The sequence below is a fragment of the Lepeophtheirus salmonis genome, chromosome 7 (assembly GCF_016086655.4).
Source record: "Lepeophtheirus salmonis chromosome 7, UVic_Lsal_1.4, whole genome shotgun sequence".
Taxonomy (NCBI): domain Eukaryota; kingdom Metazoa; phylum Arthropoda; class Copepoda; order Siphonostomatoida; family Caligidae; genus Lepeophtheirus; species Lepeophtheirus salmonis.
Window position 1 is genome coordinate 19,272,763 of NC_052137.2, and position 122,015 is coordinate 19,394,777.

General features: G+C 30.8%; 1 protein-coding gene across 2 annotated transcripts; it reads left to right on the forward strand.

The window, feature by feature from the left end:
- Positions 1–14,429: 14,429 nt before the first annotated feature.
- On the forward strand, positions 14,430–98,755 carry LOC121121648 (neuropeptide F receptor-like). 2 transcript variants are annotated; one of them, XM_071890038.1, is made up of 5 exons: positions 14,430–14,566; positions 64,236–64,472; positions 73,295–73,542; positions 75,163–75,327; positions 96,873–98,755. In XM_071890038.1, exons 2-5 carry the CDS (start codon positions 64,244–64,246, stop codon positions 97,380–97,382), a joined length of 1,152 nt encoding a protein of 383 aa, XP_071746139.1. In that variant the 5' UTR covers positions 14,430–14,566; positions 64,236–64,243; the 3' UTR covers positions 97,383–98,755. The 2 variants fall into 2 exon arrangements, with proteins under 2 accessions (XP_071746139.1, XP_071746138.1); XM_071890037.1 differs by lacking the exon at positions 14,430–14,566 and adding an exon at positions 16,536–16,662.
- Positions 98,756–122,015: the final 23,260 nt, after the last annotated feature.

Genomic DNA, 122,015 nt, shown 5'->3' on the forward strand with positions numbered 1-122,015 from the left:
TAATTCTTTTTGGTAGAAACAGCACTTTTTTTTATCTATTCGAATGTCAATTTTATGATTAAGTTTTGAAACTATATATTAAAACGATATTTTGATTAAATTCTATTTTCTGATTTTCATGTAACTTATAAAAAATTTTATGTCCTTTTTTATGCATTGCCCAGTTTAATCATTCAAAGTTTTTTCTAAAAAATAGAAATATAAAAAAATTCTAAACTTATAACTCTATTGTTAGTGATTTAAATTTCATTCGAATACCCCTGACCTTTGGAGACAGTATATCAAATTTTTGAAATGGTGGATCAATCAATTTCAGTCAAAAACACAAACTGGAATGAATAGATATTGAATTGGACATTCATTAAATTTACAGTAAAACAGTTTACAAAAAAATTTATAATTATGAATTTATGTAAGGTCACGATCCTATAAACCGAAAATATTTCGAGATTTTATTATTAATATGTTAATGTACTCGTATATTTTATTTATTCTTAATTTTTAAATTTTAATGCTTTATTTTTTTGTAAAAACTTTTTTTTTTTTAAATATTGTAAAATTATTATTTCGGAAGGGGTCTCCAATAGAGACCAAATCGATTAAATGTTAGTGATCCCATAAAAATCTATGTTTTATTGTGTTGGTTGAGTCAAGTCCCTTTTCTTGAAAACTTTGGAGACATCTTGTTAAAAAAAATTATTATGAAGGATAAATTAAAAAGATAATCTGTCGATGAAAACAAAGAATGATAATGCTGAAAAATAGAAGGAAAGGTGAAAACTTGATTTTTCTTTTTTTGTTTATTTTTGTTACATATCAAAGATGTGACAATGAAATCATTGAACCATAAACTTTATCACTTTTCTTATTTTTATTTATTAAAAAAAACAGGACAAGTTATTATTGCTTAGAATCTTTAATTTATTTTAAGTGGATATTTAATGAAGGTTAATGTATCGATGAAGCAGATATAGCTTCTCAAATATGGCAAAGGATGAAATTATATTATAGGAAAATAATACAGATTGAAGTTGCTATGATTAAGTTCTTAACTAGCTTATATGGAATGAAGTTTTACATAATAAAATTACTCAATTCTTCGACGCCATCATTCTCTTGATTTGTTTTAATAATATTATGATGAGTTCCACGATTTGTTCTTAATCTGTTAGCGATATCTCTGAGATCCGATCTTCAGAAACATGGTACGTCATATTTTGCGATTTAGATGTGGAAAAAGGACAAGGAATTAAAAGGTTCCTCGAAAATGGTTGTTCTTGTTTTCTGGGACCTTTGAATACTTTTGGAAATGTAACTCCTTGTTTTAATTGGTTTAGCCACAAAGACGTTTCTTACCGTGTTTCTTGAGTGTTTGGAAATTTTGTATTTTTCTACAAGAAATAAAAAAATATCACACATTTACATTCATATCTGCTTTTTCTGGAGTTGTACATGTTAAAAAATGGTCCGATAGTACACTAGCTATTCCTATAAATTTAGTAAAACTTGGAATTCCGTACTTTGATTTGATATTATCTATTCCTTCAGTAATTAATTTTTTGACAAAAAATAAATTATTGAAGGAAAGAATGAAATATGTTATGAAGAATGTCGTTCCTATTGTTTATTGTAACGATAAAAAAGCTTTCCATAAAGTCTATAAAAATGAATCGAACTTATCCGACACAGAATTAGTTAATATTCCTTCTTCTCAACATAACAATTTCCTTCCTTCGTAAACTTCTTCGTGACCACTTTCAATTTAACCGAAGATATTATCTTTACCAACGAATTATTTCGTACAAGATGCTTCCTCATCATCTTATAGTAATTTGGTATGACTCATCATTTTCCGTTGCTTCATTTTAATCTAATTGTTGTTTATGGTAAGGCTCCCCCATGTAACTTTTATCGCAGAAATACGGATTTATCTACATCCTTTTATCCGGATTAACAGCTTCCACGTGAATAAGAAAATGATGTGTTTAAATCACGAGGAATGAAACTGAAGTGCTTTTCATGTGATACATATAATTTGCACAGTAATTATTTGAAAACAGAGATAAAAAAATGTGAATATTGCATTAAAAAAGCCACTACAACAAGAACATCCCCCATACCCCCCCACTGCAATAAATTTATTTTTGCAAAATACAAGTCTTTATGAAAAATTATAAGAATTTTTTTTGTTTGAGGATTTTTTGTTGTCTACTTCCTACAATAACAGTAATTGGCAATGAATAAGAAACCATTACAAAAATATATGTTCATATTTATATTTTAGTTGTTATTTAATAAAATATTGATATTGGTTTATTATTAAATTTATGAATCATTTTGCTGAATCGTATTTTTCATTTTTTCTAAAATCAAAAACCGGTAAGCTTTTCTTGCAGATTACAAAAATATAGTTTTCCAAAAGATAAAATGACCCTAAGCTACATTCATTTCACTTTGAAAATGAGAGATAATGCGTGTCATCTATTTTTCCAGTGACAATTTATGGATATTCATATTTAGGGAATTTATATGTATTATCCTTGATGTGAAAAGTTCAAATATGAAGACATTTTAATCATTCAATTATTCTAAACTAGTTATTTGTGCTCTTTAAAACAGATAATTAAGCAGTAATTTTAATACTGTTTTGTTTGGAGATTACTAAGAAATACATCTATACTATTTAATTTATTAACCTTATGATGCATATCTGTTCATTTTATGTTTAATAAGTTTGTTTTATTTGATTTTAAATATCTAATAAGCTAAGTGAAAATAAATATCACAATGCAGAATAGTTTATTCAAATTTATTTGTTTGTTTAAATGATGAAAATATTTAAATTACATTTGAATAATTAAAGAGTTTCAACTTTTTCTTTCAGTATATTTTTTTAATAATTTATTTAATTTGAGAGGATTATAGAGATCTTGTTTGGATTCATTCTGTGACATAATTCCCTTGCTGGCCTCTGGAGTCCTCATTCTTCCATTTATCGTTTTTTGTAAGAAACATTTTAAGAAAGCTGCTGTGATCCTTTTAACAAACCTCTCATAACTTTGTGTGTGACATGGCCATTTCAACAATTGAATTGGTGTTTGAATGGAGCTCTTCAACTCAATAGGTGTTAGGGAGCAGATCAGAGGTGGTTTTAACACTCCTTCTGCCCAGTTGATCATGTCAAGGCTGCTAGAAGCCCAACTGTTTAGAGGAGGCGTTTGCCTGATCCTGTGAGCTTACAAAGCAGATATTTTCACAGTTGGCATCACTAGTTCATACAACTATTTTTTTTAGGACTTGATAGACTGAAATTGAAATAGGACGGCTTTTGGCCCTTCTATCCAAAAGAATTTCTGAATAATACACACCAATTATAAACTTAACTAAATGTCTCACATTTTTCAGATGTTTGTCCTACAGTTCATGCTTTGAAACAGAGAGTCTTAAAAGTCCATTAGCATTGGTAATGAAGCACCTGGGATAAGCAGGTCCAATCTCCAAGAAAGTCATCCTTTCAGGAAACACTCCTTATCTGATAGCAAACTCTATCATATAACTATAGTGTTGATCTGTAGACAAATCTTGAATAACCTCATCATAGAGTTTGAGTAGTGGTGGGCCAATATATATTCAGGGAAAGTTTGGATTGATATCCAAGCTAGTAACCGAGTCTAACAGCTTTTCTATTGGTCTGGATAATCTATTAACTGAGAGAGTTGGCCAATCAAGCACAAGAATTAGACGCCATAAAGGAAGTTTATTAGTATGCAGACTACACAACAAACTGATCCGTTTCCTCCCAAACTATATTTATTTTTATTTGTGTTAGCTAATATAAAGTCTTTGTGAATTATGCTGAAATAGATTTTAGCTATATACTTCTAAAATATTTAAAAGTTAACTTAATCTACCACTTGGGCTAAATTATGACTTTTATTTCTACACCAAGTATAGCCTCATTCTTGTGATTAATATTTCTTCATATTTGAGCGCTTCACATCAAGGACAATAAAAATAAATGTTTTTAATAAATGTCTATAATTTCTATAAACTGTAAAATATAGAAAAAACGCATTTTTTCTAATATTTTAAGTTAAATTGATGTAGGTAGGATTATCCTATCGTTTTGAAAATTTTATTTTTGAAAGTTACGTAAAAAACACAGTAAAAAATACTACTGTTTTTTGATTTTCGAAAAAATAAAAAGTACGAGCCAGCCTACTACATAAATAAAATACCATGTCTTGAAAAACTACACATTTTAAATAATAATTTTTGTAAATTGAGTAGGAATAGTTACAAATCTTGGGCCAAAAAACTTTGATTAATGGGAATTTGGTTATTATTACAATATTTATCAGACATAAAATAAGACTATCAGTACCTAATAATTCTGAAAGAGAGGATAAATGCAGATTGAATGAGATATTTTACTCTAGTATTACAGGTTATTATTTTAAGTAAAAATCATAAGATCCTAGAAGATGCAGTAGCAATCAAGTTTCCTTAGTCTACATAATTTAGACGACTTAAAAACTAATGTTACTCAAGTAAATACTCTTTGAGTCCTTGTCGAAAGCTGAATAGTATTCAACGGAAGTGGGAAAAAGTGCTTCTAATGTCAGTCCAAGCCTTGAATATATTAATCAAATTTTTTTTAACACATTTCAAGTCAAAATTGTAACTTAGAGATTCTTTATCAATCCATATAAGTTATATATGTCATGAGGTCATAAGTGACGTCACTATTACATCATGTAAATATACATATAATATAAATACTACACATCTCTCTTCAGATAATGATTCATTAAACCTTAATACAAAACACAGTAACACTTATATAATTAAAAGTTTATATCATATCTTCTGAGCGATCTTAAATGTCGTCGATTACGAACTAGAACTCTTCCATTCAACATTCTAATAATATATTTTCTGTATGCTTTCTTCTCTATAATCAATTCAATTGAATCAGGTATTGTAACACTGATTCCTTTAATATGGCAACAGAATCTTAATTTTTCTTTTGTTAATATATTTTTTTCTGAGTTTAAAATGATTATATTTTATCTACATCGCTCAAAGATATCTTTAATCCTATTATAATGATTGATCTCGTCGTAACTAATGATATGTTCAACCACTTTTTGCATTTGGCCCATTCTAATAAGGGTATGATCTCCACGTCTAAAATACTCATCTCCAACTGTTACAAACCCCATTGGAGCTCTTAAATACAATCAATGGCCCACGGCGTCTTGAATGTTCTTAATTTTTGACTATCATCGTCAAATAATACTTCGTACTACCCATGATTGGCGTCCATTGTTGTAAAATATTTATTTCTTGGCTAGACATTCCTCCATGCTTCTCATAGCGTCTTTTTACTTCTTGGTTCTATTTTTCAAGTTCGTAGAAATTCGAACTTCCCAATTACTTTTACCACCATTGACAGTTGGCTAATCAAACCTTTCTATCATCTTCTTCCTAACCATTTGCTGTAGTTCTTTTTTATTTTATCTCTCATTGCAAATAGCCATTGAGTACATATAGGAAATTATAAATAACCTTCTTCCAAATAAATATTTATAGCATCACCCTTCATGCATTTAATCTACTATATATTGTGTGATCAAAATGTATTTAGTTTTCGAATAGCCGAACGTTGTTAATAAACAAAAAACAAACGAACCCTATATGTGAATTGTGTCGCACAGGATTCACATTGTATGAGATTTTTAAGCGTCTCAAGTACCCGAAAGTAAAGTTTACCGGATGTGTGATGAATTTGACGTCGAGGGGAGACCCTCAGAAAACATCACAAGGTGATAGCTGACAAAAAATGATTCCCCATGTTAGTGTTGGGTCTCAAAAAGTCTATTGATGTAAATCCAACCACCCCCCTGGCCAAACTCACAAAGACCAGGAACATGAGCAAGACGACCACCAAAAGAGTCTTCAATGTCGACCTGGGAAATGTTTCTTGGGTCAGGGCTGTTAAACATCTCCTCACCAAGGACAAAAAGGCCACTAGCAACCCATTATTAACTGGAGAATACTTGAATTTTTTTCCAGACGAGAAAATTTTTACGTTTCACTCCTTATTCAACTGCCTGAATGACAGATGGACCTGTTCATACCCTTCGGAGATCTATACCATCATGAAGACGAAGAAGCCAGCCGGAACCATGATTTTAGATGTCATCTCCAGTGAGGGGACGTCACGTGTACCTGAAGATGTTTGAGTAGATGGCGATTCCCTGGATGGATGGAGTATTCCAAAGAAGAAATTAAACCTTCCAAAAAGACAGTGCATCTGCCCTCAAGGCAAAAAAGTGCAGGATGTCATGGCAACAAAATTACCTCCATTTTGAAGTCCAAAATTTCGACCTGCAGATACCTTGGACCTGAACCCATTTCATTTCTATATCTAGGGGAGGATCTAGAATGAAGCCAGTGTCAAGTATCATTCGTCTGTGGATGCCCTGAGGAAGTCCATTACCTGTACCCTGTCAAAGCTGGATCTGCATGAGGTCGCTCAGGCCTGCCAATGCTTCAAGCACCGTGTGGCTGAGGATATCAAAGAGAGGCGGATCTCATTCTGATTAATTTAATTTCATTCAATATAGCATTAAAATAATTTAATTTCATTCAATATAGCATTGAAATAATTTAATTTCATGCAATATAGTATTGAAATAATTATAAAAATATGATCCTACCCCAACTAGCTTGTTCGTTATAAGCCTTGAAACATTTCCCAATTTATTTGGATCCCCCTGTTCATTTTTGTGCTTTTCCCCTAATTTTTAACCACTTTATTTTTAAATAAGACACTAAGTCTGCTTTCAATAAGCAGCACAGACATATCTTTATTCAAAAATATAGTTATACAATAAATAATTGTATAATGTCATATGTAAGTAAGTATATTATCACCACGGAAATACTTATAATCGAATAAATTTTTCTCCCGCTATATCAACAAAAATAAATTAATGAACATTTCCAAAACATGTACTGACTTAATCATGTTATTACGAGTCATTTTCATTTGGCAAAAATACTTTTTAACATTAATTGAAAGTATTTTGGAAATAATGAGTACAGCTATTAAAAAAATTGATTTTTCCTATACAGGGTGATCCATTGAAATCTAAATACTTACTAATTCAATAATTAATAATGTTGAGTGACTGAAATTACTTCGTATATCAATTTATTAAAGCATAAAAATTAGTTACAAAAAAAAAACAAGCCTGAGCTCACTAGCTTACGTAAAAGTCGAGAAAATAGCACTTGAACTTTTAATCGACAAATTTCCATTCACGCACTCAAAGCAGTTGGCCATTTCCAAGACCACCGTCTACACCGTCAGCAAGTCTGCAAAGTTGGAGAGAAAGAAAGTTTTTGTCAAAAAAGCCAAAATAGAGCTGGAGGAGTTAAAGAAAACAGCCCCGGCTAATTCTCTCAAGTTCATTAGGGTCTAAGCAAGAGATCTCGGGGTTTCATTCCATACTGTCCAAAGACATATCAAAAAAGTAAGGATGGAGATGCTCCTTTTGACACCAGCATTGACAGAAATTACTCTCTTCCTTTGCATGACTATTTTGAACTCTTTTTTTTTTGTTGACACTTTTGCTCGCCCACAGCCTTGATGTCAATTCCTTCTACTACATCTTTTGGGTGGATGCCAATGGGAAGGCCTGCAGTGTCTGTCATCCAAACACTGAGGCTCTCAAAGCCACTGTCAGCCAGCACTGCAACGCCATGACAGAGGACTACATCCTCAGCGGGTACCAGGCTTTCTGCTCCATAATGGAAGCCATCGTTGCCGCTAACGATGGCTTCATTAATGATCAAGGGAGCTCAGAGACATATCTATTTATGGTATTAGTTGTGAGTTGAAATTCTATTGTTAATTAATAATTTTATTGTTCAGATTTTAATTGACCGCGGATAGTAAGGATAATTTATTTTTGTCTTGATATATAACACCAAATCCATAATTTATAATAATAAATGTATGTTCAATCTTATCCTGACAGTGACATTTTGTTCCATTCTGTGGTAAATAAAATATAGAAAGAAGTTTTGAACTGAAAATTAGATTCTTCCTTCTTCCATGACCTCTACTATCATCGTCAGGTCTTGATATTTGATTTACACCCTTCAACACTAGATCGTTTAAGCTGTCTTGATTGCTCTTGGCAGTTTCAACTGTCCTACATAAGGTAATGTTGTCTTTCAAATTGAGCTGCAGAGTTTTTGGTCGACCAATCTTCTGATTTCATCTCTTAGATTTCATTTTAACTTACAATATGATTAATCGATTGTTTCAAATTCTCCTTGCTTACGTCGCACAATTTGTATTTAGGTGCTGCAATAGGTTTTTTAGCTTTTAGATATTAACTGACTTCCTCAATAACCTCCTGTAAGGTTTTAGAAGTGTCCGACGGAATTTCGAAGATGAGATGTATCTTGATGATGAATCTACGAGAGTAACATGTCCATAAATAGGGATTTGCTCTTCTCTCGTTTTTCTTTCGAATGAGTTAACTTAACATAATTATCCAATGTCTCAATACATTTCAACAAGTCTCAGTATTTAATACCGTCTTCAACTTGTTTTGACAATTTGGCTTGAATATTTGGGTGATTTTGGCTCCTAACTTTGATTGAAGCATGCATCAAATCATCCGAAGGTCTTTCCATATAAACATCTAATTGAGATTCAATTTTGACGCGCTCTTCCTCTACTTGAATCAACTCCTCCACCTCCTCATTATACTAATTTGACGTTTCATCCAAAAAGTTGAATAATTCCTCCGTTTTTTCATTATAGATTTTAACTGCTTTATTTCAGCTTCAGCTGACTGACTTAAAACGGACATGAGTTATCTTCTTGAAGTAATTTTCTTACTTTTTCAGATTGTGTGTTGAAGGATCTTCTCTAAGCACCTTGGGATATCCTTAAGGTGGCTAACTTGGCGCTCTTCTCTTTGTTCCGTATCCTCTCGGGATCCTTTATGGGATCGATTTCTTCACCTAGGAGTCTGTAGTACCTATATTGTTACGGTGCTAGGTATTTTCTTCTTAAGCAAACAATGCGCCATATTCAATAATATTACAAGTGCATAGGCATCGACATTTGACATCCTCTTAATAAGTAACTTGAAGTACATAATAAATCAAAATGTTTTTATACGTATGACATACGTCACTATACAATTGCTGATTTGAAAGAAAAACTTGGTCTAGATCGGTCCGATAGAAAAAATCGCTGTATGCATTTAGAACGATTAAATTTCCGTTTAAATTACAATCCCAGAGTTTCCCAGTATTTCACTGAAGAACGATTTCCTGGGAAATGAGAAAGGACAGGTTCCTATCTTTCTCAACAATCAAAAATGTTTGTACATATGCAGTATGCTCAGACCCATCACTTCAGGGATAAGGGTGGACTAAAATCATGTATTGAAATATGTCAAAAAGACAACGCTTTTTGTGAATCATTATTTTTACTTCAAAAGATTGTTATCTTTTTTCCTTTTTTTTTTTATCATTGATCTGTTTTATGTAGGAGGAGGGAGGGTTTTAGAAAAAGAAGAAAATGAGTAATTGGATAAAAAAGCGAAAAAAAAAAAAAAAAAAACGAATAAAATAACCATATTAATTACAAAAAATTTCTTAATTTTATACAAGTTTACAAGGTTCCTTGTGAAAAAGAATGAATTTGCAAAATCCAATGATAATTATTATGTTTGCCTGTTTTGGTTGAGAATAAATAATAGTAATAGTGAAGAAAAAAAAGTTACTTGTCAAATTTGTAGCTTTTATGTAAAGAAATCATTCTGTCAAAATATTCATGGATTTGTCAACCATCATCCCTTCCCTCTCCTCGAGAAAATTCTAAATAAGAGCCCTGGATCTGCTTGTTCGAAAATGGTAATATCAACATTCATTAAATGTATCCCCTTGTTCAAGTGGTCTTCTACAGATGTAGACATGGATTTTGTAAATCTTTTGTGTTTGAGTGAAGATGGATATATTATTATTTGTATTAAAAACTTACCTTTCATCATATAACCAGTTCAATATTTATCCATTAAATTGATTAAAGCCACATGATGATGTATGTATCGTTTGTCCTTGTTTAAAGCCATAAAGTATACTTTTAAATGGGAAAAGAGTAAACTAGGTAAAATAAATTTATCTTAATTCTTACTTTATTTAAAAATAGTCAATAAGATTTTTTTGGTAAAAAAAAAATCCTATGAAAATTGGTATTGATATTATATTTTTTTAAGTATTAGGGGGTACTTTAGGACTGGAGTGTACATTATATTTAACACTTCGTAATAAAACGTTGTGCTATCTTTTTTGAGTTGGACCATGAACATTGAACGTGTGTTATAAAAATGCTTATAATTACATCCAGCCATGAAGTTGAACAGAGTTATGCTTTTGGGTCTGTTTGTTTGTTTGTTGTTCACCAGGATTACAGCCAAAGTTACGGTTCGATTTTGACCTAACTTGAAACGAAGATTATATACATTCCTTGAAAAAAGTACCGGGCATTGTTAAATAAAACACAAATTTCATATTTAATCATTAAAATTTATTTTGGCACTTTCAAAGTAATCTCCATTGAATGCAATACACATATTCCAACTTTTTTTTCCAGTCCTCGAAACATTTGTTATAGGCATTCTTTGGCATGGCCTTTACCTCCTTCCATGAATTTTGTTTTATTGAAATAGTACTCCTTATTGACTGTTTATCCCTTTGGAACGAATTCATGATGCACCAAACCACAGATATCAAAGAAAACAATAAGTATACCTTTGGCATGTCTTGGACGATCTCAAAGACCTTCTTGAACCCTTTCTACCACGTATATGGACGGGTTTTTGAATAAAACGGATTCACCAAAAGCTTTTTCTAACATTTTCTACGCGCCAGGACATGAAATTTTGTACACAACATAAAATTTAAGGCAAAATCTTTGTTTAATAATTTTGTTCATTGCAAAAGTCAAGAGCACTGTTGAGGTAGATTGACTTATCCAACTGTTTTAAGCTGTGAGATTGCGGTCAAACTTGGTTTCATAATGTTAAACAGTGCTGGTGACCTCGAAAAAAAGGTTCTTCAATCCCTTCAGCGTGGGCAGTTAACCTTAAATTTATCATTTCTTATGTAAATTCTTGTAAAGGTGCGTTCACTGAAGTGTCTTAAGAGTCCTTATTCCTTCTCTATCCCATAGTTTGTTTCGACTGTCCTTGTAGTGTATTTAAATCTTGCGGGCAGTTACATATTTGTAGGGTATGACTGCTCAATCCTGGAGTTGTATTTTTAACGGAGGACCCTTCTTTGTTTTCAAACTATTCCAATAATTAAATAAAGAATACATGAGTTGATATGGAGTTATCCTGGAATATGTAAATTTGACACTCGTACTTTTTGAGTGAATTGGGACTTAAAGTTTCCCATAAAGAATATCCAATTTTACTGAAGCTTCCCAATCATGTATCTGCCTTAATGCGAGAATATGTTTCAGGAGATCTGTAACTGTTTACTCCAGGAGTTTTGTATTGAGGTTCTAGACTTAGATTTAGAGTAATAACAAGGTTAATTACATCTACTAAATTATTTGAGTATGGAGTCAAGTCATCTGTAAATTCTTCCATAAGAATTTTATCCGTAGGAGAGTGTTCAAATATGTTCTGACTAGTTTCTTCTAAATATACCAAATTTCTGTGGGCTTTGTGTGTCTAATTTTAATAATTCTAGTACCCTCATGGTCAGGTCGTTTATGCATAAAATCAATTGACCTTTTAATTCTTGTAATTCCTCTCATTACAGCACACTTCTTAGCATAAAAGCTCTGCTTTAAAAAAGCCTATACTGTCGGCCATTATAGTGAATAAATGATAATTAACAAATTTACACAGAGCGCATTTAGAATTATTTGTCATAAAGGAAGAAGGGAAGGAACGTGAAGAAGTACTCATGTAGACGTAAAGAAGGATATCAGCAGGAATTTCAAATATATATGTAATTAACTCCAATTAAGTATATATGCAATGAATCTAATAGATGAGTGTAAGTAGGGTTCACGAGTACAAGTTTTTGAAGAAAGAAGGATTTCAATGTAGATCTTTTTATTTGTAAGGAGTATTAAAGAAAGGGGATCCTGGGATCACATTGGTATTAATTATGTATTCGTAATTTAACATCATGGCATTAAAAATAATTTTAAAAGTGTTCGTAGAAAGTTTTTAGTTCTCCTGTATCAACAATATCCTCTTCCAACACCCAAATCCTTGGGAATAGATTATTTTCGTTCCCTGCGCCTTTGTTGAACGGTGTACGTTCGGAGGTATCACAGGAATCCAAAATTGAGCTATCACGCATTCTGACCCCTCAAAAGTTGCGAATGGTAAATAAAAATCTGCTTTACTAAAAAATAAAAAAAATCCTGGAAAAAAAATTTACCCACCTCTCCTTTTTGTCCGGAAAGGGATCTGTATCAAATAAAAAAAAAATGAAATAAACTTTTTTTTCTTCTTATTTTTAAAAAAAGTTTTATGTGCTTAAAAACTTATATTGCACGATATGTAATTTTTCCTCAAGTTAAATCCCTTACTTCTACAGCGTGATAAACGTTGCACCACCCGGATTTAGACGAAATAGATGAAAAAGATAAAAATTACTTACGAAAAAGGAGAAAATACTCCAAATATCTTTTTTTTTTTTATTATATATCAATTAGTCCATAATAACGTAGAAAGCATAAATGCTAAATGTTTGTAAAGTAAATTTACTTGGTAGATTTAAAAAAAAGAAATCAAAATGCTATGATAATAAAATTCCAAGAGATAAATGCAAATTTCAAAGAAAGATCCCCCTTCAAGAGTCGCAGGTATATATTGATCATATATTAGCTTGAATGTAAAATACTTAATTTTACTCGAATTTTAGGTGGTAATATACTTTTTTTAATAATTGTGATCAATATACAGGGTGTTCACGATAAATTGGAACTACTTTAAACTTCATCCAGATCCATAATGTGGATATTTGGGGTTAAATAATACTAATATAAAAGGTTGCGTGAACAATGCACTATAACTTCCACTACAATTGTTTTGACTACAAACAATAGTAATCATGGATCAAGCAAGGAGAGACGCCACCTCGAATTGGCTCGCGCAGAACACAATCCCTCTGCTATCTACAAGCTTCTTAACCACCCCAAGACCAAGGTGTACCGGGTCTTCAATGCCTGGGAGGTTGAGGGGAAGGTCTGCCGCAAGGCCAACAACATGAGAAGTGACCGAATCCGCACTCCCCGCTTGCTTGAAGGCCTCCGGAAGTCCATCAAGGCTTCCTCGGGTACCATACCGGGACTTTCTTGTCCAGGTTGGCCAAGAGCCATGGATGAAGAACCATCTTCTTCTCCGACGAGAAGAACTGGACTGCTGACAGAAGCTACAACGTCCAGAATGACAGGTGGCTTGCCAAGGAGAGAGAAGAGGTCCCTGCGGTCTTCACCACAAAGTTCACGGGCTCCATTACGAGGGAGTGGAATGCTGTCGATTCTGCGGAAGTCATCAGGGCATGCAAATCCTTTGGGGGCAGGAATGAGAAGATAACTTTTTCATATTAACAAATACACTCCAAATTCCATTTTTATCAAGCAGGTTGAATTTTAAGATAGTTCCAATTTATCGTGGACACCCTGTAAAGTATTGAATAATTCATTTTTGAAATGCTTGTATCAATTTATATTTACTTTTATTTTCGTCTATATAGTTCTTTCATGGTAGTTAATTTTGAATTGTAGTGAATTGTTGTTAAACCCTAAAACCTTGATTTTTTTAAAGGCTTTAAAGGCCAAACTGATATCCATTCAAAGTTTTAATGATTATATTCGTGTTCCACGTCTTAAGTAACAATATCAATTGTGGGTTTCAGCCTGCGGGACAAAATGCTGTTGTATGGTGGTTTAAGTGTGATTCAATTATTTACAGCTGAGCATTTCCATGATCCACAAAGCATTTATCATCGCTTGAAATATATTTAAAAACGTGAAAAAACAGCTTCTACAATTATAAACAGTACTTTTTTAAATTGAATTGCTGTAAATAATAATATTTTGTTATGTTCTATAAAACATTTGTAAAGCTTTAAAGCATTTAAGTTATTTTAAAATGTGTTTGATGTATTTTTACATAGGATTCTATAAATGCTATATGATTAATGCATTTATATAATTCATAAGGAAATTCTTAGTAAAAATGAAGATAAGAAATGAAAATTATTAACTTCTCTTTGTATGTATGTGTTATTTTTTTTTGCAAAAAAAAGAAAATCAACTCCATTGTTATTTAAGAATTGAAGTTTGATAAAGTTTGCAATTCATTTTTTCCTTGTCAACTTGTTTGTGTATGCAACTATATATCTGATGATATGCCAATCCAGAAAATAACAAATTATTATTCCTACCATAAAGTTGACCCAGCACAAAGCTTAGCTTTAATCATCTAGTTATTAGATTGTAAGTTTTTTTACTATTGATTCCTTTTATAAATATCTAATCTGTAAAATGCATGTAGTAGATAGTACAATTATGCTAGCAAAATATAAAAAGTAAGGACTGAACTGTGCTGTCTGGTGTGATTTGTATTATAAATTTTAAGAATATCTATGACTATTTTATTAAACTGAAAGATTATACAGTTTACTAAAAATATTCTTTTATACTAGCACACGTAGCTTTTCAAATAAAATATTAACTTTTGCCAAAAAAAAAAAAAAGAAGATAATAAATAGGCAATCCAAGTCTCCATCTATGGGTACCACAAAAAAGTTATTATACTAATCTTTTTATGTTTTGCCTGTTAGTATACTCTCATCTAAGATGAAGAATAATAATTTAAAACTTAAAACCAATTTGGGCGAATAAAATCAATTTCCTCTTAATTGTTATTCGAATCTGCTACCTTTTTTTTTTTTTTTTCGTTTGAAAAGTCGTGCAAAATCCAAGAAATTGAACTGATTGGACGTATCGAGGTTTTGTTTAGTTAGTAGCATCTCTTGAAAAAATACACAGCAACTTTCAGTCAGATCCATCCATTTATTTTTGTTTGGCGTGCGTTTAAATCAAAAAAGTGGAGTGTTGTTGAAAAAATGGACGAAAAAGAATTTCATGTGTTGATTAGATATTACTTTATGAATGGCAAAACGCCTCAAGAGAATAAAAAGAAGCTGGATAAACATTATGGAGACTCTGCACGTTCGATTAGTTGAGTTTATTAGGGGTTTCAAATTTTTTGGTGTGGCTATATGGGCACAAGTGACACTTAACGTTCTGGACTACTACTTTAGAAATCATTCATAAAATCAAGGATATGGTGATGGATGACAGAAGAGTAAAGGTGCATGAGATTAATTATACTGAGGGTATTTCGAGTTGGAGTCCTAATTCAATGAATTTTGGGACTACAACTGCTGAAGTGTGAGCAGCTGCATTGTCATGATGGAAAAGAACATTTTATGAGCCAACCATGGGCGTTTTTATTTAGCTGGGATTTCAAACGGTCCCATAACGATAAATAATATGCACCTGTAATAGTTTTATCGTTTTTCAGATAGTCGATGAGGATTACACCATGCGAATCTCTAAAATAGTCGACATAATCTTTTCGGCCGATTCCTCAATTCAAATGAATGCCAAACAGAAATAAATGAACCCATCTGGCTGAAAGTTGGTGTGTGTTCTTCCAAGAGATGTTACTAACTAAACAAAACCTTGATACGCACCAATATCTCTCGGACTTTTCAAACGGCCCTCGTATATCGTTCCTAGCTAAACCTAATCTAAATTCATTATTTTTTTTATAAACTCCTTTTTCCTTTTTAATGTCATGTTCTAAGTTATAGCTAGACACGCTCGTTGTTAAAAATGAGATCTCCGCAGACAAACATGCAAATTTTCCCTTATTAATATATATATTGCGGCCACTAATTTTCAGTATTTTTTACATCTTTAGGTATTAGAAAGATACAAGTTTGTTTTGGTGTGTAACCACGCCTGCAATTCAATAACTCAATTTAAAACACTGTAATGTAAGGCTGTTGACTTTCAGAATGTTTATCTTTTTTTTTATCTTGAGGAAGTCCAACTTTGTACGGATTTATCTGTAATACCCTGCACAGTAATATGTAAATGACATATTTTCATTTTAATAATGTAATATTATTAAATATTAAATTATTAAATATAAACTATCTTATTTTAAATCCCTGTTCAGGACCAGGAAGAGCAATTAATTGCTAAGCAATTACAACTACTTCATTTCAATGGTAGTGATTCTTCTAATGCACATGGATTAGCAGAGCCTTGACATTCAAAAGTTATCGTAACGGTAAATATGGTTCTTTTTTTCTCTCCTTCTTCCTCTCCGCTTTTTTATTTTCTCCTTCACAAAAAAATAATCAAGTCGTGTTTCCCATTTGTAGTTTTCATTCATTGAAAAAGTGTATGTCTAGATATATGATCATAATATATATTACACCTATATTTCATTTTCTGTAATATATCACTAATTACAAATACATACTTACTATTTATTCCTCATCCATCACAGAAAAGTAAGAAAATCATTCCTTATTTTTGTTTTCTTTTAATGATGATGTAACTTGTAGAATAGGGTGGTTCAGTTTCTGTATTTACAAAATCCATGTTTTTATTTTTATTCTCTTACCCGCCCATTTATTTGAGTGATATTCTAGGGGGCCCACGAGGGGTGGACTGGAGGGCTCTATCCCCCCCCATTTAAGGAATTTTTGTCAATTACTAGAAATTTTTTTCGTCATTGAGGAAAATTATGCGGCAGAGCAAAAAGTGTATTAATTGAAATTTTTTTCCTCAAAATTTAAATTTTAGTGAATAGCCATGAATTTAAAAAAAATTTATCCATAAAATTTAAATTTTAGGGAATAGCCATGAATTTAAAAAAAATTTATACATAAAATTTAAATTTTAGAGAATAGCCATGAATTTAAAAAAAAATTATCCAGAAATTTTAATTTTTCAATTTTTTTTTTACAAAAAATTAAATATTTTAACTTTTTCCCCCAAAAAATTTAATTTTCTGTTAATGGTTATGAATTTTTGAAAATTAAAAAAAAAAAAATATTTGAAGATCAAGTTTTGAAATGTTTCTCAAAAAAAATAGTTTTTGTGAATAAATATATTTTTTAGAACAAAAAATTAATTTTTGGATTCTTTTTAAAAAAAATGGAAACACCATTTTTTCATTCATGAAAACAAGATTCTGTGGACGACCTGCATTCAGAGGTCATCGTTGTTTCTTTCACTTTTGACTAAATTTCTCAACATTTGCTTTCGTTTTTATATTGAAACACAAATTAAAAGTAAAGAAAAACTAAATTTTAACAATAGGATGAAATGATCTCTTCTGTAAGTAAATAAATTACTTTGTAATCCATACAAATACATACCTATAATATAATTAATTATTTTAAAAAGAATAGAATATTAGAACTACATGAAATAATAATTTTTTTTCAATGTTCCTGTAATAGGTCAGATGGAGTTGCATTGATTAAATATAGGTAAACATTAAGGTTTTACATTTAATCCATTTGTCTTAAAAATCTTCTTTAAAGTCCATATAGATAAAGTATATTTCCTTTTCTTGGAATGAACCTACGCACACTTAGTTCAAGACAATAATTTCTCCCGAGCACGTTGTGCGGTGAGCTACGTCGTCCCACTAATCTATTTATGCTTAAAGATAAAGTTAATATTGTTACTGTATGCTATTAGACAAACATTGTCACCTTTATTGCATCATGCAATCCTTCATGCGAAAAGAAATAAAAAAAAGGTCAAAAATCTTTTGGTAGTTAGTCAGTTCTGGGCCAGTTCTTCTCAACAATGAAATTATTGTCCAATAATTGTAGAGAAGGGTTAATTGTTTGTTTACATAGGATTAACACAACCAATCAACGTTCAGAAGACTGATTAGGGGTAATAAATATACATTTGTCGTCCGGGAACTAGCTCAATTTTTGACATCCTCCTCTGTGTTTGTGCTAAACTTGACAACGCCTCCAATTTAGATCCTCCTATCCCCTTTATGTATTTAAAAAAAAAAAAAAAAATAGATTAGTAATCTTGGATACCAATGATCAAGGGCCGATGATGTTTTTGGATTTTTTTTTGATCTGCTGAATAATTTGATCCAATGTCTTTTTTAATCCCTATTTCTCATAAAAAATATTCTACTAAGCAATTTTTTTTTTAGTATTAAAAAAAAATCCTCCGTATAGTAGAGTAGGCTAGATAAGCATAGTATGAACTAATTCATCAAAAACTACAAAAATTATTTTTTACCTCAGATATAGTTTTTTATAATTTATTATCATCATATTGTTTAAAAAAAAAAAACAACGATTTAAGGGGATCACACCTTATTATACGGGGAGTCAGAATAATTGCAAACACTGCGTTATGCGAAATCCAAAGTTGACAAACCTCAAAAATCCTGTTGAAATTGGATCCCGTTTTTGATAGGGGTGGGGAGAGCAATTAAATTTTGGAAATATCGCTTTAGAAAATATAATTTAAGACCGAATCGAAAAAAAACAAAACAATCTCAGTCTGAGTGTCAACACTAATATAAACTTGGATTAACTAAATTCAGCAGGATCTAACATTGACGTTGCATTTGTTTTTGTGGTGAATTTGAAATACCTTAAATTGAATATAACTACTAATAGTTGTATAAAATATCACAATAAACGCGAGCGATTTTTTTATTTTTCAAAACTCATTTATCATTATATTTTAGTTCTCGAAAACCTCTAAATATAAAGTCATGACTAGTGCTTGTTTTCATGAAAGATTAAGAATAATACTCAGAAATGGTTGAGAGTTATAAGTGTAGGTTGTTGGACTCAGAATAGAATTGAGTATTGATGTTGGAGTAATTCCTGAATATTTCGTTGCTACTGTAATTTGTATTTATTTGCCTGCTCGCAGCTAATTCATCAAAAGTGATGACAGCTGAGCTGCTCTCCTTCCAAACATTGTTCAAATTGTCAAGGTGACAACCTTAATTTTCGTTTTCTTTTATTTAGTATAAGCGACAGCTTATACTAAATATAACACCATATTTTTATTTGTTTCAAATTTTTAGTTTTTTTTGTCAAATACTTTTTAGTTTTTTTTTATCAACAGCAAAGTCTTTATTTATAATTATTTGTATAAGAGTAAAATAAAATAAAAAATACATAAAAGGGAAATTACATTCCTATAAAAACATAATTCAACATTACATGTAGTTAAAAATTAATTTCATTCTAAATACCTACAAAAAAGAAAAACATATTCACAAACATACACTATTAAAATATAAAAACCAACTAAGAAATATATTAGAAAAGCTTTTCTGAAAGGTATAAGACATGAAAAGATAAGAAGAATAAAAAGTCATTTTACAGCAATTATCATAATCTTAGACATAAATTTTTTTTTGATGTTATATAAACTGTCTGAAATTGTTCTGCCCATATGTAGAATTCTGATGCAAAACATTGAATATCTTGCTGCTGATGAGATAATTATTCCTCGATTATCGTGTGGCTTGATAAGTTTTTCTTCTGTTAATTTTTGTTCCATATAAGCTTTGAGGCTACTGGTGACAGCATTGAATGACTTTTCTCCTTTTGTATTATTTACATAACTCGAAGTATTGCAGAATAACGTTGTAATTTTTAAAACATTCGACGTGGTTTTTTTCAAATTCGACTCTAAAAAATTATTGACTATTCATAGAGCAGTGTATTATTGTACATTTTCCCACAATCTTTAGAATTGATTGTGTTAGATCCTTAACGCTATGTTTAGTGAGGAGAAAAAAAACCGAACCCGAAAATCAAAATGATAACCCTTATTATTGGAAGAATGTTTTGCAGGAAAGTAGCTCATCTCATGGACGTTTGTTTGACCACCTACAATCAGCTGTGACAAGTAGCGATGGTTCGAAGGATATAAAATAGGACATTGACAAGAATTACTCCAATGTCGATTCTCAAGTCTACTCTGTCTCCAACGAGGACTTACAATTACCTATAAGTCGGCAACAAACCTTCAAGGTTTCTCTTTGTCTTTTATGCGCACACACGAATGTTTAATAAGGTTTTGAACGTATTGAATGTTGTACAAAATGAAGGTAATAACTCAGGAGGTAAATAATAATGACAAAATCAAAGGATAAGAAAATCTATTCTTCAGATTACTAGTCCCAAAAAAACGACTCATTTATAAAAACGAATTATCTAAATCACTAGTTACAGAAATGGGGAAAAGTATTTACACTACACTTTAAAGTTCCATAATTTTATATATTGAGTACAGTTTTCTTATAATGAAATTTTTCAACAGCTATTTCTGAACATTTTTTTAACTCAATCTGGCCACAATTTGCTTCAATACTTAGAAACAATAACAATCATTCAAAAACACACCATAAAAATGTACATGTAAACAAAACTAATGCAAATACTTTTGCCTACCTTTGTATGGTTCTCAGGTAATATGTACATTTATAAACTTATTCTATGTACTTTTAAGGATCGTATTATGGGACAATAAGATCTTTTTATTAACAATATTGATAATATAAATAAAATTACAATATTTGTAATTTAATATATAATCATTTTTACGAATTAGAAAAATATATTTAAATAACTCAACTACAACATTTAAGATGTAAGTCTAAGAAGAAGAAGATTATACAATATAAATTTAACCTGAACTAAGAAATATGTTTATACATTTATATAAAGTAAAGGATATATCCTTTTGAAGATATCTAACAAAGAAACAAAATATTTTTATCTGCATAATATGCATTTTCAAATTTACTCACAACAAAAAGAATGTTAAAATTAATTAATCGACATGTTAAAATATTATCAGAATTAAACATTTTTTTAAAAATGACTGAGAATTCTTCGTACCCAGTAGTTCAAAAGGATCACATAAATCAAGAAAAAAAAAAAAAACACTTCCAAATTGTGTATTTAATAGTTTTTTCGTATCAAATCTGGTTTTTGAGAATTTTTGAAGGAAATCATTTTTTGTATTTTGACACTTGGAATAGGTTTGAACTAACTTACGCGTATAAAAAACAATGATTAATAAAAAATAAACCACTTTATTGGAGCAAATTTGTGTGATAATTTCAAATATGTGCCTATGTTTGATATACAATCATCCAATTTTGAGAAAATGCAATTTAAAGATAAAACAACCACCATATATGAAAGGTTTTGTTTTAAAAGGAACAAAGATTTACTTTTTAATCTTCCGTTAGTGAATTGGGACTTTACACACCCCAATACTGAAATAAAATCTTATTTCATTTGGATCTACATTTTATCGCCAATAATTTGCCAATAATTCTTGAAACATTAAATTGGTTAAATACAAATCTGTATTTTCTCTTGTTTAGGTTTTATTTTTAGATTTAGCCATTGTTAGTGAATTTAATTAACTTTTTAGCTTAAAGACGTTCCTTTGTGTTTTTGTCCCCTTTTGATTCCTTGATTGATTTTTCCTCGAGTTCTTTATTCCTTCAAGTATTTTATAATTATAATTGATATTTACGCGAGCAAAATGGCTGGAATAGTTGAAAAACTAGATACAAAATTTAAATGGAGTAGTTATTAAAATCTATCAACAGTGTTTATCATCTAATTAAATACGTTTTATTTTCGGTGTTCCTTTTTATATAGTTCACCTATAATTACAGCTTATTTAAAGTGTAAAGGAGTAAAGCTTAATATACAAAAGATTATTTGGTTATACAAATTATAGTTCAGCCGCAATATTGGTTTGAATAATATTCTATCGAGGAAATGATTAATACGAGGTTAATAAAATAATATTTAAAATGTCCATTGCTTAACACTTTATATTTGAACTTTTTTCTTTCATTTTTTATGCAATATATATATAAGTAGGTTATGCGGAAGCATTATTTATCGACACCTTTACAAAACATTATGTTTATATAATAAAAAATAGGTATATGGGGAGATTTTTTTATGCGGATAAGTGATCATGTTATACAGGTAGCTTGTCCTCAATGTATCAGTTATCGTATAATTAGAGATGGGATCTGTGTAAAAATGAGAAGACAAGGTGGGAGTAATACATATGGTATTACTGAGTTAAGTTCATTGTTAATATTAGCTGCCTTTCATATGAAAAAATAAATGACTTTTATTTAGAGCAACATTTAAATTAGTATCAGTGCAGGAAAAATATAAAAATTACTTCTGCGAAGAAAATTGAAGTTTTTCTGTTTGTTAGTCATCAGGATTACTACAACAGCTAAGGTTGATTTTGATAAAACTTTGTACGAAGATTAGATATGACCACAGTAAGAAGGCACTAAATTTTCAAAAAGATTGTTTCTAATAACCTACGTTTGTATAATACTGCCATTTTTTCCACTTTACGTTTTTTTTTATTAGATTGACCCGAATTTTTTTTTTACGGCAAATCGTTTTAAATTGCAGTTAAAGTTTTATTCTTTATTTTTAGCCATAAAATAAAGGAATTGAAAAAAATATACAAATAAAATTAGGTTCAAAATATTATCCTTCAATTTACATAAGTTTGTGTAGAAATTATATTCCAGATAAGCTAATTGTGACAGTAGTGATCTGGCACCACTGTTACAATTAGCTATTACATGGATCATGCTGGATCAAGAGTATTAAAGGATATAAATATTAGAAGTCGAAGATCAAGGCTTGAAACTATATTTATTCAAGTCTTGATTTTGGACACCCAATATTTTCTATTGAGTTGAAATTGAAATTAGGAACCCGTATTTATAAAGAAATAGTTTACGCAGTAAAGAATATCCCTCAAGAAGAGTTACTCATCTTCCAAAACGCTCGTACTAAGCTGGAAATTTTACAACCTGATTTCTCTTTACGATTAAAAGAAGAATGGATTGATCAATCTTAGTAACTGAAGAAAGTATGAAAAATATGATGAATATCTTCAATAAATAGAACTATAGATTTAGATAAATTCAAAGATTGGTTTTTAAAATATAGAAATACACCGCGTCGTTGCTGATACTCACCTAATCATATAGTTCATTGGCAAAATCTTAGACCAAAAGTCCCTACTCATAAAAGAAGAATAAAGAAACCTATAAAATATACTAAAAAGATGGTGGACGAAATAAATATGAAATCAAAATCATATTACAACATCCATTCAAATAATTATTAGAATTATTAATAGGAAGTCTACTCCGACCAATTACATTGATTAAAAACCAATTAAAAACTTATGGGACAAATATGGGAAAGTAATTTCACGGAAACAGCGAGCATATAAAATTTAGATGGAAAACGGAAAGGCATATTGGAGGAATAGACATCTCTTCAAAGTTGCCAGCCAAAGTGAAAACAACACAGAGACGGCTCCGAATATACCAAATAGAAAAATTAAATCTTGATACCAACCCAATTAAAGAGTACTCTTAAGAAAATACATTAATTATCATTATAGATTTATTTACACCTAAATGGATAGAGGTTCCTCTATATTACTGATATCTAATTTTGGTATAAATAACTATATTTAAATGTATATTATATTCTGTTAAATTATTTAAGAAAAAATATATTGTCAGTTAATTAGAGAACGTTAAACCCATCATTTACACTTCCCATGTGACAAAACTATATAAAAAGAGATTTTTTCAACATTCATTGACACTAAATGATAGATTAATTGCCTTGACAATTGTAAAGCATATTAGTATGCCATACATACTAAAATTATTTTCTTGTTTATCACTTGTGAATAATGGTGTAATCCACCTATTTATCGATTTATATATATCCTTCATTGATTTAAGCTTCTATTTGTATTTTGTTTTAATTGCTTAGTCGTATAATATTGGTATTTGATAATTGATTAATTTACTAAAAACTACACGGATTTACAAATAAGGGAGAGTGAGGATACTTGTTATGGAGGAGACATGTTACACTACCAATACCTTTAAAATGTTAAGTTATCAAACCACACTTTTCTTATACAATAGAATATCTTCCTTTGTTTATCAAATCAACATAAAACCCGGGTTGCCTAATGCTTACATTTATAGATAATTTCGACATTGAAATTTTTTATACAAAAAGTAAACACTACAGCTTGTTGTTTATTGAGATATATTTCCATCATCAGACATGAGATTTTAATTTAATTTTATAAAATGTTTTAGTCTAGCATGATATTCAATTAATTAACATGCTTATAATATATTATTAGTTTCAATATTCAGTTCACATCATTTATTCTGATTCCAAGACTATGGAGGAGACTTGTAATACCCCATTTTAATTGTATATAAGTATATTATATGTTTTTTGTTGTTAGACGATATCTAGGATGGAGATAAATCCTTTCCAAAAATAGAGAATTTGACAAAAGTATTTCTTCTCTTTTTATCCTGGACTTTAGAATCTCTTCTGTACATATACCTTGTGCGTAAAGGAGCTTATTTTTCAAAGACTTCCATTCCTCTAAAAAAACTGGGATTAAAATTTTCTGCTTACATTTTTACTGTAGCTAAATACGGTAGTTGAAAGATATGATTTAATTCTGTAATTGAAGTCCATATAGATTCTGAAATCCTAGAAATCCTTGTACACCGTTGCTAAATCATAGATAATTTGTCGAAACTCAATGAGCCTAAACAGCATGAGCGATGTGCTCCCCCATCTTGTCAAACAATCCAAGATTGATATTTTATTCGTCTTCTTGAAAATGACAGGAAGATGTTGGAGTTTTTCATATTTTTGACAGTTGTCAAGCATGATTCAGAATAACTTGTATCCCCTCACACTTCTCCCCATTTTCTTTATGCTGTTATATATTTAGAGGCAGGAAATTCTATAGGTGACGTGTGGCACCATACACCTTCATGAAAATTAATTCCCTTTTATATTGTGCATCAGCACAGTTTCCTTTCTTAAAAACCTTTCCATCACATAAGTCCTAACTGTTTCTCGAGAATATCCCATTCCAAGCTGATTATACATAGGTTTCAAGAGCCCTCGCATCCAAGATGAATCAAAAGTGAGAAGAGAGACTCCTCCATTTACTACTAGATCAGCAGCATGGTATTTAATGGATTCCACACTCAAAATAATAGAAATTGATTTTGTTGCTACAAAATCCGTCAGAAGAGATGTGTCAGATTGTGATACCCTTATACCACTAGATGATCTCTTTTTGTCGTATAAAATATAAGTATAAGTATTTTTTTACACTGAGAGAAGATTTGAGGATCGACATCGTAGTAAATCCAGCCTAAATGTCCTTGATATATACGCTATGGGATTTGTGCTTCTTGGCCTTTCTCTCACGGATGCTTGCAGCTGATGTAATAAAACTTCATGACAGTTGAGCTGCTCTTTCCAACACATTCTTTGAATTGTGAGGCTTATCATGTTGATTTTTGGTTTCTTGTTTTAACATGCCCAAATTACATGCAATTTTAATTACCAATAATATATGCGGGTACGTAAATATAAAAGAACTAGAAAATGAAAGTGTGACAATTGGAAGAATGCATTAGAGGAGAGTAGCTTGACTGACATGCCGTTTAATTACATAAGCTACAATCAGCTGCGCAGATGGAGAAGGAAAGTAATAAAAAGACTTGCAAGAATTACTCTGATGTTGATAACTCTACAAAAAATAGGCAAAGTTTTAGGAGCACACACGAATGTTAAATCAAGTTTTGAACGTAATTGAAGGGAAATTCACTACTATGGAGTTAAATAATAATTACAACAGCTGAAAGAAAGAAAAACCATTCTTCAGATTACCAATTTAAAAAAACAACTGGTGAGCTAAAAAATACACTCGATTTTCATAACGCACGCCTTCTCTTCATTTTAGTATCCATTGCTCTAATATATATAAATTATGAAGCACTCTAATTAATTTTTGTTATGGATGACTAGGTAATGCTTAAGATGAATTTCTTAGGAAAACATGATGACTTAAAAATGCTTTAAGATTATATTTATCCAATCTTCTTATCTGAATCAATAATTATTTAATTATCTACATTAGTAAGAGAAAGTCATTTTTCATGATGATCAGGATGTAATATAAATGAATCAACGTTCATTTTCAGGGGTGTCTGCAAGATTATATATATACTTGAGGGGCATGTTTTTTTGGAATAAAAAAAAAATCCAGAATTAATTTTGTTTTAGAAGTTAAATTTCAAATATCCATTTTTTGGAAAATGGATATTTGGGCTGAAGAGGTTACATCCTCTCCAACCCATATCCTGAAGACGCCCCGGGTTTTATATTAACGTTAAGACGATTTATGAATGACCTTATATGAGGTTTTAAAGTTTTGAGTATTTTTAGTATCTAGATATGGCTGTAGGATGTGACAAAAGGTCGAATCACAAAATATGGAGATAAGTTCTGAATTTGACCAGTAAAACTAATGTAAGGACATAAAGAACCAATTAACGGGAGATATATGACATGAATAGAGTTGTAGAAAATATTATTTGCCGGTGTAGTATGGAATATGTATTCCCATAAAAAAGTGATACCCTTACAAATCCCATATCGGATAACTACTCCCCGTTCGAAATAAGTATTCCCCCTCTTAATGAAATAACTCCTTTATTTAGCGAGTACACATCTTTGAATAAATGTCTACTCCCCTGCAAATTATGGTTTTGAAATATAATCCTATGGATATGGATAATTAAAGAGGGGATTAAGTTATTTATATATTAGTTATCTTAACTTGTAAATCATCAACAAAGAATGTTTACTAGCATGAATAATTAAGTAATTCTAAACTATCGTTCTTCGTAAATCATTCATTGCTTTCTATAATTACTTATCGAATCCATTTTCTAATACTCAACAGAGCTATTAACTCATTCTCTGTTAAATGTACTGAGTGCTAAGATTAAATTATCGTCTGACTGCAACATAATTTAAATAGGCTATTTATTAACTTTTTAATTAAAATGGGAATTAACGTTTTTTATTTATATTTGTTTGTTTACAACACAATCGAGAGTGATGCTGCTTTGCGATCAAATAATACAACTAATGATAATATTATAATGTATATTCATCAATTCTAATTTCAAATTCAAAATTGTATATGCAACGCATGAAAAGTAAATTTAATTTACTTATATTGCGCCCCCAAACTCCATACCTTGCGTATATTTAACTTTTGTTTTCTCATTCCCCCGTTGTACATATATAAATGGGAAAATATATAGATGAAAAGATAGTACATTCGTTATACTTATTCATGAGAGACCATGCTATACTTTTGATTAAATATGTTAAATGATTACAAAAAATGAAGATTTGAAGGCAATTATTAACTTTATTTGATGATACCCTTTTTTCCTGATTTCAATGTTACCAATATTTTCTAAATTTATTCGACAGAGACAGAGTCATTTGAATTTTTCGACTTAGTATTCTCCGCTTCTTTAATTCATTAGGTTGATTTTTTGGGATACAATATTGCATAGATGGTGAATGTCACCAACATACAATTTTTATCAAATGATGGTTGATACATGTTGGCAAATTTTCAAAAATAAAATACTTTAAAAAAGGATATAAATATACAAGGCTATGAATAAGGACGTGAAGATATGTTTTAGTTACCGTATGGTCCATTGAAATCTAAACACTTCATAATTAATTAAGCTTGAGTGATTGAAATTAATTTATATTTTGATGTATTAAAGCATAAATAATTAGTTGAATAAAAAATAAAAAAAACCTGAGCTCTTCAGCTGACGTACAAGTTGAGAAAATGACACTTGAACGAGATCAACAAATATCCATTCTTGCACTCAAAGTAGTTGAGTATCTCCAGGCTACTATTTACGCCATCAGCAAGTCCAATCTCCTCAAGTCCATGAGGTCCCATACAAGAGATTCTAGGGTTTCACACAAGTCTGCTCAGAGAGCTATAAAAAAAAGCGAGTGGAAGGAGCCTTATGACGCCCATCATTACCGCTAAGGGATACCATATTAACGATTAAGAGAGCTCAGATACACATCTATTTATAGTATTAATTTTGTAGAAATTATATGGTTAATTAAGAGATTATATCTGGTTGAAGTTTAAACTCAAAGTGTTCAGATTTTAATAGACCACTCGCTAATACGTTGAATAAAATTTATTAATTAGCATGAAGTTTTGTGAAAAGATCAAATTGTAATTTATGTTAATACAAATTTTTTTTTGCTCGAAATAGAAAACCTTTGCTTAGATTACATGGCGGAAACGGAGAAGAACTTGGGCAAAGGTAGCACGGACAGTTTCTTCAGAGAACTTAGACTACAACTCTAGATGAGGGCGTGTTTTAGATTGTATTTATGTGGAAGTTGCTTGATACCAGCCCTTGCCTAGAGTATGGATAACATAGAAAAGTCCATGGGATTCAGGGGCAGGGCTACTAAGATGCCACATATTATTTTCTCAAAAGCCCTTGAAATTTGCTTTTCACCAGTCCTTCATAATTTTTGTACTGTGAAAGTGTGCCCGTCTTGGCTGAAGATGTAAGGGTCATCATCATATTTTACTGAAGCCAGAAAAAGATCTAGTCTACCAACATGGCCATTGATACATCTTCGTTGATCTGCAGTCCTTCTTTGATGAAAATGAGGGGTCTTCCTATCTGACATAATACCAGCCCAGCCCATCATACCGGGAGGCTTCTGGCAACAAGTGATGTTTCAGTGCTCCAAAGAGATGCTGGCAATAGTCTTGCTTAAATCACAGTCATGCAGGTTATTGCAGATGTCACCCACTGCGAACAACTTTTTCCGTGTTGCCTTTGCCTAAGTGCCTCTTCGTCCTTATCATGTAATCCGTGTAAAGGGTGGCTATTTCGAACAGTTTTTTTCTTAAAATTAATTTATATTAAAATTAGAGCATTTTCACAAAAGTGTTTACTATTTAGTAAACTTATTTTGAATTGAATTATAAGTTTAAGAATAGCTTGTCTAATGTCGATATGTGTTATAGGGAACGATTTTCTCTAACGAAGTTGGATTTTCCCCTTGGGAAAATACAGTTGGTGGACATACACCCTTCAGGATATATTGATAATTGAATTCAAATGACACAAGCGGCATTATCCAGACTTTTAGATCTTGACTGAATTTGGTACATATAATTTCATAGAGGGAGTACTTTTTTCACAGGGGGAAGTACTTCTCCCGTATGGGATTTGTAAGGGGGAGTACTTATTTTCGGGGAGTCATTATCCCATATGACACCGGAATGCCTATAAATAAAGCAGTTGGGGATCTCAGCATGAACGTGGTGTTCCAGCAGGATGGTGCCCAGAAGTGGTTGGAGGACAACTTGCCTTTCTGGACAAAGAAAATGTGTCCCCTACTAATCAGATGTAAACCCATTGGACTTCACTTTTTGGATTATGTTGATGCCTACATCATCCGTCACTCAAATATCAACAACTTCAAGGGCACCGTCAACCACCACTGGGATGCCATGTCTGAGGACAACATCTGCAATGGATGCAAGGTCTTTCGTGGCTGCCTGGAAGCCATCATTGCTGACAAGGAGGGCTTCATCGATGATTAGGGTAACCAATACATCATATTAGTTATTTTTATGTTATTGACATACCCTATTACAACTGATTGCTGAATTACATCTTGATAAAGTTCCAGATTTTAAGTATAACAACATTTCGCCGCAGCCGATATTTGGAGTAAAACAATTCTTCATCAAGTAATGTCACAGAGATAGGTAAAAAAATGAACATTATATACTGATACAATGTTTAATATACATGAATGAATGTGACGTCTCTTAAGAACCTCCATTACACATCCTAGTACATATATGCCTTTTACAATAGGGATGGCATATATATGTACATTGTAAGTAATTATGTATCGGTTTTTTTTGACATATCTATATTATGATTAAATAATGACCTAAAAAGTAAAGGAGTACAAGTAGTCCCTCCCAATCTTTTTATCGCTGCTTATCCCTTTATAATTCTTTAATATCTTGCGATATGTAAAATATGATTAATCAAATGTTAAACGGCATTGTCCAGAGTCATTAGGCGTCGACTATAAGACAAATTTTCCTTTAATAATATAGAAGGTAACTCTCCAAGAAATCTCAGTGTTCCTTTCCGTTAATCATTGCACACTCGCGCGAAACTACTCAATACTTACAAGTATATCAATTGATATTACGTGTTCCGTCCTCAAAAATGAAAGAATAATATCAAGAGTTTGAGAAAAAAAATATTTGGGGATGAGTGGTTTACAGTATTTATCATGGCCCTAAATATAAAGTGCACCCGTAGACTCGTTTTCAAATATTCGTACAGACAGAAAGTAAGGCATACAGACTTTGCTTTATTAATATAGAAGCCATCTTTGACGAATACCTTTCGTCAATAGGGGCCCTGGGGTTTACTTTCATGAGATTCCACTTTTAATTGAGTTTGGAAAAGGTAAATTATACGAAGAGATAAACAAATTGAATACTTCTGGAGGAAGAATTTAGTCAGTAACCACACGCTAAAACAAAAAAGATATATATTTTTCTGATCTCAGCCGTCCATGTTTCTCCCTCTTTTCTTTTAATCAATATGCTTAACGTTGATTGATGGAATTTGAATTCCATCATTTTCTGTTTCTTCTCAGGAAAGGTTTGGAGATAAAAAAAAAGAAGTAGATACCTTAAATATTTAAATAATAGTATTGATAACTAACTAATAAGTAGTTAATAATATACGACTACTTTCGTATTCTCGGATGCTTATTAGATAAAAAGTTTGATCAAATTGAGTGCTATCCATAACTATATAATTTTTAATATGTAAATAGGAAAATAAAATGGTTGTTTTTTGTCTTATTATTCTCCAGAGGCGAGGACTTTGAACCTGGGTACGAGATAAGTAAAACTTTTATTTCTAAAAAGATCTGAGACCCAAAACTAAATATTAAATCATTTTAATTAATATTTTCACAAAGTATATTGTTTAAAATATCTATAGATAATTTTATTCCTACCTGATAATATAAAAATAAGAAATCCGCCCGTAATAATTAAAAGTTGGTGACAAGAAAAATAAAAAAGGATACCTACTATATGTTTTTTTAAATATTTCCTTTCCCTTTTGTGAGTCTCGCTTACGATTGTATAAAAAGCTCAACTTGATGATGAAGATAATACCAGGAATTTTTGTTCAATGAAGACCCTAAACTTTTTTTTCTAAGCAATGAAATAAGCATTTAAAAAAAATCAAAAACAGAATTTTACTAACGTAACAAAGGCTTACTCATATAACCGATACTAGTTTTATGTTTTAAATGTATACTGATGTAGATTTAATAAACTTAGGAGCATAATACATGTGTAATGAATAACTGTTACTAATTCAATTATATTAGAAAGGCAGAGAGTCAATTTACATAATACCCTACCAGACTATTGTGGTATTATTATGGGTATTGTTTGTAGTAATATGTTGTAACTATTATTTTTTTGATATTGAATATGCTTATGAGATTATTTAATGTAGACTAACTTGGAAGTCAGTTGGATATTACTTCAAGTTGGAAAAAAGTCAAATAAATAGGTTAGAACCATTTATTTGATTATCTTTTAAAATTATGGGAGTTTTAAAAAAAGCGGAAAATTTACTTCGTTCAGACCGATTTGACGGGAATCGGATTCTTCAGATACGGAAAAGAATTTTAATTACTGGGAGTTTACTTTGATGAGTTTCCTGAGTCTCTAACAGAGTTGCAGGAAAAAAAAAAAAGACTTATGAAACACTATGTGAATCTCTCAAGCTATGAATTTATTGAAGTAGCCGGAAGCTTTACAAGGTACTTACAATTATGGATAGTATATATATATATAAAGAAAAAAAATGCAGCATGAGCCTGACATTTACTTGCTTCAGTCAGGAAAACAAAGGGAAGAAGAGTGTTTGGATCAATTTCTTCAAGCCTTGAAGAAATCGGCAAAGAGTTGTCAATTTGAGCATTCAGCGTTCAAAGGTCTCAAAGTTGATATACTTACTAACTAAAACAGACAAATATCCAAAAAATCTTATCTAAACTCCATCAAATTGTATTAAGATTAGAAAGAGACTTAACCCTTGCATTGAATACTACCTAACTGCAATGATAAACAGTGATCCTGTGAGAAGTGGACCGGGGTAGAAAATTTCGGGCTTTGGGATCAGTTGGGTTATAAGGTGCTAGGTATCGGGGAGGAATATGTGAACCGATACAATATATACTCATTGCCGGTGTTACTATTTCAAAGATCTTTCAGCGAAGGGTAACTGGATTTTTCTGTAAAATTCTGGAGTTCATTCGTATGTTCTTTTTTTTGCATGCTTCCATTGCATGGACGTACTTCCCATATTAATATGATATTCATTGGAACATATTTTACATTTCAAGGCTTCATTGATAATAGACGTTCCAATTTTCTGAAAAATACATTTTTGATAGACAGTACTGTTTAAGTCCTTTGATAAGCTGCTTCGCTTTTTAAAATCCAATAGTTCACTATTTGCCTTCATATTTTTTGTTTGTTATAAACATGGTTATTTAGGCCTCCCAAATGACTGACATCAACAATTCTAATGTCACACAAAAACGCTATATGTATAGTTATGTGCACGTAGGTATTTGATTTTTCCATTATTAGAAAGGCCATTTTTTTTTGAGAAATGATAGTTTTGGGTCAAAATTGGCCATTTGTACAAGGGTAACAATTATACTTTTTATATTCTTTAGTATTCGATTTCTCAGTTTAAAAAAATGTGCACCTTGTTTTTAATCATATAAGGGACCTAAAATGGTCTCAATATTGGGTATTTCCCCTTTTTTTATCAACCATAGCATGTCAAAATTTCACTTAGCTACTGCCCTTTAAAAAAATCTTCAAATTCCTTTATTAAGTTTCGGTTTATTTTTCTTTTTTTAACATCTCCAAAATACACAATTTGCATTACTTATTATAATATACTCTTAAATCTTAAAGAAAGTACAGAAACATTTTTTTAATTTGTGAAATGTGATAGTATTTACAAACAATACCTATTTTTTAAATTATTTCATTTAGTTTAAACAAAAAATAACATAAAAGGGTGCTTAATTATTAGGAACTATTGATATCGATATCAAAATATATCGGTATTATATTGATATTAAATTGAACAGTCCCAATATCCATAAAGGTTTCTATTTCGAGATTGCTCAGGGTTTTACATCTTCGGGGAAAAGAAATCATATATGGAAAATGTCAAATTTTTAGTGCATAAATATATTGAAATGAAAACTAATTAAGCTTAGAAATTAAGGGATATTCGTATTTTTTATAATTAAAATAACAAGTTTATTTCCAAAAGATAAATAGCTATAATATAATTTCTTATTAAGCATACGACAGTGGTCCCAGTATTACTTTAGCTAATTTTTTTTTGTTTTTCTAAAAATGATCTCCTTTCTTCTTTATATACTTTTCCCTTCATATAATAAAAACTGTCTTGCTTCTTAAAATAGCCATTAATTGGCAAAATGACTTCTTCATTGTTTGAAAATTTTGACCACGAGCCAATTTGTTTAAGTTTGGAAACAGAAAATAATTCAAAGGAGCTAAATCTTGTGAATAGGGTGTATGATGTGGTAAGTATAACATTAATTACTGTTTCCGCTTTCAATAAAAGGTTTGTGTGCAAGTATTGATGAAATAACACTTTCTTTTTGGCCAAATGCAGCCGTTTTTGATTAATTTCTACACTGAAACGTTGCAAAACAATCGCATGATACTTGTCGTAAGTAGCTTTTCCTGTTTCATGATAGTTATTGAAAGTTTTCTTTTGTGCATCTCAAAAAACCGACACCATGACCTTGTCTGCAGATGAAACGGTCTTTGCCTTACTTTGAGCCGGTTCTCACTTTTGAGTCCATTGTTTAGATTGTTCTTTCATCTCAGGTGTTACAAAATGGCGCGAAAAATCTACTTTGTTACCATGAAAGGTCGCGATACCCTCATTTGAAAATTTTTTGGGCACTGTTTTTGTGTTTGCAAACACATTACCCTTATTGAACGCAGCTTTTATATATCCGATTTTTCAGATAGTATGCAATGTAAAACACTTTTTGAAATCTCTAAAATGTTTGCTAGCTTCTGCAATTTCAAGCGACTATATTCCAGTACCGTTTTGTGTATTTTCTTTACAATTTATGGAGACGTCACCTCATATGGTTGAAAACTATGATGGTTGTCTTAGCAGCTCGTATGACATCGTTTAAGCTCAGCAGCAAAAATTTTACTTATTTTTACGAATGAGCAGACTCACTTAAAATAGAATCCAGTCTCGCTTTTATATTGGCTAGGCTTTTCAAATAAAAATATTTTGACCAATTTTCTCCATTTTCACAAATTCACACACAGCGTTCGCAATTGATGGATTCCAAACAAATATTAAATAACGTGACGCCTTCAAACTTGAATCATATACTTGATAGGTTGTATAAACCCTAATACAATGACCTAAGTCAGGGTGAGTACTTCTGGGCAATAACAATATATTATTTGATGGCAACATATGGGCCTGTGAATACAAAAGCAAGTTATACCTAGATAACATTTTGTATTCTTCTACGCATTATTGTAAATGCCTATGATCTCATTGTTCTGACCAACTTTTAGGAGGCACCGCAAATTACACTTAAAGTAGCTTAAATTGATCATCAGAGTGATTATTTGAAAGACGATATTTGTGGGGGGAAAATATGTATCTTCAATCAATTAAAGTTTCTTAACAATAGCACAAAGTCTTGGCTAAATTAAATCATCCTACAAATTTGAATGCAAAGCCTCACATTGATTCATATATATCAATGACATATTGGGCGGTATGCAGGGCTGCAGAGGCGGAGTTGCAAAATTTGAAAGCTTATTTATAATCGAAGACTTACCTTCAACAATCGTAAAGTTTTTTTCCATAAATGCTTACAAGTTATAGATATTGAGTACTTTTAATTTATCAAACTTGAAAGTTAACTCACTTATAAGTTGACTTCACAAATTTGAAACGTTCTCTATAGTCTATACAATCACAATTCCCGAACATACCTAAAGTCTAAATTGTCATGAAGGGCAGAGCATAGCCACTAAACATGCTAATTCATTTCTTAGTCTACTAATGGTCAGTATCTTCAGAGTAAAGTTGTTGTGAAAGTTGTTGTCGCTGTTGTTTCTGGGTTACGAGTGTATGATTTATGTTGAGAAACTTATGACTGTAGTTGCAATAAATAGATTTTAATCCATCTTACTAAATATCTTATATTCCAAATATTTTCTTTATACCTAGCATAATTATTTACTGCAAAAAACAATTAATTAAATCTACATTTATAGTCTCTAGACTACAATGACACAATAATACTTATATATGCTTTAAATTATTCATTAAAAAGTATCTGTTGGAGTCGTGGAGTCAGAGACAGACATTTTTTGCCCCGACTTTGTAGCCTTCATTCTATGTACATATATATGGAATAAACAAATAAATGCGGATTTTTTCTTTTACTTGATTTGTGTTTAAGATTTTTTTTGGGAACCCTATAAATATTACTGGTCCAAAGTTGGATACATATAACATTAAATAGTAGATAATATAGAGGCAGATATATTTTTTATTTAAGGAGATACTGCAAATCCATATTAAACAAAAAAGTTTGATACAGTTATAGTTATTTATAGCAGATAATAAAGTAATTTTTCAGAAAATGTGGGAAAAGTTTAAAGATATGAAACTGTAACAGAAAGTTTTAAGTCCTTTTTTAAAAGCACATAAAAGTTTACTGATTTATTTTAAGTATTCAGAAAAATTAAATTAAAGATAAATAAAAGTTGGAAATCAAAGTTTTGTTTTGATTTATGGAATAAATACAATACTATGTAGTAATAGTTTAGACTAAGATGAACTTTAAACATTCTGAACCAAGTAGGCACGGGTAATTAAACTTCGAATTGGGGTAGATCTGAAGATTTTAGTAGTCACGAGTAATTTGCAGCTATAAAGTCTTAATGAACAGGTTTACCCGGTATAACTCCGAGTTTTTTGTTCAGCTATAAGACATTTTTTACCCATTCTCAAGAGTGTGTGAGTAAACTAATCAAACAATTTACACCATAATATGGTGCAACCCCTTTCGGTCCAGTTCATCTATATATATATAATGCAAATTGTGTCACCGGGAGTCATGGGAAAACAAATGAATAGGTTTTCATGAAATTTTTCATGTTAGGTTCTGAAAAATCAAGAGATGGTACTGGTAAAAAGTTTTTTTACCCTTTAAGACCATGGCAGATGTAAAAAAACATTTTACAAAAAAAAAAAAAAAAAAAAAAAATTGACTAACAAACATTTACTTCATATAAAACAAAAAATAAAGATTCTAAAATTCTAAGAATTATTCTCTGTGCATGTTGGTATGTCACTTTGTATTAAAATGAGATTATAAGGTTATGGGAAGAAAAATTATAATCACCTTCAAAAAAGAGTATACAAGGATAAATGCCAACATGCAGCTAAAATATTTCATTTTTTAATTTAATTTATGTCCTGGACAACGTCCGGCAGCCTACTTTAATATATTTGAAATAAAGAAGAACTACAATGAATAGGGACTATTTGATATACAAGAATAACCAACAGGATCCCCTCTATTCCGTCAAAACCTGACAAAATCTAAAATTTAAGCACAAAGAGAAAGTCAGTCATCAAAATTTGAATAACTCGAAAGGATCACTTTATAGTATTATAAAATTTAGAAGTTTTGTCGCAATATTATCACCGTGCATGTGCAGACAAGTGGCACCGGACTTTAAACAATCCCTATACTATTTACATAGTTAGTAATTACTAACGCTGTTCAAGTGCCAAAATGTCATAAGATTGAAATCGTTGAATTTGATCCATTACTCCTAAACAGGGCCTGAGTTTTTCTCTATCCCCCTCAGGACTTCCGAAAAATACTATACAGTTTTTAGTATAAATTAAACAAAAGTCGTATGTCAAAATGTAAATGAAAACACAGATTTATTTCATAATTATGTTGAGTACATTAGTTTGGCCGCTCGTCATTCTTCCACTTTCTATTTCAAAATTGGAGACAGCGATAGCTGATAGTTGAAATTCAAATAACGCAACCTTTTAATAATGGAGAAATAACTTCTCAAAGACAAGAACATATTATTTTATTAAAGGCAGGTTACCACATCCATCTAGCAAGTAAATGTATACCGGGTGTTCCATTGAAATCTGAACACTTACTAATTCAAAGTATTCGTTAAGGTTGAGTGATTGAAATTAATTCATATTCCGATATATTAAAGCATAATTAATTAGTTACTAAACAAACAGAACTTGGGCTCTCTGGCTTACTTTCAAGTCTTGAAAAGGAGACTTGAACGTGATCGACGAATTTCCACTCGTGTACTCAAGCAGTTAGACGTTTCCAAGACCACCTTCAGTAAGTCTGAAGCTTTTGAAGAGGAAGAAGGGGTCTGTCAAAAAAAACCAGCCAGGCCAATCCCCTCAAGTCCACGACGACGACCATGCAAGAGATATGGGGGTTTCACACCAGACCTTTCAGAAAACTATCAAAAAAAGTGGAGAGAAAGCGATTTGTAGGGTGAAGAGGCAACTATTGACACACGCAATGGAAGACACCCATCTCTACATTTGTAAAACTCTTTTGAATGAGTCTTTTGATTTCTTTTTAACTCATTTATGACACTTTTCTACCCCCTGATGCCAACTTCTTCAGCTACACCTTTAGGTGCATGTTGAGGGGTGGCCTGAAGTGTTTTTCATCCAAATACTAAGGCCCAACCATATACCTATATATACACTTACAATTGTACACGCACGGTAGATGTGTTATCACACTTTAAGAGGAGGGGGATCTCGGTTTTTTCAAGATATTCTGACAATGATCACTTTGAAGGATCATGATAGGTATCATTATGTGAAAGGGATTGTGAGTTTGTCTCTTATGAAGTATTCCAGAAGGGGGAGAGGAGGACTTTGAGTCGATCTGTGGACTTAGGGATGAGGCCCTTTCAAGTCATTATAATATAATTAAAGGATGGACGTAATAGATATCATAGATCTAAACTTCTATATCATCAAATCTATTAACTCCAGAAAAAGAAAATTACTACATATAAACATACATAAATAAAAATATTCTTTACAAACTCGTGAGATTGTGTAATCCTGCATGAAAACTTATTTGAGCAATTATGATTGAATGAGTCGATATCCTTGGAGACCGCGACAGCTGATAGTCTTTAATCAATTATTGCTATTATTATTAAAAGGCTGCCATAATTGATTTACGACTATCAGCTATCGTGGTCTCCAATTTGGAGAAAGAACGAGAAAGTATGAACTGAAGGAAAGCTTGTACAATGTACCTTTTTTTAATGAAGAGAAATGATAGCTTTAATATTCAATTCAAATACAGATTCAACTTCATGGAGGTGGAATTTTTTTATGTCAAAAGTATTCTTCAAATCTCTCTTATGAGTCCATCCTCTTCAGGATCAATATAACTGTCAGAGTTAAATCCGATCACCTTCATTCATTTCCCACACAGTTTCGATATAAATGTAATTAGAATTTGAGCATTATTATCAAAAGAATATTAATCTTGACTCTAGATAGTCAAATAACAATGATGCAGTGAATTTTATCGTTAAGAGTTTATAAATTATATCAATATTAATACAATAGTCTATACCCTTTCTTGACGTATATTGTATATGTATTTGGTATTTCATATAGAATGACACATTTTTGATTGATGAGATGATTATAGCCTTGAGATGCCGTCATCTGTTGTCCGGGTATTTATGCTATAATAATCTTTAAAAATAATTTTTTTCTCTTTCTTTCTTTGGATTTTCAAAGAACATACAAATATAATTTTATCATACACAGGGACATACAACTGTTGACATGATCTTGAGCGACATCAACATCCTCAAGCAATCTATACTTATCTCTCGCGATGAAAATCGTGTGTATTTGGGGCATGTTAAAAAATGAAACCTAAAATTAATAGAATAACTCTACCAATTTGAAGAAGAGAGCGCAGTTTAGCTGTCGTGACGTTTCTGTGTAAAGGAAAGAGAGAGAGAGAAAGAAATAAACAAGGAAATTCGCGTAAAATTACTCCAATGTTAATCGAAGATTTTACTCGTACTCCGACAAGGACTTCATAATGTTTTTAGTTATAGTTATCGTTCAAAATCCTTGTCAGTTTTGCCGCAATACTAGAGCCGTACATTTATAAACAGTATGCTTCGGACTTTAAACTGTCCCCATAAGGTTCAAACGTACAGTGTCATTTCATGGATTATTTTGAATCATGTTGTTAACATTTCAAGACCATTGAATGATGCATTCAAAGTTTAAATTTAAACTTTTATTTTAAAGAAAATTAAAAGAATATATAATATAAAATTCTAAAAAAATATTAAAGTATAGTATATAATTAATAAAGTATAGATTTTTAAGCAATGTTTTTTTTTTTAGAAGAAGGGAATGACACAAAATATCCATGTCAATAAAGAACTATGTAGAAAAAATATCCGGGTAAAAATCGGTATTCGCCTATGAATAAAGATCCTAATACATATTTTTTTGCAATTGTTCAATTTGTCGTTTAATTAACTCTAAAGTACCCGTTTTTCAGTACTTCAGCGCGCATTTTTACTCTCATATTACAGTTACGAATCCAAGGTATAAGTATTCTCTGGACCTATCTTTAGTATATATATTCAGGCTTGTTGCAGTCGGACATGATCTTTATATCACAACAGAAGTAGCAAAAAAAATTGCGGTCCGATCAATTTGTACAAAAATATATATTATGTAATATTGCAGTGGTTCTTGAGACTGCTCTCAAGATGGTTTTTGTCTCGTCTTGGTCTTGACACATCTAAGTCTTGGTCTTGGGTCTAAAACACTCGGTCTTGTTCTCTAACTAAAAATACTGGTCTTTCTCTCGACCTTGATTTCTGTCTCGAACTTTATAGCTTTGTATTCTTGACTTGGTCTCGATCCTTATTCAGGGTGCATTCTTACAATTAACCATTTTTTTAAACCAGTTTTTCTTTGAAACTCTTAGTAGTATAGCATTAAAAGCTGGTTTATCAGATTCAGCAGACAATTTTGTATAAGTTCTGTTTACAAAGTATTGAAAATGTCCTCCGAGTACGTTCGTCGTGCAGCGATCGTTGTCGCCCTCCGTGCAGGCTGTGTGCACAAAAAGATCATCGACTTTCTCAAGTTTCCTCTGCCACCGTTTACAAAGTCGCAAAAGAGTTCAAAGAGTCTGGAGGGATGGGAAGAAGGAAGATCTATCTGCGTCCAAAAAATGTACTCTGGCCTTTCTGGAGGAGCTCCAGGAGAAGATCAATGACGACCCCAGCATCTTTATGAGGAACCTTGCTACGAAGATGAATATGGATGAGTACACAATCAGAAAAGCAACCCGATCAGGTGCAAGAACTACATGCTCAAAGTACAGCAGATGCTTTTCGAGGCCATGAAGGCCAAGAGAGTGGAAATATGTCTGCAGCTAATGGTCTCTCTCAAGCACTCAGCAGCCAGCCAGATGAGGTTCTTTTCTGATAAGAAGATCTTTTTATCGATATCAAAATCAACCAAAGAAATGACAGGTACATTGCAACCAACCCTGATAACGTCCCAATCATCGGCAGGACCAGATTTCCAGCATCCTTTCACGTCCTCCTCCTCGATTCAAATGAGGGCAACGTCGTGCCCCTTCACTTCTTTGCCAAGAGTCAAAATTTTACAAAAGAGGTCTACTTGTAGGCCATGAGGGACGTTTGCAAACCCTGGATAGAGCAGGTTGCAGCAGGACACCACATCTCTACCTGCAAGACACTGCAACCACTCATACCAGCCATCTGGTACAAAATTGGCTTTCGAACAATTTGGAGATGTTCTGGTCTATGGAAATGTGGCCCCTAATCTCCTAGGACTGCAATCCTTTCGACTATTTCGTTTGGGTGTCTTGGAAAGGGAGTCCAACAAGCGTGCTCACAATAATTTGTCTTCTTTGTGAGCCTCCATTATGGAGGCTGTGAACAATATGAATAAAGATCCCCTGATCAAGGCGTGCAGCAGGTTCTGCACAAGGTTGGAGGCTGTGGTTGAGGGTGGTTGGATTGAATGTTTAGGTTCATTGAGGGTCCCTACGTTGTATATAAATGGATTTGTAAATATCTCGACTAATTTAAGAAATAAAAAGGTTTATAGCGCGGTGTCAAAAATTCTTAATTGTAAAACCGCACCCTGTATATGCCGTGGGAAATTATTTCAGCCGATATTTATAAATATAATTTTTTAACTGAATAACTGAAGAGAGGGAGAAAGGTTTATGATAATAGATTCACTTAAAATTACCATTTTAAAAGAATAGAAGAATTATGTTCAATGTTAGGCTTTTTCTGAAAAACCCTAAATGCATCAATATTTAGTAGCTTGTCCAAGGTAGGAAAATAAATGGAGAATAAATGGGGGAAAAGTAAAAACAAATTAACTCTCCTTTTTATTTAAAGTTAACTTACCCTCATATAGGCCAAAATCAATTCCCACGACTCATATTTGTTCACAGACAAAAAATATACAAACAGACGCTAGCTGATCAGCCAGAGTTTTGGAGCTCACATGCTATGGAAAAAATGTATATGTATAGTATATCCTTTTAGTTATAGGCTTAAAGAAATTATATATTTAAATATGATCACAATTAAATTCATCGGATCGCTGATTGCAAATACCCTTGATCGTTAGTTAGTTCGCTATATAGCAGATAATTTCTGATCAGATCTCAATATTTTTTTTTGATTGCTCATAAGCTTGTACATATTAAACAATATTTTATAAATATAATATCACATAATCATTTTTATTTGCTCTTTTAAAATTGTTAAAATAGTCAAAAAGTTATTTTCTTGAAGATTTAAAAAAGTTAAGTAAAGTATTTGCTTTCACATATTTTTTTACTTTTAGGATAAAACGTTATAAAAATAACATTTTTTAAATATACAATTCATTCTTTGAACTTGTCATGATATTTTTCAATCTCTACCAAGAGATACGGATGTTCGAACCACTTATTAAATTTCATTGGCGTTACTTTACTAAGAAAACACCACACCATGGATTTTTTTCTCAAATGTCGATTCCCTCGTCTCACTTGACACGTCATTGCTTTTTCATTATGCATTCTGTATGATAAATAAACGAAGTAATAAGTTATAGGGGGGAAGCGCACTGAGCAGGGGATGCGCTAAAACTCTCCCAAATTAAGGAATTTGTACATTTTACTAGATTTTTTCCCCGTCTAGCAGTCAAATTATGCAGCTGAGCATAATTTTTGATTTTTTTTAACCAAAAATTTAATAATCTGTAAATATCTATGAATTTACAAAAATTTATTTGCAAAAAAAATTAGTTTTTGTAAATGTCCGTAAATTTTTTTTTTCTTTCAAATCATTTCAAAAAACAAGCTCTCGCCCGCCAAAAAAAAAAAAATATTGTGGGCTTAGTTTTTTCCATTTTTCCATAAAAATTCAAAAGCCCTATTTTAACAAACTGAATTTGTTTCTAAAATAATTTAGAAATTTGATTTCAAATATTGAATTTTTTGAAAAAAAAGTTTAGAAATTTAATTACAAATATTGAATTTTTTTGAAAAAAAATTCAAAAATTCATAGCTATTCACAGAAAATTAAACTTTTTAGAAAAAATTTCAATAATTAAATTTTAAGAAAAGAAATTTAAAAGTCCATAGCTATTTATATAAATTAAATTTTAAGAAAAAAAATTTAAAAGTCCATAGCTATTTATATAAATTAATTTTTCCGAACATTTGTAATTTTTTGATTTTTTTTTTCAAAAAAGATCCCAAAGATCGAGTTTTCTTTGACTTCTTATGAGAGATTATATTAAATTTCCTAGGAACGGCGTTGTATTTAATTTCCTTTAAAATTCTCAATTTAAAATTTTTTCAAGTCATACCAGTCTCATGAGCCATCTATCTCATGGAGTGCTTCATTTTTCGGTTGATCTTTGACCTCGTTGCCTCGATCAAGCTGGCCCTGTCATCGACACTCCTGGTTGTACCACATAATTGTGTAGTAGACAGATGAATTGGACATATTGAGGTCTTTCAGGGCCTTGGTAATGCCCCAACAGCTCTTTTCTTCCATATGAAATAAAATTATATCACACTTAGGGTTAGATGTTGTCGTTAGAGGCTCAAGAACACGTTTTTGAAAAATTATGAAATATTAAATTCAAGTTGCTCTCCTAAGACTTATGGGTCATCCTGTACATACGGTACAGTTTGGCTTGAGATTTGATAAATTCAATCCATATTTACACAAAATTAATATTTATCAATATGTTTATATAACTTTTCAATCTTAAGTACACTTACAAATATGTTTCCAAATCATATATTTCTACTTGAATCTAAATTTTGCTTAAATTGGTGCTAAGTTTATTAATTAAATGTCTCCTTCGGAATCCCATGGGTCTTTTTAGAATTTTAAGGGATTGTAAATCTCTTATTTGAGTCATAAATAGATAAATTATGTATGTAAATTTTACTGTGATGGAATTGGTAATCTTCCAAAACGTCGTGGCCATCGGTTCCATAGTGATAAAATACTTATACAAGTCGGAATAGATCAACCAAGTGACTAAATAAAAAGTAACTGCATTTGGATAGATAATCGTCAGATTAAGCATCCTGACACGATCGTTTATATGGACGGGGCTAAAGACAAAGACAGAAACACTGGGGCAGGAGGAAATATCACCATAGGTGATGCATCAATTTTTCATTGAATGGCTTCATTGAATAAAGAGACTTTTGTGTTCCAAGCAGAGATTTTCTCCATAACACAAGGAGTAGAAGCTCTTCTCAAGTACAAAAAAAACATTGGACAATGTAATAGTCAGATCAGACTCCCAATCACCCATTGCTGCAATCTTTAATCCACTTATTGCTAGAAATGAAGTTTTAAATGTAAAGAAACCATCATCAAAGGAATGAGTGAGACAAAAATACATATAGAATGGTGCAAATGACATTCTGACATTACAGGAAATTAATTCGCGGCCCATCTTGGCTACAGGGGTACTAAGAGTCAAAACTGGTTTGCTATTGATGTTCTTTCAAATGATAACAAATAAAACTATGTTTAAATATCCCATAAACTTACAACTATCTTAACCGTATTTTAAACTGTTAAAGATTGTACAAAAACCAAGAAATTTAACCATTCAAAGGAACATTAAAAAAAAAAAAGAAAAACCAACAAATTTTGTTCATACATAAAATATTTAAACACCGCACTAAAACTTTAATTTTATCAATGTTTAAGCCGTTCTCCACGTATAATTTCCCCTTAACTTAAAGGTGTATGTTTTTGATAACTATATAAAAATAATTCCTAGAAGCAAAAGTTATAAAATTAAGTTTATATTTAAAGAACTTATGATGTTTTATAAAATATATATATTTTGCGAATTTTATATTCTTTGTTTTTGACACGTCTTTCAAGAATCATATTTTTTTTGACTATATATTTTTTTCCTTTTACATGTCCAAATTGTGTAATTTGATTATCAAAAATGAAGATACAGAGTGCAACAGGAAAATTATCCACGTTATTAAAATTATTTTTTTGCATTAATAAAGGTTTCAGATGAATATCCAGCAATATTCCAACACATGTGTTGCTGTTTTCAAATCAAAACAGTGAGGAAAATGAGTGAGCAGGAATCAAAAAGGCAATGTCTTTCAGATCTTATCGCTGCCGATTTTGATCCAAAAATAATTTCACCATTGTTTGCGTGACCATGAGGACAGTCCAGAACATCAGAGTAGCCAAAGAGAATTGTAATTGAGTAAAACCCCAGCCATACGCCCTTAAAGACACATAATTTCTGTAAGGAGCACTTTGTTGACTTCTGAGACAAGACCTTTTGGCCCTCTTCTGGTCCTGATATCAACCCCCTCAACTTCAGTGTGTTGAGTGTCTTAGAGAACAAGGTTCTCTAAGACATCACACAGAAATGTACCAAGAGTTCCAAGACAGCATAAAAAAGTAATGGAGCAACAGGTCCGCCGATTATATTGTGGCAACCTACGCCAAGTTCCGACCCCGTGTGGAGGCTGTAATAGAGGTTGGAGGCGGTCATATCGAATAATTGTAGCCAAGATTGATTGCAAAAAGTTTTTTCAACAACATTTTTCATTAGAGTTTTCTAATTATAAATTGTTTAGGTTTTCCTTCTTTATAGCGTAAAATTTCCCTGTCGCACACTGTAGATCTTAGGAAATCACTTTGAACCATGGGAACGCTTGACCCATAATATGCTGTTGTAATTTCAGGGGGCTCGATCTATTATCTTTGATGTATGCTCTGGTATATTATACTAATTTCCAGATGATAAATTTATTTATATTATAATTTGTAATATTTTTTTGGATGGTATTTGATTTTTTTAAATGAAGGTTTTTTGGTTGAAAAAAAAGGAATTATTATTTCACTATAACTTTTCCAAAATTAGAGAAGTAATTTCTCTAAAAAAACATTTATTGGATGACACAATATCTTTGCTACACTAAAAGACTATACTTAAGACAAATTCCAATTTTCTTGTTTAATAAACCATTCATAATTTCTTTCTTTTTTCTTTTTATTGATCGAGAAAAGTTGTAGCATGTACAATTATAAATAAACATTTTAGTAGAAATGTATTTTCTAGAAAAAATATATTGCTCTGCATTAAAAACGACAACAAAACAAGTGAAAAACCTTTGTTAATTATTAAATTAGTAAGGGTTCAGTTTTTAATAGACCACCCGGTAAATCATAAGAATGCAACATATTATGAAAAATAAAAATATGTATTGACAGTTGAACTTGTCAGTTTTTCTTTTAAAATAACGATTAGTTATCCTATTTGGATTTAATCTTAAATCCATTTTGAGCTTTTATGTTCGCTTAATTAAATCTAAATGAAATTATTTTCCCCTAAATTGAGTTTTTATTTTATTTAAGATCTTCAATTAATTAATTATACTCTACTTATGTAAATAAAATATTATGATTGATGCTTTGACGCCATTGCAAATAAGGAAAAACCTTGTTAAAAATAATAATTATATCTTGGTTGTATAAGTCTAATATATCAAATAAATATTTCAGACTTCAATAAAAATTGTTGGGTATTTCATTTAGTCGCAGAAAATTGAATAGTAAATCCATAACTGAAAGAAATAGATCATAAAATATGAGGCTGTTTGTATTAATGAATAATAAAATAAATACAGTATTGTCTCGTTTCTTGATATTTATCAAGATTGTTGTTATGATGACGGATAACAAGTGAATGCAATAATATAAATACTTTAGCATCCTGCTTGGAAAAACTCCTATACTTTTACTATGTGAATATGCTATGGTAAATAATTTTCTGTGAACATAACAGAATGAAAAATTATAACAATAAAAGTTCATATTTTAAGCATTATGAACCAAAAAAAAAAAAAAAAAAACCTGTTTCCTCTAATAATTATATTCTGTTCCTGTGTTTTGAAACAGTCTAATATACATTTGCAAATTAATCCACTCAAAAACCCATCATTTTTGTCCCTATTGGGAGGAAGTCTTTATGAACAAAACAAAGTTTGTTTGTCTGAGGAGGAATGGGTCTTTATTTAGAATCTCTAAAACAATTGTACATCTATATAAATCAGTCAAATTTTTGAGTGTGAGCTTAACATCTTAGAATTCTGTATCTACTTGATCCAACAACAAGGCAACAAGCGTCATATTAAAAAAAATGTATCCAATAAAAAAAAATATGTTAATTTATACTTTTGATGCTAAAGAGGTGATAGTCAAAAAGATTTATATATCTTAATTAGTGTTATGTCATTCAATATTTATTGGTTCCAGTCCAGTGTTAGGACAATTCCTTGAGACTGTCGGTCCTTCGAATGGTCAGAACTAGAACGGATTACAAAAGTAGAATTAAAGTTGAGTGACGTCATCAAGGAGCCAACTTAATAGGTTTGAGGACTGATATGCAGGACTGAACTGGACCAGACCCAGACTGAACTGAACGGGGCTGGTGTCTTCAGTATGTAAAAAAAAAAAATTAAAAAATTAAAATGCTAACCCTGACAACTGGGAGAATGTTGGAGAGAAAAGCTGCTTAGCTGTCATCCAGTTTCATTAGATTAGCTAGGAGTAGCTGTGAAAAATAAGGAAATAAACAAAAATCCCACTCCCTATTACGTAAGAATGACTTTGTTTTCGATTTCTATTCTACTTTGACTCCAGCAGGGATTTACAATTTTATCTCTCCTACATATCCTCCGCGTTTCGCTCCATTATTCATAATCAAACTTCATTTATAGACTCCAAATCGACTAGATGAGTTGAGATTATTATTTTTTTTTGGACGTGATTCCCTTGAGAAACTCCACTAAATATAGGCTACATTTTTTCTGCTCACGGTGACAGTTCATTTTTGAAGTGTGTTTTTGAATACAACTCTCCCCCCTCATTTATATATATATTTAATATATCACTTTGAAGCACAATATTGAAAATTGCTTTATTGGTAAATACTTACTTGAAATATTCCATTTGATGTGAAGTTTTTGAGATTAAAGTATTTATATAACTATGAAAAAGTCATTTTTAGTTTACGTGATAATATATGTTAAATAATGAATTTTTTTAGTTTTTGAAATAACTTTAAAATTATAGCTTTTTTGACAAAGTTTTTCTTTAAATTGAATATATTTTTTCTCTTTCAAAATTTGATTTTTTTTCATTTTCCCTAACATCGAGAAAACTTAGCAAAAAAAATTGAAATATCTTTTAAAAAGTTGAAGGAAAAATGTTTTTAAAAAAGAAATTTTCATTCGCTTTTTATCTTTATGTGGTAAAATGAGGATTTAAAAATTGATTTCAAAAAACTCAAAAGTCATCAAATAAATTCCCAATTTTGTTGCATAGTAATTATATCCATGCAAAAGTTACATGGAGCTTCCAGGGAAGGAAAAAAAGATGACATAGCAGGCCAGCAGTTGTTATTTACTCATCTCGATTTTGCCAATTTGGAGAGGTTAAGTGTCACTTTTTTTACCATTTTCCGATGACACATGTTGTAGAACACATAATTAGAAAATTATAAGAAAGACATTGTCCTAATCGCCAAAATGAGCAGACAGTATGAGAATAAAATAGAAATCGCAGCGCACCTCCATGCAGTATTGTCCCGGACATCCAAATGGGAGCAGACTGGGGCTGCGATGAAGACGATTCACAATGTATCCATGGTAACGAAGGTCGGGGGGGACCTCAAACACTCTCGAGGAGCAGGCAGGAAACCCTCCGTCTTTGTCAACCCCCCTGAAGTCGGCCATTAAGAAAAACGCGAATTTATCCATTGCAGACATGGCCAGGAAGTCCCCATCAGCGGTGTCGAGGCATCTAAAAAAGGCAGAAAGAAAGGCTATGTGCCATATGGACAGGTCAGCAGAGAATAGTCCGTGTGAAGCGTGCAAAAAAGATCTTGAACCACATCAAGGGAACCTGTAGATTGATTGTGATCTTTTCTGATGTGAAGAGCTCCTTTCTTCAACAGGCGAAATGATAGAGTAGTGACATTTGGGGATGTTGCAAAGGATCACTAATATGTTCCCACGTAGTGAATATGAGCGAATATGAGAACGTAGCTCAGTGGAACTTGCACTCGGGAGAAATTACTCACTTTAACTCCATGTCCGTATGGTCAATACTTTGTCACTCCTAAAGACAGAAATATATATAATTGTATATAAACTTCAAAGACAATTCCTAAGTTAGATGAAGTAATTGTAATACTGCGAGGGTCGTTTGAAAATTTGTGTAAAGTCCGAGAGATGTGACTACTGGTGCGCATCGAGGGTATGCTTAGTTACGTAGGCTTAATAATGAAATGATAATATTTATCATCAAAAATGGTTTGATTGTTTTTCAAAGTATTCTACGGCATGATTTATACACTTTTGCATGCGCTCAAACCAATTGTCCAAGCTTTTTTTCCACTCCGATTAAGGTGCCTCCAAAACAAGGTATTTAAACGCTTCAACAGCATCTCTTGGAAAAACACCCACCAACTTTCATCCAAATCCGTCTACAATTTATTTCCGTTTGGCATTGTTTGAATTGAAAAATAATCACATGTTTTGATTAAATATTACTTTATGAAAGGTAAAACGCCCCAGAAGACTAAAAAGAAGCTTGATAAACATTATGGTGACACTGTACCTTCAATTAAAACAGTTTATAAGTTGTTTCAAAATTTTCGGAGTGCCAATATGGGCACAGGTGATGCTGAACGTTCTGGATGCCCTGTTGAGGTTACTACTCCAGAAATTATTGATCAAATCCATGATATGGTGATGGATGACAGAAGTGTGTGAGATTTCTACTGCTCCATTTGGAACCCTTTTCCCTTAATTTTACTACCCAAACTACCGGGGTGCGAGTTTGTGCATTTTCGTAATGGAAAAGGATTTTTTTGTGGACCAGTTGTTGGGTTTTTTCTTGCAGCTCGTTTTTCAAACGGTCCAATAACGATGAATAATATGCATCAGTAATAGTTTTACCCTTTTCCAGATAGTCGATAAGAATTATTTCTTGCTAATCTAAAAGAACCATAATCTTTCCAGTAGATTCCTCGATTCAAACAAATACCAAACAGAAAGAAATAGACCGATCTAGATGAAATTTGGTGTGTTCTTCCAAAATATATAACGCTCTAATATATTTCTTTGATTTTGTCCTGTGAAGTTTTTTTAAACCAAAAACTAATTTATGTTGATAATAGAAATGAAACTTCTTCAAAAAAGGAACATCTCCTTTTGATCATCAAAAGGGCATTCCGAACTTGTCACCCACAAGATATTTAGCTTTGGATCCCAACTCCTCTTCAATACCCAACAGTTGATTGTACTTAGACATACAGTTCAGTCTTGATTTGACCAGTGCTGAGACCAACCATGAGATCAGGGATGAAACAGTCCTCTGTCTCACCTTATGTATGAGGGTCTATAGTAACCAACCGTTACACCTGGTAAGATTGTGGGCTCGAATAGACACAGTAACTCAACCAATTTGCTTTACTTTCAAGATGAGGTAGAAGCAAGATTTCTTGTCAACTTCCATTTAAATACGCTTGAGGTTAGTAATTGTGTCATTATCTCTGATATATTCTTAATTGGTGCAACTGCATCTAATCAATTAAAGGAATATTTAAAAAAAGTTTCATATAAAGCTGTGAAAAAGGATTATGGCATTTGCAAATATATGTTCATGTATCTTTGCACATATTAATTTGTATGGTGAAATCCTACTAAGTGTGATTATGGATATTTTAAATAGTATATTTTATTAATTATGTTTACTATAGTCTTATTAACTATTCCACTTAAAGAAATTCACTTGGAATTGAAGCATACATATTTTTCAAATAAGATATAATATCCAATTTAATATAAGTGGGGACATAAATATTTAATATTTTCGTAGATACATATATGTACATATACAAGATATCCTACATTTCTAAAACATAAAATTGAACTTTTTTACCTAGGCTGAACAACTATAGTGATGTTCTGCGAGCTGAATTTGACTGTTCCAGTATTTTCGAGTTTCTAAAAAAATCATCCCAGGAATTACAAACTATATTCATCACTCTCTAGAATACTCGTTAGCCTAATCGCTAATTTTGGGTGATAAAAACAGCATTTTATTGACTCAAGGGCAGTACAACCTCTTTAGTACACCCATGGTGACTCCCCTGACTTTACTCAACACTTTTTGCATGCTAACAAATGCATCAGTGAAAAAATCATATTTTATATTGGATGATTGAAAATTTGTCATTTAGAAATTGTTTTATCCTTCTGTAATGAGTAATAATACGATTCATAGTAGTCTTAATCGGCTCGAATGAAGCAGCTTTTTTCATCTGGTGAATGTGAAACTTTTTTTTAACACCTTACGAGTAAATACATACATTTTAGACATCCGAGGCAATTTTTTGTCTCTTATTTTTTGTTTACTTCATAATATTCGAGTACCAGTTTTGCTTGTAACACATCACTACTGAAATATGTACGTCTTCGAACAGAGGAGAAAATCTTCTTCAAAAACCTCAATTGGAAATAAATTTATATTAGTATTGGATACGAGTATTACTCTAACTAAAAAAATACTCCGACAATTTTCTGAAAGTTAATCAACTCGAAAATTTGACTTCAATTGAACTCTAATAATATCAACTCGAACATTCAGATCATGATTTGTCCAATCTTACAGATTCACAACTCAAAGGACTGTTGGAAACTACAGACGCTCCTTTCTTACTAATGGAACAATTGATATAAATAAAAGGAGAACCCCATATTGACTATGAGGAAATGATCATTGTGCTCAACACAAAGCCGTAACGCAATGACTTTCTTAAGTCCTTGTTTAGCCAACCTAAAAGTGTTGGTTGATATACCAGGGGTAATGACATATGCAAAATTGGCTACTGATGACTAATCCCTTAAATTTCGAAATCCCCTCCACCCCCATCCAAAATGAAATAGTTGTTTATCAAAAAAAATATATTTAGTCAAAAAAGTATCAAAATATACGGAAATACGGATAACTATAATGGTACCGTAACCGATACGGAAATAAAGATACCGTGACAACACTACTAAGTAAATGGGCATTTCATTTTTTAATATGACCTGATGATTCTGGAGCCAAGGAGCACTTAATTATATATAGTACTCCTTGGCTGAGCTTTTCATACACACTCTTGCTGCTAAACCTCATCTTAAGTCAGTTTGCAAATGTATAATGTACATCCATTTCTTTTTCAAAAGGGGCTTTAGTTACACACGCTCGTTGTTAAAAAAAAAGTATTCAACTCATATTCTATACAACTCTATCTATTACTTTGAACTTTTTCTTTGAAAGGCTTTGTTGATATAATTGTGGTATTGTAAAAGTTTTTTAGTTGTTCTTTCAAATTATTTGAACAAAGGTTTTCCTGTTCCTATCTCAAAAGTGATATAATAAATTTTCTATGCTGAAGATGTCTTGGTTGAAGATGTTTGACTTTAGGAACTCAGATTGTTTATGTATAACAAATTGAAGGTTGAAAAATTTCCATATATTTTTTGGAGGGGACTTTTTCTACAACGTCAAGTTTGCTTTCATGCTGACTTGAAGAACACACCATTCTTATTGGGTTGATCATGGGTTGTGAAATTATTTCACTTTAATTTTACATTGAGAACCTTCGATTTCCTTTACGGAGTGATGTTCTTCTATTAAAAGTACCTTTGGGCAATCAAATTGGATGAGTTAAGTCCAACAACTACAACTACAACTTTTGGACCAAAAGTAGAACTGGTGATCCAGATGAAAGTAGTTCTAGCAAATGTCGATGTTTATTTCCTTCTCTCCTCCTCCCTTGGCGCAGGTGATTGTAGCTGACATTCTCTATAATATTTATGTCTGGGTTACCATATAGATATTCGATTTCTTTTTTTTTTTTACATGTCCATGATACACAAGATTTTCATCACTACTTATCATTTTCTTTCATTCTTGAGGAGAGAACACCTCATATGAATTGATATAAGTATTATTTCATTGAGTAGTTACGTGTGAGTGTGCTCATGAAAAGTGGAGAGTAACGCTGAGGAATTTTTGGGGTTTTTATCTTCTATATTATTTAAAAAAAAATTCTTCTAGCCGACGTTTAATTACTCCGAGTAGTACCGTGTACTACCGCCAGTTTTATGATAAAGGGAATTTGAAGCAAAAGCTGCGAAACTGTAAGAAAAAAAATGAAAAATTGTATAGTCTCTTCAGAGGTTTTTATCAGTTTCTTCTGAATGGAACGAATCTTTTTGTGTGTGCTTATGAATACATTTGTATTTTCGCTTGAAGGACTGTCAATTTATTTCCCATTAGTTTTTGATTACTTCTATGTATGTCTGGTTAGGATAGTTAATGATTTGCTTCTTATCAAGCTTTCTCAATTTTTACGAACAAAGAAAAGTTGATTAATAGGTTTTTTCATCAAATTTGACAGTGAGTGATGAGTAACAGAGGAACAATGGGATGAATATTTCCCCACTAGGGTATTTGTAATTAACTTTCTTTTTAAAGTTGTAAATCTGTAGCATTTTCGGTATATATAAATAAACCGAGATTAATATGGTAACCCTGAAAATTTGAATAATGTTTGAGAGCAGCTTATCGTACATATATACTTAACACTCTGAGTCCACGAGGGACTTATCTTTACAACTAATGACGAAAATGGGTTGCATAATTTGCGAGTTGGAAAACTGAATGCTAAATTTTCTTTTCCCAAATTATACACTCTTCTTTAGACCCTTATAACTTATTCATCATCCATATTTATAAAGAATATCAAAGCTTACATTATAGAAAAATATTCCATCTTTTATTTTTAAAAATACCTCTTTAAAAAATATGCATCTCCGAAGATTTTATTTAATTTTTCTTATCAAGTAATCCTATTTTTATGGCGTTGTGGACTAGCAAATAAACAACAAATAATTAACGTCGTACAATTTTAATTTTATGCCGTCATACTTCTTAAAAAATAATGATATATTAATACCGTGCTTCGTAAAAATTCAAATAGAATAATTGTTAATTATATCATATATATGAACATAAAAATTCCCTACTCTTCATGAATGGATCTCTTCATTGTTTTGATCCTGGTTCTCCTTCTGAAGGGCAACTATAGAATAGGTGGCAAGGATACTCACCTTCAACTTTACCCAAGTATATTTCTCTAGTGTGTTCAAGGTCTTATAATTTGAAAATGTGATTTATAGCAAAACCACATAAGCTTCAAGCTTGGGAAGGGATTTTGCAGAATATATCCCACATTACAGAACAGCCGTCTTTTTATTAAATATCTATGATTATTCTCAAGGACTCTTCAAGAAATGGCTCTCCTAACTCTACTGAAGCTCAAAGTAGACACAGTGGTTGCAGCAAATTCAACGAAACGTTATTACAGCTAAGCTTCTCTCCTCCGAAACGTTCTTAAAATTCTCAGGGTTATCATGTTGATTTTCAGTTTCAATAATGCTCAAAATGATCCCGATTAGTATAATTGGATTTTGATTTTTTTTTAAATTAGTGATATATCGTAAACCAAAATTTAATACATACATCAGGTAATTAAAAAAACCTTATGTTATAATATTTTTTTCATTTTTTTTATGAAAAAACTCTATATGTTAAATTTTTAAAGCTTAACACATTTTGGTTTTTTTTAACTTTAGTCTAAAATCTAAAAGTATATCAACTACACTTTTTATAAAGTGTAGCGTAGAAAGCCATGGAATTAGGAGTAAGGGTGAGATTTAATAAGTCATAATTTCATTTATAGGGTATTCTTTTAGATTGATTTCACCTTATTATCTTTTTTACTATACATTTACTTGAAAAATGTAATCTCAAAAACTATGCTTATACAAAAAAAATGTATGGATTAGTTTTTATTGCTAAATGATATTTTTTCGAGGATAGTAAATATGAAATGAATTAAAGGGAAGAATGATTAAATATTTAACATAAATGAACATTATAATTTAAAACTATACTTTCCTAAAAGACTTTTAAGTCTAAGGGACTTCCTTCTACTCAACCATTTTTATATGATAGTATTTCTCCAATTCACAAATTAAATTATTTACAACAACCAAGGAAATAAAACTCTTTTAACAAACGAACGAACAACACTGTAAAAAATTGATTACATTGACTTTGATAGGCAACAACGATATGTTTTTAGATAGGAAAAATATCTGAAAGAGTCTGACAGATGATTTTGAGGGGAAATTAAATTTGTGGACAGAATCCAACAGCCCAAGTAAATTACTAGGATGTTTAGACCCAATGTGCAGTATCTTCCTAAAATTGACAGTCATATAATTCTAAGATATGCTCCACATATAATTTACTGAGCTAATAATTATATTATAATTTAAGCTTTTGCACTTCAATATTCGAAGCTTACTACACAAGAAGATATCTGGTGAAGATATTTTTTCTTTTTTTGAAAGTCTAAAGTGCTTTCAGAAAATAAGAACAATAAGCCCCGATAGAATTGATTCCTAACAGATCCTCTAAAATGGAACCGCTTGAGACATTCTCTAAAAGCGTGAATCAAGCGGTTAAATAATTTTTTTTATAATTATGTACATATGTGATTAAAAATACCAATCAATGCATGTTATTTATCTACAAGAGGGATCTAAAAAGTTACCAACCTCAATGTGAAGATGGCAGTACTTGTTAATAAAAACTATTTACATCTATGTAACTTAAATTACCATTTACTCCCAAAAGTTTCAGCCCTTTTGGAAGCACAGTTATTATGGAAGAGTCGTTTGAATGACTTGATGTGAGTGTTTTTGTGAAAATGGACAAATCGAGTATAATTAAATATTCGCCTTTAAAAGAGTAACCTTAGTAGTAAGAATAGCAGACATATAAAGTCTTTTTGTGTCAAAATTTGATGTGTCTAGGCCAATCCAACCCCAAGTAATTGAGCCAAAAACAAAAAGTATACTGTGAATAAATATTTTGCATAGAAAAACGCCAAGTACTATTTGTAATGGTTATAGAAATGGAAGCATTCCTGGTAGAAGTTACAAGAGTCACAAGGAGACTATGTAGAAAAATAAAAATTTAGAAAAAACGTATTTTATCTTTGTTAGGTCGGAAACTTTTCAGGCAACCTTGAATTCAAATGCAATTCCTTCAAGTTTTGAAATCTACTTCGGTGTGAGATTTTGTATCCTTCTACGTAACTTGTTAAAAACTCATTCAGCCATATTCTCTAGTAAAATGAAATTAATTCTGAACATTGATATTTGATGCGTGAAACCGTCGTGAGATGGAATGGAAATGCTTAATGATATAATTAATTAAAGGGAGTACCTATCATTGCTTGTAGTAATATGAAGAGTTGAAATCTCTGTAATGAAAAAATTACCTTTATAAATTGGAAAAGAAAAATAGTTGTTCCGTGTGCTCTTTCATCTTTTTTTGTGCGGCCATTTTTTGATATATTCGATAGTGATTCGAATCTCTTTACGACCAGTTTCATGACAGTTAATCTTTTCAAATTACTTGATTGTGCTTCTTTCTTCATGTAATACAGTTCAGTTTGGGCTAGTTTAATCCCGTATGTGTGCCCTTAAAACGGAAAAAAGTCGGTCCTTGAGGACGTTACTCAACTTTATTTCTTCATGAATTTATCATTTCTAGTACTAATAGTCGCAAAGACCTGTCCAGAGGACTGATATGCCCTGTACTAAGACTGAACTGGACGGAACAAATAAGGACTGACAAATCACTATCCTTATGTCTACATCAATCGATTTCCTGAGTTTTAAGTAACTTTGTCGACCTGTCTTTGATACATAAATATTTTATGTCTATTTTTTCAACTCTTTATAACTAGTTTAGAAATGTACATTTTACTACATAAATGATTATTGAAGTAAATTTATATTGGTATACCATCCATAAAAAATGATTTCATATTAAATATCATCAATATACTTGAAATATAATGTTCATTACAGTTTTGGATTAAACTATACAAAAGGGAAATTTATAATCGATTAATCAATTTCTAGAAAGAAAAAAAAACTTTTAACAAAGGAAAGAAAATAAATACCATTAAAAGTATTGATATTTATGCACAAATGATTTTAAATTTTATATTAGAACTATAAATTATTTCTAATTTTAGCTGATTTGAAAATTGTGGTGTTCATGTAACATAAATATTATTTTCTACATTTTACACTTTACCCAAAAATTCAGGTCTTGGAGTGCCCAACTGCTAAAACCCAGATTTATTATTCTTGTTTAAGCCAAAAAACACAAATATGATCTTTAAAATTTTATAATGCAGTGTTTAAATTCTCTTTTTTTTTTATCATGTTTTTAAAGTATAAATTTTATTCAGATGAAAGTTTGAGGTAATAACAATTCATAAAAACTTTCCAGTATTTGAAGGATAAAATATTTATTAAGTTATCGTGAATATAGTTTCAATAAATGTGTCTAATCATATAAAAATCCATTAAAATTAAGGATCATACGTTAAGGCTGAATATTTTTTCCACTGCTTAATATTATATTTAGGTAAAACTTAAGGATCGACCTTGTTAACCTTAGATTTCTGGTTAAAAATGTTTTTACATACTACAAATGAATACATCAGGTTTTCATTTGGCAATTAGAAGGAAATTTAAGATTTGAAATCCATTTTTTTCCTCATGTGATTTATTTTTTATTAAAAAGAATCGAAATTCTAAAATGTTTCCCTTTAAGAATATGGAACTTTGACTCAGTTCTGTTTTTGCATCCTTGCACGAAATTAAGTTATTTAAAAATGAAGTAATAAAGATGTGTCATAAATTGACGGAATAGAGCCTATAAGAATCGAATCTTCAACGATTCCAAAGTAAATTTTGAAAATCACATATACTTAGATGAGAGCTTCAGTGCTTGCAAAAAATTTGAATTTAACGAAGGTAAAAAACTACACCAGTAAGAAAAATAATTAAGTGACATCTCGCGAAAAAAGTATAAAAACACTTCCCTATTATTTATCCTTTAGCTAACAGTCAAGTTTCGTTCCTAGTTTTAATGCTTCAGATTAAACAAATCCACAAAATTTCAACTTGGATTGAGATGATGGAACCTTTATTACTTTTACCTTGATAAACAGAAATATGATCTATAAATGTACAAAATTTCTACTTTTATTGCATACAAAGGGATTTTTGAAAGTTATTTTTTTTACAAGCTATATTACTTTTCGCCATGAAAAATCAAATTTTTCAAAAATATTGAAACTAGTTCTCCATCTTTTTCTTAATCAGAGTAATTGATGAGTATGTACAAAAAACAAATGCAAAATGAGTACTTGCCTTCTGAAGTCTATGCAAATATATCATTCGTTGAACACAATGATAAATTTGTATCATAATAGACATTGTTTAAAGGTTTAGAGAAGAAAAAATATTCAAGCGGCCAACGTAGAAATGTCCAAATATTTCGTCCAAAAAAAATCTCTTATTTTCCTTTCTTTTCTTTTTCCTTTTTTTTTTTGTATACCTTATAATCTCTTTTTTTTTTTTAAATTGTACTGCAGAAGAGTTCCAAATTAATTCTCGATTATAGAAAAAGGGTATTTTAAAGCCAAAAAAAAAATTGTCACGAGACCCGTTTCAGTACGCTTAAGAACCTAAATAAAATATTTGAACGAAATTATTGATTGTTTTGGCCGTGATTCCCGGACAAACACACTCAGTCATTCGCATTTAATATATAGATTATTAAAGTAAAGTATGTCTGTTCGTTGACACTGGGCACTACCACTAGTTATTAATAAAGAACACTTAAAGAAAATTAATATTTAAAAGGTAAATAAGATTTCTTGCTATAATAAATGTTCAAATATACCACAATGGCAGACATTTTAGGAATTAAGTAAAGGTCATTTTATTTTTATGTATGTATATCGACTTTTATCAGATATTAATGATAATATTTTGTTGTAAAAACGAATAGATAATACTCGGGTATTATCTATTCATTTATGAAGAAGGAAATATGACAAAGATGATAAAATTAAAAGAAGAAAAACAACTAGGCTGGTTGGTTTTTCCACTTTTTTCGAATTTCGATTAAGACTGGTGAACACAGATGTACTGTGCTCAAGAAACATGAATAGACTCTTGGTACAGCACAAAACCTCCCCCTAAAATTAATTTTGGTTTTGCATCTCAAATTGTCCCAAAGTTAGGGTCAATTAAGCATTGTTTAGGTTATTTTTTATCTTAATGTTAACCTTGACCAGGGATTAAATTTGATTTAATAGCCTTTTACTGTAATCAAATAAAATCTTCGTTCCAAGTTTGATCAAAATTGATTAGTAACTTATGGCGTATTCCGGGTGACCAACAAACAGAGAAAAAAGATAACCTCCGTTCAACCTTGTCGACGATGGTAATAATCTATGCAAAGTATAATTGTTCGAGGGTGTCATTTTGAGGTCGCTCATCAGTGTGAACAAAAAAAGTAAAAATGAGTTATTTATGAGTTAGAGTTAGTTCTTTTTTTTTTTTGTTTTTTTCTTTTGATTAAAGTCTTTTAATAGACAATTGTCTAACCGTAAAAATAATACCCTAGTATTTTTTCTAACGAAATCCTATGAAATAAAAGAAATAATAAGTAAAAGAAATTTTGTACCGATATTTTGATGATATTTTTTGTCTGAAAATGCAAAAAAAAAAAAAAAAAAAAAAATTAAATCTGGAGACAATTCAATCTAAACTATATAACACCACCATATTCTATGAGTTTCATTTGGTAAGAAATAAAACCTCGGGTTTTCAAATGTTTTTACGTAAAATAAGTTCAAGCGAAGCATAAATAATGAAGTTTCTTTGATAAAAGTGTATTTGATTCTAAAAGGTCTATTTCAGCTCCAATATTGATTTATTTTCAATTTTATTACGGAAAGAATGAATAAAATTCTATCAAATCATATATATATATATATATATAAATCCATTGCTAATTTATTTATAATTGAAACTTATAAATTTCTTTGGTATACTATACATATAATAAATTTTAAAAAATGTTTATACTTAATCTCGATACATTTATATTTAAAAAAATAAATTCAAATCGATATTGCAGCAGAAATAGACCTTTTAGAACAATATACACTTTGATAAAAGAAACCTTCTTTTGGCTCAAAACTTAAAAATATTTTTATAAAGTGATTAAAATATGCTCTTGTGTTTTAAAATTTGGCTAAAATTCAATTTTATTTTTTATTACGTTCAATTTCTGTTTAATTTGTTTCTTTAAAGTGTTTGAGCATTTTTTATTATATATGATTTTATTAGGATATTATATTAAATCATATTACTAAAGTTATAAATTCACTTGGTAATTTCATGAAATTGATACTCCCTTTGAATTTTAAAATTAAAGCATGTGTTGTTTATTAAAATAAAAAAAACTACCTGGTTGTTATAAGGTAATATCAGATACTTTTACTTTGTTGTGATCCAGAAAGTGTTGAAAGAAGAGGCGGTTGAATGTAGTGATACAAAATACTGACTGGATTCTGGGAGGTACTCAAAATTTGGGGCATAATTAACAGCCAGCCACCTCTTCTTCAGGCCCATTATTCTTGATCACAACAATATGGAACTCACTGTTTTTGACTCATAGCATGCTTTTCTTCATAATTCATAATTATCAATCATAGCGAATAATAATTGGTAACGGAGATGGGAGTAATTTTGTCTCGAGTTCCAACTCATTGCATAGTGAGTATGGTTTGAAATTTTGGGAAAAATTCCATCATTATTCCTACAAAAAACAACCATTGAGTGACGTATACATTTATTTTATTTATATATTTAGGGGCGAAATTGTCAAAGGCAAAAGCAATTAGAGACTAAAAATTATTATTGCAAATTGTCAAGAACCAAATTTGATACGGAGAATATCATTAAATATCCGTGATCAGAGTAGCAAGTAGTATTAGCATATGGAATTCAAAAGATGTATGAAAAAGTAAAATTTGATTGACTTGTGGAACTCGTGTCTTTTTTCAAACTTTGATTTACGGATGACATAATTGAACAAGGTAATTCGGTTCAGGTAGGGAAGGAAGGGACGTCAGGAATCTCATGTAACGTGGCTGGCGTCAATCTTATTTTCAAAGGAGGGGGGGGAGGGAAGAGAGAGATACTTAGAAAATCGTCGTCTCATAGCAGTTGCCATTTTGAACATTGAACGAGAAAGCACTAAATTTTTTGAGAATAATAAGACGGAGGAGATAATAAGCTTGCAAGCATTTCCTTGATGATAGTTCTTTGTCTGTTGGTTACATAATTTAGTTACATTTTTGTTTTTGATTTTATAAATATGATTCATATTTAACTGAGTTGTTCTTTTTGTAATTCGAACACAAAAATAATACCGAGTGCTTAAAAACTTGTTTTTTTATAACCAGATATATGGATTGTTGGGCTTAAAATAGGCTCTGACGTCCCTAATGTTAGAGCTCCGATACGTTTATGGTTAAGGTGATTTAGTTTCCATACGAAAACTTTTCTGCATTAGCTATTATTGACATTCGAAAATAGATGAAAAACAAGCCACCCTAATCTATATGCACGTTTGTGTATATCAGGAAAGCCTATGATGTTAAACATCTAAATCCTTCTCGCTTCTTCAACAAAATGATACGTATGAATATATTTTGTCAATGTAATTATAAGGAAATATAATCTATTACGTAGATTATACATAGATTACGATTATATAATTGAATATATTTCTAATTTATATCTACTCCTCCTTCCAAGAATATCTAAAAGGCCAAATGAAGGACTGTATGTATTTATAATGTATTTTATCACAGCATGAATGATGGGCATATCTAAGAAATATATTATATTACTTAATTCATGTACATATATCCTATGTCAATATAACAACAACCTTGGAAAAATGACAGCCAATATTTCACATACATATTTAAGTCAGTAAAGGCTCACTACTCAAATTTATTGAATGAGTTAAGATATCCAATATTTCTTCACTTTCCTAATTTACTATTCTTGGGCCTTGAGCCTCTGAATAAAAAGCACCCATTTTCAACATTAAATAAAATTACTTGAGTTTTCAACATTATAAAGTTGACCGTTATAATGGTCAGGCCGTTGGCAATTATGGTCCAACGATCTTACCATTATTAATGATTAAGGGCGTGTCAATAAGGTCATTTTGTATCAGTCGTACCCAGCATTTCCCAGAATAATTAAGCTTCGACTTAAGTACAAATTTGTTTATAGAAGATAACTTCCCAAGAAATCTAGATTGTGAAATGATGTTTTTCATGAGCTCAGTCACACATAACTACTCAATACTTATGTGTTCTGTCCTCAAGAATGAAGGAATAATAACAAGAGTTTGAGCAAAAATAAATTGATATGAGTACTTCAGTCATTAGAGTGCTCAATAAGAAAGACAAAAAAAGTTCCTATTAACATACGAGTCTATATATTTAATTCAAATCTTAACATTGAATGAAAATCCGCATGAATTATCAAATAAATAAGAGACCACGCCTACAATACTTCATCAATACGACTACATTATTATTTCTTATATCAAAAATATTTATTATTTACATCAGGGAGTACGATGTGCAGCGCACGCTTTATACACGTTCGATGCTATATGCACACATCCGCAAAATTTCATTAATAGGACTACATTGTTATTTCTTAGATCAAAATATGTTTATGATATACATCATGGACCACACAATATATAACTCCCGGTGACTCGCATTTATATATATGGTCATAAAATCCCATGTCTATTTATTAAGGGCCATTGGGCAGTCACTTTTTTTTTACCAACCTGTTAAAGCTTTAAGATGAACTGTGACACCTCTTGTCGATTATATTAATAAACTAAAGAGAGTACTCAACATTATTAAGAGTTAAGCAATTCTCCCCAAGTTTTAATAAAAGCATGTATGTAAAAATTAATATTATTTTACATAAATTACAATCATGGATACTGAAGGACTTCATTTAACAAAAATATTTTTATATACATTAATCAAGCATTTTTAGTAAAAATAATTGACATCCAGTGTATATCTAACTATGATTTTTTTTAAATTATAACGCACTGAGTTTTATCGACACACGCTCGTTTGTATGTTTTAGTTTCTTAGATCAAGTAGTAGCGACGCAGTTTTAAGATATTAAACGCACACTCAAAAATGATTCCTTCACAGAGAAACATGAAAATACATATTGTTTTATTAATATACATAAGTAATTAATACTAATGAATTACTTTGAATATATATAGCATAATTAAACCCTTGCGAATAAAGTAGTCATGACTTAATTTTTTTAATGTTTCCTTTATTGGTCCGATGGATTTGCACTGATTAAGTATCAATAAACATTAAAGTATTACATTTTTGTATCTAACATAGGAATCTTCTCTAGAAACGACCGGGATGCCAACCTACGCATATTGACTCTAAGAGAATAATTTCTTCCGAGCGTGTTGTCGATTGAGCTAGATTTATTTATAATTAGTATGTATTTGCAATAATTATTATTGAGTATAAACAAGAGTTTGGTTTCAGTCTGAAAATCCGATTTTTAGTGGACTGAACTATGATCGGTAAGGACTAGTCTGAAAGAAAAATTTGGTCTTGATAGATCTTATTTAAAATTAAGTGTAAGCCTATTCTGTATTTGAACTGTTGATAACGTGAGTTGTATTTACTAATTGTGAACATAGAACTACAATAACATAATGCTTATGAAGTTAAATATCTTGCATAGACCACATTTTTACAACTTATAAATCAGGATAGAGGAGAAAACCGCTCCATAGATTCAGACCATAATGTAATCGTTTGAAAATGATCTAGGGTCTGAGATCGGGGTTAGGACCGGAATCAAACCGGCACAGGAAAAATCACTCATGGCCGAACCAGAAAGTAACTACTCTCTTGAACCGGGTCTCAAAACTAGTTAACAACATTATTTTATGCTCTCATTTTTGAAGATTTAGCTCTTGATGAGATGGATTTTGTGAGCCATTATTAAAGTTTGAAGTAATATAAATTCATACTCGGATAATTTTTATACATTAAAATCCGTTAACCCACAATATTTAATTAAATCAATTTTTTTTTTTTCAGACCTCAACATGGAACTCCCGACTCAAATGTTAAATGTTACAACCCCTCCTGCAAGTAACATCAATGGTTCTTCTGTAGGAATAGTCAATGTGAATTGGGAACTGATGCATAAATATGAAACAAATATGTCTGTTTCAACACCAGTTTTCTACAGTTTGATATTTGCTTATGTTGTTTTCATCATCGTGGGGGCAGTAGGGAACCTATTTATTACATGGGCTGTCATCAGTATGAAATGTAAATATAATTCAATTAAATTTTGTTTTTTTAAACTTTTTAAATATGTAAATTTTTTTTTTTTTTTTGTATATATATTTTACAAACTAACGTCAATATTTGGTTTAATACATTTATTGTATGTAAAACAAAGAAACCTTATAAATATTAAAGTGGGTATTACTTTTTATTTTTTCGATAATCAAAAACTGGTAGTATTTTTTCATGTATAGATTTCAAAAATGTAATTTTTGAAAAGATAGAATAACCTTAAGCTACATCAATTTCACTTTGAAAATTAGAGAAAATTCGTTTTTTTTATATTTTCCAGTGCTAACTTTCTTTATATAATTTATAGATATTCATATTAGAAGAATGTATTTATATTGCACTTGATGTAAAGAGTTCAAATATAAAGATATTTTAATCATTAAATCATTCTAACCTAGTTATTTGTGCACTTTAGGATAGATATATAAGCAGTAATTTCAATACCGTTTTGTTTGGAGAAACGTATACTTATATTTATTAACCTTATGATGCATATCTGTTATTACTATACATATTTTATCAATTCCTTTATTTTGTTTCTAAATATATGATAAGAGAAAAGAAATATTACTATCCACAAAAAATTAAGTATACAAATTTTGTTTGATTATATGATGAAAATATTGAAATTATACTTGAATCAATTAATGAGTTTCAACTTTCTTAATACATTTTTGGAGTAATTGCACGTAAAGTAACCAAAAATCATAGTTGCAATAAGAAATGACGAATTTATAAATTTTATAGCTGAAAAGCCATATCGAGCCTCTTATATCAATCATATGTTTTAAGTGGTTTGTTAACATTCTTGGCATTCTCTTTACTATTTGAATAGTTAGTAAGTATGTCATTTAATTAAATCATGAGCTGAATGTTGGCACTAAAATATTTTTGCCAAAGGAGAATTTGGCAAACAGACATTTTGACAATGGACGATTTGGTACATTTGGCTGAAAAATTATATTGCTATATATGATAGCATATTTTAATTAAATCTAAAGTGATAGTATGATAAAGAAGTATTGTTTATACACAGGGTGCGGTTTTACAATTAAATTTTTTTGAGATCAGGACATAAACCTTTTTATTTATTATATTAGTTGAGATATTTACAAATCCATTTATATACAAGCGTAAGGACCCTCCATGTAGCTAATCATTCAATCCAAACATCCTCAGCCTCAACCACAGCCTCGAAAATGGTGCGGAACCTACTGCACGCCTGGGCCAGATGGTGTTTATTCAAATTTTTCCTCAATAATGGTGGCTCTAAAAGAAGCCAAATTGTTGTGAGAATGCTTACTGGACTCCCTTTTTTAAGGAACCCCACACGAAATAGTCCAACGGATTGCAGTCCGGGAATCTAGGGGGCCACATTTCTTTATACCAGAACATCTCCAAATTTTTCGAAAGCCAATTTTGAACACAGATCGATCTGCCTTCTTCCTTACTGGTTTTCTCATCCCTCCAGACTCGTTGAACTCCTTTGCGACTTTGTACACGGTGGCAGTGGACAACTGGAGAAAGTCGATGATCTCTTTGGATGCACGACCTGCACAGAGGACGACAATGATCGCTACACGACGGTCGTACTTGGAGAACATTTTCAACGCTTGGTAAACAGAACTTATACAAAATTATCTGTTAAATCTGATAAACTAGTTTTCAAAGCTTTATGACTAAGGGTTCCCAAGAAAAATCGGTTTAAAAAAATTATTAATTGTAAAACTGCACCCTGTAATGTATATATGTAAAAATTAATGTTATTTTGCAGAAGTTTTTTGTTATTAATTATACATATGCATTAATTATCATTCATGCAAACACAACACAGTATGATGGGGTTCAAATTTGGATCATTGCAGTACTTAAAATGAATTAAACCATAAACAAACACGCCAGCGTTTTGAATGGAAAAAGTCCTCATCCATGGGTACAATTCGGGAAATGGATGATGGATCTTCAATCATATTCCAACATAATCACTATCTCTCCCATATAATACAAGACTTCAGCGCGCCGATACAAATAGGATAGAATAACTCAGAAAATATACCTATTTGATAACATAAGTTCAAAAAGCCATATGTTGACCATTTGTCTATTTTCTAAGTAAAAAAGTATTTATTAGATTTAAAGAGTCCAATATATACCTAAAAAAATCAAACCTTTAAAATTGATTATTCACAATTTTTTGAAACTATTTAATTCCAATATCAAGCCATTCACAGCCCTTCTTGTCTAGCTATAGGTATACATTCAACAATTTGAATCAAAGAAGTGGGCTTTCTTTTTTTTAAAACTATATTACAAATTGTTGAATAATAGACTTATGAATTTATGTTATATCATTTGTAGTAATTTCTCAGTTCTTTTACTCCCATTTGTGGCTGGCACGCGTGAGGCTTTCTTTACAAGTTTCGAGTATTATATGTCTCTCCAAGCCCCCTAATAATTCTGGTATTTTCCTCAGAATCAGTATGATTCTGTTAGGGATAAAGATAAATAATTTTACAGAATTATTTTCAGCTACTCCATTGATAACATCAAGTCAATTCTTTTGAATGTATTAATAATTGTAACTCTCATTTTACTCCAACCTTTATATTTTCAATGCCCTTCAATTTATTTTAGTAGCCTCTTCTTACATGCATTGTACGCTTTCCTTCAGCAATTCTGAGTAATCTTCAGTTCTTTTAATCTTTGCCTAACGTCAATAGGACTTTTTCTGTAAAAACATGATTGTCCATTTCCAAGGCTAGGGCTCACTCCTACATTTTTTTTCTCATTAAATCCATCAGCATCATATACGTTTATATTCTTCATATTTTTCTCACTGAATACATTCCCTTATTTATCCTCTATCACCATCACGAATATTTCTCATTTAAAATCATTGTATAAATGGATATTCTTCTCGGCCGAACTTTTTTCCACTTTTGCATAATATTCCATGTACTAAGGCCAGCAAGGGGTATTTTGAGTGATGACAATCGTGTGGTAACAGGTATTTAAAAAATAAAATAAACAAAGACATTGGGAATAAATACTCCAATGTTGATCACCAATTCTACTCTAAGTCCGCCAAGGATTATGGATAATTAAAACTCTGCAACAAATTTTCGAGGTTACTCTCCGTCTTTTATGAGCTAACACGAATGTTCAATCAGGTCCTAAATATAACAGCATCTATTTAGGAAAGGAAGTTAACTACTCGGGAATTATATAGCTATAACAACTGCTAAGAAAAGAAAATTTATTCTTCAGATTACCAATTCAAAAAAACAAACAAAAAAAACGGGCCACCTCACAAATGCTCACGCTTTGTATCACTTGGTAATTAGTCATTGTTACTCCGTTGTGTCTTCATATTTAGTTGAAAAAATACAAATGCAGGAGATAAAAACAATAACAACAACAAAACAATTAAGAGACTTATTAATTAATCTGTACATTAATTTATACAGCAACAGTCGCCATGTGTGATACAGAAAAAAAAACAATGGAGGAGATAAATATGTCATTAGCATTCAACATGGAATCGTAAATAGATAAATGCTTGTTATTCGATATTACTCACCGGAAAACCAATGATTTTATAACTATACAAGATCCTGTTATTTTTGTTAAACAGAGAAATATCCACTTTTTTAAGAGACAAAATCAATTTTTATTTAACATAAAATATAACACGTCTTCTCTCGAGAAAAAATATACATACATACCTAGTCATCAAATTATCATTTTGAATTGAATTCAAATATACATTCGCATAAATAAAAAAAAATAGAGATTATCTTCTTTTCTTGATTTTTATCCAGGATTTTTTTATGTTGAAACACCACATATTATGTAAAATTAACGTATATGAATAATACTATAGACATATGAGTCAATAGGGTATATTTGCCTTATATGTGGGATGAGTTGAGATACCCAAGAATTAACGCTATATTTTTTTACCTTTATTTGACTTAAATGGCTTTAAAAAAAAAAATTCTATTTATATTATTGTAAAAATCAATTTTGACTACTTTAAATGCAATTTGCAGTACATTTAAAGGGTTGCAAATAGTAGTTGATAGAAATTCACGATAATTTGTCGAAAAATACAAATGTAATCCACACTCATTATAGCTTACTTATGTGATAGCACGGCAAAATGAAAGAGAGGGGGAGGGGGGGGGGAAGAGGCCAAATTAATTGGAAGCTAGCCAATTCTTCCTTATAACAAAGGGAGCTATTATCTTCAATTAATATTCTGGTGATAATTGCTCAAAACATTACTGTATAATACTTTTTTTTGACCAACTAAGGATTTTTTTGTCGAATAGTTATGAAATAGTGTAATAAAGTACAATATTAATGTTTTGGTTGATCTATTTATTTGATGTCATCAGAATAATAATTAATAAATAAAGGTTTTTTAACACCTCAAAACATTCATTACACTACTATTTTGATTTAATTTTCGTTTTCATAACCTAATTATTTTACTAATTTGATCTAAAAAAAAAAGAGTGGTCGTTACATCTATAAAGTATTCCTTGGCTTAGTTCATGCTCATTTGTGTATAATCAATTAGCATCAGAATCAGAATACGTTAGAAGGACTAAAAAAAGTAAAAAATTGACAGTGGACACAAAATACTTAGGAGATTAAAATGTTTTGTATAGACTTTGTTGCCTTTATTGAATCTCCCAACCTTTTTCTAAAAAGAAAAATAGTGGGGGGTCAAATATCAGTTTATTCCCAACTATGAAATTATAATGATTTAATCATTGTTGAGAATTGTCCAGAGCCCTATTCATGACGTTTGACAAATTTTTTTGGCAGTGAAGAGATTATCATTTTTTTTAAATCGAGTTTATTGATTTTTTTTTTTTTTTTTTTTTGTCTTGTGTGTTTTAATCAAGTTTTGATTTAATTTTGATCATTTAGTACTTGAAATCAAAACTTTTGAGATCTAATTATTCCTTTTTTCCCACCGGATATTAAAAAAAAGTATCGGTGTTAGGGAGCAAATTCAAACAATCATCAACGACCCGAACACAGAGAAAAATAAAAGAATCAAATAAATCATCAACTGACACAAAACACAGAGTAATTATTACTGTAAGTGAGCTAACGCCGCGTTTAGGATACCATTAGGGATGTAAGATCTACATTTTGAAAAAAAAAAGTATAAATATTGATTTAGTTTACGATTCAAGATAATCTTATGTTCTGATGTTTCACATATATCAGAGCGTTATCTTTATTGCATTGCTCAAAAGTTCCTGCTAAATAAAACAGGAATAAAAGACTAAAAATTAGTAGGTTGATAGTCAATTCTTATTTACAATAGAATTATTATTCAATAATAGTAGATAATTGTTTACAGCTTATAAATAACTAATTATAACAAAATACAACAGCAATTTTACCTGGAGGCTGAAACCCACATTTATTATTGTTATTTAAGCCGTAGAACACGAATATGACCATTAAAACTTTCAATTTATGGCCTATAGAGGTTTATTTTTTAAATCAAGTTTTTAGTGTATAACTAAGATTCAGTGCCATATTTTGACATAAAAACGATATAAATGAAAATCAAAGGAAATAATAAAATGATAAAAACATTTCAGTATTGAAAAACGAATTATTGGTTACATTATCTTCATTATATTTAATAAAAAATGTATATAACCACCAAAAAATCGAGTATAATGAAAGACCTTACTTAGATGGTAATAACTTTTTTATTTGTTCTTCTAATGCTTTATATCATAGCTGAACTTATAAAATGAACCTTATAGTTCAATTTTTTTGCCTTTAAAAAAGGTCAATTTTATTGGATTTTTGGTCAATTAAGTTTATAATATTTATTTTAAAAAAATGACTGTAGTTAGCTGGTTAGGTTGCGTGAATATAGACTACAATAATATTCCAACAATAAAAATTAATTATTTAAGAGTCTAAATAATTATATAATTTATATGTAAGGAGATTAAAACAAGTTAATAGATGCTTCATATTCAAATTAATTGATTAGTATTTATTCATTATTAGTATTATATAGACTCCTAAGTAATTAAATTTATTCAACGGAATATTATTTAATTAACTCTCCACCTCTGATTAAATATACATTATAGAACTGAAGATAAAGTTTTTAATGAAGTTTTTAATAAAGATTAATAACAAAATCCTCAAGTTACTATCTGGGAGATAATGATTTATTATCCATTAAAATTATTAGAAAACATTTTTTTCTACCTCCTAATTCTGCCATATAAAAATAAAAAGTTAAAAAAGTTACCTACACTCAAACATAGTTGAAAAATGGTTTCATTAATCCTTATTAGAATAAACAATATGGATATAAATCATTGGCGTACTAATAATGTTCATTAAGTTATTTATGGTTTTTTGTATGAAAAGAAAATGTTTCTGGGATTATTAATTTAAAAAATATTTTGATTATATATTTTATAATTTGTGGTGCGTCAATATAAAATCAGTATTCAAGAAAAGGAGAACAAATTAAGTTATTTTTTCCCTTCATTTATACCCGAGTCCGGGAGGGTTACTAGCTTTCATCATTTGGGGGACCCAAAATTATCAACACCGCTATATCAATACCTATATTTTATATATATGAATACTAGCAGAGGATGCTCACGTTGCAGTCCTGTATAGAGGGGAATAGAAATAAAGAATGAATGTAGAAGAAAAAAGACAGAGGGGAAGAGAAGAAGGGAGGGACGGAAAGAAGGAGAGAGTTATAGAAAACACAGCGTTATCTAACTAACACAAAAATACCCTAGATATATTCATAAGAATATAGATTGATAGCTATATTTTAAATAAAATATTACTAAGCGTAACACAGTATCGAATATAATACAAAGGTATTATGAAATATATTTATACAATTCACTTTAAAAATTGTGGAGAAATAATGATTGTCTGGGAGTACGTAAGGGATGATAATTAGCAGTTGGTGTTATTCACTTACTTTGCTAACTACCAGATGATTTCGGGAATTACTTCTAGTTTTTGGGTGAAAGGTTGCGGGATACTATAAAAGTAAGGACGTGAAAGAAACAAGGAAAGGGCGGGTGTATTACGATCAAAAACAGGCTCTTATTGACTTTGGAGGCTCAAAAATATCATGGGAACGTCTTAGGTTATTTTATAAGTCTACCTACTAAATTTCAGACTGATATGCTTGATCATTTTAGATTCCAGCAGTGATAACACCAAAAAACATACTTATAATATAAATAAGATATGATGATTTGGGGGGAGGGGGTGGAAGGGGGCTTCAGAAACTTTTAAGAGGCTTCCCACTCCCCCCCCCAAAAAAGGGACTATATACGCCACTGTCTGAGTACTCTATGATAAAATTTCATTAAAAACGGATTTAATTAAATTTAAGTAGGTGGGGTTATTGACAGTGGACCAGGTAAGAAATGAAATTGGGATCTGTAGATTAATCCAACTCCAAGTTTTAAGGTATTTAAGATAAAGAAATTAGCATTTTGATGAATATTTCATTAGCGATATATCGTAAATTCATAACATCTATATTGTTACGAATAGATTTTTAATGATGTTTAATATAAATCAATTTTAAAGGATCATTAAAATGCCAATATTAGTGAAATTATTTTCCTTGTTGAAAAGTTATCATACTGCATATAACCCAATACGTCATAGACACATTTGAGTTAATTATAGGCTTTGTATTCAAATGTCGGGGATGAGTTAAGGTGCCCTAGATTTCTAACTACATTTTAAAACTTTTATTTAATTTAAAATATATATATTGACCCCGATATGGTCTTTGAACCATAAAATGTATCGATGATTCAATCTTTTATTGCAACAAATAATTTTGGATACATTAATTGCTATTTGCAGTGACTAATTTTACTATTATCATTGACATTTAGTCACTACATAGATTGTCAGTTTTTTTTTTTTTTTTTTTTTTTTCGATAAATTATGCCTGTTGTATATACTAAAATTATAAAAAAACATTTACCTGTTATTACTTTTATGCAGACAAAATATCTTAAATTAAGTGATAAACTGTACTATCTGGTTTGGATTGTACCGGACCAAGCGATATTATTTACTCGTATCTATTATACAAATTTTGAGAGGATAAGTGTCATTTTTTACAATTTTTCTATGAGCAATGTTGTAGAATATATAAATAAATTTTACATTTAAGGGATATACTCGTAACTATTTATTGTATTAAGGGATGATACTTTTACATCAATGTTATTTTACTTAGTACATGTACCATTGAAGTAAAGTATTGTGATTAGTATATTTTTAAAAGCTAGTAATACGGATTGCACACAAAGTTGCAGCTAATAGTCCTTGTAAAACAGTCATAATTTATCTCATTTTATAAACTTTACAATTAGAGCCTCCATTTAGATGCTTGTCATCTACGCACATGTAACTTAGCATACGTTTTAAGTCTTTAGCTTTTGTTTCCATTCCCTGTATTTTAAAACTACATTGCATGGTTGTGCTATGAATAAATTCATAGGACATTACAGTTATCATATTTTTTTATCTGAAATATGGAAATATATTTGGCAAAAAAATATATAATTAAGATGGATTTGCACTGGGTTAACGATATGTTTGATTTGCTTGACTTCTTTTTCTTTCTTTTTTTTAATCAAAACAATTTGTTAATTTTCCTTATTTAAAAATGTATATTGATGTATGTATAACATATGACGTGATTATATGTAAATATTTTTTATTTCTATTTTTAGCCATGTGGACTCCACGCAACTTTTTTATATTAAATTTATCCATCTGGGATCTTACACTTTGTTTATTTACAATGCCCATGACTTTGACAGGGATTTTAACAAAGTATTGGACCTTTGGATCCGAGACTAGGTTTCTGTGTCTTCTCAACAATGCTATTCCTGCCATAAACGTATATTGTTCTTCGTTTACAATTGTCGTCATTTCCTTGGATCGTTATTGGTATATTGTTCATGCTTTAAAGGCTCAGGTAGGAATTATTTTGATATTAAAATTGGACTCATAAAATGACATTAAAAATTACACTGCCTTTAAAAATTATCATTAATATCAATTGATGTTCGATTTTATGTTCAATATATTTTATGATCGATTTATGAAAATGTTATCGATGCTAGCCAAGGTTATTATCTAAACAAAGAATACAGTAGTTGTAAACTTAAAAATTGTAAACCCTAAAATCTATATATTAAATGAAAATGGAACTTTTCATGTAGTTTCTTAAGGCTAAAAAAATGGTTCCGGTAACAATTTTTTGGCCTTTTTTCTTAAATTGAACTTTTTTAGCAAACAAACGACTATTTGAGACAAAAATAGAGGCCATAGATTTTAAGAACTATTCTTCCTGCATGTTGTTTCTATATCTTTGCACATTTTTTTTAAATCAGAGATTACAAGCATTAGAGAGAGAGAAAAAAAGAATAAAACAAAGGATTTTTGACAATTATATGAAAGATGAGCAAATGACAATTCAACGTTATACTTTTTATTCTCAAAGCCAGTGGTTCTCAAATGGGGGTATGCGTACCCCTTGGGGTACTTGGAGGTACTTAAGATTTTGAAAGAATATTTTACAAGTGGTAGATAACTCAGGGGCGTCTGCAAGCGGTGGGCTGTAGCCCCCCCAAGTTAAGGATTTTTTGTTTTTTACTAGAAAATTTAATGCTATATATATTTATTTATTTTTCAAAAAATTTAATATTTGACATTTAACTTAATTTTTGTGAATTCTTAGATTTTTCTCCAAAAATTTTTTTAGTGTTTTTACGATGATACTTTATCATGTTGGGATTTTGGATACATATTAATACAAATTTCAAAAATAAAATGTATTATTAAACAATAATTTAGTTAAAAATAAGGAATCCTTTTAATATCTAGAGATCTAAGTACTGTAAATGTTCGAATAACAAATAAAATTACACAATTTCAAGATTCAACTAATCGTCTTCCTATCCATAGATGCAGAAAACTTCTCATGAACAATACCTAACTAATGATAAATGCAAAAAATATCAAATTAATTAATTACTATAAATACTTTGTGGATCAATTTGTTTGGAATCTTTTGAATAATGCGCCCTAAGACTTTGATTTGATTAAAGTTGTATCAAATTTTTAGAATTTAAAAAAAAAAATTGGAAAAATTAAATTTTCTGTAAAAATTTTAATTTAAAGTTTAAATATTATTAAATTTCTTAGAAAAAAAATAAAATCCAGAGTGATTTCAAATTTAAACTTTTTGAAAATAAGTTTCAAATATTAAATTTTTGGGTGACAAATTTCAAAAATCCATAGTTACTGAGAGAAAATTAAACATTTGGAAAAAAAAAAAAATTCAAATATGAAATTTTCTAGTAAATAGTCAAATTGCCTTAAGTTTTGGGAGATACAGCCCCTCCACCCACTCCCTGCGAACCCCCCTGACATAGAAAATTATATAATTATACTGTATGTCAATAAAATAATATTTTTGTAATGCTTAATATATAAATTGAATGTGTAACGAAGATAAACTTTAGATAATTACCAAACAATGAATTTGTATTGGATCCCCATAATATTGTCTTTATTTATTTATCTTTTTCAGTTGGATTTGAAAAAAGCAGTATTTATATCTATATTAATTTGGTTCCTGGCGGTTCTTCTTTCCTTACCTTTGGGACTACACTCTGAGCTAATTAAGGTGTTTCATGATGAAGGACCATTTGATAACATTATATTTTGTTTGGAGAAATTACCTCCTCAATGGAAAGTAAGTACTATTTAATATCATGCTTAAAAATAAACTTGGGTCTTTAAATATATAAATAATACTTTCTTAAAAAATAGATCAAAACAAACATAAAGCATAGTTTGACGTGCTTTTTTTTTATTGTTTTGGAAGGAGACGAATAAATATACAGGCGGGAGTACCTGGAATGGCTCGCAGTTATTAAGTGTTGATTAACTTTGCTTTAAAAATATAGATATGGTCGACCTTTTTTTTTAATATGACGAACCTAGCTTTGATGTAAAACTTTTTTTATACATAAATTCGACACGCTAGATATAAGAACTATACACACTCGTTGTTATATTGTTATTTCTTAGATAAAACACGGCTTTACAGTAAATATCCAGGCAATGTTTTATGCCAGAAAAGTATCCGACCTCAATGTGAAGATGGTAGAACTCGTAAATAAAAGCTAGTCACATCTATTTAACATCTGTTGGCAGTTACTCATCAAAGTTTCAGACATTTTTATTTTTTAGCAGTCGTTTGAGTGAGTTGATATGTTGATAAAATTGAGTCTCCAGCTGTCATTAAATATTTGTTTTTGATAGTGTAACCTTTAAATTCAAATTCAAACTATAGAAGACATATGAGGGACTGTTGCATTAAAATTTCAAACGTTTATGTTAATCCAACTCGGAGTAATTGAGCCAAAAGCAAAAAGTGTTTCTTGAACAATTGTTTTACAGAGAAAAACACGGAACACTATTGGGATGGGTTACAGAGATGGGAGTATCATTGGGAGAATTGTGGTGAGTTACATGGAGACTCTGTTGAAAATTTAGGAAAAATATCTTGTATCATTGATATGTCGGAAACTTTTCACGTTTTTCATAATACCAATACGCGTCATTATATCAACTATATTGGGCATACAAATTTCACTGTATACCAATCAGATCAGCCGATTTGGAATAAACCACAGTGTAAATGAGGGAAGGGTTATTTTGAGCACTTTTGGCCATCACAAATGAAAAAAAAAAAAAATTGTTATTGACAGAGAGCTTCGATTTTATTTGAAGGGTAAATAATTTTAATTTTTTTATCTTAAGACTATTTACTTTGAAGAAGTCTAGTTAAATAGCACTATTGATCTGATTTAAATTTATTGAAACATAAAATTATCGAGGTTATGTGTTAAAATGTTATAAATTCATAAATAAAGAATTGTAATGTATGTATGAAGGATAAAAATATGTAAAATTATAAATAGGTAACTATGAAGTAGTATAATATAATTCTCGAGTGACCTAGTGATTCAAATATTATTTTGTAAATTAAAGACCAATTAGTTACGCTTCAAAGAAACTACTTTAAAATTATATGAAAATCTAAACGTTATTATTTTTCTCAAAATAATTTTTTTAATAAAAAGTACTTTTTCCGTCATTAAAATGCGTTAACTCATAGTTGGATGATTTCACATAAAATATAAGCCCATATTTTCCGTTACATAGTATTTTGTAGAGAATACGTTTATATACAACCCGCTTACTAATTGTTTGTCTTACTCGAACTCTTGAAACTCGATTCAAGTTTGATTTTTTCCCTTCCGTATGAAATGATTTTTTATTTATGGATTGGGAGTTATATTTTGGTTCAGACTGTATCTCAAACCGTATAGTGAAATTTAATCATTTTAAAATCTTGGATTGATATTTTGGTTTCAATATAGAGACTAATTTTTTCATGTTTCAACCTATTTCTATTTCTCACCTATTCTCATTTGTAAAAATATGGTATATTAAAGTCATGTAACTTCACATCAATATGTATGTACTGTAGGTCGATGTTAAAAATTTGAGACACAACTGACGTCAGTTCATTTATAGAATTGCTCTAGACCAAGTTTTATAAGATACCGATCGTGAGTTATTTTTTTTATGACCGAAAATTTCTTTGGGACTCATTTTTCTAAGAGACCGGTCCATAACGAACTTCTTTAAAGAACCGAACTAGTTATGTCCACTAAAAATCATAAGGGACTCAGAAGGGAGTAAGATTTTACTGAAAGTTAAATTTTCCGCAAGAGGAGATTGCTGGATTAACATATTTATCCAGAAACCTACAGTTCGAATCCTAAGAATCTCAGTATTCCCCTAACAGCACAATCCGCAATTTGAGAATCTTTATCAGTTATAGTTATAAATATTTTTCCTTCCTGGAGGAGAGAACATCTAAGTATAAAGTGAGTGAGCTCATAGATGTTGGAGAGTTACACTTAGGATTGTATGGGGACTTATACGAACAAATCGTTACTAGCGTAAGAGCAAAATTAAAAATTGGTATCGGAGTAGTTTCTGCCTTAGTAGATGAACAAAAAATAATTTTGTGTGTTGATTAAACATTACTTTATGAAAGGCAAACCGCCTCAGGGGACTAAAAAGAAACTTGATAAACTTTATGAGGACTCTTGTCCTTCGATTATAACAGTTTATAAGTGGAGAGGAAGAAGGGGTATGTAAAAAAGACCAATCGGGACTCGGAGCAGATAAAGAAACTCGCCCTGGGCAATCCTTTCAAATCTATGAGGGTCCATGCAAGAGATCTCGTTGCTTCACATCAGACTGTCCTGAGAGCTATAAAATAAGTGGATGTAAAAAGTCTTGTGAGGGTGAAAATACCACTTTTGACACCAAAAATGAAACAAACTCATATCCTTCTTTGCAGAACTCTTTCGAATTAATCTTTTGAGTACTTTTGAACTCTTTTTTGACACTTTCACGGTACAACACTGATACCAATCCCATTGACTATACCTTTTGGTTGCATATCGAGAGGAAAACCTCCAATGCTCTCAAAACCACTGTCAGTCAGCACGGGAACACCATGACAGAGGAAGACATCTTGAGCGGGTCCTAGGCCTTCTACCGTCTCTAAACCATCATGTCGGGTAAGATAGGGTACATTAATGATTAAGCACACATTTATTTATACAATTAATTTTGTTACAATTAAATTGTTAATTAATAAATTATATCTTGTTGAAGTTTAAAATTCAAAGTGTTCAGATTTTAATGAACCACTTGATAGTATTCAAAGATATAGAGTCGAGACTTGCAATTTGGCTTGGACTTCTATAATCTACAGACTGCGACTCAACTATCATCTCAAATGCTATTTTATACTGAACTCAAGAAAAGAAATAAGACAATGTTCCCTTGCTTAAAATTGTTGACTCGAAATGAGCTCAAAATAAATTTTAGAACTCCAAATGGACTCAATACAAATAAGGATCCCCTTTTATTTTATTCAATACATAGTAGTTGTATACCCAGGGGTTAAAAATGTGAAATGATAAGTTCGAGCTTTTTTTGTAATTGCTAGAATAAAAAGAATTTATTTTTTACATAAAGCTTTCATCATTATTATTTTATCCCTGAAAAGAAAACAATAAATATAAAATAATCACTAGTGCATGAAAGATGAAGAATAAATCTTGGGATTTGTTGTTTTATTTATAAAGAAAAGTTTGTCTGGATATTTGAATGGATAAAAAACACTCATAGGGTGGACCGTATATAGTGCTTCCTGAGGTATGTCACACATATATTTTGATCAAAGAAAAGAAAATGTAGTCGCATTAATGAAATATTGCAGGCATGCAAATACAGCATCGAACATGTATCGCTCCTTGATGTACTTCATGTAGATATTTTTAATCTAATAAATCGCAATTTAGTCGTATGAAGGAAATTTTGGATACGTGTGCATGTATACAAGGGGAACTATTTCTATTTGTTTTTCTGAATGGCGTTTGATGTACAGGGGGAGGACTCAAAAATTAGAATCCTTTTTGAGCCCGTCTAGCCTCAGTTCTAAAAGTATAACAATTTTGTACTTGACACCATTCGAAAGAACTGACAAAAAGCTACAATTTACTGTGTGGTTTATTTATGTGCAATCAAAAAATGTCTCTGCAACAATGAAAACGGTGGATGGTGTGGGATCTCCTCCGCGCACAAGTCGATCTCCCATAAGAAGTATTCACAAAATAACCGGTTTTGAAAAGGAGCAATGATGCCTTCTCGGCTGAATCAAGAACTTAGGTGGAGGGAAACTACAGGACACAGCTTAGGTCATGGTCCTCAGCGTCATGGCGTCCAACAGCAGCCAGATGCATTCCTACTTCTTCCAGGTCAACGAGAACGTCAACAAGGACGTCTACTACAAGGTCCTTCGATACCATGTCTTGCCATGGTTGAAGAGCACATTCCCCACGGACAACTATGTGTTTACCCAAGACAGGGCCCCGACACACACGTACAAGAAGGTACTACAGGGACAACATGGCTGTCTTCTGTTCGGCAGACTTCTTGACTTCGTCCTCACCCGACGTGAACCTCCTGGACTTAGCTGTTTGGTGCATCTTGGAGGGGAATATCAACAAGTCTTCTCGCCCAAATGTCGATGATCTAATGCCAGTACATATGGAATAAAAAGTGTACAAAAAATTTCGATTACCAACTTTTGCTTCAAAAGTTTGCCATAACATTTTCTAATTTTTGAGTCCTCGGCCTTTTACATCATAATTTATATACATTAAGAGTACTTGCAAAGATTTGAATAAAGCATAACGGCTGCTATACCAAAAAAAACAAAAAAACTCTCTCTCAGGTTTTTGTTAGTGAGCGCTCTAGGAATTAAAGTACTTTGCACAGTCATTATTTCTTTCATTTTTGAGGAGAGGACACATATGAATTGATAGAAGTATTGAGTAGTTACGTGTGTGTGGAAATGGAAAACAAAGAGTAAAACTGAGGATTTCTTGCGGAATTAACTTCTATATTGTTAAATCAACGTCATGACAGACTAGCTACTCTCCTTCCAAATGTTCTTCAAATTGACAGGTTATCACGTTAATTTTCGGTTTCTTTATTTAACATGTAAGCGGTTCATATTATTTGTATATACATAAATAATGAGAGACCATTATTTTGACCCCGTAATTGATTTGTTGAACATATTGAGTGAAAATAATTATTATCTCAATAAAGAACTTCATTTCAAAACTTCAGAATTAAGATTCAAGCTCTAGGAAAATCATTTTCATCTCAAAATAATTGTCTTAATTTATAAACATAGACCATTTGTAGCACTGTAGAGCGAAAACATTTTGAACTATTCCAATTGAACCAATTTATAAAATCTCAATTATTACACAGGGGACGCTCATTTTGTACAAATGAATTCAAGCTAAAAAAAGAATTAATCTTTGAGCACAGAATCCAAAACTGATCTCAGTTGTTCTCTTATTCATCTGAAGTTTAAAATATTTGGGATTATAGTCATTTGGGACTATTATTGTTCAGATTCATTTTTAACCCTAAAACAATAAAACTTATGTAAAAGTGTTTTTATTCATTCTGTATCTTGTTTTGAACTCAATATACTTCCATTCTTAGGCCAAAAAATGATGAAAAATGACACTTTTCTTCAAACCCTTATAACTTATTCATAATACATAGTGATGAGAAATATTCTAGTTTATATTATAGAAATTTTTTTATCTATGATTTAAAAAAAGATTTGTTTAAAAAATATCCATCTCAAAGTATTTTTGTTCCATTATTAATATGTAATCCTTTATTACTTTTGAGTCTCAACTGCGATTAGAATAAAAAGTTGAATACAATACTAGACTGTGATCCTCTTTTCAAGATACCTTTAGGCGCAAAGGCGTAATGCATATTCAATTCTCCTATTATATGCCTAAATATTTGATCCTATTATAAAAAATGTAGGAGATGAATATTTCAATAGATTTATATTTGAAAATATGAATTTTGTTATACATAATTCAAAAATTAGGGAGTTGAGAGTCATTTTCTGAATTACTAAATTACTTGACACCAATTTGAGTATCACTCTCGTGAGGATTTAGGATCTCCACATCCATATTCAATAAATTATTACGTATTACATTAAATGCTTACGATATGTCAAGACTATATACGAACGATTGCTTCAGTATTTAATGACACTAAATGATAGATTACGTTCCTCGACAGCTATAAAGAATATTTTTATGACATTGCCACTTAGAATTATTTTCCTATTTATCAATTGTAAATAATGATGTAATGCAAATATGAATTTAATTATGTGCTTCATTGCTGTAAGCTTCTATTTGTATCAGGGTTGTTCACTTCTTTTTTTTTTTTTAATTAAAATCGATTTTTATGAAGCAAATCTTAGCAGCAGTAATACAAAATATGATTCTTAATTAATTAACTAGTGGTATTCATACATTTATAACACAGAGCTGAGGAGTCGGAGACAACACAATATTGGCTGTTGCGACAAATCTATTATTTAAGTTTAATTTTACATTATATATCTACGTGATCAAAACTACATGTTTTTTCTTGTTCATTTCGGTTCTCGTGCCAAACAAAGGAAGATGATAATGTACTAATCATAATCTAGTACACATGAATTATCATCATGTAGGTGCATAATGGCGTCCAGAAGGTGGTCAGCGTCTGATAATGCCCAAGATACTAAATGGAACCTTATGCCAGTATGCCTCAATATGTATGTAAACGACTGGCCATCTGTGTAGTTGACAGAAAAATAATTGATCCCCCTGCAAGGAATAACGTATCCAATATTGGACTCAAACGCTCTGCTGAGAAGCTATTGGATCGATTTCAGCCAATAGCTAAGGCTCTAGATCAGGCGCAAAGGGACAAATGCAGTATCGCTCAAGCAAAAAATATTTGTATAGAGTAATGTGACCATCTCAAAAACAACCAGCAAGTGGAACAACTTGTGAGAAAAAGGTATAAACAGTTCATTACCAAGGCTCATCTCCTTGCCGACATGCTTGATCCTTCATTGCAGGGGAAAGAACTTAATGAAGAACAGATGAATATGGCAATGGAATATGTCAATAAGAAATTTTCTGAACTTGTTCCTACCATCATGAAGTTTCAGGCTAGATCACCTCATTTACAGTCATTTAAGTTTACAGTACATGTGGCCAATACATTTCAGCTACTGAATGGTAGGAATCTCATGCAGGTTTTATGGGCAGTCACGGCAGTGACATTCTCTCTACCGAACGAGTTTTCTCATCTATTGGGCTAGTAGATTCTAAGCTGAGGAACTGCCGTAGTACAGAGAAGGCAGTTTTTTCTTTTCAAGTTCATAAATGAACACAATTATTACAACGAGAATGATACGAAATTGAAAATAAGTTGGAACCAATTAATTTCAGATGAAGTAATATTTTTCTTTTTTAATTCATATCTGCATACATAAACAGTTAGACCCAGAATAAAATTAGCCTAAAATGACAATATATTCAATTTCTAATTTTTATTATAAAAATTTCAGTTGTGTAAGAAGGCTGAGAAAATAAGTTTTAAAAGGACAAAAATATTGTAAATTTACAAGTAATTCTATAAGTAAACTCAGAAGAAATTTAGTTAATAAGGATTAAATATACTTAATTCACAATCAAGAAATAAATATTTTAGTTGAACCGGTAGTTGCATAAATACGCAGACTATTTGTAGCAAATAGTTAAATGTGTAATAAAATTTGTATGACGTATTTTTTTGGGAATTAATTAATAGAAAATTTATTATGGTATAAAATTTAATATAATTACCGAATATAACTGCCATCAGCTGCTATGACACCCTCCAAGCGCCCGCAGAAGGCCTTGCATACATTGATGATGTAATGGTCTTCTATGGCTGCCCATTGCTCATTGACGCTGGCCTTCAATGAGTCCAAATTCAGGTGGCGAGTAGCACAGGCCTTCTTCTCAATTCGCCAACACACACGGTAGTCAAGGGGATTCAAATCAGGTGATTGAGGGGCTAAATATTTGTTTTCCAAAAAAGTGAGCCAATCCTGAGTCATTCCAGAGGTATGGGCAGGTCTTTCAGATCTTTTCCCTCCTTGACAAGCTTCTGGACCTGGAACACAGTAGTCCTGGATAGTCTAGTCGCCTTGATTATCTCCTTGGCAGACCTACCGGCGGGGAGGAGAGTGGCAACCATATGACGTTGGGCCTCGTCATTCATCGTAAACGACTTTGCTTGATGCGAGTAAGAAAAAAAAACAAAGCCAAAAGATTTACCGAGTTACTTGTGCTAGAATTTTTTATTTCTGGTCACGGAACCTCGAGAAATAAGCGTTTAAAAATTACTCTGCGTATTTATGCAACTACCGGTGTAAGTAGTCATGTAATTATGAATAATTAAAAAAAAAATTATTGTGTATCAAAATTTCTGGTTATTTTTTATTTTTCCTTAGTTTTTAATTATATATTATAAAAGTATGATTTAGGTCATTGTTTTTTTATTAAAAAGATCTTTTGATTAAAATCAACCTGATTTAAATCTAACAACCCTGATTTGTATTTTTTCGTAATTATTCAGCCTTATAAATATTTGATAGTTAATTACCTTATTTACTCCAAGTTAAACTCTTTATAACATACTTGAACGACTTATCTTCTTGTTAATTTTAGTAATTATTTTTTTTAAATGTTCCTTTAATTAGTCAGATGGATTTGAACTGATTAAATATAAGTAAATACTAAAGTAGGTTTACCCAGATTTGCCCAGACATTAAGAAATGAAAATTAATTATGAACTCTTCCATCTACCTAAAATAAAACAAAAATTAAGACATGTTGGTTTTGGAGTATATAGGTATTATTTTAGGCACTTTTCTTTCACGCGATGAGGAAGTAGTTGCTTTATTAACTCGGAGTCTCACACCCGCTTTCCTGAACATCAAGAAAGTATCCACTTATCTCAAAATACACCTCGGGTCTCATGTTGTACAGGGGAAATACTGGCTCAAAATAAAGCTTAAACTCTACCGCCGCTGCGCTTCTTGACAACAAGGAACCCTTCTAATATCTTGCCCAAGGGTTGTGCAGGACGACTGTTGGGCTTAATTGAAGTTAAATTTTTCAGCCGCCGCTTACCTGAGGATCAAGAAACCAAAGTACACCCTGGCTCACAGGTTATACAGGTGATGTACTCAGCAACAAGGTAGTTTAAACTGCACCGCTGCTGCATATCTAAGCACCAAGAGCCCCTTATTAGATGATATAATACACCTCCGCTCATGGTTTGTGGGTTGCTGTTTCATAAGGCACGTTAAATTCTTACATTGTCGCTTCCTTGAGCATGAAAGAAACCCTGTCATATCCAAAATACACCCCGGCTCTCATTTTGTACAGGCGAAGTACTAAAATAAAGAATATTTAAAGACCTCCATACCCCCGTAGACAAAAAAAAAAGATCCCAGAACCGTTTCTGGAGTTGTAAGAGTCTATATAATTTTTTTTAGAAAATTCATCCATTGGTTCGACTGTGATTGAAGGACACCCCCACAGACATTCACATTTAATACATAGATCATAGTATTACATTTACTACATTTGACCTAGGAATCTTTTTTGAAGTCCAAATTCATATAAATAAGTTATATTTTCTTTTCCAAGAACGACCTGGGCGCTAACCTATGCACATTGAGTTCAATAGAATGATTTCCCCCGAGTGCATTGCCCATTGAGCTACGTCGTTTCATATTAGTATCCTTTAGTAAATTTATTAAATTTGTAAGATAATTTATTTTAAAAGATGCAAATAAGCATTATAATTTATAATTGATCCCTAAACATAATAAGCAAGATTAATATCTCTCCAGGGGGGTTAATGTATAAAATGCTTATCCTTCTTCCAGACTATCATAAAAATACAAAAGTGAAAATATACTCCTTTATTTGTTATAGGGATCTGAATGTTGATTTGAAAAAGTTAGTGCCTTCGAAAAATAGTTATAGAGCAAAATTTAATTGTTTTATAAAATTTACGAGGTCAGATGATATCCTGGAGATCCCGATAGAAGACATCAAGGATAGAGTTAGCTTTAATTTCCCTGGACGTGCTCTTTAGGCTATCAGGCATGGATTATTGACCTGAAAACTCATCATGTCACACGCTGATGGTGATAGATTTCAGAAACCCGAAACACCGGAATAAATTCAAAGTACCTTTATGGGCTCAAAACGATCAAATATTTCATAAATTAGGATTTCCAAAAATATTTTAGGATATTTATAAAAATTTTGAGAGAATAATTGGAGGTTAGGCGTTATAACTTTCCCAGAAAAAGAGTAACTGGGAGTTTAATAACAATATTAAATGTTGCAAATTCAATTCAATTTGCCAGTTGTGCTATCAAAATAGATTGATTCTTTTTTGAACACAAAGCTCTTGGTATAGAACAAAAGGGAAGATAATATTTCACTGAATATCCAATTTTCAATTGAAATAGTGTCTAAAAGGGAATCTTATGGAGCCTTGATCGCTATTATCTTATTCACAGCTTTTGATTCTATATAACACTTAATGTAAATAATGGATACCAAATATGTAAGTATTTTAATTAAAAGCAAGTTTATACTCATAAACTCATAAAAAGTTTTAACACTATATTATAAATATGGGCTTAAAATGAACTCAAAAGAAATCCGAGGACACGAACAGGGCCTGATGAAAATATTAAAGGACGTGAACTTGTTAGTAAAGATTTGAGACTCGACTAGAACGGGCAATATATGGAATTATCCCCAACTTTCTGTCTTAAGCCCCAGCTTCATTAAGAAGTTTGGGAGTCTCACACAAACAGATAGGAAGTCTACAAATAACATATATATTTGACCATTACATTTATATAGTATTATTCTGCTAGGAAATACTGATGTATAAAATTTTAAAAAAGTACTCTTTATATTATGGTGGCCTTTAAAAATCAATGTTTTACTTTCATTTGTCTCACCCTTCCGTTTTGTACCCTTCCTAATAAAACTTATTGCACAAAATATTTTTACTTTAATCAAGGTTAAATACTTGCTTTTTAATGTTTTGTTATATATTGAATAGTTGAATGGAGAAAAAATCGATATTTCCATTTTTTTTCTAATAACATAAGGTTGCAAAACAAACATTGTCCGTAAGCATAAATACGTTTTATGACAATAGCAATGAATTTAATTAATTCTTCACGAGTCAATTGTGGTAAAATGTACATTTACATTTATTCTACATTTCATTTGTGTTGTAAATAAAAACCTAAGCAAATGTTGATAAATCATAGGCGTCCGCAGGATTATATTTGGGGGAAGGGGGCTGAGTTTTTAGGATTTTTTTTCTAAAAAAAATCCAAAATTTCATAGCTACAAACAAAAATTTCAAAAATTGAACTTCAAATATTAAGTTTTTGGGATTTTGATTTTTTTTTCAAAAATCCATGGCTACTCACAAAAAAATGATTTTCCTGGGAAAAAAAATTGAATTTTGTGAAAAATAATTTCTAAAATCCACAGTTGTTCACATAAAATGAAACTTTTTGGAAAAAAAAATCAAAAGTCTACATCTGCTTCAAAAAATGGCATTTTTTGGGAAAAATTTAGAAATTTGAATTGTTTGAAAAAAAAAAAAATTCAAAAATCCACAGATATTAACAAAAAACTTCAAAAATATAAATAATTATAATTAATAAATTGTTTGGGAAAAAAAATCAAAAATCTATTGCTATTCACAGAAAATTACATTTTTTGGGGCAAAAAAAGATTTGATTTTTTTTTTGATATTTGGCTTGTTGCCCCTCCAACCCATGCCCTGCAGACGCCCCTATATATTCACAATTTTAGTAAATAAGTATGAGCCAGAATATATGTACTTCATATTGTATCTCAAATGTTGCAATATATTAAAATTGATTCAAAGGGTGAGACAAAGAAATTATAAAAATGGATCACAATAAGAGCCACTCTATTCTCTTTGTGCAACACTTGTATGAAATATATATAATCGCTTTCAATCGTTTTTTATCGGTAGTGCCATATGGAGAAAGTACATATATATTATATTAATATTGTATAAATCAATTTTGTATGTTTTTCAAAAAATATACACCTTCATCTTTTTCTTATTTCCTATCCTTTTATCCCCTGTATTCCCTTTCAATTCATAATAAATGAATACATATTTCCTATGTAAAATAGTTTGGTTCTTAAAATATTGTTGTTTTTCTTTCAAAATGTTAAGGGACATTCTAAAAAAATATTGTTATTTGTAAAAACAAATTATGAAATATTAAGTTTGAGAAATATTTATCAATGTTCTGAGGTTGGGCAGAGTCAAATTAAAGCAATATTTTTTGTGTAAAATTGACAAATAAAATAAAATATTTTATTGTGTATTTGGAGTACTTTTTGCTCATTGTGGATAGCATTAGATCTAAATTTTTCAAAGCTTTTAATGATTTGAAGGATAAAAGATAAAGTTAGTATCTCAGTTCTGCATATCAGTCTTAAAACTTATAAAGTTCGGTCCTTAATGGCCTCACACAACTTTATTTTTTATCAGTCATAGTACTGATATTCCAAAGGACCGACAGTCTTAAGGACCGGTCCCAAGCTCAGATAAGACTGTCCAAAGACTGGCCTGGGCCGACCAAATAAAGACTAGAACAAAACTATTGAAATCTACTTTTTAATAATATTGTTAATTTAAAGCCATAGAGAATTGAATGTCCCGACCAGCGATACAAATCAAGAGCATTTTAGGCATTAAGAAAAAAAAGCGAAAATCAACATGTTATCCTTGACAATTAGATTTAAGTCAATCAGTTGTGACAAGGGATGAGGGCGGGGAGAAGGAAATAAACAAAGAACCTTTGCCAGAATTACTCTGCCGTGTTTCATCAATTCTACTCTGAGTCCAACAAGAACTTATAAGAAATTATAATTCCGCAGCAAATCCTGCAGGTGACTCTACGTCTTTCTCGGCCACACAAGAATGTTCAATCAGGGTGTCAATATAATTGAATGTATTAGTAGGAAAGGCAGTTCACTACTCAGGATTTAAATAATAATGACAACAGCTCTTGGGAAAAGAAAATTTATTTGTCAAATTACCAATTCCTAAAAAAGACCATTTAAAAAATATACAAGTTTTACATCACTATAGAGTAGAATGCTTGCTATTTTATAAAGTTGACACAATACAAAATTATCATGGCTCACAAGATGTGTTAAAGTGTTGGTAATAACCTCCTCTTTTATTTTTTTCTGTGCCATCAAAAACTATTACCCTCGGTCCCGTCAAAGTTCCAGTGCAACGGAAAGAAAAAAAGATTTGATAATTTATTTGAATTTGTTAGTAACTTTTTTGACTTTATTATGTAGTCGGCTTTGTTAGATAAAACTCATGAAGTAATTATTGACTGCATACAAATATAAATTCATAATGATGGAGTTTCTATTTATTTAGAAAGTTATATTGTTATATTTTCTTTATATAAAACTAATTTGTTACTTTTTTCGGATTAAAACAAATTTTATTCTATAAACTTTTTTAGTATTGAATATACAAAATGGGTGTATACATGCATAGTTTCTAAATCTATGAAATCTCATTAAATTAATCTACATAAAAAAGTCAAAAAAGTTACTAACAAATTCAAGAAAATAATAAATCATTTTTTCTTTCCATACACCATAATTGTAATAAGATTTTTTTTTCTTTTTTAATTTGATCTCATTTAGAAGTACTTCTGGTACACTAGAACTTTGAGCAGATCGAGGTTAACAGTTTTTGATGGCACAGAAAAAAATTTAGGAGGTTATTACCAACACCTAATCACATCTTATGATCCATGATAATTTTGGATTGTATCAACTTTATAAAATAGCAAACACTCCACTTTACAGTAGACATGATGCAAAATTAACAAATCCTCAGGGTTACTCTCCGTCATTAATGAGCTACCGCAAATGTTCCATCCGATTTTGTAAACATCAATAATATTTTGGATGTAGTAAAAAGGGAAGTTTACTCCTCCAGAATTCAATTATAATGACAAATTTTCGGCAAAGAAAATCCACTCTTTTCCGAACTTCAAAAAAACGAACAAACGAAAATACATCCTATTTTCATCACCAGTCCCGACAGATATTTGAAAATATAAGCTTTAACTAAATAAACCATCATAGGAGATAGGTTAGTTAATTTACCACTAGATAGAAGTATGGGTTTTTCCATCTACATGCAATATCCATCAATCAATTACTCTTCATCTGTCGTCTTGAGTACTTTACTTAATATTTAAAAATAAAAAAGTATAAATTATTTGCTGGAAGACCGCATTACTCAATCGAGAGTGTCGTCTAATTCAAAAGTATGGCTTCCACGATAAGAGAAATATGCTGTTAAGATCTACATATTGTATTCCAATTAGAATTGTTTTTGTGGCAGTTGATGTTGCTCAAGATCCCCTTTTAATCATTTCCTTTCATTTTTTACATTTTTATTTCATTCTAAGATTAGATGGTTAAAAAAATATACTTCTCCCCAGTAGGGTAAGCATAGTAATTTATAACAATATATTGTTTTGATAGAAAATATCTTCCAATTATCGAAATTTCAGGAACAGTTTCAAATATATTCCATTTTCGAAGGGTAGAATAGTTTTTAGAAAAGCATGCAAACCTGATATTTCCTGATAGGGTTTCTAAATATAAATAAGAGTAGTTGATCTTTATGATGCAATAGCAGCTGCCGTTGCTGGAGAAATAATTAGTTGATGAAAAGGGTATAAAAGGTCTATATTTAACTGGTAAGTGTTGCTTCCGTAGTTCAAGCCTCACAACTAAAGGTTAGGAGAAATGTATATCTACCTAATTTATCCATCATATTGACCATCTAATTTTGAGACAAACAGCTAAGGAAAGCATGAGAAGTGACAATAACCATATCTTCAATGTGGTAAGTTAGATGATAAATTTGAATGCTTCAATTATAATATTAGGCAAAATCCAATTATTTCTATAATTATCATGAATAATGGCAATTATATTAGCATTTTTGATGTGTTTTCTTGAAATATTGTCCTTGTAAATACAGAATTAACCAATTTGAATATGTTTATATAATTTTTCTAGATTGAATCCAAAAATTTAATAGCAAATAGGTTTACAAATAATGTATCCCTCATTACATCTAAAGACTATTGATACTGGCGATGGGTTAATTAATTAACCGGCTCCTATTGGGGTCCAAGATATCTTTTGAGTTATTTTATAAATATAATTATCTAATTTGAGTCATAAATAGATACATTGTTTCCCCAAATTATGTCTAACTTTCCTAAATAATGACGCCTGTAATGGGTTAAACTAATTTTATTTATTAACTATTTTTTCGTTATTATAAATAAAAAATTCATTGACTTCTTAATACATTCATTTAGAGGTGCACCGATATCATAATGTCGGGAGATTTGACTTGATACTGATTCCTTATTTTAAATAAAACAGCTTTTAAAGTAAATACAACATGAATAAATATTTATATACATATCATAATTATTGATTTTCAAAAGATAAAGGTAGAGATAATTAGTATTTACATGTAACTTTTTAGCACGTCTTTATTTTCGTGAAATATGTGTTATATAACAAAAAATTATAAACTATTAAGTAATGAATACTCATTTGTTTCAATTTAATTAAAATTGAGTTTTATGTAATAGAATATAATTTTATGTAACATTCGCTCTTCTAAAAGTATTAAAAGTAAAGATGGAATATTATACAAAGCTCTTAAATTTTGAGTTAGTGTGGTAATTGGAGATCTAATGTCAATTAACAACATAAAACATAAGAAAATGCAAGAATCTCACGTCATATGCGTGTGACTTGACAGCTCTGATGTTGGGAACGATTGGTGCAAGGGATTATTTATGCTTTATGTGGTTTTTTCACATATTTCTAAAAAATAAAGAACGTGATTTCAGAGCAAGGACATGTCTTGAATTTTAATATACGGGTCTAGTGTGATAACATTTCTTATTTGTTAAAATAAAAATTAAAGTAATAATGATTTTATCCGTGGCCCCTACAGGTAGGAATCCCAGGCCTTTAACCAGGTTTAGTCATTTTTTCCCTTAATAATATAAATGAATCGGTGAAATCAGCATTATTGAGCCGATTCCGATACATTAGTACACCCTACATTTATTACAAGATTGTTTTAATTAAATATTCTCTTTTATTTCAAAACTATTATACGAACTAGAAAAATGGAATTTTTTGGGCAAAAAAAAAGAAGGAAAAAACTTTTATGAGTTTAAATTTTTCTATAAAAGAAGTAAAAAATGATATGGCAACCTTGACATTTGGAAGAATGCTTGGAATAAGAGCAGCTTTTGTGTCATGACGTTTTATTAGATTAACCACACGCAGAAACTAATAGAGGAAGGAAATAAACATAAGACACACCCTATATTTTGCATGGACATGAGCAAGAATTATTCCGTTGTCGATCCTAAATTCTGCTCAGAGTCCAGTAGAGACTTACATTTATAGCTCATTGTTTCCTCAATGTTCCTTGCTATCACTCATGTGCACTCACGAATGTGGGGTACACTTTACACTCAGATGTTTTCTATTCAAGAGTTGAATAATAATACTAACAGCTTCAAAAAAGAAAAATAACCGTTCAGGTTGTCTTTTTTCAAAAATTATTTTTCAATATACGTGCAACAAAAGCGCCTTGGGCCTACCGGCTAGTGAATAAGCCTTGCACAACTTTGTATGCTGCACTTCCTTTCTATGTGAATGCTATCGTATGAACTTGAACATGGTAGATTTCAGAGAGAGATTTATTCAATTTGTATATAGGCCCCTTATTTGTTAACTTAGCTGCCATTGGCGGCAATAAAAGTCACTAAGTGGGGATGAAAGGCCGTACACATATGTGAGATGTAGCTGCAACTCATCTTCTTCCACTCCTAATTCACAAAGAACTTTAGCAGACTAAACAGTCTTTGTACTTCACTTACCACCAGATGTTGTATTCCAGTGGTTTGAAGTTCGGGCTCTGGGGTGGTCAGTTGTTAATTAACCCTTTTGCTCTTTTTTTTTATCTTTTCAAAATTGAAAAATATATATAAACTGATTTACAGTGATGTAAATCCAGTGAAATTTTTAGCTACCCAGTTTTTTTTTGGAATTGGTAATCTGAAGAATCAATTTTCTTTTCCTTAGCAGTTGTCATTATCATTTAATTCATGTGTAGTGAACATCCTTTCCTAAATAGATTCAATTATATTCCAAATCTGATTGAGCATTCGTTTGTGCCCATAAAAGACGGAGCATAATACTGAGAAACTGTTGCACATTTATAATTGTAAGTCCTTGTTAGACTCAAAGTGGAATTGATGATCGACATCGGAGTCATTCTAGTAGATGTTCTTGTTTATATCATTTTCTCCTGCCTCCCTTATCACAGCTGATTGTAGCTCTATTAATAAAACGTCATGAGCATGAACCTTTCTCTTCTCCAAAACATTGTTCAAATTGTCAGGGTTACCACGTTGATTTTCGATTTCTTTTTTTTAACACGCCCGTTATATACAGAATTTTCCTCACTACTGATGTAAGCAGGATAATATTTTATATAATTTAACTTCTATTATTCAGCTGATACAGTATGTTCCTACCTTAATTTAGGTATTTAGAGAGTTAATGATCCATATAAATAACAGATTTGGATTCTAAACATCTTTTCATTTTAAAACATTTTGTGATCCTATACAGGAATGGGTTTAGAAGTCATTACAACTTCTACAACGCTCCATACGGAAGAGTTGATGATGTTAAGAGTTAAGAATGGTCTCTTCTCAACCTTTTTTAACTTCCCCCAGCAGTATTGACCTCCTTTGCCACTGTAAATCAGTCAAGGGACTTCTTGGCCCCAAAAGAGTGTCAACTTCTGAGGGTAAGCTTGACTGGTTTACCACTTCAAAGATGATCATTGAGGTTGCAACCATTTTCAAGGCACTTGCAAACAAGACAGATGATATGGCGATTAGCCGCTTCATGATGTCCGACGTTTCATGGCCGGCGCTGATCAATGCTGCAAAGGTTTTTTGTTTCCCTCTTGTTCCAACACTGAGACATATTTGTGTGCAATATTTCGTATATGAGATGATAACAATAGCTCATCATTAATATGCTGAACTATATGATTAAAACTATCTCCAACTCTTCAAACTATAGTTAAAGTTTCAGGAACCACGCTGGACTTATTCACTATGGGAGAGAGGATTTTTTTATATCAAATTTCAATTAATGGATGTGCAAATTCCCTTCTGCCTGTGGGAGAGTCTGGATCAAAAATCTCCCGAGTATCAATATCTATTACAAGAAACATTATATTTTTTATAATTTTTTTTTTGTATGCCGTATTGGTTAATATTACTTAGTTAAGTAAAAAGTTACTTATTATATACTACTTAATGGAAAAGTCATTTAGTTATATTATTTATTACTTAGAATTAAGAGTAATGACATTACATTACTTTATATTATATATTTATTGTTATCCCTTAAGAGATGAAGATTGCTACAATCCAGTCGACTAGTATTTTACATTGAATAATATAATTCTAAGTGAATATTTGTAAATTAGTATACTTTCTTACCCTTCAAAAATTAATTTATAAAACATTTTTTCTCCTGGATTCCCGGAATAAAACTAAAAAACAAAAAAATTTGCACATTAACAATAATGATTTATGTAAATGTACATATTATTCACAAATACTTTCATTTGTGGCTCATAGATACTTTATAATTTAGTATTTGTATAAATAATAAAACATAGAATCATTCTCTTTAATTATACAAAAATTAAGTTTTTTGAGTATAAAAGAATCTCAAAACTTTTCCATTAGATCGAACAGAAGCGGTCAGTATTGGTGAATAGGAGACAACAAGACATCATAAAGACAGCGCTAGTTCGCATACATCTTTGATGAAGCGCCAGAAGGGCTTTGAGGGCGGATGGGAAGTTCTTATTCATCCACCGTACCTTGCACCAAGTGACTACCACCAAATTCCTGTCTATGGCCAACACACTAGGGGTACAAATGTGGCCTCAAACGAGGACTGTTAAAATTGTTTGTCCGAGTTTTTTTTCCAATAGGGACAGGCTTCAACGAGAAGGGCATTATTAAGCTAGATTCTCGTTGGCAACAAGTTATAGAACATAACAGAGCATACTTGCCTTAAGTCGGATGATTGTAATACAAAATTACTTTTTCCCCAACCTATTATTTTGCTGAAAAGCTAATTCTGGGTCAAATCCTCGTAACTCAAAAATTACAAAATTTAGTATTATTAAGTATATGTCAATCTATAAACATAATATTTAATGTTAATTTATACTAAAAAAACAGTGAAATTCAGACTGTTGAAAGTAATTTTTTTGATCTATTTTATTGTAAAAATTAGAGATCATCATTATTTATAATGAAGGAATAAAGTTTTCAAACATAGAGCTGTAAAGTATATGTTTGACTTACGTCAATTTGGCTCTCATCCATGATATGTAGATGAATCTGTTATAATAAATAGAAATAAAAATGTTTTAACATGGATAAAATCATTATTATTTGATATTACTTAATTTAATCATCATTAATTTTATAAGTTAAAAAACCAGTAATTTTTCTCTGGAAATATAATTTTTGACAATCACTGGTTATAAGGGATAGAGTTGTATAAAATATGGGCTGCTGGTATGTAAAAATAAAAGTAGCCGAAAAATGACTTGTAAATCCTGACAATTTGAACAATGTTTGGAAGGCAAAAAGTTTTGCTGTAATGACGTTTTATGTGTTTAGCGACGAGCAAAATTGAGAGCAACGAAATAGACATAAATCTCACTCCGTATATAGCAAGGACATATATCCTGGAATTACTCTCATGTCGATCCTCAATTCTACTCTGAGTGCAACAAGAACTTACTTTAAAAAAAATGTATAAAAAACCTTAAAAATAGGGAAAACTTTTGCCTTTTATAAAAAGGGTTTCCGGCATCTCCTTAATTCAGGTAATTTAGTAGTGTATACACAGCCATTAAATATCTTATTTATTTTTTCTTTAAAAAAAAGGAAAATGGAATTCATTGATACAAGTAGTTTCCTACGGATTTCCTAGTTAGCCTTGCTCTCTTTCTTTCTAACTTCTGAGTCAATTCCCCCTCTCTCGTCAACCTCACCACTTTTGTATTTGGAGTCACTTTTTCAATAACTTACACTTTCCTATAATGAATCTTGTGGGCACCTGTGTCTCCTAGCTTCTTTTTCTCCCTTGATGTAATAAACATGTTATCTCCCTCTGTCTATCAATTATATATAAGTAAAAATGGGATGAATGTAAAGAAAAAACTCAGTTTAGCGATTAGAAAAGGAAAAACGATTGATGCATGGTTTCTTTCTTATTTTTTGTCCATTATTTAATAAGTCGTTGGGGTGTTCACATCTCCCTCTAAATGTTATTATGAATTTAAATATAATCAAAATATTTTTCCTCCACTAATTTATATTTTAAATGTAAAAGGTTCTCTTCGTTATAGCAGTAATGCATTCTCTCTTCCAAAATCATACAAAGAGGTATATTCTCAAGGGGTTTCATTCAGTAATATCCCATGTCTCGTACCCGTCTTCTCCTTGCGCTCTTAAACAAATCACTTCTTTAAATATAAGTAAACAACGTCCATTCCCCATTACTGTGACTTTATTAAATTATTTTTCCATTTAGTACACTCAAAGAAATAACTTTTAAAGAAACTAAAGTATATAATACCACAGATGTTGAAACTTTCTGTTTCAAGCAAGATTATTTCTCTTAATTCAAACATCGTTTATAGACTTTAATCTGTATTTATATAATATAGTTTCTGTGTTTGTCCTTAATGAGTGCCTACACTGTTGGGCTTAGGAGGTTGAAACCTTGCAAGGGTGCATTTTTCTAAACTTAATCAGGATAAAACAGGGTTGACATTTTTTTTTTTTTTTTTTTTTGGGGGTCTTATAAGGTCATACCTAAAAATTATTTTTTGGAGGTAAAGGAGACTGGATAAGGGATTGAGTTCTGAATCAAAAAGTGACTTGCGTCTCAAAGAACAAATATACGTATAAATTTTCTAAATTAATTTCAAATCAAAAAAGTTATGGTCAAAAAAAGAAGTGAGTGAAAATTGCAGTTAATTTCATTTTTGTTCAGGTGCAAAAAAAAATGGATATCCAATTGAATATTGGATTTGTAGATAAAGTAAACTTTGTAGAAAATTGTCAGGAGATTCGTTTGCTTATAAATTTGACATTTAAAAATTGATTTTGAATTGAAATATCTGTGGTTTTCTGAATAATTTTTTTCATTTTTTTTTCTCTCTTTTCTTCATCAAACACCAAATTTCAAATTATGAGAAGAAAGACCGCAAAATAATTCATTTATGACTTATATTTTAGACTCAAGCATGACTTTGTAGAGAACATTTCATTCAATAATTTTTCCTTTATTTACAAAAATGAAGCAGTTATCGAGGGTTTTTTTTTTTTAAATATGAAAATCCAATTACAAAGAGTAACATTATCATTCTTTCGTTTAATCACAGTGTATATTTTATTTGCAGATCACATATTCCCTATGTAGCACAGTCATTCAATACATAATTCCAGGAAGTATGGTCTCTGTGGCTTATATCGCAATATCTCAACGCCTCTCTGCAAGGCGTCAAATGCTTAATTCAACATCTTCCAGTGAACAAGCCTCCTTCAGAACTCAAAACCCTCGCCAAGCCCAAGCAGAGCGTCGTTGTCGTAAGACAAATCGCATGCTCATGGGGATTTCTTTAACATATTTTCTCGCATGGCTTCCACTGAATGCTTTTAATATCATAGTAGATATTTTTGGATACACGAGTTTCTCAAAAAATGAAGAAACCTACATTAAAATATATGCGGCATGTCATTTAGCAGGGATGAGTTCTGCAGGCTTTAATCCCATATTTTATGGAGTTTTAAATGATAATTTCAATGCACAATTCCGAAAGTTGAAGGACTTACTTTGGTGTCGAAAGAAACATCCCGAAAATATCATGGAGCTCAATAATAACGTAAATCGTGGATTACATAACGTATAAGAACTATTACACAAATCAGCAAAAAAAAAATGTTTTGCATTCCCTATTTAATTATAATAGTACTTGACGTGTTGATTAAGAATCTGCCATTTTTTCGTATCAAATCTATTTGTCGAAAATTTTAAGAGTATTTTTACCCTGTTGATAGGTTTAAGACGACTTCTGAGTGAGAAAAAAAATCTGTAACCTACAAGAAAATTTAATTATTTTCTGCAAAATTTTATGTTTATTCCAAATATGTGCTTATATTTTACATGCAATTATCCCATCTTTTAGTCGTAACATTGATTTGATTTTTTTTAAGCAGTAATTTATGGAGTTTTATTGCAACAAAATTTAAAATCCCGTGATAATGAATTATATTGTAAAATTTGGTTGACTTGTGTAAATAATAAGCTGTTGAGGAGCACAAATAGTTCAAATGTAGAATGATAATGATGACATTAAAAAAAAGTAACCCGGAACGGTTACAACAAGTCCTTTTTCTCAAACATACAAAAAATTACCATTACAATTGGTAATTCTGTATTAACTTTAAGCTGTCTTTATGTAAAAATACAAGAAACCGAAAATAATGGTTATTAGTGTAGAATTAAGGATCAACATCCTACATACCCTTGCAAGATAATAAGTGGAATTTGTGTTTATTTTATACCTCTCACGGCTACTTACAGCTCATGTAGTATAAACGTTATTATAGCTAAGCTTATCTTGAGCAAAATATTTATCGAATCGTAAGGATTAATACATTAATTTCCGGTTTCTTGTATTTTTTATAAAATATAAGCAACTCTAAATATGGTGTAAACTATTTTATTAATAAAAAATAATTATTATTGTCAACTTTTCCTCAATATTTGATAAAAATAATTTCCATGAGTTAAATTTTCAATGTTTTCCGAATAACAAATAACATTTTGGTATAAAATTTTACGTATCAAGAAGTAATATTAGTTATTAAATTGTTCTTTACGGTGTTCCAATAGGTTTTGCAACTGTTTGTATCTTCTTTATTATTTATATTTGTGGCACGTCAACATAAAAAAATCTTGAACGAAAATCAAGAAAAACAAATCCAAATGTATTTTTTTACTTATATTATTACCAATATCTTCGTAGATATATTTGAGTCAATCATGGAGTTCATATTCAAATTTGTGGGAGGGATTAAAATACTCTAGAATTTCAACTGTAGTTAAGGTCCTTTATTTGATTTAAGATCCTTTGTCTCCAATATGACTCATTAAATAAAATGCATGAGTTTTGGTTACTTAAAGTGCAATTTGGAGTGCCTCCAAAGGGTTAAAAATAATATTTTGTTGATATAAAAGGACGATAATTTGTGGAGAAATATAAATGTAATACATACTTAATTTTGATAAAAATCATGATAACTTTCTTTTGTGTTGACGGCCTACATGTATACTTCATCAGGATACAGTACGTAGCTATAATAGAAGAGGTTCAAGGGACATGGGTTCACATGTAGAATTGTAAATTCCAAGTATATTTTTGCCCGTAAAAATGTTTGAAGTATTAAATGTATCCCCTACGAGGATTAAGAAAAAATGAAGACTCCTTAAAACCAAAGACATATAATGTTTTTTTTTATTTAACAAATTGTTATAATTATTCTTTAATTTTTGAGGAGAGATCCTCTGATTAGAAAGTAACTATTTATGATTGCTCTCATAACTGACGGCGAGTTACACTTGGAATTTATGAATAAATTCCAAGTGTAAGTTTTCTTGGAGTCTGCGTAGAATTGAGGATCTACATCAAAGTAATGTCCTTCTAGATACGGGGGTGGATTTTTGTTTATTTCGCTCCTCTTATAGCTAATCTAATACGACTATAAAATAGCCAAGCTGCCCTTCTCCTCCTAAAAAACTATTTTTTAGGAGGATTGTACACATTTTCTGTTAAAAAACAGAAAATTGGATTTTTTTTTATATATTGTGTTACAAGTTGTGATGTCTGTACAAGTTTCAATTTCTTCGCCTAGAAATGCATTATTTAATTACAATCTTTTTCCAACTATTAATTGACACTATCATTTTATTTTCAACTATTAAAAGTACATATTTATTATGAGTAATATAACTGTGGACATAAAGTTTATAAAGTGCCAAAGAATACTTATATTACAGTAGTTTTTACTAAAATTGTCAAAAATGAAACTACTAATATTTTGATCATTCATGGAATATTTGATTTTTGCATTTTCTTAATCCTGAGTTTTGAGGTGGGGTCTGCAAAAAATATATAAATATATATCCATTGCTATTTACTAAAAATTAATTTTTATCTGAAAATTTTTTTAAATTAAATTTTCATTTTTAAATCCATAGCTATTCACAAAAAATTAAACTTTTTCTTCTGTGTTGCATAACTTTTTCGAATAATTTTTTTTTTAAGGAAGGAAATCTTTCAAAAAAAAATGTACCGCTGTTTTCGCGTAAAATTTTTTATCTTCACCAAAAAAATTCGAGTTAAAAGCAAAACTTGCTTTATGTTTTTTGGACGGGCGCACTACAGCCACTCCAACCCAACCCCTGCGGACCCCCCTGGACTTGTAAATACTTCATTTAAAATCATAGTCTTGGCATTTCTTATTTGCAACTTGTACAAGAACGAAACTTGTACACATAAAGGTTAGACCATCATGTAATCGGGCTTGCTAGAATTTGATATACCCTACCGGCTGCTGAGCAAGACAAACCAATTTTGACAAACACGCAACCAATCATAATCTATGACGTCACTACTAAAAAGCGTGGTGGAAGTCAAACATCAGTCGTACACGCGTTATAGTATTAACTTGTATTTCTATTAGCCTTGATATACAACATATACAATGAATTAAAGTCCTTGATTCATTAATTAAAAAAAAGGCTGGAAGATTGAACGGAAAAATGGACAGTGTTAAAATGACGAACAAAATCATATCCAAAAGAACAGTTCAAACTTTGCATATATAGATTAGAATGAATAAAAAATTATATGTGGGTCGATGAAAATACCTGAAAGAAAATTACACTGCACAGGTGCGTCCACAGAATACTTTTTTTTTTTTTTGGGGGGCTTGTTTGTTGAAATTTTTTGGAAATAAATCCTAAAATTTTAATTTAAAAAAAAAAAAAAACTTTGGAAAAAAAAATTGAAAAGTTCATAGGTATTTACAAAAAATTATATTTTTGGGATAAAAACTTCAACAATTAATTTTGTTGGAAATTAAATTAGAAGAATTAAATTTTTAGGAAAATAAATTGGAATTTTTTTTTTTTTTTTAAATTTGTATATTTGGGGAGAGAGGACACTTTAGTTCACCCCTCAATAAGCCCCTACTGAATATAATTTTATTTAAAAAAGCTCGAAGTAATTCTTCTTTATAATCAGGCAATGTTAGGAACTTTTCAGTCATTCATATTTATTTTTTTTCTTTTTAATTTGATACTAAATCTCTGATGTCCATTCCTCCCCTTACACTAGTCCCTTAGGATCAAATAATGAATACCCATGAAGTAAAATTAAAAAAAGGGTAGGAAACCATTTAAAAATAACTAATATTAAAAAAATATAAACCGTAGTTGATCTTAATGTTTTAAGATATATTCAAAGTCATTCACTTATTCAACACTTTGAAAAATGTAGTGATTGAGTCCATCCAAAATAGATTTTAAGTCTAATTTTAGATAATTTCTAGCTCAAACTTATTTTCTTTCTGAACTGAGACTTTTATCAATCAGTTACCGTAGAAGTGGTACAATTTATAAAAGTCGTGGCATTCGTCCACTGATTACACAAAAATTTTATTCGTCACACGAAGCCAGTGTTCCGTTTCACTTAAATCGATATTTTTTGAAAAATGCTTCTGAAGGTAAATATTTGACAAGGCCGTTTGTTTACACATAAAATAAATTGTACAACCAGTAAAAATTAAGAAAAGACGCTACCTTACATGGCAATTACCTCATTTCCCCTTCTTTATTAATAAAATTCTCATTACTCATTAGTAGAATTGACATGTTTGGTATAAAAAATTAAGTTCATAAATTATAAAAGGAAAAACCGTTTTTGTGTATGTTCTTTCTTCTATTGTGTTCATTATTTTATAGGTCATCGTGGTGTTAGCTTCTCCTTCTGAAGAAAGCATTCTAGACTATCTTTGGTCTCAAATGTTTTAAATATGAATAAATATATATGAATTTAAATGTAGTTATGATATTTCTTCTGCGATTTTAAATTTAGAAGGTTCTTCTCTTTATAGTAGTAATTTATTTTATCCCTCCAAAAGCATCTACAAGGAATGAGATATTAACAAGGTGTTAACATCTCCATCTAAAAGAAGAATTATCCCCTACTTTGGCGTAAATTGTTTTAAAATGCATTATAAAATAAATCTATTTGAATTAATATATATTTATAATATTTCCCTGTACTTATGATATTTTTAATGTTACAGAAGGTTCTATTCTCTATAGCAGCAATTCACTTTCTCTCTCAAAATCATACGACAGGTAGATGATATTTACAAGGGTCTTAATTCAGATGTTGTCTCCCTCCCGCCTTCTCCTCACACTCGTTTTTTCCTTTAAAAAATCTCAACTCTACTCATCAAATTAAGATACATTCTTAGCAGAAACGGAGTTTTTCTTTGCGTGCACGTAAAACTTTTTGAATCCGAATAACAGAAATAGAGCTTTTTTTATTTTTTTGTTATATACAGTATTGTTTAAAAAAAGTTTCGCTGTGGACCACCATCTATTTTATTTATTTAATGTTAATTTTATCGTTATTTGATGTGAAATTTTAATGGGAAAGCAACTAACTTTACATAAAACTTTTCATTTTTGATCCCATGATATACAATATACATATATGTTTGAATGTGTCAAAAATAGCCTGTGTTGGTGTAACATTTGCTTGATCTATTTTTAAAATATATATATAATATTTTTGAAGTTGCATTATTTTTTCTTCAGGTAAATATTTACAATATTATCTACTAAATTTATATATAAGCATAGTGTTGTTGCCGATTAATTAATTACTCTTAATACATATCAATAATCCATGTACTTTATTTTCAACAATCTTTTATATTAATAATAAGTTGAGGAAAAAGTAATAAAAGTTAATATAAATATTATATAAGCATAATGTTGTCGCTGATTAATTAATTATTGTTCATATTTATGAGAAATTCATATACCTTATTTTCAATAATCTTCTCTGTTAATAATAGGTTGGAGAAAAAGTAATTTTGTATTTTTTGCTTTATTTCAATGCCTTATAAGAAGTGATACAATCATCCGACTTAAACCAAGTATACCCCATTATTTTCAATAACTTGTTGCCAACGAGAATCTAACATAATAATGCCCTTTTCCTTGAAACTCTTGACCCTATTGGAAAAAATACTCGGACAACCTATTTAGACATTCCTCATCTGAGACCACATTTATACTCCTAGTGCGTTGCCCATAGAGAGGTATACAGTTGTAGTTACTTGGTGCCAGGTACTGTGGATGCATAAGAACTTCTCAATCGAGCTCACGGTGCTTCTGGTGCGTCATCAAAGATGTGTGCGAACTAGTGATGGCTTTATGATGTCTTGTTGTCTCCTATTCACCAATATTGACCGCTTCTGTTCGATTGCCAGCTTTAAGCAGTCCAGTTGTTCACAGTAGAGTACAGATTTAAGTGTGGGGGAAATCCCTCTAACTACTGTTGTGTAATACGAACCGAAAAAGTATCGGCCTTTATACATCACAAATTTCCTTGTTCGCTTTCAACGCGTGTGTCCCTTTCACGTAGTAAAAATGTAAAAAATGGTGCATTTTTTCTTTTGAGTTTTTGGTTTCTTTATTACTAAATAGGATTTTCAATTAAGAAACTTAATGTAATTTAAAAATTTTGTTTTTTATGTCGGAAAGAAGCAATTTTTCATTTTTTTTTCTGATGAATATAATCCGCTTAGAGCCCTTTGGACTAGATTAGATAACATTTTGTCTTTGGTAAAAGTTTATGATTAGTTTGTGTATCACTACTTTTGTTATTCCTAAAACAATGGATAAAAAACAATTTCGAATTTTAATTTTAATTTTACACTGCGTTTTGATGAAAAAAATTAGCATTTAAGCTAAACAATGGCTTGAAAAGTATTATGGAGACTCTGCACCCTAAAGTGAATAAAAAAATTAATATATAATACATTTCTATTTTTACAAAGAATCCTTTATGATGTAATAAAAAATTAGGCATTTGTTTTAGATATTAAAACAGAGACAGACCATACTTTAGACATGAAATAAAAGTTGTCCAGAATTCTTATTTTCTTACCAATGACTAGGTTTAATTTTGATACGACCAGATAATTGGGCTCTAAAGGGCAAGTTTGTTTTTTACTTATAAACGAATTCATTATACATGATCTAGTCTCATTGTCTCAACAAAAAAATCAGATATGTGTCTTTGCTTCAAAAATACACCAAAAAATAATTAAATTATTGTTCAAACGGAAAAAAAACGAAAACGTACATAGAATACACGTTTAAAAAAGGGATTTGGGTAAATGACTACAACAACAATTTGAGATATGGAGATATACAGAAATATTTTATATGGTTAACAACAGAAATTTACACTCTTTTTGCTTCTGCTTTGTTATTTTTACGTCTTTTGTAAAAGTATATTCACTTGACAGCTTCTAATCGTAAATAGAGTATTTGTTATTAGATCATTCTGTTTATGCAAACAATTTCTACTTGAAAGACATTAAGTGAATTTTACTTTTATATACTTGGTATGATTTAAATTGGGCGAAGCCAAGTAAAATTCCCTCCCCTTCAGGTCCTAGATAGAGGCTTCTGGCTAATAATGATAATAATAATTTAATAAAACCCAATTTTGAATGAAAATAAAACGTGTTTTCTTTGTCCAGACCTGGACAGCCCATGTGTGATAACCACGCAGGAATCTTTTTCATAAAAAATCGATCATTAACCTAATAGAATCGATTAGGTTCTGATATTTTGATTATATCAATATATTTTTTGCCTTGTTGCGTGGAAGCCTCGGTTTTAACAGTTAAATTACGTGATCAATATTTATATACATTTTTATAAATAAAACTAGATTAGCTTTGATTTAAAAAATTGCATATTGGAAGCCTTTAAATTTTTTAATGAGGAGGATAAAGAAAAGGCATCAAGCCTTATTTATAATAAGCCATACCAACAAAACTCCTTTATGAGATAAAATACTTTGAAAAGAAACATTATTTTTTGTCAATCTCTTATTTTTTATCCTAAGCCTGCTTTTATTTTTTATGTTGTACCAGTATTGCTCGGATTTATTTGAATATATGCATATATGAAATGTTAAATAAAAGAAACAGAAAATTAGCTTGGTCACTCAGACCATTCCAGGAATGTTTTGGAGGAGAGCAGCTTAGCTGTCCTGCCATTTCATAAGGAAATAAACAGAAACCCCACTCCGTATCTAGCAATGATCTAAGCAGGAATTACAGTGATTTACATTCCTCAATTCTTCTCCAAGTCCAAAAATAACTTACATTTACAACTCTGCAGCGTTATTACTCTCTGTCATTTATGAGCAAACAAATCCGTGGTTACGCTCATACGTACATGTTCTCTCCTCAATGATAAAAGAATAATGAGAACAGATTTACAAAATTAAAAAAAGAAAAAAAATCTTTTTGATTATGAGGTTTAGCTACAAAATGAGTCCTCAACCCATATTTAATGCCAAACTGTGGGTACAGTAAAGAATTATATAAAATATGATTTGACCTAAACGCCCTGAGGAGGGAGAGGGAAATCACATTGTCCATGTCATTTCTTCTTAATGTTTAAAAACCTTAAATACGGGCGAGGATTATAATGTGTTTCTGGGACAATTAGCCAAAAATATTTTTACCGAATAATAATTTGCCGAATAACAATTCCTAGAACGTCAATTTGCCGGTTGTACATTTTGCCGAACGGACATTTTGACAAAGGACGATTTTGGGACATTTGGCCAATAAATGATATTAAACTTATTGATCCATACGATTGCTTATTTTAATTTAACTTAAAATGATATAAAAGATATGTGATCATTAAATTGGAGTTCTTTTTTTTATTTTTTTATTTGAACATCTATTGTGAAGAAAGGATTACAAATTTAATATTCAAAGTATGCACCTTCGCTATCCATACATTTTCCCCATCTTTTAGGCAATTCATGGATGCCTTTCCAAAAAAAATTGTTCGTCTTTGGCTGCAAACAGCCATCGATTCATTTTTTGTCTTCAGTGTGAGAATCGAATCGTAAATCATTGAGTGCGTAGCTCATCGATGTGATAATTGGAAGGGAGCATGTATGGTGAGTAAGCCGCATGAGCAAGATGTTCCCAGTTGTACAATTGAACAAGGTGACGGTTGGCTATAGAGCGATACGGTGGTGCATTGTCATCAAGATAAATTATCTTGTTTTGTCTGGCTTCATATTTTGGGTGTTTTTCTTTTATAGCATGGTTCAAATCTGCCAATTGTTGTTGGTAGGATCATCATTAACGGTTTGACTGGGTTGTAGAAGGTCACGCCATATGACATCACAGTGGTCCCAGAACACACACAGTATTCCCTACTTTCTGAAGCGATCTGGCCTAGCTGTCAGTTTGGCCTTGCCGCCACGGTCAACATATGATCTTTTTCGTTTTGGATTCTTGAAATAGACCCACTTTTTATCACCAGTTGTTATTCTATGGAAAAACGACTTCCTTTTGTATCGGAAGAGCAGCATTTAACAAGTGGTTTTTTGGTTTTCTTACTGCCTTTCATTCAGTTTATGTGGCACCCATCTACTGATCTTTGAAATTGTTCCCATTGCTTTTCAATGTTTTCTAACTGTCCGACGGTCTACACCCAATTGTTTTGCAAGCTGTTCTTGCGTTTGGCCATCATCTTTTTTGAGAAATGCTTGTAATTTGGTGTCTTCAAACTTTTTCGGTGGCCGGCCACACCCTTCATTTATCACGTCAAAATCACCACTTTGGAGTTTTTCAAACCCCCTGAAGCACTGTGCTCTGCTTAGAACATGTCCAAAGTAAGCTTCCATAAGCATTTGATGGGCTTGAGAAGCGTTCTTCTTCAAATGGTAGCAGAAAATCAATGATGTCCACACATCGTACATTGTAGGCACATAATTATACATTTTTTCGGGCGATAAATTTGCGTTGTTGAATGAAACAATACAAAAAATGACTTAAATATTGTTGAAACATGTCGCAATAAGCATTTAGATTTTCGAACCGGTTTATAATGTCTAACTGGCGACACCTAGGGACCAATAGCCGAAAGTATAATGCCATAGGTGCATACCTAGTATTTGTTGGAAAAAAAAGTAATTCAGTATTTCCTCCCTTTATTTTTAACTAAGTATACCTTGTACATTATTGTTCTCAACGGATCAAACGATAAGACGTTGTAAAGGTGTGAGTGTATATTCGTGGAAGTCTCAGACGAAGAAATTCGCCACATTCTATATTTTACTACCTGGAAGGGAAACCCGCGTCGAAAGTAACCAAGATAATTTGCAATGTATACGGGGCCGATACTCTGTGGGTTCGTGTTGCACAACAGTGGGTTAATCAATTTTTTTCTTCTAAACACTTTCTTTGCTGTGAACAACTACATCTTTTGAAGCTGGCGATAGAACAGAAGCGAACATCATTGGAGTAATAGGAGACAACTAGACATCAATCATCAAGACAAGGCCGGGTTCGCACATCTTTGATGACGTGCCAGAAGCTCGGATGATAAGTTTTTATGAATTCACCCTACAGTCTGGAGCTGGTACTAAATCACTACCACCTGTTTTTATCCATGTCCAACAAACTTTGGCCTCAATAGAGATCAGAGAAAATTGGTTGTTCGAGTTTTTTGCCAAAAGAGACATGTGTTGTAAAGAGAAGGGCACTATAAAGTTGGATTCTCGTTTGTAAAAAGTTATCAAAAAGAATACTTGGCCTAAATCGAATGACTATAACACTTTTTAGAAAGCTTGATATAAAGTTAAATAGACGAAATTACTTTTTTCTTTTTTTTTTTTAATTATGATTAATAGCTATTGTTCATATACATATTATATATGTTATATAGGTAAATTAATAAGTGTTCTTTTGACCAAAAAAATATTTTTATATTAATTAATTATCATTTTATAAACACTGCACAGTAGTCTCTGGATTGTTTATAGTACGAATCTACCACCGATGCGTTTCTAAGCACCGAGGACCCCTTCTACTATGTTTTAATACATCTTGACCGGCTGATTGTTTCGATGAGTTGCTGTACCCGAGGCAGGTTATATTATTTTGCCATGGCTTTCCTGAGCATCAAGGAACCCTCTTCATATCCTAAAGTACATGCCAGTCCTAAGTTTTTACAAGTGAATCCCTGGGACAAAAGATAGTTTAAACTCTACCAGCACCTCGTTTCAAAGCACCAATGATATCTTCTAATATGCTATAATAAAGTCTGGCCCACGATTTTTGTAGGTGAACTGCTAAGCCCCCAAACAAGTTAATTTTTTTCTGCCTCCGTTTCTTCGACCATCAAGAAACCCTCATAATATCTCAAAATACATCCCAGCCCTTAGTTTGTTCATTTGAATTGCCGGGTACAAGGCAGTTTAAACTCTAAGTAAAAGGACTCTTCTAATATACTAGAATATATTCTAGTATATGAGCTGCTACGCTCCAAAGTTGTGTATATTATTCTGCCGCTGCTTCCCTGAGTATCAAGGAACCCTTCTAATTTACAAAATACACCCAACCCATCATGTTGTTTAGGGAAATTACAGGGCCATAAGGCACTTAAAACTCTACTGTCGCCGCGTATACAAGCACCAAGGACTTCTTCTAATATTCTATGATGCAACTGAGCCCAGGGGTTTTGAACAATCCATCCCTTAAAGTCGTATATGTTTAATACTTCATTATTCCAACAAATAATCATGAATATAAGTATAATATATATCTATTATACAGGGTACACGGAAAGTCCTCTTAAATTAACTTTACCTTTACTTTTTAATATAATTAGATATAAGGTTGAGAATTATTATGTTTAAACTCTAGTTACATCAAAACTAGATTAAAACAAACAGTTTTGTTAATCACAATAGAAACCAGGAGAGAGGCTATAATGAAGGAGTACCTGAAGGGCAAATCTCGAACAGCCATCTTGAGGAACCTGAAGAGCCTGGAGGTCAACCCCATGCTCATCAAAAGAACCATTGAGAGGTACAAGGAGTCTCAATCTATTAAGAACAGAGCCAGATCAGGTAGACCAAGGTCAAAAAGAACGCCCAGAGTCGTTAAGGCTTAATACTTATAATTAAACATAAGTGTAATAAATTCATTACTATTCCTTAACTAGAGCCACATTAACATAAGTATAACATCCTATATAAATAATGGCTTTTCTTGTCTCTTTCTAAATAAAACGCGTGCTCCCTCTTTTTTCCCTCATCAGCTGACAACAGGGATACTTCAAAAATGAGAGTATCATATTTGTTCAGTATTGAAGTTACTCACAATCATATTGCTTCATAATGATATTATCCACAGACTATATACATATAGAGGTCTAGTAAGACGATATTGTGATGGATGTTGATAGTGGCTCCCTCGTGCACCCAGTGTGTATAACTAATCTTATGAACAATCACAATGATGATTTAAAGTATTACCTTAAAGGATATTTATTGTAAATTTCTATGACATGATGTCAATAATGTTTATGTGACAACAGTTAGAAAGGCTTTATAATTTTTAGTTACTTTTGGGGATTTGGGGATTTTTGATAGTGTTCTTTGGCTTTTTATTTATTCATTTATAGTACAACAACTATGGACAATATGTGGAGCTTATTTTTCACAAAAGTAGTCTTGGTAAAATATTTTGGAGAGCCTATATACTTAAGAATAGTGATTTTTAGGAGCTTAAAAATCCAATTACATGATAACGGACGGAAGAAGCAGAAACTGATCTCAAGTAAAATGTTCTTACCATATTTTTTTCATATCAGGTCCTGCACGAAAAAGGATTGATGATTCTATATAGTATCTTTTCAGCCACAAGAACATTTCACCAGTTTCAATCTCAGGGAGAAATACATGTAAGCTTTGTGTCTATGTAACTACATATCTTACAATAAGCAACATGCAACTTTTTGAGAGTTGTTAAACAATATCCAGCAAAATTGTATAATGCTTAATTCTCTCCAACACATCAAGGATGGGGTCATAATCTACGGATTTGCCCCATGATATATAATCAAGCAAATTAGGACAGAACCCCTCGTTTACGTGGAACTTTGACATCCAGGTCTATATTGATGAAACAGCAGGTAGTTAGAACTTTGCCAAGAGAAATCTGTAGCACGACGAACTTTTTTAGTAGGCACTGACAGCAAAAGTCTTTAACTTATTTGTATAGAAGCATTTTTTCTTTCCTACTACATTAAGAAGGTGAATAGATATATAGAAATGTTGCAGTTTAGAAAGGTATGCCTGCATTAAAGAGATTATGTGTTTAACCTTTGTCAGAAGTGAAGTTTTGCCCTTTTTTCTTGCTACAATCATTTTTGAGATAGATATATTGTCTGAGTTTCAGCATTAGAGAAAGTTCTTCGAATTTACCAAAGTCGGCTGTTTTCATTTTGGATTAAGGACACATAAAAGTAAACGAGATAAGTCTTCTTTGTTGAAGTAGAGAAATGTTGATCAAGCCATTAAAATGTGGAAGCGGCATTAAATTGTCTTTTAAGGAGCTTAAAGTTTATTGTAATCAAGTTACCTATTAAATGATTGTTGAAATATTTAATTTTTTGAAGGTTGATACAAACTGAACGTTTAGGGGCGCTACTATGGCGTATTTGCCAATAGTGCTTACTTGTAGCTAGACCACTATATGTACATAAAAGAGACTATAAGGGAAAGAGGTATATTTGTCAAGAATGTGTCTTCTTATCTCTAATTATGTATAATCTATAATTCTGGATATGCCCTTTTTCATCTCTTTAGCAGTTCTTGTTATCACGTCTTTGACTAAGATTCATCTAATGTAATTTAATACAAGTCAACGTTTCAGACAGGGTTATGTATTTTTCTTTGGAATAAACCAGAAACACAATCTTTTTTAAAACCATATTTCAAAGTATTTGAATCATAAGTATGTATGCTCTAAATAATTATAAAAGTTGTTTTAAAACAAAAATACATATCCCAAATGTTCTACGAAGGGTATGTATATTCTATATTTTTTGATCGAGGATACGTGAATCCTGAACATCATTCATATACATAATTTTATTTACTTTTTATTTCAAAAATCAACAAAAATTAATTGGCACTTCAAAAACAACTATACGAATAACTACGATTTCTAAATTTATTTAAAATCAAAAAAGTTATGGCCTTAAAAAGCAAAAAAATGAACTTTCAATGGAATATGGGATTAGTAAATGGAATAAAACTTTGTAGAAATTTGTCTGGAGATTCATTAGCATATAAATTTGCCAAAAAAAATATTTGATGTTTAACTGAAATAATATCTGTCATTTTCTGAATAATTTTTTAATTTTTTTCATTTTTTATGTCTTTTCTTTCATTTTTTCATCAAACGTTTCAAATTTTCAGTTTTTTAAGAAGAAATGCCTCAAGACCTTTTTTTTTGCACAAAAAAATACGTACAAATCGCTATCACAGGAGTATTTTCAATTTCCCGAACATTTTATTACAATTTTTTTTGCAATATTTGCAAAAATGAACTAGTTATTGAAGGTTATTTTTTCGACAAAATTATTCTTGATATCTTTTTTGTTTTTTTGAAAGTACGAAAAAAATATTGGTAGGTTTGTGTTTATTTTACAATTCCAATAAATGCTAGTAACTATTTTTATTTCAAAATTAGTGTAAAAAGTTTTTGCATTTTTCTTCACGAAGTTCGATTTTGGAATTTTTTGAAGTAAATAAAAAATAGACTTCGCATCTAGACAGTTTTTAGATGCATTAATGTTGGTATGTTATTTTTTTAAAGTTTATAGTACATTATTTTTTTATTTATTCATAATATTATTACTTAGGTTACAAGAGGCAATAATAAGAGTATTTTTTTTTTTTGGGGGGAAGTTGCTATGATGAGACTTTGTGGATTACCTTACTTAACCAAACTGATTTAGGGTGAAGAATCCACCTACCTATATAATAACTGGATACTCAATAGATAAAAAAATGAAAGTCAACCATCAGCTGTCGGCAGCAATGTTAGGTACCTATAATTTGTAAATGAATATATATATGAGACTTTTACAATTAGACAAGCAAAATTTTTATAAAGGTTGAAGAACATTATCAATATTCCTAATTAAATAAATCATCATTATATTCCTCACTAATCATTTCTTTTTTTCTCTTTATTTTATATATTCGTATAAGTTATTTTTATATCTTTTTGAATATTATCATTTACATAATAAACTAATTGGTTTGTCTTGCACTTGAAAATTTGACCGAAATATAGAATGATCAAAATGATGCTCTTCATCACATTCAACGTCAAGAATTTCTAACAAATATAGGTCTTCTACTATTAGTTTTAAACTATTATAATTCGCGAAAATATTCTTTTTTTTTTTTTTTTTTGTTGAAGATATAATTTTTATAATTTATGAAAATATTAAAAACATAACGTAGACTCTAAGCAAAGTAAGCACTATACTGAATTTTATAAGACTTTGATGCCTTGTAACTACTACGTTATTCTAGAACGAAGCAAAGAAACTAATGAATAAACCTTTGACCAATGAGGGTAGTCAACAAAAATCGTACGTTTTTACTACATACCTACATTTAGAAGTATATAATTGTACTAAGTGTAAATTGTAGTAAATTCATCAATTATCAACCATATCATAAGGCTAAACAATTAAGACAAAATAAACTTAAATCAATAAAGCACATAAATAAATACATATTTGCATTACACCCTTATTTACAATTGATAAATAAGAAAATAATTTTAATTGTTAATGACATATTAGTATGCTTTAAAATTGTCAAGGAACATATTCTATTATTTATTGCCAATGAATACTGAAATAATCTTTCTTATATACAGTTTTGTTACATCGTAAGCATTTAGTATAATCCTTATTTTATTTATTGAATATTGATGTGGAGATCGTAAGTCTTAACGATAGAATTATATTTAAATATAATGAAAGGGATTGAGTAATTCAGAAAATGACTTCCAACTCACTAACTTTTAAAATATGCAAGACAAAAATTGCTATTTTCCAATATAACTCTAATTAAGAGATAAGATCACCGAAAATGTATTAATATATTTATCTTGTAAGAGTTCCCATGAACTATTTATGCATATACATATCTAGGTAGGTAATAGGAGAGTTGAATATGTTTTGCAGCTATGCTGATAAAAATATATAGAAAAGAGGATATAAATTTATACTCCAAGATTGTGTTCTACTTTTGTCTAATGACAAAAGAGACTCAGAAGTAATAATGGAATTGGAAGGGAGGATTACGTGTGTCTAAAAATAATAGAACCTCATTAATCAGTGTCAAAAATATGAGTTGTTTGTTATGTACATCAATGATATTTAAGGATTCAAATCAATGAAAGAGTTTTCTAAGAATATTAGGGAACGAAATAGAGTAGACTTATGAAGGAGTTTCAATGGAAGAGAAGCAGATGAAGAATAATAAGTATCTTTGTTCCTCACTCTACATTTCATTATAGTAAAACTCTTTTTTTTCTTTTTTTGTACCTTGGTACAACTATATTTTAACTATTTATGTTATAAAAACATTAGTTTTAATTTTTTAACATCTGAAATACACTATTCTTCAATATTACAGTAAAATCCTTTGGCAATGGTGTATTTGTGCATAAATAATGTTGGGATGTATCCAATGATTGTTTAGAAAGAAGAAACATGTTCTCTCTTCCGATGTTTTACAAAATAAACTACCCAAGGTTACCAACTTGGTAACTACTCCATACTTCAACCAAAATAATGAATAGTATATGATACTATTAAGGGCTCTGATTATCTCCCCGACAGAGACATTAAAACCAACCCTATCTTTCTTTCTCTTTATTTGATCCAAGAATTGATTTTGTTTTTATTTGCCCAGTAAAATCATGCTCAACCTGTTGTTTCCTATCCTTTTCATAAAATTAAAAAAAAACTATCTTTAGGGCCAATTTACCCTCTTTAAAATTATTTCTCTTTCCAAAATCTCATTTTCCGTAAATTCACAATTGTTATTAAAAACCTCTCCCAAGAACGGTATCCTCTTTTTGATTTACGTATCTGATACATATGCGAATCTGCTATTCTCTAAAACTGGTTCCTGCCTCTCCATTCTTTCTAACACTTTTTCCGTCAATTCCCCATTAATTACTTCATTTTTTTCCCAGAATGGCTTTATATCATTAGTTATCCGTATAATTTTGCATGGTACGTTGCCTTTCTCTCCCTCTAATGCAGTGCCCATTTTTCAAGGAACGTTTATTCCTGTATTTTATTCCATACGGAATTCTGAGCAAAAATTCGTCTCAACCAAGTAAAAAGTATCGTTTTCCAAAAGTCTTTAAATGTTAATAAACCATGCCTGCCTAACTTCTTGGGGAAATTAACAGGAGTCCAAGATATCCTTCAGCTTCTTCCTTCCTTTGATAAAAAAGTATCTTTTATTTTGTCAATCTTCTGGCATAAAATATCAGAAAAAGGTGTCAGTTTCATAATAGGAGTTATTTTAGATAAAATAAGGGAATTCCATATTTGAATTCTTGCCAATATATTCTTGTCATTCTTATTAACTTATCTCCCAGCCCGTGCGCCTTTAAACTTTTTATTATCTATTCGTGTGTCGAATGCCTTCCTAAAATCCATCACCAACACTGCTACTTTGGAATTTTGTTTCGTTGCCTGTGCAATCGGATCCTTAATTCCTCTGACTGCATCCTCCATGACTCTACCTGAAACAAACCCTTTTTGTGACAAGTTCAAAGTATGAGGCAAAACCTTTTTTAACCCATTACTCCCCACACGTACATATACCTATATGTACGTTAAAATTACCGATTTTGAAATTATGCTTTTAGCTACAAACAGTACTAAAAGCATCAGTTTCTTTGATCGTACGTAAGCATGATGACCACTTCAACAATAGTTGTTACTTCATTTATTTATTTTTCTTTAATATGTGCGCAATAAGTGCTCTATAGTCTCTAGATCTTTCCATTATGGATCTTTTTGGAGAAAGGTCGATCATTCTGAGCTTTAAAAGAAATTTGTATGGTTGAATCGATGGTGAAGTACTTTCGACCCCACAGTATGAAAAAATACGCCAAATCAAAACCAACACTACTAGGGTCTAAGATTGAGGTTTTAGCATCATCTTCCAGTGAGCTTCTTCATTGTATTCCTTATGAAGGAGCCAAAACACAATAACATGGTAATGAATTGGGACAAAGGAGTGATGTTGTGTATGGACTAATTGAAAACGAACAAATATTCAATGGTTTTAAGGTGGTCATAGATAACTTTTTATTAGTTTTGAGGTTATGGACAGCTTGAGAGTTAAAAAGAAAGTTGGATTACTAGGTACTGTTAGATCCAATAGACTCAATTCAATCTCCATCCCATCAAAAAAGGAATCAATGAAAAGGGAGGAACCGAAGTGCACTTTTAAGGATAATGATAAAGTAATAATTGTTTGAAAGGACCCGCGGATCAGTTTATATTGAAACCAATTTTTTGAAAAAATCCAATCGGAAAGTGCTATTAATATTCCAGAGATACGAAGAAAAAATCTAGAAGTAAATCACCCTTATTTCTTCAAAATTTACAACAACACTATAGCGGGGTTGACCTTTTGGATAATATGTTTTCAAACTATGGAAAAAGTATACGAAAAAAAAAATTGTATTGTTTATTTTATTATTGGTTTTGAAATGTGAAAATTGTTCAAGCATGGCGTCTTTATAGAAATAGTATTGTAATTTAAAATTCAAAAGAGAAACAAAATATTTTAAAAATAGATTTTAGACGAGTATGTACAAAATCTTAGGTAACCAATCACCAATAATTTTTCTGTACTTTACGACAATGTAGGGCATCTAATTGTCAAAACAAATATACAAATGTTTGTGCATCTTGTTCGTCAAGATGCATACATAGAGGTAAGGTAGGTTTGTGTAGTAATTGTTTTGAAAAATACAGTATTCAACTGTTGTAAACAATTTTCATTAATGAATATCATCAAATATTTATAATTATATTTATGATAATAAAGTTAAGTTGGAAAAAAAAGTAATAACCCTATTTATTCTCATACAATCATTTTAATTTATAAGTATAAATATTTTGTAGGAGATTTTCCCAAGCGTACATATATGTACGTACCCACCAACGGCACAAGTGACACTTTTAAAGAAAAAATGATTTTGAAGATTAATTTTCATACTAAAAGAAGCTACTTTCCAAATTTCATCAAAAATTCAAACGATTTCTACACTAGGGAAGTAATCGATTAATCTCATTGCTAAGATTCCATTATAGATTTTATACGACACGTTGAGTATAGTTAAAGGCCAAAGGTTCTCTATAGATCTTGGATCCTTATCCTTTTTAGATATAAAAATTAATTTGCCTATTTAAATGTGTCTTTCAAAAAAATCCTTAGAAATACCTTCCTTGAAAACTTCTTCCAACAATGGGGGAAAGAAGCGTAGAATATTTTTTTTTAAATTCCATCGGAAAGCCATCAGATCCGGAAGATATTTTTTATATGTGACCTAATGAATTATTGTATTCCTTCAACACCAATTTTCTCTTCTATTACCTTCTTCAAAGACCCTTCCATTTTTGTTACATAAAATATAACACCATTTTTAACATCACCAGCAATGTATACTGAGTTGAAAATACATTTTATGCATGACTTTTTATTATAATCTATGTAGTCTCTGCACCTATATATTTTTTGGTATTATTTAGTAATATTTAGTATTTATTTGATCACCTTCCTTAGATTTGTCTCCACTCTGTCATGTGCATCCTGAAGAATCCTTACATCTGTCTTGACCATTCCACTTTGTCTTATTTGTTTTATCCTATTGAAAATACCTGTTCTTTTGGAACACAATTGAACAGACACCTAATTAAATGCCCTAATTAAATGTTGTAATTCTTCACTTGTAGCTGTCTTTCCACTACCTATATCTCTTGCCTTGACTAGATATAGGTTATCATGCCTCTGTTTTCTTTCTAACACTTAATTTAATATACTCTCTTCTAGAGCAGTCTATAATTAATTTTAATACATGTGACGGAAATGTTATCCTATTTTTTGCTTGATTTGTTAAGAATATCTTTGATAATATATTCAATTTTAGAATGAGTGATATCATCATTTAGTAAGCTCGTATTCAATTTTCAATTACTTTGGGAATGTTTTTTTGTTTTTTTCAATCTAACATAGTTAACATAATTGCGCTATGATCTGACATCCTAGTGACTATCGTTTCATAATCTAATATAATCGGAAATAAATCCTCAGATACAAAGAAATAGTCAAGCCTGGAACTCTTACCAACATACTACCCACTTCTGATAAAAAAGAATGTTCAGGAGTCTTATTAAACTTTATGGCTGCATCCTCCAGGTTTCTTTTACTTAATATATTTTTTTATTTTTGCTACCTTTTTTATTGTTACTATTCCTATAATTTAAAGTATCCCTTTCCTGATCTCCTGAACCAGGTTAAAATCTCCCATTAAAATAAGACTTTCATTATTTGGAAGACTCTCTGACAAAAACATAGAGTCAGTGAGCCGATAAAATGACAGATTATCCTTTTTAGGCCTATAAATTGATACAATTTTAATATCTCTACCAATCCAATTTATTGATAGCACAGAGTAGTTACCGCCCACGTACATGGCTAATCACTTAGGCTTTATTTCCCTTTTAATCATTAGAAAAAATTGCCTTGAAGGATGGTTTGCCACTTTTTTCAATAGCAGATACCAGCAGAACATCATACCCATTGGAGAAACAATCACTTGAATTCACTTTCAACATTCTAGTGTTGCATACAGACAATACATCTGGATCAAACGACAAGGGATGGTCAGTTATTTTTGGTTTCTTTACGTTTACTTTTGTCCGAACGGTTCAGAAGAACTGAGCTGAGTGCCCTATTTCACTTCTTTTGTTCTTCTTTAGAATTGGCTCCTGTTAATAATTCCCGACAATTGTTGAATTATAATTTCATAATTGGAAATACAAACTGATTTTGGGGTTTTTTTTGTTTCTTTTTGGAAGAAAACTTTTATGATACAACAAATTAAATAGCGTTTTAAGAGATGAGCGGCTTAGCTATCATAACGTTTCACTATATTAGCTCCAAGCAGCTATGAGATGAACGAAATAAACACAACGACATAGACAAGAATTACTCTGATGTATATCCTCAATTCTACTCCGTTTCCAACTAAGACTTGCACTTATAAGTATAACTCCCCAATAATTTATCAGTGTTATTATTCGTCTTTAATGCAATAGTGATAACTTTGTACTTCGATGAAGAAACCTTATATTTCTACTTTTAAAGATTTAGTAACAAAAACAAAAAATTTCATTTTTTGGTTGAACTTTTTATTTTATTATAGAATATTCAATAAATATGCCATGTTAGGTTGCACAAAAACGTGAATGAAAATTATTTGAATAATTATAAGAAGTAATGGATATTTTAGAAGTAGGAAAAGTTCAGAAATTAAATATAATTAAGTCTATTAAATTATTTACATCTAATCGAATATATTGGATATGAAACATGTTTGTAGGGCTTAATCTTCCTGCCTCCAATATATGAATTACTTATTACATTTAGTCAATTAATCGACTTAATTAAATTTAATTTCGAAACATTTTCTTTAGATGGCCTACTTAATATTTTATAAGAAAATTAAAAGTTAAATGAAACAAATTCCATTTTTATACCAAACCTTTTGAAGTTGTAATAAAAGACTTATTCTTTAGTTTTAGCTATAGTTGATAAAAATATTCACCTACATAATGGATCCTTCATTTTATTGGATTTTTGTACGATTAAACACATTTTGTAGGAAATGTATTTAAAATAACTTATTAAATAATTTATCTTTTGAATGCTGGAATGTTTTTTTATCAATTGTTATAAACTTTTATGTAAATGTATGTATATAGTTATTTAATTTCAATTTTTTTATTCCTGATTTTTAAAAGAAAGGCTTTGAAGACTAATGCTACTAAGATTGAAACTTTAACTATTGATTTTCGTGTCCTATGGCTTAAATAACAATAATAAATCTGGAGTTTAGCCGGGGGGAAATACAATTGCATAGTGTTTTTAATCAATTTAAATTGATAGTATGATAAAGAGGTATTTTTCATTCCCTATAATTGACATATAGGTACATGAATGACTGTTCTTTTACCGAATAATATTTTTTTATTAATTTTTGACCATTAAATAAACACAACTCAGAAGTATGTGGTTCGAATGTAGTTATGATCGTTTTAGAACTTTAAATTAAAGGACTCTAGGCAAAGAGTGGACACGCAAGGCAAGAAAAGTAGGATTTAGTAGTTCTCAATTCTGATTGGCTTAAAATTATAAGCTGGTTCATGTTCCTCCAGGCACGCAGCCAGTTTGAGCAGGCCATCTCCTCCCTAGTGCAGAGTGAAAAGAGAAAAATAAGGTGACGTACTCACAACAATGACATGATATTATAGGTCGGTGTCAGGAACATTGTCTTCTTTGTTTTCAGAGTGAATTGTTTATTTTTTCCTTAACAACTCTTTCCCTAGAGCCCTTTACTTTAAATAAATGAAATAATAAATAAACACGACAGTGATTCGAATGAAAGAAGTACTAATACCTTCACGGTTATCATTTAGTTATCATTCGACATGATGGATTATTTATATTGAAAAATACTCATGGATTGACGAACAAGGATTAAGTTGTCACTCAAGAGACTCAAATCCTCTTAATTTACCTTCCAATTATTAAAAAATACGATATTTTTTATTTATTTTAATCATGGGTTGTATGAATTCACAGTCAGTGCTCGAGTTAGGGATTTCCCTATAGTGGAAAGGGTAGAAAATCATTCCCCTCTAAAGCAGATATCCATTGAATACAACCATTTGTGTAATTTAAACAATTAATAGGGATACTTCCTCTATATTAACACTTCGTCGTAACTTTCATAAGCATATTTTATGTAAAAATAAAAGTCTACATAACTTTCATTGTTCTTAAGAAGACAAATCAAAATTGACTTGAAATGATAATTTTAATTTAAAAAATAAGTTATGAAACTTTTTGCAATTTCAGTTATTTTTAGGGTATATAATTAACTTGGTTTTGACTCAATCAATTTGGCTTGTATAGAAGATACCTTTATTATGGGCGTCCACAAGAGGGGATGGCTGAAGAGAATGTAGCCCCCCTTCCCAAATTCAAAAGAATTCAAAAACCAAGGATCCCTCCCAAACATAATCTTGCTGACGCCCTTGTTTAAGGTGAAGGTTGTGGAATACAGTATACTGTTAATGCTTTTGCTTTATACCCAATAAACCAGAGTTCATCAGCCATTCATTAATAATAATTATTATAACGGCAGCGTGGAATTTCCTGTGAAAGGTTTTAATTTTTAAAGGTTTTATTTCATTATTGACATATATTCATTTATAGGGTATTGCGTTGAAATTGCACCTTAATCAGCTGTATTCTTAAAAATATCCCAAGGAAGAAACCCTGAACACCCAATAATGAGAATCTATCCCTGACCATCCTCCCTGGTTTGATTTTATCACTGTTCACAGTACTTGACATAAAACTCCGATAATTCGAATCCTTTAAGTGATTCAGACTGTAACTCAGACTGTTTTGTACTCTTTGGACAAAAAAAAAAGATTCAAAAAGAGACAAGGACCATCCTTTGCATATTTCTTTTACTATTCCAGAATTATTCAAGTGTACTGAGCTGTAAATAAACAGTACTGTACTGTACAGTTTTCCTCGCTTGCGTCTCTCATCTACTTGACCTTTGAGTGCCTCCTCGAATCCTCCCAGTGATTTTGGTAAGGCAAATCCCTGAGAGGATTTGAGGTGAATTCTACTTCCTATCGAAGTGAAATTCACATCTCTTACCTGATACAATATTTGTTAGTCGGTCCATGAGTCTTTTCTAATTTGAATAATTATCAATCCTATCGAATGATAATTGATAACAGAGAACAGGAGGGGTTTTATTTTCTGCAGCTGTTATAATTAATACTTCACTCTTAAAGACAGACCATCTAAGTATAAAGTAATTACTAGTGCAGATAGAAGAGAATTTGCTCAGTAGTTATAAGACCATGTTGGAATCGGAGTAGAATTAAGGATCGGCATCGAATTAATACCAGCATATATGCCATTGCTATATACGGAGTGGGATTTGTGTTCCTTTTCTCTCTCTCACGGCAGCTTGCAGCTAATTGAATAAAAAGATTTGACAGCTATGCTGCTCTCCTCCAAACATTTTTTTCAACCCTTCAGGGATACCAAATGGATTTTTGCTTTCGTTTCTTTCCAATGAAATATATGTACATATGTCAACTATGGGTGTAAAAAAATATAAGCCCGAGACTGTTTGTATTTGCAACGGTAACAAGGTTATTTATTTCCGAAAGTTGTTAGCATTATTTCCTAATTCTTGTGAAAGGAACATCTAGGGGGATAGGTGGAAGGGCTCGTGGATAATCAAGAAGAATAAGAATGATGATTGTTGGAAGAATAAGAATTGGAGTCCTTGTGGGACTCGAATTATAATTAAAGATGGGCATCGGATTCATTACTGCATATATTCTTGCTAGATACAAAGTTGAATTTGTGTTTATTTTCCTTGCTCTCATAGTTGCTTGCAACTAATCTAATAAAACGTCATGACACCTAAGCTGATTTCCTACAAATCATTATTGTCATGTTTTTTCTTACATAGCGAATTACCATATTTTTTTTAACTATACTGACAAATCTAACTCAACCTATCTAACTAATGAGTAATGGTAAGTGGATGTATATAGTTTGAGTTTCATAAAATATGAGATTAGTACGTGCTATATTTTTTATAGTTGGAATTGTAAAAGTACTTTTTATTTGCGTAAAGGGATATAATTATTGAAGAGAGAACATCTCAATCTAAAGTAATTCAGGATATTCTAAACAAAACTTTTTGAGTAATCACAAGTGTATGTTCTCATGACCTCAAACCTTAAATGCTTTTACCTTATTTCTCAGTAACTAAGCGCACTCCACTCCCCCTCCCATAAACACATATATATTAGTAAAAATGTTTTTCTTCCAAAATAAAAAAACGCCTAGGGGTATATTTTATTAAAATCTGATGGTATATGTGATAAACAAAAGAAAACAAAACAAACACATCACATTGATACCAATTCCTTTTATAACTTGGAATTT

Coding starts and splice junctions, on each gene's coding strand:
- LOC121121648 (XM_071890038.1), top strand. CDS start 64,244: ATGGAACTCCCGACTCAAATGTTAAATGTTACAACCCCTCCTGCAAGT. Junction 64,473..73,294: donor GGCTGTCATCAGTATGAAAT/GTAAATATAATT, acceptor TTCTATTTTTAG/CCATGTGGACTCCACGCAAC. Junction 73,543..75,162: donor TTCATGCTTTAAAGGCTCAG/GTAGGAATTATT, acceptor TATCTTTTTCAG/TTGGATTTGAAAAAAGCAGT.